The 121,896-nt window shown below is 49.9% G+C and overlaps 5 protein-coding genes and 1 long non-coding RNA gene across 22 annotated transcripts in view; 2 read left to right on the plus strand and 4 right to left on the minus strand.

Annotated features, from left to right (window-relative positions):
• The window catches only part of FAM240A (family with sequence similarity 240 member A), an 8,801-nt gene extending 4,869 nt beyond the window's left edge, over positions 1 to 3,932 (plus strand). The window contains exon 2 of the mRNA XM_033199562.1: positions 3,842 to 3,932. Coding sequence (XP_033055453.1) covers positions 3,842 to 3,932 — 91 coding nt within the window. The remainder of the gene's footprint in view (positions 1 to 3,841) is intronic.
• Positions 3,933 to 32,695: 28,763 nt separating this feature from the next.
• LOC117080203 lies at positions 32,696 to 45,903 on the minus strand. Of its 2 annotated transcripts, XR_004435752.1 has the most exons (4): positions 45,517 to 45,903; positions 43,393 to 43,463; positions 41,293 to 41,413; positions 32,696 to 33,612 (listed from the first exon to the last, which is right to left on the minus strand). It is a non-coding gene; the product is annotated as an uncharacterized LOC117080203 (long non-coding RNA). The 2 variants fall into 2 exon arrangements; XR_004435751.1 differs by having other exon boundaries at positions 43,393 to 45,903.
• Positions 45,904 to 46,443: 540 nt separating this feature from the next.
• ALS2CL (ALS2 C-terminal like) lies at positions 46,444 to 79,015 on the minus strand. Of its 11 annotated transcripts, none has more exons than XR_004435754.1 (28): positions 78,945 to 79,015; positions 74,636 to 74,763; positions 73,385 to 73,583; positions 72,907 to 72,972; positions 71,987 to 72,152; positions 71,313 to 71,444; positions 70,549 to 70,668; positions 69,019 to 69,077; positions 68,815 to 68,881; positions 68,172 to 68,368; positions 67,083 to 67,148; positions 66,560 to 66,654; positions 66,303 to 66,464; positions 65,492 to 65,603; positions 63,304 to 63,434; positions 62,213 to 62,300; positions 61,882 to 62,055; positions 61,674 to 61,770; positions 61,277 to 61,434; positions 60,657 to 60,725; positions 59,579 to 59,752; positions 58,336 to 58,378; positions 56,838 to 56,899; positions 56,582 to 56,731; positions 56,185 to 56,281; positions 51,270 to 51,326; positions 50,497 to 50,625; positions 46,444 to 50,403 (listed from the first exon to the last, which is right to left on the minus strand). XR_004435754.1 is itself a non-coding variant. In XM_033205016.1 (27 exons), the coding sequence occupies exons 2-27, from the start codon at positions 74,736 to 74,738 to the stop codon at positions 50,554 to 50,556; spliced, it is 2,895 nt and encodes a 964-aa protein (XP_033060907.1). In that variant the 5' UTR covers positions 74,739 to 74,763; positions 78,945 to 79,015; the 3' UTR covers positions 46,444 to 50,553. The 11 variants fall into 11 exon arrangements, 7 of the variants coding, with proteins under 7 accessions (XP_033060907.1, XP_033060895.1, XP_033060929.1 ...); XR_004435757.1 differs by having other exon boundaries at positions 46,444 to 48,079; positions 48,210 to 50,625; XM_033205016.1 differs by having other exon boundaries at positions 46,444 to 50,625; positions 66,556 to 66,629.
• On the plus strand, positions 78,218 to 95,418 carry TMIE (transmembrane inner ear). 6 transcript variants are annotated; one of them, XM_033205078.1, is made up of 6 exons: positions 78,218 to 78,741; positions 83,241 to 83,322; positions 84,969 to 86,844; positions 90,362 to 90,445; positions 93,685 to 93,834; positions 94,136 to 95,418. In XM_033205078.1, the coding sequence occupies exons 3-6, from the start codon at positions 86,631 to 86,633 to the stop codon at positions 94,237 to 94,239; spliced, it is 552 nt and encodes a 183-aa protein (XP_033060969.1). In that variant the 5' UTR covers positions 78,218 to 78,741; positions 83,241 to 83,322; positions 84,969 to 86,630; the 3' UTR covers positions 94,240 to 95,418. The 6 variants fall into 6 exon arrangements, with proteins under 6 accessions (XP_033060969.1, XP_033060989.1, XP_033060979.1 ...); XM_033205088.1 differs by having other exon boundaries at positions 78,226 to 78,741; positions 90,362 to 90,479; XM_033205098.1 differs by lacking the exon at positions 84,969 to 86,844 and having other exon boundaries at positions 78,223 to 78,741.
• A 1,217-nt stretch (positions 95,419 to 96,635) lies between these two features.
• Positions 96,636 to 102,671, minus strand: LOC117076368 (probable threonine protease PRSS50). Its single transcript, XM_033199781.1, has 6 exons — positions 102,363 to 102,671; positions 102,081 to 102,281; positions 100,108 to 100,270; positions 98,753 to 99,036; positions 97,423 to 97,589; positions 96,636 to 97,003 (listed from the first exon to the last, which is right to left on the minus strand). The coding sequence occupies exons 1-6, from the start codon at positions 102,469 to 102,471 to the stop codon at positions 96,767 to 96,769; spliced, it is 1,161 nt and encodes a 386-aa protein (XP_033055672.1). The 5' UTR covers positions 102,472 to 102,671; the 3' UTR covers positions 96,636 to 96,766.
• Positions 102,672 to 104,190: 1,519 nt separating this feature from the next.
• Positions 104,191 to 121,468, minus strand: LOC117076371 (putative serine protease 46). The gene is made up of 5 exons (XM_033199795.1): positions 121,333 to 121,468; positions 118,938 to 119,115; positions 118,513 to 118,772; positions 117,585 to 117,748; positions 104,191 to 104,613 (listed from the first exon to the last, which is right to left on the minus strand). The coding sequence occupies exons 1-5, from the start codon at positions 121,412 to 121,414 to the stop codon at positions 104,359 to 104,361; spliced, it is 939 nt and encodes a 312-aa protein (XP_033055686.1). The 5' UTR covers positions 121,415 to 121,468; the 3' UTR covers positions 104,191 to 104,358.
• Positions 121,469 to 121,896: the final 428 nt, after the last annotated feature.

Genomic DNA, 121,896 nt, shown 5'->3' on the forward strand with positions numbered 1-121,896 from the left:
TATTTTATTCTTACTGTTTGAATTGATATCCATATCTCCTTAATAGATAAGAACTATTTTACTAGTTTCTTCTCTCATCTTCATCATTGTCTTCTTTTCATTTTCTTTGGATTTACACTTTTGCAGAGATGTTCTCAGTTTTGATCAAGTCTAATTTATGAGAAAAATTTCTTTTATAGATTTTGCTTTTGTTGTATCTAAGAAGACTGCCTATCCCAAGGTCACAAAGATTGTCTTCTGTTTTATTTCTAGAAGTCTTATGAATTTAAGTTTTGCATTTAGATTAATAATATACTTTGACTTTTTTTTTTTTTTTTTTTGTGGCGGAGTCTCGCTCTGTCACCCGGACTGGAGTGCAGTGGCCGGATCTCAGCTCACTGCAAGCTCCGCCTCCTGGGTTTACGCCATTCTCCTGCCTCAGCCTCCCTAGTAGCTGGGACTACAGGCGCCTGCCACCTCGCCCAGCTAGTTTTTGTATTTTTAGCAGAGACGGGGTTTCACCGTGTTAGCCAGGATGGTCTCGATCTCCTGACCTCGTGATCCGCCCGTCTCGGCCTCCCAAAGTGCTGGGATTACAGGCTTGAGCCACCGCGCCCGGCCTTGACTTAATTTTTAATATAATGTGAGGTACAGACTGCAGTTCACTTTTTTTGCATATCCAGTGGTTCCAGCATCATTTGTTGAAAAGACTATCCTTTCTCCACTACATTGTCTTTGCACGTTTGTTGAAAATTAATAACTCATCTATGTGTAGGAGTGTTTTTGGACCTTTTCTGTCCCATTGATCTATCTGTCCATTGGCACCAGTGTCACACTGTTTTGATTACTTAGTTGACAATAATTCTTGAAGTCAGGTGGTATAAGTCTTACAACTTTTTCCTCTTTTTCAAAATTGTTTTAGTTATCCTAGGTTCTCTGCATTTTCATACGAATTTTGGAAGCAACTTGTCAATTTCTGTTATGTAAAACAGCCTGCTGGTTTGATTGGGATGGAATTGAATCTATAGGTCAATTTAGGGAGAAATGACGTCCTAACAATATTTAGAGTATCTGATATATGAACACAATATATATGTCCCTTTATTTAGGTCTGTTTTAATATCTCTCAGCAATGGTTTGCAGTTTTCAGCACATGAGTCATATATATCTTTTGTCAGATTTACCTCTATTTTGTATTTTTGATGTTATTATAATTGATTTTTTTCATTTCAATTAATGGTTGTTTCTTTGATTTATGGGTTATTTAGAATTTGTTATTTAGTTTCATAATATTTAGGGGACTTTCCAGATATCTTTCTGTTATTAAGGCTAATTTAATTATTGCAAACAGGGAACATATTGAACCCTTTTAAATTTATTGAGACTTGTTTTATAGCCCAGAATATTTTCTGTCTTCGTAAATATTCCATGTGTGTTTGAAAGGAGTGTGTGTTCTGCTGCTGTTAGGGAGAATATTTTATAAATATTCTATAAATATCAAGTTGGTTGACAGTGTTGTTCAAGTGTTTTATATCCTTATCAATTTCTTATATACTTGTTTTACTGATTATTGAAAGACGGGTATTGAAGTCTCTGCTATAATTACAGATTTGTCTACTTCTCCTTGCAGTTCCATCACATTTTGCTTCATGTATTTTGAAATTCTGTTATTAGGTACATAAATGTTTCAGATTGTTATATCATCTTCATGAATTGACCCCTTATTACAAAATGACCCTCTTTCTCTTTGGTAATATTTTTTGCTATGAAAACTACTTTGATATTAATATAACCACACCAGCATTCTTTAATTAGGTTTAGCATGGACTATCTCTTTGTCCTTTTGCTTTTAACCTATTTTGTCTTCATATTTAAAGTGGATTTCTTATAAGCAGCATATATTTGGATATTGTCTTTTAAAAATCCAGTGTGACAGTCTTTGCATTTTTATTGCATTGTTTACACCATTAACATTAATTGGTATGATTTGTTTTAAATTACCATCATGCTATGTGTCCTCTATTTCTCTCATTTGTTGTTTATTCCCTTTTTCTCTTTTTCTGCCTTGTTTTGGATCAAGTGAGTACTTTTTATGATTCCATGTTATCTCTTCTGTTGGCTTTTTAACTATTGCTCTTTGTGTTTAGTGGTTGCTTTAGGATATATAGTACACATCCTTCACTTAGCACAGCCTGCCTTCAGGTGATATTTTATCACTTTTTGTGTAGCATAAGAACCTTACAATAGTATATTCTCATTTCTCCCCTCTTGGCCTTTATGCTATTTTTTTTTTTTTTTTTTTTGAGGCGGAGTCTCGCTCTGTCGCCCGGACTGGAGTGCAGTGGCCAGATCTCAGCTCACTGCAAGCTCCGCCTCCCGGGTTTATGCCATTCTCCTGCCTCAGCCTCCTGAGTAGCTGGGACTACAGGCGCCCGCCACCTCGCCCGGCTCATTTTTGTATTTTTAGTAGAGACGGGGTTTCACCGTGTTAGCCAGGATGGTCTCGATCTCCTGACCTCGTGATCCGCCCATCTCGGCCTCCCAAAGTGCTGGGATTACAGGCTTGAGCCACCGCGCCCGGCCCGCCTTTATGCTATTGTACAAAGTACAACTTTACTTCTACATATGCTATAACCCCACAGTACATCATTAACAGTTTCACTTTCAACAGTGGGCTATTTTTTTTTTTTGAGACAGAGTCTCACTGTGTCACCCAAGCTGGAGGGCAGTGTCGCGATCTCGGCTCACTGCAACCTCCGCCTCCCAGGTTCAAGCGATTCTCCTGCCTCAGCCTGCTGAGTAGCTGGAACTGCAGGCACCTGCCACCATGACCAGGGAATTTTTGTGCTTTTAGTAGATGGAGTTTCACCATATTGGCCAGGCTGGTCTCGAACTCCTGACCTTGTGATCTGTCCTCCTTGGCCTCCCAAAGTGCTGGGATTACAGGAATGAGCCACTGTGCCTGACCACAGTGGGCTATTTTTAAAGAGATTTAAATAGTTTTAAAAAGTATTAATACATAACCACATCGTTGCTTTTCAGATGTTCTTCATTCCATGTTTACATCCGGATTTCCATATTGTGTCACTTTCCTTCTGTTTGAAGGAATTCCTATAACATGTCATATAGTGACAGTCTGCTGGTGATTTCTTTCAGTTTGCGTATGTCTAAAAATATCTTTATTTCACCTCTGCTGTTGAAAGATAGATTGCTGTGTAAAGAAATCTAGACTGACAGGTTTACTCTCCCTGACTTTAAATATATATATATATATATTGTTGTTGTTGTTGTTGTTGTTTTTTTTTTTTTTTTGAGACGGAGTCTCGCTCTGTTGCCCGGGCTGGAGTGCAGTGGCCGGATCTCAGCTCACTGCAAGCTCCGCCTCCTGGGTTCACGACATTCTCCTTCCTCAGCCTCCCGAGTAGCTGGGACTACAGGCGCCCGCCACCTCGCCTGGCTAGTTTTTTGTATTTTTTAGTAGAGACGGGGTTTCACCATGTTAGCCAGGATGGTCTCGATCTCCTGACCTTGTGATCCGCCCTTCTCAGCCTGCCAAAGTGCTGGGATTACAGGCTTGAGCCACCGCGCCCGGCCTAAATATATTTTCAAAGGAAAATTCAGAGAAGTAAGATTAAGCACTTTTAACAAAAATGAGAACCTGTTTACTCACACTTATATAAATAAATAAATATGAATAAATTATAAATATATATATATAAACTTGCATGTCCTCTGCATGACTTTTAAAACCTGAACACATACACGTAATTTCAGGAGCTGGCAGGAGAGGAAGAAAGCTCTCCTAAACCAACAGCCGTGGAGATGAGTGCTCCATCTGTGTGTGTTTGGTTTCTATTTTCAGGCTCAGAGAAGAATGGAAGCAGAAGCTGGAAACAAAGCTGAGGCTGCGGAACAATCCAGAGGACACTGAAAAGCGGACAAATGTTGGCTGAGAGCTTCCTGCTTCATTGACACAAGAAGATTCAAAACACTGAGGTCACTTTGCTAGAAGTCAATGCAAATCGCTGAGTCCCTTTGCTATACCTGTCAGCCCTCACACTATTGTTTCCCCACCTGGGAGAGGATTTACCTGTAAATGCTTTCCCAGTGCTTGATGGCAGTTATTGGTCAAGTCAGTCCTCTGTGCATGGGTGCCAGGTTATTATCCCAAATGTCTCTAAAGATAGCTTATTTAATATCGAAGCTCCATGCAGCATTCCTTGCTTCTATATAATTATCTTCTAATTTTGAAATCCAAATATTTTAAACTCTAAACACACCAAGAGGAATCCTCAACCTTCATGGTCAAACTTTAAACATCGCACAGTGGTATTGCCCCACCATTTCACCTAGGAAACACAGCTTTATGGAATTCTTGTTTTCTTTTTATAAGAAGAGAAATGCACCTATCTGCAGAAATTAAAAAAAACTATCAATAGTCAAAGTACAGTTTGAAAATAAATTGATCTAATATTCTTTTTTCTTCATATAAATTTAATTGGCTTTTTCAAAAATATGTTTACCAAGAATAATATCAGAATAATTTTAATAAAGCTTGATTGTCCCGTCATCACCATGCACATGCCTTCATTTTATTACTTTATTTTAGTCTCTGCATGTTTGCACTGGTTGGCTCTCTGTCAGCCCAGCCAAAGTATATCTGGCCACTCCACAGAGTATTTACCACACAGATTCTGGATTTTGAAATGGTACAGTCACTCCCTTGCCATCTCTCAAGTTCAGAAGCACCAGGGTTTGATACTTGCGAGAGTGCAAACTGTAACTGGGCCTCAGGCAATTATTTTAACCAAGGGAAGGGAGAAAAGATGCAACGATATAAAGTCCTGGGTACTTGCTGGCTACAAGCAGCACCTGCAAGGCCTTATATACTATACACAGAGGAAATATTTATGCAGACGCACCTGACAGCAATAACAAGATAACAACTTAAGCAAATACACTGAGAACGATATTATGGTCTAAGAAGAATGTGTGTTCGGAGTCCCAAGCTAAGAAATCCGGGAGTGGCTAACCTGGAGTTTCATACCTTAACTGTGAAGGACACCTGAACCCCCAGCCATCTTTTGGAACCTAGGTTGTACAGGTGATCAAAGCCTTCTGTTTTGGGTTAGATGGTAGTTGCTAGGTGGAGGGTGCTAAGTGAAAATGCTATATAAACTGCATGGTTTTTACAAACAGTGGTGGTTCTCTTGCCCAGCCCACTGCCACTGGACCATCCCTGTATGTAAGTTCCCCCAATAAACCCTATGTCTCATTCACTGTCTCTGAGCGTCTTCTTTGTCTTCTCAGACATGGTGCCATTTCACTGGAGTCAATAGAAGCCTGGCTTGCCATAACATTACTAGGCGATGCATAGAGTCAGGCTGGCCAATTCTGCCAGTGGTGAGTGTGGTGTTGCAGTCTTCTAAATGCCCTAATAGAGCATTAAGTAGTTCCATCCACATCCCTGGGGAACCCATTAGGCTTCATCAGGCCAATGGGAATTTCCAGGAGGAAAGCAGGACTGGGGAGGGTATTTCCCCAGCTTCCACACTTAATATGATCCAAGGAACAGGGCGCAGAGCCGTCTCTCCCTCTATGGTCTCTTATTCAATCTTGGATTCAATTCAACTAATAAATTACAAATTAGAGCTGGGGAAATTTGAGAATGTTTAGATGAAGAAGGAATTTTTGTTGGGTGTAGGAGGAATGTAGGAATTCAATAGAGGTCGAAGTAAAGTCATAGCTTACAGGGCTGAGAGGCTCTCAGAAGCAAAGGCCTCCCTTTACAAACTGCAAATGCTATTGCTGGGATTGAAATGCAGTAGAGTGAGGCAGGAAATATAGGTGAAGATTCATTGTGCATTTACTCATTCACCATATGCCAGGCACTGTGCTAGACAACCAGAATCCAGCAGAAAAAAACAGAGGTGCTAGCTCTGGAAGCTACACTCTAGGGAAGAAGTCACTGGGAGTCACAGCAGGCCATGGTGCTCATGCCCTGTGGGAACACTCTCTGGCCTAAGGAAGATCATATACCCATGATCCAGGAGCAGTGAGAATTCAGAGCTGGCAGGTCCTGGGTACTTTGAGGAAATACATTCAGGAAAGGTAGAGTGGGAGTGTGGAGAAGGCACAGCACACAGGGCCTTGTTGGCTGATGGATTCGAGCTTTGCCTAAGGGCACAGGGAGCACCTGAAGGGTATTAACAAGGAGCATGCTGGAGCATTGCCCAGCTACAGGAGGTGAGAGGACAGAGGTGGGAGGCCAGTCACGAGCTCCTGCAGATGGCTCTGGAGAGGCCTTGGTGCCCTGGAAGGAGGGGTTAAGAAGGTAAGGGGTAGACAAGGAGGAAGACCATCTTGGAGGGAAGCGCACAGCTCCCTGAGTGATGGGGTGCAGAGGGAGGAGTGTGTCCAGGAGGTTAGAGGTGGCAGAGGTTCTTGGAGGCTGTGAAAAGGAAGGGAATATGAAGGAGAAATATGATGTGGGAATAGAGGTGGTGGGGACACATCAGAAGCATGATGAGTGAGAGGGCCCAGGAGACATGCAATTTGCACCAAGGAGCATGCAGGAAAATGCTATTCCCAGGTGGCTGCCCAGTTACTCTAGAACACTACCTCCTCAGGGCGCTGCCTAGATAGTATAGAAATGGATATCTCAGGGCCTGACTGATCTTCAGGATGGGGGCAGAGACCTGGTAGAAATCTTGGCTGGTTCCAGGCCAGTATCCAGGGCAAGCATATGAATCCATCAGAGTCATCCTCAGAGAGAATGAATGATGAACCCATGGCCAAGGAGATAGTGAGCAGAAGAGGTTTCGGATTTGGAAAGCCAGTTTTCTTGGGAAAGATTTTATTACAGGCGTGCTGACAGGTGAAACAGTTTATGGGTGTTCTGTCTCTGCTTTTTGAAATACTCAAGCATTGCTGACTTCTCAGAGCTCTGTATCTGCCCCAGTGTCTGAATGTGCATTGAATAGACTTTTATTGATTGGTATGTTTTGGTTACAAATGTTTTAGGTGCTTTTCTGTAAAGTACCTAAATACAAATAGAATGAAATTACTCGGTTAAGACTGATATATAAAGTTAAATTTTCATATTCACCGATATGGATGAAACTCATCACTTTAAAGCCTCCAGTGGTTCCGTTCTAGGAACGTATGTTTCTGTGGAAACTCGTAGATGCATCACATAGGATTGGTTTGTTCACAGTCTCAAAATAGCCTTGGAGGTTGACCCAGGCCTTGAAGTCCTGCTCTCAGGCCGCTCTGCACCGTTGGCTCAGTGACCTCCCAGAGATCTGAATAGTCCTAGTTGCTGCTCCTTGGAAACCTTAACTCTCCACAGATGAGCAAAAGCTGCTTCTTTTTTCCCTAATCTATGGAAGGGTCACCAGGATAAGCCCCTAGTGGGTGTGGAAGCCAGCTTTGGGAGAACCTGAGAAGTGCAATGGGAGCAGCTGTGAAAGAAAGATCGCAACTATACAGTCAAGCTGTGAGGCCAGGAAGACCCGGGACCCCTCCAGGGCTCTCAGAGGCTGAATATGAGGGCAGAAATCTCTGCTGCCTTGGCAGCAGAAAAACCGTGGGGACAGGAACAACACTCATATATTCAGAGACCAAAAATTATCTTTTGGATGCATGAATGGAGGGCTTGCTTGTAGCACAAGCACATAGTCTTATAAGAAACACTGAAATAACAACTCCATTCAAAGCAGGGCTAGGCAGACTTAATAGATCGGCTCGGGGCTTATTTCCTCCCTCATTTAGCAGAGAGCTGGCTCCGCTTTCTGAATTGGTCAATATAAAACACACTGAGACTAGCTGCTAAGCTTCGGAGGCTTCTCTCCACACAAGGTCACTTCCTTGGAAGCTTCCAGTGTTTCATAATTGTCCAAATGTTTCCATTTAGCCTACAGAGTTAAGGGCTTTACAGGGCGTGGTGCTTCTGGAGCCTGCGCCCAGCACAGTGGTGCCAGTCCAAGCCCGAGTCCGGGCTGTGCTCTGCTGCTTCTCTGCCTGCAGTTTCCCCGCAACAAACATAATTTTGCCTTTCTATCAAGCGATGGCTTTAGTGATGGGTGTTCCATGACCATGTTCTCAACAGCGGCTTCATTCAGGCCCTCCCTAGACCCAGAAGGCTGTCTTGGAGGACAGCTCCCAAGTATACACAGAACTTGAGGCAAGAAGAGGGAAAGATACAAAAAAGGCAGAGAACAAAACTGAGGAAAGTTTAACACCCGCAGAGGGAGAGAAAATACAGCTTTCTGAAAAGACTCTTGCACGGGGTTTAGAAAAATTCATTCTTGATCATGGCTGTTTCTGCCAGAGGCCAGTCAGGCAAAAAAAAAAAAAAGCCAGGAGGAGGAAAAGGAAAAGGAAGAGGAGAAGGAGGATGAGGATGAGGAGACAGGGAATAGGAGGGGGTAAGAGGAGGAGCTGGGAGAGGAGGAGAATGGAGGAGGAGGAAGGGACGAGGAGGAAGAGGGGAAGAGGAAGAGGAGGGTGAGGAGGAGGAGAAAGAGGAGGAGGAGAGAAGAAAGAGAGGAGGAGGGGAAGAGGCGGGGAAGCAGGCCCTGTCCACTCGAAGTGGTTCGTCGGAGTCGCTGTTGCATAGATCTGGTTACGAAGACACTGGAACAGCTGAGACACCAAACAGGGAACGGCAGGCAACCCAGGGCTTCTCAGCACCAAGTTGCTGCTCAAATCCCTAGCACTGCAGGAACAAAGGAGAGTCGCCTGGTGGGAACTGGAACAACATGGAGAAGTATCCCCAGCAAGCTCTGGGCCCGTGGGGGGAGGTGGTGCGGGCGACGCTGAAACCCAGCAGCCGCGCTGCCTGAGGGGGAGGTGAGAAGCGCCCTGGCTGGGCCTCCCTTCGGCGCCTCCCAGTGGCCGCAAGCTGGTCGGCGGCAGGTGCTGCGCAGTCAGCGGGACCCCGCGATGCGAACGAGAATGGTGGGCATAAGGACTCCTCTCCATGTGCTGGGAAATGTCAGGACAGGTCTTTCTTTCCGAGTTTCCCTTCTGAGATGGAAAGCGGTCTTTAGGGGTTTGTCCAGATCTGAATTTCTGTGAGACAAGCATGAACTCTATCAGGAGACGTTGTGATGGAACCACACCTGGTCATGGGCCTGGTGGGTGTGTTCTTCAAGAATGGGGTCTTCCGCCGGACGGACGCAGTGGCTTACGCCTGCGATCCCAACACTTTAGGGGGCCGAGGTGGGCGGATCACCTGAGGTCAAGAGTTCGAGACCAGCCTTGCAAACATGGTGTAACCCGATCTCTACTAAAAACACAAAAATTAACCAGGCGTGGTGGTGGGCGCCTGTAATCCCAGCTCCTGCTGAGGCAGGAGAATCCCTTGAACCCTGGAGGCAGAGCCGAGATTGTGCCACTGCACTCCAGCCTGGCGACAGATCAAGACTCCATCTCAGAAAAAAAAAAAAAGAAGAAGAAGAATGGGGTCCTTATGCTAACATTGACCCCGGAAGAGCTAAAGTCTCTCCCACCACAGAGGTGGCCCTAAATCTGGGCAGAGTCTGGGAATGAGGTAGTGGAGGTGTATATGTCACCTGACATTCTGTTTCATGATGACAGGTACTGCATTCCACACTGACTCTTGTACCCTACGCAGGGATGTGGCCTGACTATTCTGGGTGTGTGACTCCTGAGACAATGGTTGTGCTACAGGTCCTTCCAGTGTAGCTTTCTGGGGAAAAAGTATTTAGGACATGAGGTGAGCCAATGGGAAAGGCAGACATTTTACTTGTTTTCAAAATACATTTATCAAGCATTATCAAGTCTGAGATTTTTCCCTGCTTACAAGTTAACACACTAGCCTGCCATCGCTTCATGGATATGGCAGGAGGCGTGAGGCTCCTGGATCAGAGAGAGGATGCTTTAGCATTGACAGCAATAGCAGTGGTCAGGGTATCGGCACCTGCAACCATTCCTCAAACCTCAGTTCCCACTGAAAACATGAGGAGGACAGGTGAAGACCCCTGAGGTTAGGAAACTCAAATCTTGAATAAGGGGTAGTAAGCTTGCCTGACCTTTGCCCTGGTGGAAAACACTATACCTACCTTCGAATTCTGGAAGCAAACCTACCCTCCCCCGTATTGAGATTCCATAACTGTCAAGGCTGCTTATCATACCAACATCCTTGGAAAGGTAGCCTGGAGCACAGGCAGCCAGTGCTTCTGCTCAGAAGATGTGCAGGAATTCTAGAGACCCAGGAAAAATGCCTCCCAACAATATCCACCCCTTATTTCTATACTGTCTTGGCTTCTGGTGAATTTCCCCAGAGGAGACTGACAGAAGCTGGAACCAAATTCATTTAGTGTGTCTCATACAGACTCAATTGAGTCAAATATGAAAGGACTTCAAACAGCAAGATGAAGCCAACCTGCAGTACTGACCACAGCCATGCCTCTAAGGGTCCTTGATCCAAATAGCAGAACAAATCACACAAACTCTCAGGGCCTACTTTAGAAAGCCACGTGGCTTGAGTTTCTGGATAGACTGTTCCTCTTGTCCAGAGGCCTTCATTAATCCAGGAATGGCGGCATGTACTAATGATTGCACAGACTCCACGTTGGCCTGCACGGAGGAAGTCTAGGGAGATTCCATTATCCGTAATAATCCTGAACCAGTGAGCTGAGGCTGCCCTAAATGTCTTCCACTGCCAAAGTGGTGATCCCTTCAGCTAAAACCAGGGACAAATTTCATACCATTAATTAGGTGGCTTCCATTATAAGGGAAAATGTACTGAGAGTATATATGATAGTGAGTCCGAGTAACTGAATTACTCATTTTGGAGCAATTTTAGAAGTTGTCTGAGGGCCACGTGATCCACTGGTGGTATTTCCTTAAGCACTCAGAGGTCTCTCATGACGAATCCTAAGGTACAAGTCACCTAGGGGCCTGATAGGATGAAGAGTCGGGTGTCTGCATCCAACAAAGCCATGAAAGATGAAGTCCTTCCCTTCTCTGAATTTCCCCAGCATACTTGGATGGGTGTGTGCAGCCTTTGGTCTATCTTGGGGAAAAGGAGATCTCTGCCCTACCCCTAACAAACTTTCTCCTTAAAGGAGCTGAGGTTAAGGTAGAGGGGAACAGAGGGATGGATTTTCTAAGCATGATGTGAAAGGGTGAAACTCTAAAGAAAAATATTGAGAGATCTGACATTTTGATGATTTTTGAATATCCCAACTTGTGAATACCAAAAATGAAATAGATTTAAATTTAAAAGCAAGTAGGAAGTAATACGAAAAATTTGAAATATTTTAATATATCCCATTTTATATTGTATAATAAACTTAATAGACTTTGCTTGTACCAATCAATAAAACAATAATCAACAACCTAGTATGTAAAGAAGCAATCAGTATAAATCTGCAAATTCACAATAATGGAGATATCATGAATAATAGAGTAAATTTTAATATTTATGAATTATAAAAAGACACAATAAGAGAATTTGAATTTTTAAAAACAAAATTGGCAAAGATCTTTAGAGATCATTGAACCTATATATTTTTTACTATGTTAGATAGTTGTTCAATGAGTATGCACTTCCTCTTCTATGTCTGTGGGAGGCTGGGCTTGGCTCCATGACCTGTTTTAGCAAACAGAACATGAACAAGAATAACTGGCCAGTTCTGAGCAGAGGACTCTCTGCTCAGAGACATTGTGAGATTCTTCTTGCCCTTCTGGAAGCTTCTGACCTCTGTGATGGAAACACGTGCTCCAGGGAGCTGCCCTTCTCCAGCCTTGGCTGCAGAGAGTGGCATTGCAGAGCAGATCTGAACTCAGGCTGCAACCAAAAGCAAGCCACCCTAGCAGACTCAGGGCCCCACAGCCCGAGGCAGAGCTACCCAACCAACCCTTAAACACCGGAGTGAGGAAAAAAAAAGTTTATTGTATATGCCATTGAGATTTGGGGGTCAGGGATTATTATGCAACAAAAGGCTGACTAAGACACAAATTGGTACCTAGAAGTGAGTGTTCTATAACACAAGCCTAAGACAGGTAGCAGCAGTTTAGATACCACACAGTACTAGAAAACATAATAGGCTGGCAAACGGTGATAAAACGGTTACAGAAAGCTAGAAAAAAGTGGCCAGTGTTATTGTTATGAAAAGACAAAATTCTGTTCAGTTGTTGCCTGTGATAACCTGGAGGACTGAATGTGTCTTCTGTGTTCACGGTTCTATGCCTGGCATCAGACTTTGCTGAAAGCAGACATTCAAACACCAAGGAAATGGCTCAAATATCTTTCCTAAGGGGTTGAAGTTCTATTAGAGTAAAATAACTCAATTTCCCTGTCCACCTTGGTGGTGGTGTATGGACTTTTAAATATCCATCTCTGGCTGGGCGTGGTGGCTCACACCTATAATCCCAGCACTTTGGGAGGCCAAGGTGGGTGGATCACCTGAGGTCAGGAGATGGAGACTCTCTACTAAAAATACAAAAATTAGCCATCTCCTGAATGGTTGATGCCAGCCACTTGATCAGGCTTGACTCATGGCTGATGCTAAAACGTGTGACAGGAAGCCCTGCAAGGCTCCCCAGGACATGGTCAGGACTGCCTGGGATATGGGGAGCATGAGGGCAGCTTGACCAGAACGTAGGGCTTGCCTCAAGGGGGTGTTGATGGGCGCTCTCTGCTGACCCTGGAACTAGGACTAGAAGTTTCTGGCCCCAGCCCCTCACACAGGCTCCGCAGGTGCTCAGTTGCCAACTTATTTCATGTGGTTCCTCATTTCACATACCACTGGAGGAAGGGTGCCATCTCGGGCTATTTCTAATATTGCTGCTTGTAGAACTTGCTGAAAATCAAGGTCCTTGGGGTAAAATGAGTTGATTTTCAAACTTATGTTAAGTTGGTGTTTATACCCAACTTTTGCACAGGTTCTCAGCTGCAAAGCCCAGGGCAAAAACAGCCCCCTTGGTTCCCCAGGAGTTTCAGCACAAAAGAGGGAAGAAAGGGGGGCCAGAAGCCTCCCATGTCCGTAACAAAAGCCTCACAGGACATCTTAAGAGCTATAATAGCTATAAATCTCAGCTCTGTGCTCCAGCATTGCCCTGTCCTGGAATGGGCCTGATTCAAATCCCATATTGTTTCCACAGGCATTTGCAGAAAGAGTGGACCACCGACGGAATGCTGCGTTTGCTGGTCGCTACCCTGCTGTGCCTCAGTTACCACATATTTAGGGCATCGACTGTGTTTCTCGAAGACGATATTCTGATGGCTTCTATCTGTTTCTTCTCATGCAGATTCCACCATCTGTGGAAAACAAGATCTGCTTGTTTTCCCCGAAGCCCCATGTCTCCAGGGATGGTGGCCCTATTAGCAGTGGGTTTTCCCATTTATACAATAGATGAACTGTATGGAATTGCACTGGAAGCATTTCCGCATCAGCCCGATTTAAAATATTGAGTTTGATAAGTTTTTGCCCCTCTTAAAAATGTTTGTTTTCTCCTCAGTGTTAAGTAAGTGGTTAAGGGAGATATGAGAATTCTAATCTATGAAATTTGAATTTCTGGGCTTCCACATCAGCCACACTCACTCCGCATCTCCTGTAACCGATTTCTCTTCAAAGAAGAAACTCCTAAGTATGGTTTCCTCTTCCTGTTACTGCTACAGTCCCACCATCAAGAACACACCTGCTTGGAGGGAGGCAGAGAAGCTCCAGTGAACTCCCACTGGCCCTGGCCAACCCCACTGCCCTTGCCCTCCATCTGCAAAGAGAAAAAGGCCCAGCCTATGGCCCTCGGCTGAGGTCAGTGCTGAGAGGCAAGGCCAGCGCTTCACCAGCACCAGGTCCAGGACCAACTCATGCTTCCCTCCCCAGGGTAAGAAACTATTGATATGTGAACCCCAACGGGGCCAAATATGTCTCTTCCTCAAGTGAAGGAAAAGACATTTATTTATTTTGGGGAAACAGGGTCTCCCTCTGTTGCCCAGGCTGGAGTGTAGTGGTTCGATCACAGCTCACTGTAACCTGGAACTCATGGGTTTAAGCGATCCTCCCACCTCACCCTCCTGAGTACCTGGGACTACAGGCAAGAGCAACTGCACCTGGCAGACCTTTATTTTAAATATGTGAGTTTCCTGTGAAATGGCCACACTCAGTGATGCTGTGCCGGGCTGTGCCAGGCCTCCTAACTCTTGGGGTCAAGCCACAAATTAGCGATACTCTGTGAGGATCCGTTTCTAAAAATTTCACTTTGTTTACAACAGTAACTCGGGCTGCTTTTGCCCCACACTTCACCAAATTGTGTTGATCGTAAATGAAGTTATACAGTCACTGCACGATTTGTAGGAGCTGCAGGAGGTAGGGCTTAACAGATTTGCTCTGTTCTGAGTGCCATATACGATCAAAGAGTGAGATGGCATTTCTGGTTAATAACAGAGCCTGAATCAAGCGTGAGACTCACTCTGCCCATTATGGTGTGTCCTCTTCAAGCAGACGCATTGTCACAGCTAACAAGTCATTGTAACCTCAGGTGGTTTTGCATTTGAGGAATTTACATGTGATGCCGCAGCATCCTCTGTCTCCTCATTTCTGTATCAAATATTCCTGTTTCCTGTACTCCTGTTTCTTTACCCATCTGTCACTCACACCATCTGTATCTTATATTTTCCTAACAATTTGCCATAGTTTGGAAAGGACAGGTTTTGCATGTCTGTGTACTTGTGGACATGAAGTGCTTGATTTAACGCCCTTCCCTTATGAGTGCAGTAGGATCCGAGGGTAAAATAGTTATCCCTGTTCTTGGGCCTAGTGGAAGGTGAGGAAGGTTATTCTTGTCTGTCACATATATTCACATGCCAGGCAGTGTGGCAAGGGGCAAACTTATCACCAGCTCAAAGCATCTGAGAAGTCAAATGTTTGCTCTATGTCTCCAAGGACAGATGACTATGCCCAAAAGGGCATGATACCTCCTACATGATAGTGCCAAACCCTTAAACATTCATTCCTTCATTCATTTATATAAAACAGAATCCATCTATATCTGTTTTTGTAATCAAGCAATTTATCCTAAGCAAATGCCTACTTAACGTACAAACATATTTGCATGTTAATGACCCCAAGGTAGTATGAATCCATGAATCGTGATTTATTTACTAGTACTCAAGTATAGAAATATAAGTAAATATTCATACAATGAACAAGCATCCTTGTACATTTTCCTTTGCACATTTCTCTGATTTAAAATGATTCTTGGCCAGGTGCGGTGGCTCACGCCTGTAACCCCAGTACTTTGGGAGGCTGAGGCGGTGGATCATGTGAGGTCAGAAGTTGGAGACCAGTCTGACCAACATGGTGAAACCCCGTCTCTACTAAAAAAAATACAAAATTAGCCGGCCATGATGCTACACGCCTGTAATCCCAGCTACATGGGAGACTGAGGCAGGAGAATGGCTTGAACCCGGGAGGCAGAGGTTGCAGTAAGGCGAGATCATGCCATTACACTCCAGCTAGGGCAACAGGAGCAAAACTCCATCTCAAAAAAAAAAAGAAGATTCTTAAAATTCAAGTGCTAGGTAAAAGCATGTGGACATTGAGACTTTGATATGTTTTAAAAACTGCACAGCCAAAGTGGACCAATTTGCCTTTCCGGCAGTCTTATGTGAGAGTATACAGTCCGTGTACTTTACAGAGCTTTGTGTTAGCATTCTTTGTAACCTTAGTACATTTGGTAAATGAAAAATTATATCGGATAATTCAAAAGTTGACTTCCTTATATAATAATGTAAGGAAGGAACAATGATCTCATTTTCTTTGTTCTCCATTTTTATATACACTATTGTTATTGCCTGTGGTGTCCATCTGCCCCCTTTTCTACCATGAAAATTTTTGCTTTTGATAAAGATAACTTTCTAAAATATTGATATAGTTGATAGTTAATAATTATTTTAATATTTTATCTATATTGTCAAGAACATTTCCCAATAATACTTTTATATTTTAATTTAATTCATGGGAATTTTGCTGTAATATTAGTGCTTTTTGTTTGTCAGATCTTTAATTTTGTCATTCTTTTACTTATGTTTTCTGAATTTGATGTCATGACCTCTACAATGTATGTTTACAAAAATATTTACCAATATATTTTAATATCTGTTGTTGTAGTTTGTTATGTGGAACTCATTAATATTTTGAGATTAACTTGGGAATGCACAAAGTACAAATGATAACATGAGTTTTAATTTGCAAACAACTAACATGCATCAACTCCTGAATAAACCATTATTTTCTTATTGCATTCAAATCCCACACATGGCCAGATGTGGTGGCAAATGACTGTAATCCCAGCACTTTGGGAGACCGAGGCGGGTGGATCACCTGAGATCAGGAGTTTGAGACCAGCCTGGTCAACATGGCAAAACCTCGTCTTACTAAACACCCAAAAATTAGCCGGGCATGGTGACATGCATCTGTAATCCCAATTACTCGGGAGGCTGAGGCAGGAGAATCACCTGAACCCAGGAGGTGGAGGTTGCAGTGAGCAAAGATTGCACCACTGTACTCCAGCCTGGGTGACAGAGTGAGACCCTGTCTCAAAAACAAAACAAAACAAAACAAAAACAAAAACAAAAACAAAATCCCACACATTACCATGCACGTTCTTGGATCTTTTTCTAGATTTTATATTTCACTTCAACAGTGTACCTCTCTCTTTCATGCTGGTAAATAACATATTATTCTATCTTATTAGTTATTGTAATTCATGTACTTGCTCAGATAAGTCCTTCCACTGTCATGTTTACAGTAATTACCCAGCTATTTAAGCATGTTTGTTCTCTTATGTTTACTTTTGATTTATTTTAGTTTGATGTAAAAATGTTCCCAGTGCAAACTTGATTAGATCCCTTGTATATTATGGATTTATTTATTTATTTATTTATTTATTTATTTATTTTGAGGCGGAGTCTCGCTCTGTAGCCCAGGCTGGAGTGCAGTGAGGCAATCTCGGCTCACTGCAAGCTCCGCCTCCCGGGTTCACACCATTCTCCTGCCTCAGCCTCCCAAGTAGCCCGGACTACAGGCACCCGCCACCATGCCCAGCTAATTTTTTGTAGTTTTAGTGGAGACGGGGTTTCACTGTGTTAGCCAGGATGGTCTTGATCTCCTGATCTCGTGATCTGCCCGCCTCGGCCTCCCAAAGTGCTGGGATTAAAGGCGTGAGCCACCGTGCCCAACCTTATGGTTGGTTTTTAGACATCTTTATCATGTGGAATCTTCATATCCAATAAAGTGGATTGCATGTCCAAGTTTTTGAGACTTCTTTTATATCCATCAGTAAAAATTGGACATTTCCATCTCATATATCCTGCATATTTTGTTAATTTTAATACCAAGACATTTCAGATACAAGTGTATCTGCATAATTAACTATTTAATAGTAAACAGTTAACTGAACTCTGTCCTTAGTTCTTATCATTTTTCTCATATTTTGCCTTTGTATCTACAATAATAATATTTGCTTTCTCCATCACATTCTCCCTTTTCTGTCATGCTATCCCAGATTAAAATGGTGTTCAAAACTGGAATGAAAATAAATTTGCTGTTTCATTTCTTGTTCTGATGAGTTTCCACTTGCACAGTGGTTCTTAAACTTTTCAGCTCCAAATCTCCTTCTGAGAATATCAAGCTGGACTGGCTTTTTATAGCATCTGAATATAAACAGAGTAATTTTTTTTTTTTTTAAGTGGAGCTTTTGCTCTGTTGCCCAGGTTGAAATGCAGTGGCATGATCTCAGCTCACTGCAACCTCTGCCTCCTGGGTTCCAGCGATTCTCCTGCCTCAGCCTCCTGAGTAGCTGAGATTACAGGCATCCACCACCACGCCCAGCTAATTTTTGTATTTTTAGTAGAGACAGGGTTTCACCATGTTGGCCAGGCTGGTCTCGAACTCCTGACCTCAGGTGATCCACCTGCCTTGGCCTCCCAAAGTGCTGGGATTACAGGTGTGAGCCACCATGCCCAGCCTTAAACAGAGGAATTTTTAATCACGTTAAGCTGAATAAAAATCTGTGTCATTTGCCCAGTGAGTTATCCAAGGATAGGGAAAGGACTGCTACACAGAGGGAATTTAAAGGGGATGGGGAAAGTACTTGTTTCAGTTTTAAATAAATGAGAGCATTCTATTCATTAGAATGAAAACAAATTCATAAATTAGTTTTCTAGTTTCATAATAAAATGGTCAGTGTTGCGAAGTGGCCAGAATTATAATGCCTGGAGAAAGGCAATTTGATCTTAGCTCCATGACTACGAGTTAATAAACGTGGTCCCTCCTAAGCCAATCCATGTTTCCTATGGGGATAATATTAGTCCCTAGTGTTAGGATACTGTACTTAAATTAAATGAGATTAAATTAAATGAGATAGTTTCCACAAAATGCTAAATCCAATTCCTGGCACTTAGGAAACTCTGAATAAAGCCTTGTTATTGTTGCTCTTACTGTTGTTACTCTCATAATTACCATCATCATCATAATAACAGACTTAGAATATCGTACATCTCTCAGTATAATCTGGGACATTTTACATTGTACAAGAATTAGCTGAAATTTGTCTGTAAAATCATGTGGAAAGAATATTTAAAATTTAGTTTCTCAAAAGCCCCCTTGATTTCGTCAGTGGCTACTATTTATTTATTTATTTATTTTATTTATTTTGACACAAAGTCTCACTCTGTCACCCAGGCTGGAGTGCAGCAGTGCAATCACAGCTCACTACGGCCTCTACCTCCTAGGTTTAAGCAATCTTCCCTGCTCCGCCTCCGAAGTAGCTGGGACTACAGGTGAGTGCCACAACGCCTGACTAATTTTTTGTAGAGACAGGGTTTCACTTTGCTGCCCAGGCTGGTCTCCATCTCCTGGGCTCAAGTGATCCTCCTGCCTCTGCCTCTCAAAGTGCTGGGATTACCGGAGTGAGCCACCACATCCGGCCCAGGCTACAATATTTTTTCTTTTATCACTTTCATTCTCAAAGGAGGTGCGCAGGCTACTATATATATATATATATTTTTTTTTTTTTTTTTGAGACGGAGTCTCGCTCTGTCGCCCAGGCTGGAGTGCAGTGGCCGGATCTCAGCTCACTGCAAGCTCCGCCTCCCGGGTTCACGCCATTCTCCTGCCTCAGCCTCCTGAGTAGCTGGGACCACAGGCGCCGTCACCTCGCTCGGCTAGTTTTTTGTTTTTTTTGGTTTTTTGTATTTTTAGTAGAGACGGGGTTTCACCGTGTTAGCCAGGATGGTTTCGATCTCCTGACCTCGTGATCCGCCCGTCTCGGCCTCCCAAAGTGCTGGGATTACAGGCTTGAGCCACCGCGCCCGGCCGCTACTATATTTTTTAAACGTCTTCTCTGTCCATGGTTTGCTAGCCTTTCTAACTGAACAGTGAAATTATCACCGTATTTAATTCATGACTTTGCCACTGAATCTAACTCTTTAGCGTTAGCTTATGCTCTGACATACTCACCACCAACCTCAAGTCAGTATTTCAGCTATTCCATAAACAAAGGATCAATTTCAACAATTTTAAAAAGCAATTTAGGATGGTTTCACATACTGAGATTGAAAGACCCATCATTAATTCAAACCCACCAATGATAAACATTACCTTTATTTTACTTTTTTTTTTTTTTTTTGAGATGCAGTCTCACTCTGTTGCTCAGGCTGGTGTGCAGTGGCACAATCTTGGTTCACTGCAACCTCCACCTCCTGGGTTCAAGTAATTCTCCTGCCTCAGCCTCCTAAGTAGCTGGGATTACAGGCATGCGCCACCACACCTGGCTAATTTTTGTATTTTTAGTAAAGATGGGGTTTTACCATGTTGGGCAGGCTGGTCTCGAACTCCTGACTTCAGGTGATCCACCTGCCTCGGCTTCTCAAAGTGCTGGGATTACAGGTGTGAGCCACTGTGCCCAGCCTTAACTTTATTTTATTTTATTTATTATTATTAGTTTTTGAGTCAGAGTCTTGCTCTGTCGCCCAGGCTGGAGTGCAGTGGCACCATCTTGGCTCACTGCAAGCTCCACCTTCTGGGTTCAAGCCATTCTCCTGCCTCAACTGTCCAAGTAGCTGGGACTACAGGCGCCTGCCACCACGCCTGGCTAATTTTTTTATGTATATATATATTTTTAGTAGAGACGGTGTTTCACCGTGTTAGCCAGGATGGTCTTGATCTCCTGAACTCGTGATCCGCCCACCTTGGCCTTCCAAAGTGCTGAGATTACAGGCATGAGCCACCGCGCCCGGCCTTACCTTTATTTTAAATCACAGAGAGCAAACTTGGGACCTTCCTGAGCCTGGGTATCCCATTCACATTAGGACCTTATCGCCACCAAAGGTTATTACCACTCACCAGTCATTATGATTCAAACTAATTGAGTTGTCTGTGCTGTAGTCTCTGAAATTGTGCCCTTGGAGACAGTCCCTTCAGTTGTGCCCTAAGAGATAACCCTGAAGCCCTGGACAGACACTCACCTCCAATGCCATACCCTCCAAGCAGGAGGGCGGACAAACACTACGTGCAGGTTTTGGCCTTTATGTTTGCCACTGAGGAGAAGAACAGAAACTTCTGCTATCCAACATGTCTTGCGTGTCTACAGTGCACTCCACAGAGATAAAAATTCTTGATGAGTGCCCTGATGTGGTTGTCAGGATGAGATTAGACCACCCCCAATTTCACTTTTGAGAAGGAGAACAAGGCCATGGCTGTCATTACAGGAGTCACTCCAGCATTTTCTTCCCAGATGGGAACACCACTGGAACCCTACAATTCCCACAGGTGAAGAAGAAGATGGAGTGTTGAGGGGCAGAGATTTTGTGTTAGCGCAGGCTCATCTAGAAGCAGATACCAAGACAGGCAAGAAATGTATTGGGCGGGGAGCAGGAAAAGGCATGGAAGACCACAGTGCAGGTCTGACACCTGTGGAAGGGTGAGGGAAGCAGGAGAACTGGGGAGGAAGTCTCCCCATTTGCAGTGCAATTCCAAGAAACACTCAGCCAAAACTGACCGGAGGAGACCCATGTCTTGCCAGTGCATTTTCAGGGCCAGCACAGCCTACTCCTTGGGACACATGGATCTGATTCTCCATGCAGGTTTGGAAGCAGCTCCCCCACAGCTGCCATGAGCCTTTCTTCCTGAGTAGAAAGAAGAGGGAGGTTAGCAGGAGGTTAGCAGTACCTGCTGCCTCTAGGTACTGGCACTCATCTGCTGCCTCCTCCACTATTCATCCCAAATTCCCTTCACTCTCAGCTACCACCTCAGCTGGCTGTGGTGGCTTCCTGGTGGAATGAACCAGTCCTTCATTCCTGAGAGGTCTGAGCCCTTCGTAATGCTACTTTCCTCAGCTGGTGCTATTGCATGATTCCATCCAGTGACAATGGGCAAGGAAGTACCAGGAACTGTCCAAGGGAATCACTTGGTTTCCAGATATTCCTCCCTGTCTCCATCATGTAAAAGCAACCCAACCTCCTCCTTCTGATCAGGGTCATATACACCTAAAAGATGGCAGGTCCTGGCCGGGCGCAGTGGCTCACACCTGTAATCCCAGCACTTTGGGAGGCAGAGGCAGGCGGATCACCTGAGATCGGGAGTTCAAGACCAGCCTGACCAACATGGAGAAACCCCATCTCTACTACAAATACAAAAAATTAGCCAGGTGTGGTGGTGCATGCCTGTAATCCTAGCTACTCGTGAGGCTGAGGCAGGAGAATTGCTTGAACGTGGGAGGTGGGGGTTGCAGTGAGTCAAAATCGCACCATTGCATTCCAGCCTGGGCAATAAGAGCAAAACTCCGTCTCAAAAAAAAAAAAAAAAAAAAAAAAGGCAGGTCCTCTCACCTGCTGGTCTCTGGACTCAAGGAGTCCAAAGTTCCCTGGTGGCAACCCTAGCTTGTAATTTAATGATACCCTCTTGTATCCTCTGTCAATGGTATACTTTATTTAAAAACCAGAAACTTCAAACTTGCAGAGCAAGGCGGTGCAAAAATGGGAAGCACAAAATCCCCCAGTGAATCATCGGAAGTGATGATAAGTGAGGCCATTTCTGCTTCCACCCCTTGGTTCCTGGACCCATGTATTCTTCCTGTCTATATGATGTCTGTATGGTGTCACAGCACCATATAGAGATCTCTGATTTAATTAATGTAATGCATCCTTAAGGCTGGCACCCCATTCTGTCAGAGTGTTAGCTCTGAACTGGTGCGTCAGCTATCCCAGCCTTCTGTGAGGTCAGCTATATGTATATAGTTGATATATATGGTCATGGACCTAGCCTCTCACCTCAACATGAAGTGGGTTCCCTGGTCAGATGCTGTTTTGTATGGGATTCCATGCCCGTGGATCAGGCTTTCCACAATCCCCCAATTATTGATGCTGGCTGAGACTCTGCAGGTAGGAGATGTAAACCCATATCTGGAACAGGTATTTGCTGTCTTGAGAACAAACCACTGACCCTCCCAGGATGGAAGGGACCCAATGTAGTCAACTTGCCACTGCATAGCTGACTGGTCTCCTCAAGGAATAGTGTCACATCAACAGCTCAGTGCTGGTCTCTGTGGCTAACAAGTTGGATCTTCAGAGGCAGCAGTCACAAGACTGGCCTTCAAGAGTCAGAGTCCAGGCCATTGACCCATGCGTCGTCTCCATCTCCACCCATAGCAACTCCATCCATGTGTCCATTGTGCCACTCTATTCCATACACTGGTGACAAGTTGGCTGATGACAAAAGCTGGCTAATGTCAAGACTTCCAGTCATTTTATCTACTTAACTCTTCAGTGCCTCTTCCTTGGTGAGAGCTTTCTGCAGGGCTTTAACATTTAACACAAAAATCTCCACATTTTATTCCAGGTCCCTGATCAACCAGTCCTGCCACTGTCCATTGCTCAGGAATCCATCTATATTCTCAACTCAAACCACTTTTCCTACCATACAAACTGAGTGACCCAGACGTACTGTTTAACACAACTCCCAGTGGAAAGATAATCCCTCTCCACTGTCTTTCAAGACCACCCAACTGTAATACATGCATCACCCACTTCGACTTGATCACACATTTCAAAATGACTGATCTGTACATCTCCCTTCAGCCTTTTCTCTCTTTTCCTCTTCCTTCAGCTCCCCCTAACCCAAAGCAGCCATCGGTGCAGGCTGGGTATGGGTGACCTGTTCATGCAGTTAGTCGTGCCTCTGATTCTGTTCGGGCTCAGCCTCACATACACTGTCTCCATCTTCTGATGGCTGCTGCTAGAACTCCCTCACTTTATGACTTAGCAAGTACACAGTGCTCAGCTCATAATGGACAGTTCCAGACATATGGTGACTTGGAGTCCCGTGGTCAAGTGTTTTATTTCAAAAAGGGCCTTATAATACGCCAAGAATTGTTTCCCGAAAGTTATATAATTCATGGCTGTGGATGATACAGATGGTCTTGCCTTAGACTCCCAGGTGCCTGTATTGTGCTTCTCCAGCTGGGGCATGCCATAGAGCCACAAGGCATCTTTTTCCACCACTGACACATCCAACACTGTGGCGTCTACTGAACCATATGGCCCAAATTGCAAAACCATCATCTGGACCTGCCACAAAACCTTTATCTGTTCTAGATGTTACTCAAGGCTTTCAGCCTTCCCTGTCACCAGTATATGGAATAGAGTGGTATTCCTAGGTGTGGAATGTGTTGCCACCAGAAACCAAAGAAGATACGAGATGCTGTATTTCCTTCCCTGTGGTAGCAGATGTATGATGTCCCCCATATGTCTGTCTCAGTATTCCCTGACCACAGGACACCAAAGAACTTCACTGAAATGGCAGGTCCCTGAATCTTCATAGGGTTTATTTCTCACTAAATGTGGAACTAATGTGTCTTAACAAGGTTTCCCGTGCACTAGCCCTCTTTTGTTAGTTCTAACTGATCAGTATGATGTTATTGATATAATAAATTTAATGTGATGTTCTCTGGTAGATCTAGACAATCCAGATCTTGTTACACTATGACAGAAGGCAGGAGAATTCACATGGCTGTGAGGCAAAACCATAAATGAATATATTTGTCTAGTCTACCTAAATGCAAACTTTTTTTCATTCCTTTTCCTAATTGGAAAGGAAAAGAATGACTCCACCATATTAATAAACACATACATGTTCATGAGGTCTTATTAATATGCTCTAGCAATGATATTACATCTGGCACAGCAGCTGTAATCAGGGCTACTATTTGATCAAGTTTGTAGAAGTCTAAGTATACAGAATCCACTCAGTTTCTGCAGGGTCCAAACTGATGAGTTCAATGGAGATATAATAGGGAACACCACCCAGGTCTTTAGTGGTGACACTAATCATCATCCTCAGGATGTGATATTATTTTTTATTTACTCTTGTGGCTGGGAGGACAGTTTTAGAGATTTCCATGTGGCCTTTTTCACTAAGATAGTTCTTATCCCACAGGCCAAGCACCTTATGTTGTGATTACTCCAACTGTGAAGAGACCAATTCTAATTATACAGTTCCAGGAACTGTAGAAATGACCACTGGCTGGGGCTCCAGATCCAACAGGTCTACTGTAAACTAGACTTCATTTACTGAAGCAAGGGCTTCACTTATTACCTGGACCTCATAAGTCCCCACTCTAACAGGAAGACCATAATGGTGCCTTGGGTCCCTGAGTATTCATGTCAACTGAGACCCTGTGTCCAATAGCCCTCAGAATGTCTAGGGATTCTCCTTTCTATACAGCCATCTGAGAAAATGACCATATGTCCCTTTGAGAAGAACTGGGACAATCATTACAGTATATACTTACTGTGGTATATGAAATCTTCATCCTAGAGACTCAGCCATCTCTTGAGTTGACAGAATCTGAAAATTAGCTATTGTTGTTTTTCAGGCTTCTGAAATTCACCCCAGCCATGAGTTTGACCTATCCCCTGGGATCTTTGCCACGGTGTTAAATCTCCTGTTTCAAGATAATGCCTTCAAGTCAATGAATTCTTTCTTACCCCGCCTACATTCCAACCTTCTTGAATAAGCACACTCAAAATTCAATACTAATGATAATCCTTGGTCCCAGCCAGCTAGCTAATTCTTTCAACTACTTTGGTGTGTAATTTCTTTCTTCTCTTGTCAGACACACCGCAGCTCCAGTCAGGTTATGCTGGGATGTAACACTAGTCATTTGACTGGCAACCAGGAGAGAAAGTAGGATAGATAAATAGGGAAACACCTATTGTCTTGTTGGGGAGAGGGCTCTTTAGTATCTTGCAGCATAGGGGGAAGTGCTAGCTCTTACTAGGGAAGGGTAGGCCACCTCTGCAAGCTCTATGTGTTTGGGGATGGGGGTGGGGTGGGGTGGAGTAGTCTTCAGAACTCACATCCTCAAAGACATTAATCCAGCTACCCCCATCCCATATTTCAGTACCAGGATTCCCCAGCCAAAGTCCTCACCTTAGCATAAGAGAGCTGCTTTGGCAATCAAACATTCCTGGACTTCTGTGGCTCTATCAGGTCCTTGGTCAGCCACTCAGCTGTGTCTGGTGTCCTACTGCAGGAGATAAGGCCTCTCTGTAAGCTACTAAATATGTCCTCTAACTCTAACACTTAACCTTTAACTGCTAGTTAATGACACTTAGTTTCTCATTATCCTCTATAGGACATCTATACAACTCAACAATAACCTGCCTTTGTAGGTACTTCCCCCCATATGTATCAACCTGAAAGACTCCTTTTAGTATTTCATTGTCATATCTGGCAATGAACTATCTCAGCTTTAATTTATCATCTGGGAATGCCTTAATTTCTCCTTAATTTTTGAAGGATAGTTTTGCCAGATATAGAATTCTGGACTGACAAGGATTTTTTTTTCCTTTTAATACTTTAAATATGTCATCCCACTATCTTCTGGCTGCCATGGTTTCTGATAAGAAATTGGCTGTTAATCTTATTGAGCAGCTGCCCTCAATCTTTTTGGCACCAGGGACCAGTTTCATGGAAGACAATTTTTCCATGGACCAGGTGGAGGGATGATATGGGGATGATTCAAGTGCATTACATTAATTGTGCACTTCATTTCTATTATTATTACACTGTAATATATAATGAAATAATTATACAACTCACCATAATGTAAAATCAGTGGGAGCCCCGAGCTTGTTTCCCTACAACTAGATGGTCCCATCTGGGGGTAATGGGAGACAGTGACAGATCAGCAGTCATTAGATTCTCATAGGCGTGTGCAACCAAGATCCCTCACGTAAGTTTCCCATCCTATGAGAATCTAATGTTGCTGCTGATCTGACAGGAGGCAGCTGGTAATGCCAGCGATGGGGAGCGGCTGTAAATACAGATGAAGCTTCGCACACTTGCCTGCTACTCACCTCCTGCTGTGTGTCCCATTTCCTAGCAAGCCACAGACAAATACCAACCTGTGGCCCCAGGGTTAGGGACGCCTGTTAGTGAGGATCTCCTGTATGACAAGTCACTTCTCTCTGGCTGCTTTCAAGAGTCTCTCTTTAGCTTTGACTTTACTCAGTTTGATTATAATGTATCTCAGTGTGAATCTCTTTGAGTGTATTCTACTTGGAGTTCATTGAGTTTTGTGATTTATAGATTTATGGTTTCCATCACATTCAAGAAATTTTTAACCAATTATTTTTTCCAAATACCTTTTCTTCCCTTTTCTCTCTTTCTTTTATTTCTGGGTCTCTCATAGTGGACATGTTTGTATGCTTGATGATATAACACAGTTACTTAGGCTCTGCTCATTTCTCTTCTTTTCTTTTTTTTTATTTTTCCTCCTCAAACTGAATAGTTTCATTGTGCCATATTCAAGATCACTGATTCTTTGTTCTGTCTGCTCAAATCTGCTGTTGAAACATTCCATCAAAGTTCTCATTTTAGCTATTGTACTTTTCAGCTCCAGAATTCACATTTGGTTTCTTTTTCTTATTTCTATCTTTTTGTGTTTTGGGGGGATTTTTTGAGATGGGGTTTCACTATGTTGCCCAGGGGCTAATCTTAAGACAGACAGACCAAGCCTGGAAAGCCAGCTGCAAAATTCCAGAGATTACTTCAAGGCGATTAGTTAACAACCCAGCCATAGTGGAGATGACACCAGCCCATGATCCAGCTAGACTGGGACCTAAATAGCCACCAGAACAAGACACACAGGCATTCTACTCAGCACAATTCTTGCATGCCTTCCTTATCAATATTTCCCTTTTTAAACTCTGCCTTCCTCCCGACCCCCACCCAAAATCAAAATGGTTGCTTTGGATGGAATCCAGCCACTTCCCCTTTACTAGTTTTGGTTAATAAAATCACTTTCCTTCTACCAGACCTTGTTAATTGGACTCTGCAAGTGGTGAGCATCTAGACCTGAGTTCGGTTACATGGGTAACATGTCTTTAAATGGTTTTTTTTTTTTTTTTTGAGACCGAGTCTCGCTGTCACCCAGGCTGGAGTGCAGTGGCCGGATCTCAGCTCACTGCAAGCTCCGCCTCCCAGGTTTACGCCATTCTCCTGCCTCAGCCTCCCGAGTAGCTGGGACTACAGGCGCCCGCCACCTCGCCCAGCTAGCTTTTTGTATTATTTTTAGTAGAGATGGGGTTTCACCATGTTAGCCAGGATGGCCTCGAACTCCTGACCTCGTGATCCACCTGTCTCGGCCTCCCCAAGTGCTGGGATTACAGGCTTGAGCCACCGCGCCCGGCCTAAATGTTTTTGATAGACAGATACCTAGAAAGCCAGACCAAGGGGATTAAAATGGAGGTTAGTCTCATATCAGTCCCTCACAGATTGCCAGATAAGTCCAAAAGCACAACCAGAATTTTTTAAAAACCAGATCTGTATTGCCACCCCCTCCAGCAGCAGGAGGCTGCCCTAGGAATATGGGCCACCTTTCTTGTGGCTGCTGAGCTGGGGATAGTAGACACTTAAGTAAAAATGCCACAACAGTCTGTTGCAAAAATTTAACAGCTTCCTTCATTAAGCTCTCACTTGGCTGTTCTGTTTTTGATTACATTCCAGAATTCAGAAAAAAAGTTGATTCTGATCATTTTTGCTACTTGGTAGTTGCTTCACTGAAGGGACCAATTCTTGGAGCGCCCTACTCTCCCATTTTCATGTCACTCCCTTAATATAGTTCACATTCCTAAGTGATCACACCTGCAGAGTATTCCTTTCCACAGGATGGCCTGCCAGGTCACCACCAGGGAAACCTTCAGTAATTGAGCTGCAATTTTCCACAAATTACCTGAGCCTTTCTCACCACAGAGAGTGGCATTCTCCTTGCCTGCCAGATGGTGAGTGAGCCATTTCCAAATCCCCAGCTCACTGCCTGCTGTCTATACACCAATTTGTGTCTGCCAAGAAACAGACATCAAAATGGGATTAGAGGTAACAGAAATTTTTGGAGGTGAGGGAGCAGAAGAAGGTGGGAGAAACTTCAGATCATACATCAGATTTGAAACCTGTGGGACAATAGAGAGAAGGGAAGATGATTGGATAGGAAGAATCTTTTTTTTTTGTTTCCATTTTCTTAAAGACAGGGTCTGACCTAGGTCTGTCACCCAGGTTGTAGTGCCAGTCCCGATCATAGCTCATTGGAGCCTCAAACTCTTGGGTTCAAAGGATCTTCCTACCTCAGTCTCCTAAGTGGCAGGGACTACAGGCATACACCACTGAATCAGAGACAGAGTTTTGCTGTGTTGCCTAGGCTGGTCTCAAACTGCTGACCTCAAGATATACTCCCACTTTGGCCTTCCAAACTGCTGGGATCACAGGCATGAGCCACTGTGCCCAGCCTTTAGGAAAAATCTCATACTGCAGCACTGTTTCAAGAAATACGCACCCAGGGCAATGAGGAGTCTTCAAGCCAAAATCTCCCACTGCATGGATCCAGCATCTCACCAACATGGGCCTGGCTTAAGACTCCTGCCACATTCAGTGCTTTGCTGGGAGCAGCCGACTGAAGCATGACCTCAGCACAAGTGGAAGGGTTTATCTTACTCAGAGGGGCAGCAGGTGAGACCATCAGTCAAGCAGACTATCCTCAGACAAGCAATGCATTTTCAGGGTCATCACAGATTTAAATGTATGGTTTTGGGTTTTAGTTTTTTGCTTTTTTTTTTTTTTTTTTGAGATGGAGAGTTGCTCTGTAGCCCAGGCTAGAGTGCAGTGGCGTGATCTCGGCTCACTGCAACTTCTGCCTCCCAGGTTCAAGTGATTCTCCTCCCTCAGCCTCTCAAGTAACTGGGATTACAGGCACCCACCACCATGCCCAGCTAATTTTTGTATTTTTAGTAGAGACAGGGTTTCACCATGCTGGCCAGGCTGGTCTGGAACTCCTGATCTCAGGTGATCCACCCGCTTCAGCCTCCCAAAGTGCTGGGATTACAGGCATGAGCCACCACACCCAGCCTCAATGTTTATTTTTCATCTCCTTCTAGCAACAACAAAGTCATAGAGAATGGCCGCATACCTCTCTCAAAGTAGACAGTAGAATTACGCAACTGTCTTGATCTGGTGGGATTTTTTTTTTTTTTTTTTTTTTGGTACAGATAAGAAGTAAAGTATTGAGCTTCAGCATGAAGACACGGTCCAGTTGAGTTAAGCCTCAGGCATTTCTGAAAAATTGCTTTACTGCACTCTCTTATAAGTCTAATGAAAAATCAAATATTGAAAGGAAAAAGAAGTCTTCTTCCTCCCATTCTTCTTGTTTTAATTTAACATGCTGTATATCCTCTGGGTTCTTCCCTTCTTGGTAATGGAAGTTTGAATGTTTATGATGTAAATTTCACATTGTTCTCCCTTGAATTATTTTTGATCTGCAAAAAATTGATCATCTTTCCTCTCACATTCAGAATACATATAGTCCTTTTGATCTTCTCCTGAGTGAAGAAAGCCAGTTTCTATCTGTTTATCAGGTGGTCCCCAGGGAGGCCTCTCTGGCTGTAGGCTTGGTGTTGTTACTGCTGCATTTTGGCTGAACCTGGGTGAGCCTGTTGGTCTCAGATGACGTGAAAGGTGAGCAGTGCCCCTGGGAGCTGAGAAAAGAAATGACTTGGGGAGATATCTGCATAGCCTTCATGAAGAAGACACCTATTAATAAGATATATCAGAGTCCTATGGATATTAAATTTTTCATCAGCCTCATAGACCTGCCAGCAACTGTAACTACTATTTACGGTAATACCAACTCACTAAGAAGCCTGTTTTACTGGAAATGTAGTTTCAACCATGAGGAAGGTATGCAGCATAACCTCACACTGGGATTTCACCATCAATGAGAAACCAAACTTGCTTAACATTTTCCAGGGAAGTTTTGCTTTTTCACACACAAAAAAAAACCATGAAATTCTAGGTTTCAAACAATTTCTACAAACAATTAACTCTTTCAAATACCCAGATGATATTTTCCATAGTCAACAATGGAGCTTACTTTTTAGTTGCACGTGTTCTGAATTTGACTGTGAAGTTTTGGGGGAGATGTTCACTACATGCTTCCTTGGAGGCCACGCCTCTGAATCTTCCTGACATGACCATGTCTGACTCCAGACACTGTGTACAATGCTGTGTGTGCTTTCGCCCGTGGCTTCCTACAGATCTTGTTCACAGTGAGAGAAATGGAATCTGTGGCTACGGCAGAAAGTTTGGTGTTTCCGTCCTGCAAGCGAAGTTTTTCTAAATTGTTTGATTCCATTTTTGTCTAGTTGGCCAGAAAAGCCTATAGTTTTTATTTTTTCTTTTCTTTTCTTTTCTTTTTTTTTTTTTTTTGAGAAGGAATCTTGTTCTGTTGCCAGGCTGGAGTGCAGTGGCACGATCTTGGCTCACTGCAACCTCCATCTTCCAAGTTCAAGAGATTCTCCTGCCTCAGCCTCCTGAGTAGCTGGGACTACAGGCACACACCACCATGACTAGCTAATTTTTTTGTATATTCAGTAGAGACAGGGTTTCACCATGTTGGCCAGGATGGTCTCGATCTCCCGACCTCATGATCTGTCCACCTCAGCCTCCCAAAGTGCTGGGATTACAGGCGTGAGCCACTGTGCTTGGCCAAGAGCTTATAGTTTTTCAAGAAAATAATCATTTGTAGGACTTTTTCAGAGCTCAAAAGGAGATCAGATTGATGCAGGGCAAGTGAGCCCCAAAACTAGGGCTTAGCCTGGGTGGGTTCTTGGCTTTGCCCAGGAAAGGATTCAAGGGCAAGCTGGTGGTGTTAGACAGCAACTTTTATTGAAGTGGCCGTGTATAGAAGCAGCAGAGGTATGACTCCTTGTGGAGCAGGGCTACCCTATAGGCAGTGTGCCCAGAGTGGCAGCTCAGAGACAGGTCTGTAGTCATATTTAGACTTACTTTTAACTATATGTAAATTAAGGGGCAGGTTATGCAGAAATTTCTAGAAAAGGGATGGTAACTTCTGGGTGTTGCCACAGCAATGGTAAATTGACATGGCACACTGGTGGGCATTCCTAGTTCCTATTTTAACTAGTCCTCAATTTGATCCAATGTCTGAGCCCTGCTTCCATAATGGAGTCCCACTTCCTACCTCAAGATGAAAGGGCAAGTTTTCTTTTTTCTTAGTTATAGGAAGATCCATACTTGTTTCACTTTTTAGATGAGCTCTAGGTCTATGCCAACATGGTACCCATGAGCCACATGTGGTTCCCTAAATTTAAACTTAAATTTAAATTAAATGAAAAAATTCAGCTCTTCAGTTGCAGTCGCCACATTTCAAGTGCTCAGTAGGTAAAGGTGGGAGTGGATGCCATCCTGGACAGCACAGGCACAGGACCTTCCCATCACTGAAGAAAGTTTTGCCGGACAATGCTGCTCTAGAATATCAGTCACCTTGATATGAATATTTTCAGGTGGGAATCTTCATTAGAAAGAACATGGTTCTGTGTAGAAAATGATTTAGAAGACCACGGTCAGGGTCGTCTGTGCCACACAGAGCATTCCCACACTGGCCTGCGCTACTGTCTTCAGGGTGAGGATGTCTCTGACTTTACCCATGAGATCTTCAGGTGACTGAGTTAGAGGGATGAGCTCCTTAAGCTTCTCCTTTGTGTGAGACATTCTTTGGAGTCATTTACAAAATGTATCTCAATTAATCCTGTACCATATTAGGAAGTCAGTATTATTCTCATTTTACTGATGAACTATCACCTGACTCTGAAAGAGTGCATCAACTACGTACATTGCAGGCTTAGGTCAATGGTTAGCCTTAATTTCAATCTTGATGTTGATAAATACAGACTGCTTGCCCAGGGCTATTTACCCTCAATAATGAAGGTAACTGACATTTAAATAAACATTTACATGTCTATAAATATGAATATTTATGTATGTAGTAACATATAAGGCTTTTGTTTGAGTGTTTCAGATATGACATTTTTCTCCCTCCTTCTCCCCAGATTGTGGCACAGTGTAAATACCAATTTTCTTTTCCACATTTAGGTCTACAGGAAGCAGTGATTTTCCACAGGTCTAGAGAGTAAAACTCAAAACTGTGGATTATTCCACATCTGTGTAGACTATAGATGACCATGTGCTAGTAAGTGATAGGAGGAGGATTTGAAGTCAGGTGTGTGAATTTCAGCCCTGCTCTTTCCACTGCGGAACAGAGAACCTGGAAGAAGCGCGCACAGCATGAACAAAATGTCTGCAAGTCTGAATGATTCCAATGGGCCGGTCTGTCCCATTGAGTTGAAGGTGTTTCAATGGGTTTTACTATTCTTTAGGTATGATGAGGCTAAGATCAGGAGATGACTGCTATTGAAAACATAACTTATCATGCCCACAGGTCCCAAGAGAGGGAGCCCCCATGACACCATGGTGGGGCCACATGGGGAGGCACCAGCGTCAGTCACAAAGCAGAGGGGCTGGGAAACTGTGGGCAAGAGTCTGAGTCGTGTTTTCTGCAGGAAGGAATGGGCGAGGCAGGGTGAGTAGGTAATCTCCACAGGCTCTGGGGCACAAGTGCTGTCCTTGGTTGTCTGGTACCTGGCCCTGAGGTGATTAGGGCAGGAGGACGGTGGCCTGGAGTGTGACAGCCCAGTTAGTAAGGTGGTTGGGAGTGGACTCTGGATTGGTTGGTTTTTATTTGAAAAGCACATTCCTGGGAGGATGACTCCTCCCTGAGGAGGGAGAGGAGGCAGTGAGCAGGGAAGAGCCAAGGCTGGGTGACTCAGGCACCTCACAGGGTTGTCCAGAACAAGGTGGATCTGGCATACACATGCAGGGCAAAGGTTAAGCTTCCATTTATAGAAACTAAAGACGTGGTTGATCCAAAAGGGCTATTTCTGAGGCTCCATCCTTCTCTATACTGCACAAGCATCCCCTTAAATGCCAGTTCTATGGGTATCAGAAAAGAGGACATCCTCACTCCAGGAGATTCCTGTGTACAAGGTCACCCCGGAGCTTGGCCTCCCAGAGAGTCTGTGCTTTCCCCTCCTGAAGTAGGCCTGGGATTTCCATTTCCAGCCTCTGAAGCTGACAGTCTCTGTGTGTGACGGGCACCTGTTCCAGGGTCCTAGTGGTCTCAGCACACACAGGGCTCCACTTCAAAGGTGATTTTGTAAGTGTTCAAGTCCTGAATGTCCTCCATGACCTCGGAGAGAAAGAAATAGGTTTGGATAATTCTGTCCTTATTCCTGGAGTTAGCAGTTCACTTGCACACTTCCTTATATTTTAGTAGGCCCTTTTATGCTCCTATTTTCACAATAATCATCATAATAAATAAGTAATGTAAACATTCAAATAATGCAGAAAAACATAAGACAGAAAGCGAAGGTTTCTTTTATTGTTTTAAAATGACTGTTTATTGTGTACTTATCATGTTCAGTCTACTTTATATGTATCAGCCTATTTATTACTTGCAACAATTCTACATAAATGGGCATTATTATTCCTACTTTGGGGACAACAACAACGAAGCACAGAAGATTTATATAATCTATCCAGAAAGTCTGCCAGACACCAACATCCATTCTCTTAACCATTGCACTGTCCTGCGTTTCACTCTCACTGAACTGACTCTTACGCTTTCTCACTTTGGCTCTGTCCCTTATGGTCTTTTTTCTCCATCATTTGTTTTGGCACTCCCCGTATGGTTGTTTTATAGTGGCAATATCATTCACATACCATCAAATTCACCCTTTTAAAGTATAAGATTTAGTAGCATTTGGCATATTCACAACATTGCACAATTATCCCCACTAATTCCAGAATAGTTTTAGCACCCCCCAAAGACCCATTAGCAATCACTCCCCATTCCCTCCATCCCCAACCCCTGTCAGTCACCAATCTACTTTCTTTCCCTATGGGTTTGCTTGTTCTGAGCATTTTTTTAAATGGAATCTTACAGTATGTGGCCTTTTGTATCTGGCTTCTTTCACGCCATAATATTTTCAAAGTTTACCCATGTTCTAGCATGAATCAGTACTTATTTTTTAATGACTGAATAATAATTTATTGTATGAATATACCACATTTTGTTTTATCCATTCATCAGCTCACACAACATATGACATTTGTGTTGTTTTCACTTTTTGGCTGTGATGAATATGCTTCTATGAACATTCACATACAATTTTAATGACAGACACCAAACCACAGATCCTGGAAGCTCAGAGAACACCAAACAGGATAAATACCCAAAAAACCTATACCTATACATATCATATTCATTTGATATAAATATGATTCATGAAATCAAAGATATAGAAAAAAATCGTGAAAGAGGCCAGAGGGAAAAAATATCTTAACTATAAAGGAACAAAGATAAGAAAGAATTATATCAACTTATCAGAAACTTTGCAAGCAAGAAGAGAGTGGAGTAAAATATTTAAAGTGTGTGAGAGAGAAAAATCCAGTAATCTAAAGTTCTATACCTTGCAAAACTATCATTCAAAAGGCAAGGAGAAATAAAGACTTTCTCAGGCAAACAAAAATAGGGGGAATTTGCTGCCAACAGAATTTCTTAACCTTGTAAGAAATATTAAAAGAAGTTATTGCACACCAGAGAAAAATGAATAAAATTTTTAAAAATTAATGTAAAAAATAGAAGTTATTCAGAGGAAAGGAAAATGAGATAGGTCAGAAACTCAGATCTCCATAATGGAAGAGCATTGAGAAAGAAATGAGTGGAGATAAAGTAAATACTTTTATTTTTCTTTTTTTTTTTGAGACAGAGTTTTGATCTTGTTGCCCAGGCTGGAGTGCAATGGCACAATCTCGGCTCACTGCAACCTCTGCCTCCCGGGTTCAAGCAATTCTCCTGCCTCAGTCTCCTGAGTAGCTGGGATTACAGGCATACGACACCACACCTGACTAATTTTGTATTTTCAGTGGAGATAGGGTTTCACCATGTTGGTCAGGCTGGTCTCGAACTCCCAACCTCAGCTGATCCTCCCACCTCGGCCTCCCAAAGTGCTGGGATTACAGGTGTGAGCCACCACACCCAGCTATTTTTCTTATTCTTAATTGATATAACAGGTAACCGTTTGTTCAAAATAATAATAGCAATGCTCTGTTTGATTACGTATGTGAAATGAATGACAGCACTGATGCAAGGGATGAGATGGAGGAATTAGGATTATTTTGTTATTATAAGGTACTCACACTACCTTGAAGCAGTATAAAATTATTTCAAAGTGGAATTGAATTAGTTGTAAATGCATACTGCAAACTCCAGGGCAATCTTTTAAAAAGTGAAAAAATAAGTATAAATGATATGTTAAAAAAGGAAAGAAACTGGACTTATATAAAATCCTCAATTAAAACCACAAAAGGCAGAAAAAGAGTGAAAGACAAAATAGAAATAAAAAAATAGAAACCAGTAACAAATATGGTATATATTATTATTAATAATCACATTTTTTTTAAGAAACAAGGTCTTGCTCTGTCACCCAGACTGGAATGTAGCAGCGAGATCACAGCTCACTATAGTCTCGACCTCCTGGGCTCAATTAGTCATCCCGCCTCAGCTTCCCAAGTAGTTGGGACTATAGTCATGAGTCATCACACCCAGCTAATTCTTTTTAAAATTTTTTGTAGAGACAGAGTCTTACTATGTTGTCCGGGCTGGTCTTAAATCCTAGCCTCAAATGATCCTTCCACCTTGGTCCCCCAAAGTGCTTGGATTACAAGCCTGAGCCACAGCACCTGGCCATAAATAATCACTTTAAATGTCAACAATCTAAATACACCAATTAAAAGACAGAGATTGTCAGAGTAGATAAAAAAATAATGCCCAACTATATGTTGTCTTTAAGAAATCAACTATAAATACAAAAACATGTATAGATTTAAAATAAAAGAATGGAGAAAGATGTTCTATGCATCATCAAGTTCCGAGAGAACTTGAGTAAGTATATTAAGTTCAGACAGAGCAGACTTCAAAGCAAGAAAAATTATCAGAGATAAAGAGGGTATGACATACTAATAAAGGGGTCAATTGTCCAAATAGACATAACCATCCTTAATGTGTACACACCTGACAATAGAGTGGCCAAATACTTGAAGCAAAAACTGACAGAACTGCAAGAGAAATAGATGAATTCCATTAATATAGTTGAACTCAACGCCTCTCTATCAGAAATGGACAGATCCAAATCATGAAGAGATTTATCATTTGTCTGATGTATCTGGGATGGGGAAAAGAAAGAAAGAAAAAATGGACAAATCCAGCAGGCAGAAAATCTGTAAGGACATAGTTGAATTAAACAGCACCATCAATCAATGGGATATAATTGACGTCTATCAACTACTTTATCCAACAACAGTAAATACACAAGATCACATGGCATAGTCACCAAGATAGACCACATTCTAGTCCATAAAAAAAAAAGTTAGCACATTTAAAATAATAGAAATAGCAATCAGTAACAGAAAGATAGCTGGAAAATACCAGAGCACTTGGAGATTAAACAATACACTTCTAAATAACACATGGGTCAAAGAAGAAATCTCAGGAGAAATTTTAAAATCTTCTGAACTAAATTAAAATGAAAATTCAGCTTACAAAAATGTGTGGGATGCACTGAAAGTTGTGCCTACAGGGAAATTTCTAGTATTCAATGCATATATTAGAAAATAAGAAGGATCTAAAATTATCGAAGCTTTCACCTTAGAAAACTATAAAAAAGAGCAAATTAAATCCAAAGCAGAAGAAAATAAATAATATAAATTTTAACAGAAATCAATGAAACTGAGAACAATTCAAATTGAAATAAATGAACTGAAAACAAGGAAATCGACAGAGAAAATCAACAAAATCAAAAGCTGCTTCTTTGAAAAGATCAATAAAATCAATAGGCATCTGGCCAGCTAACTAAGGAAAAAAGAGAGAAGACACAAATCAGAAATAAAAGAGATGACATCACCACAGATCTTATGGACATTAGAAGAATGAGAAACAAATACTATGCCCACAAATTTGATAACCTAGATGAAATGGACCAATTTCTTAAAAGACACAACTACTGAAACTCACATATATAAAAATAGACAATCAAAATAGGCCTATATCTATTAAAGAATTTGAATAAAAAATTCATAACCTTCAAAAACAGAAAGCAGCAGGCCCAAATGGGTTTACTGGTTAACTGTACACCAAACATTGAGGAAAAAATAATACTCATTCTCTACAATCTCTTCCAGAAGATATAAGCAGAGGAAATAGTTTGTAACTCATTCTATGAAGCCAGCATTTATCCTAATACCAAAACCAGACAAATAAATTACAAGAAAACTGCAGACCAATGTCTTTTGTGAACATAAGTGCAAAAATCTTCAACAAAATATCAGCAAATAAAATCCAACAATGTATGAAATGAATCATACACTATCACAAAGTGGGCTTTATCACAGGTATGCAAGACTGGCTCAACATACAAAAATCAATTGATGTAATACATCACATCCACAGACTAATGAAGAAAAATCACATGATTATATCCATAGATGCAGGAAAAACACTTTACAAAACCCAACACTCATTCACGATAAAAACTCTCAGCCAACTAGGAATAGAGGAGTGCTTCCTTAACTTGACAGAGAATAAGAATTGAACTTGATAAAGATCTACAAGAAAACCTACAGCTAATATCATACTTAATGGTGAGAAACTAGAAGCTTTCCTGCTAAGATCAGGAAAAAGGCAAGGATATCCCTGATATCCCCTTTCACCACTCCTTTTCAACATCATACTGGCAGTCCTAGCTAATGCAATAAGACAAGAAAAGGAAATAAAAGCTATATAGATTGGGAAGGAAGAAATAAAACCATCTTTGTTTGCAGAGGGCATGATTGTCTGTCTTTGTAGGAAGTCTGAAAGATTTGACAAGTCTATGGCCTTACCACCCTGAATGCACCCAGTCTTGTCTGAAAGAGTTCACACACACACATACACACACACACACACATACACACAATCCTCCTGGAACAACTAAGCAATTATAGCAAGGTTGCAAGATATAAGATTAATATACATAAGCCAATCACTTTCCTGTATACTAGCAACGAACAGTGGAATTTGAAATTAAAAACACATTACTATTTATATCAGCAATCAAAAAAATGAAATACTTAGATCTAAAAAAATATGCACAAGATCCAGGAAAACTACAAAAGCTTAATGAAAGAAATCAAAGAAGTAAATAAATGGAGAGATACTTAGTCTATGTTTATGGATAGGAAGACTCAATATTATCAAGATGTCAGTTCATCCCAGTTTGAACTATAGAGTCAGCATAATCCCAATCAAAATCCTAACAAGTTATATTGTGGATATTGACAAACCAATTCTAAAGTTTACGTATCTAAAGGCACTAGATCCAGAGTGGCCAACACAATATTGAAGGAGAACAAAGTCAGAGGACGGATACTACCCAACTTTAAGACTTACTATAGGTCAGCACAGTGGCTTATGCCTGTCATCTCAGCACTTTGGGAAGCCGAGGCTGGTGGATCACCTGAAGTCAGGAGTTCAAGACGAGCCTGGCCAACATAGTGAAACCTCATCTCTGCTAAAAATACATGCCTGGGACTACAGGTGTGGTGGCGTGTGCCTGTAGTCCCAGCTACTTGGGAGGCTGAGGCACAAGAACTGCTTGAATCTGGAAGGAGGAGGTTGCAGTGAGCTGAGATCACGCCACTGCACTCCAACCTAGGTGACAGAGTGAGACTCCATCTAAAAAAAAAAAAGACATATTATAAAGCTACAGTAATTAAGACAGTGTGGTATTGGTGAGAGGAGAGACAAATAGATATATGAGACAGAATCGAGCGCTTAGAAATAGACCCACATAGATATAGCCAACTGATTTTTTACAGAGGAGCAAAGGCAATACAATAGAAAAAAGATAGTCTCTTCAACAAACGGTGCTGAAACACCTGGACATTCACATGCCTAGACACATTTTGCAAAAATTAACACAAAGTGGATCATAGACCTAAATGTAAAACTATGAAACTCCTGGAAGACAACATAAGAGAAAATCTAGATGACCTTGGGTATGGCAATGACTTTTTAGATACAATCCATGAAATAAATAATTGATAAGCTGGACTTCATTAAAATTAAAAACTTCAGCCTGGTGCAGTGGCTCATGCTTAAAATCCCAACACTTTGGGAGACTGAGGTGGGAGGATCGCTTGAGCCCAGGAGTCTGAGACCAGCCTGGGCAACATGGCAAAACCCTGTCTCTACAAAAAATACAAAAATTAGCCAGGTGTGGTGGTGTGTGCCTGTAGTCCCAGCTACTCTGGAGGCTGAGGTGGGAGGATGACCTGAAGTCGTGGCTGCAGTGAGCTGTGATCGTGCCATTGCACTCCAGGCTGGATGAAACCCTGCATCAAAAAATAAAGAAAGAAATAAAGAATAAAAAGATTTAAAAACTTCTAGCCAGGCACAGTGGCTCACACCTGTAATCCCAGCACTTTGGGAGGCCAAGGTGGGCAGATCATGAGGTCAGGAGATCGAGACCATCCTGGCTAACACGGTGAGACCCCATCTCTACTAAAAATAAAAAAAATTAGCCAGGCGTGGTGGTGGGCACCTGTAGTCCCAGCTACTTGGGAGGCTGAGGCAGGAGAATGACGTGTACCTGGGAGGCAGAACTTGCAGTGAGCCAAGATCGTGCCTCTGTACTCCAGCCTGGGCAACAGAGCAAGACTCCATCTAAAAAAAAAAAAAAAAGACAGTTCTCAAAAGAAGATATACAGTCAAAAAACACATGAAAAAATGCTCAACATCACTAATCATCGGGGAAGTGCAAATTAAAACTACAATAAGATACCACCTTACTCCTGCAAGAATGGTCATAATTAAAAAGTCACAAAACAATAGATATTGGTGGTATGGAAGTAGTGAAAAGAGAATACTTTTACATTGCTGGTGGGGATGTAAATTAGTACAACCATACTGTATAAAACAGTGTGGAGATTCCTTAAAGAACTAAAAGTGGATCTACCATTCAATCCAGCAATCCCACTACTGGGTATCTACCCAAAGAAAAAGAAGTCGTTACATGAAAAAGACACATGCATACGCATATTTATAGCAGCACAATTCACAATTGCAAAGACATGGAACCAATCTAAGTGCCCATTGACCAACAAGTGGATCAAGAAAATATGGTATATATACATCATGGAATATCACTCAGCCACAAAAAGGAACAAAATAATGTCTTTTGCAGCAACTCGGATGGAGCTGGAGGCACTATTCTAAGTGAAGTAACTTAGGAATGGAAAACCAAATACCGTATGTTCTCATTCATAAGCAGAAGCTAAATTATGAGGACACAAAAGCATAAGAACGATATAATGGACTTTGGAAACTTGGGAGGGGGACGGTTGGGAGCAGAGTGAGGGACAAAAGACTATATACTGGGTACGGTATACACTGCTTGATGGATGCACTAAATCTCAGAAATCACCACTAAAGAACTTATCCATGTAACCAAAGCCCACCTGTACCCCAAAAACTATTGAAATAAATATAGAAATGAATCCATTGAAGAGGCAAGCTGGATAGCTCCCATTTACCCTTTTAGATCTGCTCTACACCCTTTAACATCTCTCTCTGTAACCGGATTCTGGGGGCCTCTGGCTCCCAGTTGGGTGCAGCATATGGAGTGGTTGTTTTATTCTGGGCCGCCCAGTGCCAACACCAACGCATACAGCAGCCTCTGCAGGGGACCGTCTTTCAACCCTTCTCTCATCTGTTTCTCATTAAAGTCCTTCTCTGCTGCCCCATCAGGGCTAGTAATATTAAGTGTCTCACCATTATTGCTAGCCGCAGGTTGATTCCTCTCCTTGTTAGTTTCTCTAAACACAGCCCATACTTTTGGAAAGAGGCCCAATGGTTCCAACTGTCAAGAGGACCGTCTGTCTCCTGCTGCAAACTTGACCAATGCAGAACAACATTAAAATCAGAAGAACAATATTAAAATCAGTTGGCATAGGTGAAAGCATTGAGGAGTGAATGGGCATGGAGAATGAGGGTAAATTCTGGAACAGGGGTCCCCAACTCCCTTCACGGTAGTAGTCCATGCTCATAGTACTGGTCCATGGCCTATTAGGAGCTGGGCCACAGAGCAGGAGGTGAGTGGTGGGCAAGTAAGCAAAGCTTCACCTGTACTTTCAGCCACTCCCCATCACCAGCATTACAACCTGAGCACCTCCTCCTGTCTGATCAGCAGCATTAGATTCTCATAGGAGTGCAAACCCCATTGTGAACTGCTCATGCAAGGGATCTAGGTTGCAGGTTCCTTACGAGAACTTAATGCTTGATGATCTGTCACTGTCTCCCATCACCCCTGGATAGGACCATCTCTAGTTGGAGGAAAACAAGCTCAGGGCTCCCACTGACTCTACATTCTGGTGAGTTGTATAATCATTTCTTTACATATTACAGTGTAATAGTAATAGAAATAAAGTGCACAATAAATGTAATGCACTTGAATCATTCCGAAATCACCACCCCCCATCCCACCCCACCCCACCCTTAGTCTGTGGAAAAATTGTCTTCCACAAAATTGGTCTCTGGTGCCAAAAAGGTTGGGGGCCACTGTCTTAGAAGATTCATATGGCAGAATGATAGATTACAATATTTAATAAATGCCAGGATTGTGACTGGAAAGGAGGATAGAAGTCAGTTCCAGAAGACACCTTTCCTGTTGTGCAGTGGACTCAGAACTGGGATGCTAGAAAGTTGCTCTGTGATTCATGGAGGGAATCCACACTAACCACAGGAAATCACCCATGACATCATTTGTAAGACAGAAGGAAGGAGAAACTGAACTAAGGGGTGGTAGCAGAACTGGACAGGAGGTACTACAGAGAAGAATTATTTGCATGGTTGAACCAATGGAGTTAAGAGCTAAGTGTTGGACTTCTCTTTTTTTTGGTGGAGACACGGCTCACTATGTTGCCCCAACTGGAGTGCAGTAATGCAAACAAGGCTCACTGCAGCCTCAACCTCTTGGGCTCAAGTAATCCTCCCACCTCAGCCTCCTGAGTAGCTGGGACTACAGGCACATGCCACCATGCCCAGCTAATTTTTAAAATGTTTATACAGATGAGGTCTCACTATGTTGCCGAGGCTCATAGAGCTCAAACTCCTGAGCTCAAGTGATCCTCCCACCTTGACCTCCCTAACTTCTGGGAGCCACTGCACCTGGCCTACTGGGCCTTTTTTAATGCCCAGCCTTAGCAAAGCATCTGCCTCACAGCAGACACTCAATGACTAGCACCTGGTGAATTTAGTCCAGTCTCGCCTTGATCTCTGCCCAGCAAGTTATCAGTATTTGACTATACTAAGCATTTCATTTAAAGAATGCTTTGAGCCTGAGCATGGTGACTCACGCCTGTAACCCCAGAACTTTGGGAGGCCGAGGTGGGCGGATCACCTGAGGTCAGGGGTTCGAGACCAGGTTGGCCAACATGGTGAAATCCTGTCTTTACCAAAAATAGAAAAATTAGCTGGGCGTAATGGTGCATGCCTGTAATCCCCGCTACACGGGAGGCTGAGGCAGGAGAATCACTTGAACCTGGGAGGTAGAGATTGCAATGAGCTGGGATTCTGCCACTGCACTCCAGCCTGGGTGACCGAGTGAGACTCTATCTCAAAAAAAAAAAAAAAAGCTCTGCATGCCTGCCTGTAGCCAAAAATAAATACTCATTGCTGAGTTACTTTTACTGTGGAAAAACTACTCATCTGCTTGACATTGCTTTTTCACCAAGGGGCATTCTGTTGTTTCAGCTCTGTAATTTAAAATTTCTAGTGAAATTAAATTCTGTCACTTGTTGTGGCTATGTACCATCTTAAACTATCATTAATCACAAAGACAGATAATACCAAGGAATGATTTCAATGCCACACCTGCAAGTAGTGGAGAACTGCAAGCTGGAATCAGCCTCTGCCGAGGTGCAGGCTCCAAGAGACAGCAGCATCTGTGTAGAAACCAAACACATGCCTTTGTTTCCTGTGTTTATAGAATTGTCTTCCGTTTATGGTCATTGATGCTGGATTTCCATGTACACAGGTATATGAAGTTTCCCATTTTAATAGATTCCCATTTTTAAGTAGAAGTATAGAAAAACTCTAAAAGTTAAAAGATGAATAGTAGGTTTGGCAAGGACTGCTCTGTTTACCTAGTGCTGCACTAAAAAGCCATCCCAAAACAATGGCTTGAAACAATAGCCTAGGTTTATTTTGCTCAGGAATCTGGGGCTGACTGGGCTGCTAGGCAGCTGTTGCCTGAGGGCATCTCTAAGGTTCCAGTCCATGGAGGCTGCAGTCACACGCAAGTGTCCTCACTCATGCACCCAGTGTCTGGGCTGGTAAGACTCTAGGCACTGGATGCTGGATAGGCTGGGTCTACCGGGTCTCTCTCTGAGGTGTCCCCACATGGCAGCTCAGGGCTGCCAGGCTCCTAGCACGATGGTTAAAGGATCCCAGAACAAGCATCCCAGGAGAACTGGCAGGACCTGTGTGGCTTTCTATAAGCAGCCTCAGAAGGTACTCGGCTCCCTCCTGCGGCAATTATTAAGGGCCACGGTTTAAGGTGAAGTTCGTGGCCTTTGATGGGGAGAGTGTGGAAGAATTGGTGGATATGTTTGAAAGCCACCACCAGAGCAGAAAAAAAAAACTACTGAGAGGCTGAACATTATGGGATATGGGGAAATGCCCCTGCAGGTTTTGAAAGCCTTTCTCACTTGGGGTTTGCCTGACCTCCCCGCAACTCATCTCCCAGCTCTCTGCATTCTGGAAAGCCAGGCCCTTCTACCTCTGGACCTTTATCTCTGCCTTCCCCTCTGCCAGGCAAGCCATTCCTCACTCTGGCAAATCCATTCTTCAAGATCCAGTTTCATGGTGCTGTCTGCCAAGACAGAGCCTCCACCTCTGTCCTTTCCTCCTGTGACCACACAGACTAGGCATGTTTTCCAGGCTCTTTCTCCAGCAGGACCAGGCACACAGGAAACCAGTGACCACTTACTTCACCAAGGTCACCTTTCCTCGGAGGCACTGGCAAGACTCACTGTGTAAGCACAGGCTGATTTCAGCCCACCTGCTGTCACCCGTGCTTGTCCCTGGGGATGCCTTGGCCAAACCTGAACAAAATGCAGGAACTAGTGATGAACAGTCCTGTGCTAGTGCCTAAGACAGGCCGGGGGCCTCTGCAGCCACTTGTCTGCACTGCTCAGAGGATGTACAGATGTGTGGATGCACCTGCTTGCATGTTTGTCCGCTTTATTTCTCATAGTGAGCCTGGTTTGGCTGCATAACAGCAGGGCATAAAAGATCCCTTCTGGTTTGAAGCGGTGGTTCCCTGAGGTCAAAGTATCTCCCATGTGCCTGCTGGCCCCTTTCTCTCTCCTCCAGTGCTCTCTGCCGCCCCTTAGAAGGGTCCACCACATTTCCCATGAGGATCAAAGCAATTGTGTGGTAGAGAAGAGCTTGCCTCTGAAGGTAGGCCTTGGAGATGGCCCCTTACTGATGGTCCTCACCTGTTCCTCACCGTCCTGTGCTAACGAGGCCACACAGACCCAGAGCCCTCACTGCACCAGGCACCGCTGTCCTAGCTCCAGGTTGCCACCTCTGGGCTCCAGCAACTGGGGTGCAGAGAGCACCTGGCTCCTCAGGACACAGAGGAAGCACCTCAATGTTTCCCTGGGCAGCTCGGCCATGCAGGTCCTTTCAAGCCATCAGAGCAGGGAAAGATGTCACTGTCCCCAGAGGAGACAGTGGGCAGGACTCATCTGTCCCAGCCGCCAGCAACCTCCACCCAAAGGCACCCCAGGGCACTCCGGTTAGCTCTGTCTTCACACTCCCCGGCATGGGCTGCAGCACTGCTCTGAGGCCCAGGAGCTGAGGAAGACAGCCACATCCCACGGGGCACAGGGTCACGCGGCCCTGCAGCTCGGTCCCCCGTTGCCCAAGCTGTGACTTTCCACTCCTGTTCCCTGCCTTCCAGGAAAAGCCACAGGTTCTACTCACCCTCACCTGCACCTCCCTTCACCCCTGGGTCTTGGAATTGCTGGCTGGTCAGGGCTGAGGGATTTCCCACTGAGCAGACCTCAGGTGTGGACTTAATGCTTCAAATCCTCCTTGCTCACTTCTCGGCTTGGTGCTGGGGCAAACCTGAAAACCGATCTGAGTCTCCAGGAGTGCTGCCCTCTCTGACTCCACCCCCAGCACCAAGGGGTCCAGCGGGTCTCCTTTCCATTGGAAATTTCACTGCCAGGTGGTTTAGAGTCCTTGTCATTCTCTTCCCTGTCCTAGCTCATGGATGCCTGTTACTGTTTCAATTTGGAGCAGGGTTCTTTTTTTTTTTTTTTTTTTTTTGAGACGGAGTCTCGCTCTATGGCCCAGGCTGGAGTGCAGTGGCGCAATCTCGGCTCACTGCAAGCTCCGCCTCCCAGGTTTACGCCATTCTCCTGCCTCAGCTTCCGGAGTAGCTGGGACTACAGGCGCCCGCCACCTTGTCCGGCTAGTTTTTTGTATTTTTTAGTAGAGACGGGGTTTCACCGTGTTAGCCAGGATGGTCTCAATCTCCTGACCTCGTGATCCGCCCGTCTCGGCCTCCCAAAGTGCTGGGATTACAGGCTTGAGCCACCGCGCCCGGCCTGGAGCAGGGTTCTTAAGGGGGCAGGGTCATGGCTCCCCAGCCTCAGTGGTGTCATCAATAATGATCTGGGCCAGGTATGGTAGCTCATGCCTGTAATCCCAGCACTTTGGGAGGCTGAGGTGGGTGGATCACTTGAGGTCAGGAGTTCAAGACCAGCCTGGCTAACATGATGAAACACTGTCTTTACTAAAAATACAAAAATTAGCCAGGTGTGGTGGTGCACACCTGTAATCCCAGCTACTTGGGAGGCTGAGACAGGAGAATCACTCAAACCTGGGAGGCAGAGGTTGCAGTGAGTGGAGATCACGCCATTACACTTTAGCCTGGGTGACAGAGTGAGACTTCGTGGCAAAAGAAAAAAAATAGTGTTCTGAAGTATTCAGACCCTGTCCTGGAGTCGAACTGAACCCTTCCCTCTAGCTCCCCAACTAGCGCCACACTGAGGAGCAACAGCTGCCTTGAATTCCCGGCTATGTCATTCACTAAACTAGATTAGATGGCGAGGAGGAGGGTGTAGACGGTGCTGCGGAGCTGCTGCCTCATTGTTGTCATTCACTCACTTAATGGACCTTGTGCAGAGCACAGTTCAAGGTCCTGGGGATGAAGTAGTGACCAAAATAGAGGAGGCCTCTTCCTGCCCTCCCCAGGCACCTAGTCCAGCAAGGAGCGGGGAATTTAGCCAGGAGAGGGTGTCAGTGAGGACAAAACATGCACAATGACTGGATGCAGGGAGAGGGCAGAGGCGGCAAACCACGGGTCAGGGAAGCCTCTCGTGGGAAGCACTGTTTAGCCTGGAACCTGAAGGACAAGAATGAGCCTGCTTCAGGGAGAGTGAGGAACAGGCAGGGGACACCAGTGCAGGGCCATGAGGAGGGAGAGGCTCAGGGGGCTCCAGGAACATCAAGACAGGTGGCAAGAGTGACAAGAGCACAGAGAGGAAAGGGGGTAGAAGTCACGAAGGGCTGGCAGAGGGATTCCAGAGTGACCCCAGGGACCGGGCCTGTGAGTCAAGAGAAAGAGGCTGGATTGATTCTAGCCACTGGGAAGCCATGGAGGGGTGTGAGCAGGGCTGATTTCACGAGGCTGCCTCTGGCTGCTGGCACCTGGCTGGGATGGGGGTGGGAGAGGCAGCAGGAAGACCAGGGAGGAGGCTCAGGCAGGAGGTGTCCAGCTGGGAGGGGACCAGAGCCTGGAGAAGAGCGTGCATGGGCACAGAGAGAAGCAGATGTGCCCAAGACCCACGTTACCTTCGGGCTAACAGAGGTGCTGATGGAACAGAAGTGGGGACGAGGAGGGAGGAATCCCAGATGAGAGTGCTCAGCACTAAGGGGTGCGCTCTCTATCAGGACCTGACCAGGGATGAAGGGAAGCTCTGAAGGTGGGTGAGGGAGGGGTGTCAGATCTCCATTAGGAAACGGAGTGGAGAATGGGCTGTGACTCTGCACAACTCCCTGGAAATCTTGCACGTATCCATGCAGGCCACATAAGCAAGGCTCAACTGCAGTCCAACCTGTGTCTCGGCTGAATGCTCTACAATTCCTCCTGGAGCCAGGGAAGCTAAGACTTGGGAGAAGCCACTGAGAGGTCTTTCTCATCTGCAGGCTACAATATTGCTTGACTGTAATATGGGGGCAGCTCCTAAACGACTGAGTGACCCTCTGCTCACACTGTCATCCGACCCCTCCAGGTCAGAGTCAGACTGTGGGGTGAGGGACAAGGGAGTTGACCTCTTGCCCATCTTGCTTCTGCTGTTCTTGTAAACAATAAACTGTCTAAATCCACGTGGGCTCATTGTCTTGTCCCTGGCTGGATGCATGGAAGTGCACCAAGTCTACCAGCAACTGCAGTCACGTAGCCACCCATGCTGTCACTTGGAAATTGCTTCACAGTTTGATAAATTGGTCCCAAACCTGGGGCCAGTAAGGGTACAACGTCTTTCTGGAGAGAAGACAGAAAAGGCCCACGTGGCTGACCAAAGGAAGAGATGCGGAAGACCCCAGGATCACCCAGGCATGCTGTCACCCAGGGAGGGTGAGAGGAAGGGAACAGGGTGCCCCCTCTGTCTTACCTGCTGAGGAATGTTTGCAGGCTGAGTAGCAAGAGGAAGGATTGAAACCAGCCACCCAAATACTGCCCCTCCTGATGTCCAGCGAGTTCCTGGGCTCAGGGAGTTTTAGAAACAAAAACAAAACCAGACAGGATGAAATAGAGGAGGAGGCTGGGTCAGGGGGCCTGGAAGGAGAGAGCAGCTCTGCACATCAGCCGATGCTGTGACTCCTGACTGCAAGGCCTGCACCCAGCGGGGAAGAGCCACAGTTAGGACAGTGGCCGGTGGGACAAGCACACACCTGGGAGCCCACCAGGTTTTGCCTGCCCAGCCACTTGATGGCGGTAAAGCAACATGGAATAGAAGAGGGCAGGGGCCACAGCACTAAGGAGCTAGAGAGAAAGAGGTGCGTAAGGAAACCATCCAGCAGCTGTGCGGACTGCCCTCCCCAGCCAATTAGTCCTGAAGAGCCTTGAAAATTATGAGCGTGCGTGGCGGACAATTACTCAGCCTGGAGCCAGTTGCAGCAGGATGCTGGCAGTCAGCAAAGGTGACCCCTGGTGTTCTGAGTACAGCAGTCACTTGATGGCCCAGCACACCCCCTTGAGCAGCAATTACTGGCTTGCAGCTGGGTGTAGGTAGACACTGAGGGTAGAGCTCCCCACGCATGATTCCTCCCAGGCAGCCTCTTACACGTTGGGTCTGGAGGAAAGACACCAACACAGTGGACACTGCCCAGCAAACGTCTGTCATCAAATCACAGGGGGACAGCCAAGAAAGGAGGAAGCCAGGCGTCAATGGAATCTCCCACCTGCCTGAAAAAGTGGCCAGTCACCCGCCAGGCGCAGCTACCCCAGGCCTGGGGTCTGCACCAGCACCTCAGGCTCCTTGAGGACTTCACCATAGCGCAGTCCCTGAGGAGGGCTGGGCCTGATTTGCAGTCAGATCAGCCAAGCTACAGGACCCACAGAAAAACTGAAAAAAGCTGCATATGAAGAGAGAAGTCTGCCAGGGCCACTGGTGCAGGCTGTGGTGCCCTGGAAACTGCCCCCTCCAAAGTTCACAGCCAGTGGGCTGACCGTGTGGTCTGACGCTTGACAATGGAACAAGTGGATGTCAAGTCCCAACCCTGGTTGGGACAAACATTAGGCTACAGATTGCACAGGGCCTGGGGCCTCTGAAAACCCATGGAAAAGGACCCTTTGGCAGTGAACGTCAGTGAAACCAACAAGCTGACTGATTCTGCATAGCCCAGATGAGGATCAGAGCCACCCGATACACCATCACACGAGGCCTGGCCATCTGTCTATGGCTCAGGACTGGGGCCCATGTCAAAGCCTACTGAGGCCAGCACACGAGGCTAAGCAAGGCTGAAAGTGTACCAGCTCCACAGTCAAGGTGACTGCCACAGTGAACTGTGCACTCCAGTACACTGACCTGGCCAGTCCTGGAAAACAGACTCCACAGACCCCCTCCCCTCCTGCCAGGAGTACCCACTGGGTGCTGATGACAGTAGATGCCTTTCTTGGGTATGACACAGCAATTCCCATTTGCGGGGAATGTGGGGGGTGCTGCTTGACAACTCCTAAACATCCTGCTGCATATCTGAACTCCTGGAGCACATCCAGTCGGACAATGGTACTGCCCTCATAGCCAAGAGAACCAGCCATAGGCAGCTATCTGGGGGTTGCTGTGTGGAACGTTTCATGTCCCCTACCACCCACAGACAGCAGGTGCCTTAAAAGATGAACTAAAAAAAAAAAAACCTGAACAGATGAGTGGAGTCTAATTGTGGCAATTCTCCAGGAAGGTGCCACTCATTTAAATAAAATATTTAGTTATGAGGCAGGGAGGGGGAATGAGAAAAGACCCACACTAGCTGTGAGAGACCCTGCCGTATAATTCACCCTCCTCACTCTTCTCTGCCCACCTCCATCCCTGCGTGGAGGAACCTGGGCTACTGACCAAGGCAGGGGTTGGTATGGGAGATGCTAATCCGGTCGCTCTTAGCTCCTGGCTCTGCGTGTGAGCACTGGGCAGTTGTGGATATTGATGATAATGATCATGATCATTATCTCAGGAATGATCACTCCTAAGGTGGTGCTGCTGGCGCAGTCCGCACATCTGGGATGATACATAGTAATATCTCCAGAAGAACCCAGCTGGACAGTGTGGGTTAGGAATAGTGAGGATTTCGAAAAGGGGAGTAGCTCCACTGCAGGAGAAGGAACAACTTAGGCTTCTGGAGGCAGAGAGAGGCCAGACCATTAGCGTCTTTTGGCTCTTGCCTGCAGGACACCTGGCCCACCTGTCGTCTCAGAATGCTGTGGTCACCTTGTCGCAGACCATTACCGTTGCCTTCAGTCTAACTTCTGGATACCCATTCTCTCAAGAGAACCTCAGCTGAGGACTGTTGACTTGGGAGGCAAGACAGCCCCTGCCAAAGGAATGAAACATGATTAGTTTTCCAGACACTGATGAGGCCTCCCTTAGCCTCATCTCATTATTGCTGGTATCCTACTGCCAAAACAAATAAACGAACAAACAAACACTCTCTTGTGTGCTTTTTCACAGATCAGAGCTACTGCTCTGAATTTAATGGGCCGCTGGACCTATCACCCTCCACCTGACCCTGACGACTGGACCACACTCCCTCACTTCCACCTCTTTCCAAATACTTTTGGATGTGAGGGGCCAGGCCTCAGCCAGAGGGCATATGTGAAGATCACTTTGGGAGAGACTTGACTGTCTTGAAGCAGTTCCTTCCAGGGCAGGGAACAGGGACAGTTGGCCAAACACCCGGGCTCCAGCTCTGCACCTGGTAGTGCTGGAGTTGTGCAGTCACCCAGCTGGCACCTGGGCTCTGGTGTGAGGCCGTGTGGGTCCAGTCCCCCATAGCTACTCAGCCCCCTGTTTATCGGGGACAGAGTGTGTGCTTCTGCTTGCCCCTGAGGGCCTAGGTTTCCTGGGTTGTGATTCCTGGGGCTTTGGTCTCGAGGAAGTTGAGATAAAGTCCGTAAAGTGCTTAGCCCGCACGTGGGCCCTCTTCGACGCATCCAGAGCCCAAGCTGCCTCTCTTACCTGCCCTTTGCAGTAGAGGGGACTCCTGATGGTAGAACAGGGGTGTCTGGGCAGCTCCTTCATTTACAGACAACAAACAGGACCCAGTTATGAAAAGGACTTGGCCAAGGTCCCAGAGAGACCAAGAACTGGCAGCCAGGACCCCATCCCAGCTTCTCGCCCACAGCAAGAGTAAACGCCAGAGTACGTGTCTGTACAACCCTTGACAAAGCCAACCAGAGAAGCCCTGACCCGATCTGAGTTTGACCTTGACGCTCACTCTCACTCCAGTCCGTAAATCTAACTTGACACTGACCTGACTTCAACCCTAATCCCTAATTCTATCCCTCACACTGACTTTAACCCAGACCCTCACCTTATCCTTTCCCAGGTGCCCATAAGAGGGCAGCCCCTGTCCCTTGCTGGGCCCCAGTGGTCAGCCATCCTTCTGGGAGAGTGACAGCTGAGGTCCTGGGGCCCTCCTTAGGGCCCTACTAGTGAGCACCTGCTTCACTCACACAGTGACACTAAGTGCCTCTCCAGCAGCCCCTGGCCACCCCTCTGGCCTCAGCATCCCTCCAGCCTTCTCTGGTGCTGCAGCAGGCAAGGGGCATGCACAGTGAGCACCCTGATCACGCACTGGCTCCAGCATCCTGGGGGGCAGTGTGAATGGGCAGAGGCTTGGTCAGCACTCGGGTCCCTCAGATGCCTGCCAGCTCCCACTGTGGGGTAGCTGTTCCAGACCATACTCCAGACAGGGAACAGGGCGGCTACGCAGGAGGCCCCTGGGGGGGCTCACTGACAAAGAAGTCGGCAGTCCCTTCAGAGGACTTCATGGGGCCATGCTGTGCCCTGGTACCTTTCAGGACACCCTCTCCATCAACCACTACATCTGGGTCACTGGCTACGGCCTGGCCACTCTGTGGTCTTCCTTCAGCTGGAGCTCCACACCAAGCTGCAGGGCAGTGCCTGGAGGTGTCCCGCCACACTGGCATCATAGCTGCCTGGTGTGGGCACATGGCCCCAGGAGGGCCAGGCCTGAGCCTCTGGTGCCCTGTGTGACTATGGAGCGAGGCACAGAGGGTGTCCATCTTTTCTTCCCCTTCTCCTGAGGCATCGGCATCAACTTGCTGTCTTGCTGTCTACTCCTGGCCTGAGTTTGCCTGGGGCTCCATTTCCCTGGGGCCTATCCATCCTGGAGACACCAGAGGGGTTGTTTGCACAGATGCTTCTCCAGCCAGTCTGAGATGCTGACCTGCTCTGGGAGTCAGGCCCTTCAGAGTCCAACCCCTCCCATGTCGACCTGTGTTCTGTCCTCGTCCCCAACTGCTGTGGAGCACGGGCCCCTGGCAAGGCGGCCTGCACTGTGCCCGGGGAATGGATGGGAAGCAGACACCACTGAGGACTGTTGACTTTGGAGGCAAGACAGCCCCCACCAAAGCAATGAAACATGGGTCTGTGTCTGGAAAGGGGCTGTGAAGACAGGAGGCTTCTTTCTAGGGGAACGGGGGCTTCATATGAGCTAGGCCTGCAAGGATGGATCCGCCTGGGACCTAGTGGGACTGGAGAAGGGCATTTCTGCGGGAAGAAAGATGAGTGAGAGGGGCAAGAGCAGGAGAGCAGGGCAGGACGGGGCAGCAGATGGGGTTGACTGGTAAAAGGAGTAGTGGGCCTGGGAGAAGCAGGGCTAGAGGTTGCATGATTGACTGCATGAGGGCCCGGGCTGCAGGCGGGGGTGGGGCGAGTGTCCAGGGCCAGGGCTGCTATCTAGGATAAGCGAGGGGTTCGGCTGTGCAACCTGGATGCATCTGCTCACTGAAAGGCCCTTTGGCCCCTTGGGTATCTGTCATTCTCAGCCCCACATCCTGGCCCCCGAGGGCAGGGCCAGTGTGTTTGAGTTCCACTGTAGCCTGGGACTCAGCCCTTACAGGGGAGGAAACCGCCTGAGTCCGTGACTGGGCCGTGTCTCCCCGGGCCTCTCCCCACCCTGTCCCTGGTGATTGTGAAGTGTCGTGTCTCCCTGGGCCTCGCTCCACCCTGTCCCAGGTGACTGTGAAGGATTGATTAGGAACAATCTTACACTTCCTCAAGATCATGACTGAAGAGATAATCCTCATCCTGGAAAGGAGGTGGGAACTGGAATGGTGGAGGGACCAGAGCTGGACCCTGCCAGGCTGCTCTGAACATCACTGAGATCACTGAGGTGCTAGGGTCCTTGCTGGCCAACGCTACATCCAGAGACTGGGCACCAACGTGCTCTCTGGGCAGCCAGGTGCTCTTGCAGCAGCTGGGAGAGGTCACCCCTGGAGTATGGACTGGGCGGGTCTTCTGTACATGAAGCACTCACTGCAGTAGTCAGGCTCACCTACAGGAAGGACTCCTGCCTGCCTGCTCTGTGAATTTTGTTGTAAGGGTCTGATATAGCCCTGTCTGCCCTTGGACTCTTCCAGGACCCTTTTAAAACACTTCAGCCCCCAAGGCTCTGTCCAGAGGCTCTTATTTATTTATTTTTATTTTTGAGGCAGGGTCTCATTTTGTCACCCAGGATTGAGTGCAGTGGTGCGATCTCGGCTCACTGCGACTTCAACCTTCCAGGCTCTGGGATCTTCCCACCTCAGCCTACCGAGTAGCTAGGACCACAGGCACATACCAACACACCCAGCTAATTATTTTATTTTATTTTTGTAGAGACAGGGTCTCACTATATTGCCCAGGCTGGTCTTGAACTCTCAGGTTCCAGCAATCTTCCTGCCTCAGCCTCCCAAAGTGAGCCACTGTGCCCAGCCAGAGGCTCCAGTTCCACCGGTGTTGGGTGAGGCCTAGTGAGAGGGTGGGCAGAGGGCCTTGTTGAATCTGAACTGCAGCAAGGGCTCGCAAATCTCAAAGGAGGCAGGGAAGTATGCTGGGGTTCCATCAGCATCGCATGAACTCAGGGCTGGCTGCATTGAGGGCAGGGTCAGGCTGTCCTCACTTGTCAGGGGACAAGAGCTGGCTGATGCCGGTTGGAAAGGATAGAATCCCAGTGAGCTGCCCAGTCCCAGTAAGCATGAGTGCCTGTGCACCCTGCACGTCCTCGCTTTTCCACAGTTCCATCCCCTTCCTGGGGGTGTTGCAGGCTCCTGGCAGAACCAGAGCCCGTGACCTGCATTTGGGCTGGCACATTTAGTGGAACCAGCCAGAGAAAGGCTCTCCCTCCTTCCTGGGGAGGTGGTGGCAAACAGAGGCACCAGGCTCTCTCTGCCCACTTCTCACATCATCTCTGGGATTCTGTGGGTGCCCTCTGCCCCAAGGCTACTGCTGGGGACTCAGGTGTGGCTGGACTTTCCAGAGCCTCCCTCAACCCTCCTCTCATAGGCTGAGGTCAGTACTTCATTTGGGGGAGCCACAACCAGGGCCAGGAGCCTGACTTGCTCAGGGCCTAGGGAGTGGGACCAGGAGTGATCCAGCTTCTTCTCCAGAGCTGCACCCTACACAAATCCACCCTCTCCCTGTGCTTCGCCCTGGACCCTTTCAGAACACATCACAGTGCCTGTCATCATGCATATCCTGTTAGGGCAGAGGGAGACCCTGCATATCACCTGGCACAAGTCCCTCAATGTGGGGAAGAGAAACTGAGGCCCAACAGGAATGAATCTGCCCCAAGACCCAGCTGCTGCCTCTCTTGGTCCCACACTAGAACCGCTGTTTAAATAAAGCCCTCCCCTCCCAAAGGTACCCCTGCTCCCCAACCACAGCAGGGTCTAAGGTTTATTGGTCAGGGCCCAGGCAAATGTCATGTGCCCCTGCTGTCCCCCCGCAGGCCCACAGAGGTCACAGGTGAATGATTCACAGGCCACTTGGGGTGTGCTGTCAGTGAGGGTTTGCCCACCCCCTGCCCCAGCTTGCTCCAGTGCCGCCATTTACGTCATGGGTACACGGCCTGCAGTTCACGGACCTCCAGGCCCACCCTGTTGACGGCATGCCCAGCGAGGCTTAGAGCCTGCCAGAGGTCAGGACAGCCCAGCAGACTGAAGTCAGGCTTCTGAAAGGACTCTGGAATTCAGCAAAATGGATGGAAGGTCCTTTACAGCGTATTCACTCCACCATTTACAGACGGCAGCACTGAGGCCCAGAGAGGCTCTGCAACTTGGGAGAAAGGCTCAGGCTAAGAGAAGTCAGGGGTTCCTCACCCCTAGCCTGTGAGCTGCTGCAGATTAAGGGGTCATTGGAGATGGGCTAGTGGCCAAGGGAAAACCACCACGTCCAGGGCCACACCCATCAGCCCTCACTCTCATCCCAGTCAGGGCAGCAGCAGCATCTTCCTGTGCAAAACAAAATGCTCATCTCCTCCAAGAGCTGCTTCCAAGGGCCTGTCCTGCCCTTTGCCTTGGGTAATGAGGGACAGGCCAGCAATGCCCTGCTCAGCTCTGCAGTCTGTCCAGGAAAGGCCAAGCTACCAGAGCTCCCTGGAGTGCCAGCGGCCAGGTAAGCGGTGCAGCCTCATGTCTTCTTTCTGGATGTGCTCATGACAAGACTGGCGGGAGAGAGGCAAGGCTGGGGCCAGCTGACCTGCCTGATCCCAACCACATGCACAGGATCTAGGGCCCAATAGCTGTGTGTACCCACCTCCCAACCCAGAGGAGGCGTGTCTCCAACTCAGCCCTCAGCCTCAGTCTGCGAGGAAAATGGGGCCCTTCCTCTCCCACTGTGCTTGGGAACGCAGCCTGGAGCAATCATGGCCCCAGGGTCCCCAGGGCTGGGATGCACTGTGGGACCCCTCCCTGGCTCCTTTAATAAGAGCAGGATCAGGGACACTGTGAGGACCCTTCCAAGAGTCACACATGAGCTGTGAATTTGAGCTCCCTCCCACGATGGTGCCATGATGTCTGGGAAGGGAAAAGGGTCTGCCCCAGGGGCCAGGGCATTTCCACCTCGGCCCACAGCCCCTGTGCCTCACCTCCAAGGCCGTGAGCAGGAAGTCATACAGGCCTCCTGTGTGGTTGGGGTCCATCATGTCACGGATCAGGTGGATCTCGGCTCCCAGGTGCTGAATTCTGGAGAATACCGTCCCACCAAGAGATCGAGGGAGACAAGAAGAGGGCTGTCATGGACAGGAAGGTGGGGAAGGAGCCCTGGCCTGGATGGCTAGACACCTGGGGTGTGGTTCTCACTCTGCCTCTAGCACCCCAGCACCCTGGCTGGGACCCTCCCTTTTCTGGGCCTTGGCTTCCCCATCTGTACTGAGAGAAGCTGCATCCATAAACCCTGGGGTTCAGAGGTGTCAGAGGATATCATGGTGGGGGTAGGACCCTGCCCCTGCTCTGCACCCCCAGTTCCCAGCCTGTCTGCTTCACCGGGCGCGCGACACCACGTAGATGAGAAGCGGCAGCAGGTCGTCCATGGGCAGCTTGTACTCCCGGCCCAGCACCCGCGACACCGTGCCCTCAATTTCCCCGTATGTCCTCTCCAGCACCTCCAGCTTCTCCCGTGGGTCCACCGTGGTCCTGCAGCAGGGTAGCTGGCTCCAGGTCAAGGACCTTGGTTCAGTCCCAACCAGGAGCACCCCACACTCTGCCTCCGGATCCCCAACCCACTACGGCTCACACTCACATGATCTTCTGCAGGCACTCGATGGCTGACAGGAAACACTTGTCCCTGACCAGGGAGTACCTCTGCATGGTGGAGGGAGTGGGCTGGATGAGGCCATGGCCCCCCAGCTCTGACATCCCCTCCTTCCCAGGGCCAGGCCTGAGTCTCCTGCCACCCTCCCCTTCACTGCCAGCTTTAGTGCAGCCCCACCCTGAGGACTGAGTGACCCAGGCCAGATCACAGCTCCACTATGGGCCTCAGTTTGTGCAACCATAAAACAGAGGGGAATAGTCTCCAGGAGGTTGGGAGGATCCAAATGGAGAAGAAGATAATAATCATAACAGGCACTGGCCGCTGGGTGCCGCCCGGTTCTGAGTGCCTGTGTTGATGGTTCTCAAACCCAGCGCTTGGTGAAACACAGGTTCCCGGACCCACTCCCTGCGCTTCTGACTCGGTAGGTCTGAGGCAGGTCGAAAAATCTGCTTTCCTAACAGGCTCCCAGATGATCCTGATGCTGCCAGCCTGGCAGACAAATTTTGAAAACAGCTGCCTCATGTGCCCACTTCACTCTCACAACAATTTTGAGGTGGTTCTGGCCATGTGCCGTGGCTCACGCCTGTAATCCCAGCACTTTGGGAGGCCGAGGCGGGCGGATCACCTGAGGTCAGGAGTTTGAGACAAGCCTGGCCAACATGGTGAAATCCTGTCTCTACCAAAAATATAAAAACTAGCCAGGTGTGGTGGCACGTGTCTGTAATCCCAGCTACTCGGGGGGCTGAGGCAGGAGAATTACTTCCACCTGGGAAGCGGAGGTTGCAGTGAGCCGAGATTGTGCCACTGCACTCCAGCCTGGACGACAGAGCAAGACTCCATCTCAAAAGATAAATAAATAAAGGCCAGGTGCTGTGGCTCACGCCTGTAATCCCAGCACTTTGGGAGGCTGAGGCAGGCAGATCACTTGAGGTCAGGAGTTTGAGACCAGCCTGGCCAACATGATGAAACCCTGTCTCTACTAAAAATATAAAAATTAGCTAGGCATGGTAGTGGGCACCTGGCAGGCACCTGTAATCCCAGCTACTCAGGAGGCTGAGGCAGGATAATCACTTAAACCCAGGAGGCGGAGGTTGCAGTGAGCCGAGATCGCGCCACTGCATTCTAACCTGGGCGACAAAGTGAGACTTTTTCTCGAAACATAAATAAAGTAATTAATTAATTAAGAATTTGGAAGTTGTTCTAGTGTTGGCTCCCTTTCACTGATGAGGCAACTGAGGCACAGTGCACGAGCCTCTTGCACACGGTCACACAGCCAGGTAAAAACCTATGTTTGAGCCTGGTGGTTATAAGCCAACAGCTTACCTCCACCACACTGGGAAGTCAGAATGACGGTGTCTCCTCCCAACCCACCCTGTCCCTCCCCAGCTCCTCTGCAGCCTCCACCCAGCAATCATGAGGCAAAGGGCTCCTCAAAGCTGCAGGACCTCTGGGGGCTCCTGCCTTGGGGTTCTGGCCTCCATCTCACCTGATTGCTCGTCAGCGTGAGGTCCTTGAGGGGCCACAAGTGCCTGAAATCGAAAAAGTGAGACAGGAAGCTTTGCCTGGACAAGGGGCAGAGTCTGAGGTCAGAGGGCAAATTCCCTGTGCCACTGTGTCCCCCAGCAGAGCTGGGTCCTAGAAAGGGGAAGGAGGTCAGCTCAGGTCATGGGAAGGACAGAAGGATTCCTGGAGAAGGCAGCACTCCAGAAGCTCCAGGGAGATAAGGGTGGCCCAGAGGCTTGTATGAGCCAGGTCATGGTGACCAGCAGAGAGGGAGGGCTGAAGAGACCGCACTCCATCCAGGAGGCTCTGCTGAGCCGGCACAGGGCCGTGAGCAGGGGGATGCAGTCCTCACACAGCAGAGCTGGAGGCTGGTGTGGGGAAGCAACACTGAGGCGGTGAGGGAGGTGGGGCACGCTTGGGAAGCACTGGCAGCCAGGTCTCTAGGCTGGTGGCTGGTCAGATGCAAGACACAGTCACCAAGATAGAGGAAGAAACAGGGATTTGCAGTATGGGTGGGAAGCACCATCCCTGTGTAACAAAGGAGACCTGGATGTGGGAGCAGAGAGAGTGCCCGTGCCCTCTAATGGGGACAGTGGGGTCACTTGTGGCATCAGTGGATAGATGGGACACTGAAGAGAAAGGACGTTTTGGAGACTGAGGGTGGAAGGGAGGCCCTGGGGTGTGGTAAACACCTCCCGACTTGCACCCAGAGCAGTCTTCAATTTCCCCTGAGGGACCTCCTCTCCCCTACTCTCAGCCCAAGAGCTCAGAGCAGGTGACCTTGCCCCAGCCTCAGCAGTGGATATTCAGGCAGGCCTGGTCACTCACTGCTGGCATTCAGGGGTGGGCTCAAGACCCAAGCTGAGCCAGCGAGGGACGTCAGGGGCTCTGTGGAAGCTGTTGGAAGGCAATGCCAGCTCCTCTATGGGGACTCTGGGAGTGAGCTAGGAGGGTATGAACCTTGAGAGGTTGGTGCTTATGGTGTTTGTCACCACAAGGGGCAGCCTGAGAAGGACCAACAGAGAGAAATGGAAGGTGATTCCCTCTGTCGTTCAGTTGAACACCTAGATCCAGCCACACTCGAATGCATAAGCTTAGTACTTGGTGGGTACATGAACCTATCAACCCCAGCCCCACCTTTAGGTTGAAGACAATCTGAGTCGAGTCTGTGTCATCTGCTATGCTAGAGTCCTGGTTAACACGGCACAGGGGAAGGGAAGGCTTACTTCTGCACATCCAGGAACTCCAGCAGTTGGGTATCGGGAAAGAGGCTCAAGTTGGCGATGCCCTGGCTGTAGAAGCTGTCCTCCCGCTCATGAAGCAGCAGGTAGAGCGTGAAGAGCTCTGAGTAGAAGCTGGGCAGCATGAGGGGCAGCACCAATCCATGTACCTGGAGGTCTCTGATGGGGAGACCGGAACAGGTTGGGATGAGCAAGGTGGGGTCTAGGATTACTACTAGGAGTCACCTCTCAAAGAGCTCCTAGTTCCACAACGAACAGTGTCCCGGCCTCCAGCCTCCTCTCCGGCCTCCAGCCTCCTCCTCCCCAGAAAACCTTTTCCAAGCCTGTTCTCAGTCATGATTTGCCCAATTCAATTCATAACTTCATTCCCTCCTTTGACTTTGACAACCAAGATGGCAGGTGGGACAGGAGTTTGATCCCCATTGGACTGAAAGCAAAACCAGGGCCCCAGATGGGTCAGCAACTTGCAGCCAAGCTCTCAGCAGCCATTCCAGGCTGATTCAGTTCCACCTCCTAGTTTGCTGTGCTAGGACTCCAGGCGGGGAGTTCTCCCTAATGTCTAACTAACCCCATCTCCCTTGCCTCCTACAATGCAGTGACAGGAAGGCCTCTCTGATCAGGAACATCTTCAGGTCTGGAATCTAAAGACAAATTGTAAGGTTTGCTCCAGGGACTGGGGGAGACAGATTTAATGACCCACCTAACTCCTGTATAACCTCAGACTCATCCCTACCAGCCCTTGGTTTCCCTATCTGTGTGCAGGGAGAAGAGGGTGCCTCGGGGAGCTACTCACCCTCTGCATGGGAAAGATGAGATTGGGATCACACATTTAGAATATAGATGCATTCAATGTATTGTAGCAGTGCCCCCTCCCTCTGGTTCCTCACAGAACAGAGGTCATGGGTCATTCTAATCCACAAACAATCAATGCAGAGTCCTTGGTCAATAGAGTGAATGCCCAGCACTTCCCCAGAAGCATCTCTTTCCCCAAGTGAGGTCCTAGGAGCAGACGCATGAGGCCTCCCTGGACTCGGCAGGCCCCAAGGAGGCCTGGGCCAGTCACCTTGTCTCTGTGTCTTCATCTTCCTCCAAGGCCTGGCCCTTGCGCTGTAAGGCAGCTCGAAGCAGACCCCTGTGAGCCAATGAGAGAGAAATGGTGCGGCTGCCACCTCCCACAGAACTGGAGCTCCACCGCCAGTCAACAAAGGCAAGAGCAGGCAGCCTCTCAGAACTGTGGACACGGCCTGTAGGGTTCATCCTCTCAAACCACAGAAGTTAGAAGGTTGGGCTCCAGGATGTTAGCCTGAGAATCCTGGAACCCCAGCAGCAGAAGGAACTATAGCATCTAAGGCTTCTATGTGCAGTGTTTCATGGGGTCACAGCCCAGCCTGGGACTGCAGGTGTGTTCTGAGTCTAGGGTCAAGCTCAGCCTATGGTGGGGTGAGAGTGCCCGGGGTCAGAGTCAGCCCAGGGCCTGGTTGGAACTTGGACTCTAGCTGAGCTGGGCCTTTGCTACACCCTCTAACCCCTTCCTTTGCTCAGCAGCTGCACACTGACCAAGGCTCTGGTTTGTTGTTGAATCAGACACATGGCATTCCTCCCAGATTCAAGGCAGAACTGATGCCTGGAAAGGGCACACTGGTGTCACAGGGCAGTGGCTGTCCCATGTGCCAACGAGCTCACCTGTAGGCAGCCCAGAGTTCCCGGGCATGCTGCTTCACCTCCTCCTGGGCCAGCTCCTGAAGGTGCTTGTTGGCCCCGACACCCGCGTAGGTAGCCTGGAAGGTTAGCATCAGTGTCCGGAGCAGCTTTCCCAGAGGGTGCAGTGAGTTGCTCAGAGCCTGGGCCAGTACGTAGGCAACGGAGAGAGACTAAGTGCCGGGGTCTGAAGCACAGCATGCCCACACCAGCCTCCCAACACTTCTCCTATCTCATAGACGGGAACACTGAGGCCCTCCGAGGACAAGGGACCCACAGGCCTGTCCCCTTCAGTCAGCACCCTGCTATGAAAAATCGGAGCCCTTCCCCACCAGAGGCAGTGAGAATGTCACCCCCTTGGCCACCCTGGCAGGGTTCTCACCTTCCTGAGGTACAGCTGCAGGGCCTTGGGTTCCCGGTGCTGTAGCAGCTCCTCCAGGATGTCTTCCATACTGCCCACACTGTCCTCAGGGTGGGTCCTGGGCACCACACACAGCGTCCCTCACCCACACCTGCGCCCAACTCCCTCCCCCCAGGAAGCCCTCCCCAGCCCACCCTGATCTGTGCATGTGCACGCAGCTCGGCCTCACCTCTCGCAGCACAGGTAATCCTGAGACCTGCGCAGCTCCCTGGAGCTCTGCACGTCGAAGCCCAGCAGGGCCTCCTGCAGGTCCCTGGGGCAGCCAGCACACACAAAGTCCTGGAAAGGCCTGTAGACTCCCTGCCAGCGGCTTTCCACAGGGAAGGCACCCACGCCCAGCTGCCTGTGATGGGGATGGAGGGTGGGTGATGGGGCAGGGAGAGATGGAGCTGAGGTAGGCAAGACTGTGCCCAGGCCCTTGGAGGGGTGGGGGTACCAGCCTGGCGCAGGATCAAGCCCCAGGAAGGGTAGATGGATTGAACCATGCAGAGGGGGCTGACCTCCACAGCTCCAGGAGGAAGAGCAGCAGAGAAAGGGACAGAGACAATCTACCCTGCGACCAGAAGAGAGACAGAAGCATATGGAATCCTGGAAAGATGGAGACAGAAAGGTGGGCAGATCTGAAGGCCAAGCCAGAGAGTGGGTCTTGGCCCAAGAGAGACCAGTGCCCAAAGTCTGGGATTCTCCTCCAAGACATCCCTCTCTGCCCTCCCTTACAGCCAGTTCCTTCCTGGAACCATTGATCCCACCTTGGCCAACAGGCTGGGGCCTGGCTGCATGTGTCTAATGGAGCCCTGCACTCCAGTGTCATGCTTGTAGGCTACACCCAGCCCACACCTACGCCCGGGCTGGGGCCTGCCCCTAGGGATTGCTGTCTACTCCCAGCTCTTGCTGTCAGGGAGAAGCATCACGCAGGGACAGCAGGCCAAGTAGTCAACTGTACTCCCTCCCTACATCTGAAATGCTGCCTGGGACCACTTCCGATTAGAACTGCCACCCACACAGATTCCTTCCTCTGTGCAATACTAAGTCTTCCTCAATAGACGCAACAACAGCAACCGTTTTCCAAGAAGGAACTCTGTCCCTACGGGAAAGGAAGTCTATCCTCCTCTCAAATACTCCTTGATAATGACTGTGATTCCACTTAGCAAGTTCCTTCTTTACCTTGGCTGCCAGGAAACTCAGAGCCAGGCTTAATGATCAGTTGTAAATGCTGTAGGGCATGTCTGCCTATCCCTTTCTTTTAAGGTTAACACATGCTCTTATTTTCTGTATTTTTTTTCCTGTATGTTTGGTTTGTAAACCGTGTTGTATTCTTTCGAGACAAAAAAAAAAAAAAAAAAAAAAGCAGGACCTAAGCAAAGCCTACAAGTAATATTTTTCCTACAGTTTTGTGGTGTACAGCATTATATCCACACAGCCCCTGATTCCAAGAGTCTCTGACTGGAGTTGTACACCCTGCGCTCTCTGGACTCTCTAGAGTGCTAAGAGGGGGGTGCAAAAAGGCCCCTCTGATGAGACGTGAGTCCTTGGGGTACAAACACAGACATATCCCCAGATAGGCCCAGAGCCAGAGAGGCCAGGCACTCACCTCTTGCAGGTGCTGCTCGGGTCTGGTGGGAGGGCAGCTGTGTCCAGCACACCCTGTGTGTGCAGTCCTCTCCCTGCCCCACTGCCAAACGAGCCCTCCAAGGTGAAGCCATTGGGGAAGGTGACCTTGCCCTGGGAGTCAGGAAAAGGAGCAGGAATGTCTGTCTGCCCAGTTACCCTTCCAGTCAATCGTGACAGGCCACATGCCTGTCCATCAGTGTCAGAGAGGCTAAAGACTGATGAGTGGGCTTCCCGTCATCCATTCAAGCTGCCCCACACTGAGGGGTTCATAATGCTCTATGCCTGCCAGAGCCCTCACACCAACAGCTGTGCCCACGTCTCAGGGGCTCACTCGCCTCTGAGGTAGGAAGAGGAGAGGGATGGAGAAGGGACTCACAGGCAAGAGTGGGGAGACCACCACTGAGGGGCTGGGGTGGGAGTAAGCCCAGGGACAGGCAACGCCTGAGGAGGGAGGTGTCTCACCGCATGGGGCTGTGCCATTCATAGCAACCTGATCTCCACCCCTTTGCTCCAGTCATTATGAAACCAAAACAACCCCTACATTTCCAAAGGCCCCAGCGGGGACACACTGCCTTCTCCTGGGTCAGCTCAGGGAGGCACACAATGAAGGCCAGTACCTCCAGGGACAGTTGCTCCAGTCACTGGTGCTGGTGGAGGGCATGTATTCTGAACTAGGAGGGTACAGGGGGACACAGCCAGGAGACCACCGGTACCCTCTGGATAGCAGGCAAGGCCACTGGTCCCCTCTTACCTCACTCCAGAATCAATCGCAACTCTGTGGCAGGGTGCAGTCACTGTGCTCACCCCTTGGCTCTAAGGGAGGTGTGACAGGCCTTCCCCTGCCTGCTCCCCCATCTGCCTGTACCCCCAGCCCTGAGTCCGAGTGGGGAGATTACAGACCCCAGCCAAGGCCTCGGCAGGGTGTGGAGCGGGGCCTCGGTGGTCCTCACCTTCCCCATGAGGGTCAGGTCCCTGGTGAAGGTGCCCTCATACAGGGAGTCATCTTCAGAGAGGAGGATGCCTGGACCCTTGGGGAGAGGAAGCCAGGGAGGGTAGAAACGGTGGGTGAGGAAGGGCCAGGAAACTCAGGGTGGAGACAGATGGCAAAAGAAGGGAGGTGTGCCCTGACACACGGGGAGAGGGGCCCTGAGCCTCATCATGCCCCACAGGACTGTACCTAATTAGGACTCTAGCCTTTGGCCTGCTGAGCACCAGCCCCATGGACCCCATCCATGGATTTCCCCAAATGACACCCTCTACCCTGGTTCCTCACCCCAGTGGCTTCTTCAGGAAGCCCTTGGGAGCTCAAGAAATGTGGGGCTTTCTCTGAAACATTCCTGCTTCCCTGCTTGTCACTAGCCCTGGGAATGGCAGAGCTGACCAGGCTCCCTTGCCCCATGGGCTGCTAGGAAGCTCAGAGCCGAAAGGGATACAATTAGTGTTCAGCTTATTTCCAAATCTATTTTGCGTACTTATTCTTCCCTTTTCTTCCTCTTTCCTCGAAGGCCTCCTTCAATCCTTTCGAGAATGAATTAGAGCATAAACAAACCAACAGACCGTAATAAGAAGAGCAGCCATCAGCCAGAGCCCCACATTCCCCAAGCACCTGGAAGGGATTGGGTGAGGCAAACGTGGGAGTCCCAGGCTCAGCGGTGAGGCTCAGCAGACCAGGGTGGGAGTGTCAGCTCTGCCACTCAGTGAAGGTGACACGGAGCAGGTCCTCTGATCCCTCTGAGCCTCTCATTTGTCATTCACTAGGGACACACCGGGGATAATAATGACATCAACCTGTAGGGCTCTTGGGAGGATCCCACAGGATCAGGGTGGGAGCTTAGCCCAGAGCCAGGTGTCAAGTTAGGACTCTATGAATGTCAGCTAATGCATCATCACAAGTAAGCACTCGATTCTTGCTAGTTCGTTGAATCTATGGTAAGTATTCTTAACCCGAGTTGCTGATGGGGAAACCAAGGTCAGGTAGAGCAGGGACTGGCCAGGGCCAGGGGAGGTGGGTGGTAGAGCTGGCTTCCTGCCCAGGTTCTGGCTCCCTCCAGCACCCAGGAACACAGACCCCTTTCCCATCCCTCCCTGAAAAGCCTCAGCTCAGCCTCAGGGCCCCCAGTGGGATTGGGGTGCAAAGAGAGGGGTAGCCCAGGACACACTCTGCTCACCACCGTCTTGTCCGCCTGGAAGGTGCCCTGGTAGCAGACACCTGCCTGGGTGACCACGACCCCCGGGCCGTGGCGCTGACCAGCCTGCCACATGCCGATGTAGCGCTCGCCTCTGCAGGGAGAGGAATGTGGCCAGAGGTGGATCAGACTCATTCCCATGCACCTCCTGGGCACTCTGCTGGCACGGGGCGGCAGGGAGTGCAGATAAGGGGCAGTGACATCACCTGAATCCACTCAACAGACACAAGGCCAGAGGGGTCAGGACCCCCAAGAGGAACAGAGGGTAGAGGAGGGAGGCAGGCAGCCTGGGAAGGGCATCTGGGAGGCTTCTCTGTGGAGGCGGCAGGAAGGACAGGTGGAATAGGAGTGTATGCAAAGCCATGGAAGTAGGAGCATGTGATGGATACGTGGGGACTTCCGTGGTCCAGAAAGGCTGGAGGGGTGCATAGGAGGTGCAGCTGGGGTGAGGTTAGAGAAGCAGGCGAGGCCATGATTGCCAGGCCAAGGATCCAGGGCTTTATCACACAGCCCAGAGAGCTAGCAAGGGCTGCAGTTTTTAGATGTGACAGAGCAGGGGGTCTGTCTCTCCAACACCACGAGGAGGGGTGAGGGTCGGGGGTGACCCTGCAGTCAGCATGACCAGGATTCCCTCAGCCTGAGCCTCCATGGCAACCGAGGGACTGGAGGGGAAGTGAGGGGCTTAAGAGAGACACAGCGGAGGACAGACGGGAGCCTGTGTCCTGCAACAATCTGGTCTATGAGGGCCCTGTCCATCCCTCCACCCTGGGAGTGGGGGCTGCAGGGCCCTCACCTGTCACCATCCTCCTCGATGCCATAGCCGCTCCTCTGGCCCCTCTCCCAGTGGCCTGTGTACCTGAAGGGCTGGGGGGCCTGTGGACCACTCTCAAGGACCCCAAATCCGTGCCGCAGGCCTTCCTGGAAGTAGCCTTTGTACACCTCATCGGTGCTGTACCTGGGGAGGGCCATCAACAGTGAACTCTGCCTCATGGAGCTCGGCCCAGAGGATGGGCCCATCCCACGAGCCCCCAACCAGGGTCACTTACTCACAGATGCCGTAGCCACACATGCTGCCTTCTCGCCAGTGGCACTTGTAACAGTCGAACCTGTCCTCAGAGGCCTGGGGCAGCAGGCGGATGCCGAAGCTGACAGCATGGTTGTGGGGATGGGGATCAGCCCTGACCTGAGACGCCCATCACACCTACTCCATGCCACCCAGGAGTATCCCGGCCCCCAAGGAGCCTTCTGGACAATAGGGAGACTCTCAGAGGCCCTCAGTCTTCCTGTTCTTCAAAGGGCCCCTCTCAGGACCCCTCCCTTCAGCCTGTCCCCGGGCACCATACAACACCTTTTGGCCTGTACCACTCCCTCCATGACCTCGAGCTCAGACGGGCCCCCTATTCAGGCCCTCGGTTCCCCTTCTGTACAATGAGGCAGGCTGGACCAGATTGTCTCTAAGTTCCTGCTTGAGGTTTGGGAATTCAGGATGGGGCCGGGCTGGCGACCACAGCAGGGGAGGAAAGCACTCCCCACCCACCACAAGCCTCCCAGCAGCAGCCCCAGCCAGCCTTACCCATGCTCCAGGCCCTGGCAGAAATTCCCCACGTGATTCCGCCCATCCGGCCATTTCAGGGTTCCCCTGGAACACAGTGGAGGTTCACGAGCCACAGGCCCACCCATCCCTCAGCAACCTCAGCCACCTACTTTCTCAGACACCCTCCCTTTCTCTTTCCTTGGACTGGGCTCTCTGCACCAACCCAGCCTTCTTGTCTGAGCTCCAAACATCCCCTGCAGAAAGCCCCTTTAGCCCTTTTCTACTCCTGGCCCAACTGTACCAGCAGCCTCATGGGGCACACTCACCACATCCCATAGGGAAAGCCCTGGAGACATCTAGGTTCCCTTTTTCCCTTGACCAACAGGAAGCTCAGAGCTAAGCATCAAGCTCAAGTTTAATGCTAGTCAGTGGGGTTTCTACCACCCTTCTCCTCACTTCTGTGTTTTTTCTGTCCCTCTGTTCATAAGTCTTCTCGAGCCCTTTCTGAAAGGAGGCAGGGTATTAGAACTAGCAGAGGTGCTTGAGAGTGTGGCCTTGTGAGTCCCTTCCCCTCTCTGGGTCTGTTTTCCCAAATGCGGCATGGGGTGGGGCCACATGCTCTGTAAAGGCTTGCCTGTCTATGGGGTCACACAGACCTGTGATTGAGGCCGAGTCACCCCATCATTTGCCCTGAGACCTTGGGCAGGTCATGCCCATCATTGGGCCTCAGTGTCTGTACCTATGAAATGGGTAAAAGCACTCCATACAGAGCGTCTTTATGAGAACCGATGGCAATAGAATGTGTGCAAGCCACTTCACCACCACCAGACATCCGGTATGGATGTGAGAATTATTCTCCCACCCTCCTAAGAATGGAATGGCACCTGCAGGCTCTAAGGCCAGGGCATGGTTGCTGCCCCTTGTCCTCTAGTGTCACCATCAAGACTATTTGGCACAGACCGTCTCTGGGCCAGGTCCAGTCCGAGAGGACTTAAAAGGCAGTCTGAGAATTGACTGTCCACAGAGAGTAACTGCTCCTGGTGCATGTCCTGAGACAGGTTTGTGTGCTGCTCTCTGCCCCCACCCCCACAGAGCCCCACCTTGCCACCCAGAGCTCCAGCCACTCACTTGCCGTGGGGCCGGGCCCTGCACCACTCGCCCTCATAGGTGGCCTGGCAGAGCCGGCCCTCTGCGCGGAAGGTGTATTCTGCGCAGCGGCAGGCGGGAGGCTGGGAGGGCTCCAGGCCAGCCCCCAGCACAGGGAAGTCCTTCTTCCCACGCAGGACCTGGCGAACAGCCTGGGTCACCTTCCACTGCCAGACTGCCTGGTGGGAGGGGGAACACGGGGAAGGGATCACTGCTGCTGGAGGCTTTCCCTCCAAGAAGCCTTCTGGGGTAGCTCCAGGTACCACCCCTCCACCCTCCACCCCCACTCCATTTTGTCACCTGGGGGGCCCTTCAACTGCTCCCTGCTGCCCTCTGGGGCCCCCACCCAGCCTGAGATCCTCCTCTGCAGTTGCAGGGCCTGCCCAGAGGACAAACAAGACCTCAGGGCAGGGATCAACACAGGACCCAATTCTGTCTTTAGAAAGAAAAATACCCTGTTCTTTTTGGCATTCTAATGCCTGACCCCAATTTCCTCTGACCAGGTCCCCAGAGGCCTGCCAGACACTCGCTGGCACTCCTGTGGGGTCCTGCAGGGGTGCATACTTCTGCCCTCTTCCTACCTTGTCCCCTGACCCCACTCCTGCAGCAGCTCACCCACACTCACCTGGCCCTGGGAGTCCTTGGCACAAAAGGAGAACTCTTCTTCAGGCGTGAGGAGGTGAAACGTGCACCTAGACAGATGGAGGTGACGAGTAGGCCCCAGCTCTGTCCAGAAGGATGGAGGGGCCCAAGCCAGAGTACCAGGGTGTGGGCAGGTGTCATGGGGGTAAAGGGAAGGTCTGGGGTGTCAGCCGAGGGGGTCGCTCACCCGTCCTGCCCAGGATCCACCCACACCAGCTTCAGATCAAAGGTGTGGACATTGTGGCCCTGGAAGAGGACGGACACAGGCGTCATCCGGAGCCCAGGACAGATGCTTACCTACCCTCTGGCCCAGGCTTGCCCCAAGCTCAACCCTGCATGGCCACCGAGGCTATTCTGCCCAGCACGTCCAGCACTGAGTCCCTCTCCTCCCTGGCTTGCTCCCCACCTCAGGGACAGCTGCTCCATGTCCCTTCCACCCCAGGGCTTGGCCAGTAACTCAGAACCAGCCTCTAGCCCCCTGTGGCCTAGAGTGGTCTGGAAATGAAGCTGGGAACTGGTCAACCCCTGCTGGAAACCTCTCTATGGCTCCTACTACCTGGGGGTTGAGACACTGCTGAGCCTAACACTTGAGACCTCACAGACCACCACGCCGTCACGGCCACTCCGCAATCACACCTTCACGAGCTTGCCCCGACCTCTCCTCACTGTGAACCTTTGCTCCTGCTGTTCCTTCTACCCACAATGCCATCCTGATCTGAGAGCCAGAACAAAAGCCCCTTCCTATGGGAAGATTTTGTGTAGCAACTTCCTGCCCGGCCCAGTCAGGCCAGTCACTGCTCCATACCAGGACAGGGAGGAGGTGGGAGGCCCAGGCCTGAGGGGTGAGGAGGAGCTTGCCAGCCGCAGGCCATGGACAAGAGATGGCCCACCAGACACAACAGCATGTTCAAAGGTCCAGCGTGGGAGAGAGCTAGCACAGGGAAGGGGCAGTAGCTCATCAGTGTACTGGAGCGGAGTGTGAAGTTGAGAGTGGAGGGTAATTCAAACTAAATCAGAACCAACCCCAAAATCAGGCTTCAGGGGACACAGGTCTAAGCTGGGCAGCAGCTTCCCGCCGGGCCCCTGCCACCTGTCTGCAAGGGGGCTCCAGGCCAACCTTCTAAGGGGCAGAGAAGGCAGTGCTGTGGACCTCACCAGGACAACATGATTTTGGGGGGATGAGCCAGAGTTGGTGACTGGCCATGTAACAATCCCCAGCCCCAGGCCTGGCTCCCTCCTGACTTCCACAATGCTGAAAGCCCAGGCACTGCTCCTGTGGGGTACTTTTCTCTAGAAGCCTTCTCATCCAGCCCTCCTTAGTCACCCCTCAGTCACCCATGACTTCCTGTCTGGGGTTCCTCTCTCATTTGAGTACAATGGGAACTAAGAGTTGTCTGGTGTCTACTGTGGAACAAATTCACTAATAATGACCCCACATTCCAGATGGGAAAACGAAGGTGAAGACATGTAACCAAGGACACCAGCTGGGAAGGGCTGAAGCCGGGACAAACCTTGGACCGAATTTCCATTCAGCCCATGCTCCTCTGGGGACAGCTCCAGCGGACCGCCCCTCCCCAACACAATGCCTTTCTGTCCCTGACTATCCCTCCAAGCCCACGTTCTCAGTCCCAGTAGCGTGCCCCTCTCCTGCTCCTTTCCCAACCAGACCCCAGAACCCTACTGTGGCCCTAAGACCTCGGGTCAGCCCCACCCCCACCTGCAGCAGGACGAGGGCATCATCAAAGAGCAGCACACGCTCAGCCCGCAGCGGTGCGACCGTCACGGGTACGTCCTGGCTGTCCTGAAGGAGTCTGTGAGCAGGGGTGCAGAGCACATCCTGGTGGGGCAAAGAGGACAGTACAAGGCTTAGGCACCTCTTCCTGCAAATTGGCAGCCACTCTGCCACCTCCCCCTGTACCCCAGGCACCCCCGACAGACCTCCTCCAGGAGACTTGGAGTGATGGACAGAAATGCACTGATGATACATTCCTGGCTCTCTTGAAGCTTCAGTGTCCCCTCCCACATCTCTGTGCCATGGCCCCAGCCATTCCCCTATCAGTCCTCTCCCAGTACTCAGCCACCCCTGCCTCCCTTCTGCAATTCTCATTCCTCCACCCAGTCTCCTAATTCTCCACACCAGGTCCAAGCCTCGGGGCCCAGGGGACTCTCCTCCCTGCAGCGGCAATTCATGCCGTGGTGGGCAGCGACGCAAGGGTGTGATCGGTGACATCCCCAGGCGAGAGGCAATCTGCTGATTGCCTCTTCCCTAGGCCAGGTCAGGATCTGGCCCAGGACATGCTCAGCATACAGATAAGAATGGCTGGACAGAGGGACTTTACAGCCTCCTGCTTCAGCCATCACTCCCCCTTCCATATGGGGAAACTGAGACCTGGAGAATACAGCAAGCAGCTCAAGGTCCCCAACAGCTCCACGCCCAAAAAGGACCCCCCTCCCTAACTGCCCCTCAGGCCCCCAACTCACCCTCGGCCGGCCTCTCAGGGTGTGCCAGAGAGCCTGTGTAGCTGCAGCCTGGTCCAACGCCTGCTTCATGAAGGACTGCAGGTTCCCAAAGAGGGTGACTGCGTTCACCACCAGCTCCTGGGTTGGGTGATGCTGAAGGGGGACAGGGCAGCCAGTGAGCCGGGAGCTTATTGGAATCTTCCCTAGCCCAGTCCTGGTCCCGGCTGGTCGAGAGGCCTGAATCTAGGCCAGACTTTGCCCTTTTCTCCCTGACAGCTCCCCTTCTGCTGGTGGGGCAGTGGGTAGAATATGAAGGTGCTGCCCCAGCTCGGCCCTGGGCCCATGTGTCCTCATTCCCAAGTATGATTCTACCCCTGCTCTCTGGGTCTCTGCTGGCTCTACCAGGGCAGGGCCACGTGCCTCAGACACCGCAAGGAAGGGCAGTGCTGTCATCCACTAAGATTCTCTCGGGCAGAACCATGCCTTCGGACCCCCTCCTCAGGGCTGGACCATGTCCCCCATGTCCCCTGGAAACCCCAGGACAGGACTGTAACTCCCTCAACTCTCTCCCATCCCCCGGCATGGCTGAGTCCTTCTTGTACTAGGGTTCCTGAGTACAGGCTGAGTCCCCTGAGTCTGGGCTCTATCCCTCCCTTCCCTCGGCTTCCCCACATGCTGCTGCCCTTGGTACCCACCTCCCCAATGGTGTCCCCGAGGCTCAGCAGGAGGAGCACGTACTGTTGCACGTGATGAGTGAGTGGCTGGTGGAGGGCCTGGCCCGGCGATGCGCCCACCGAGCCCTCTGAGCTCACACCTGACAACAGCTGCCGCAGCGCCTTCCGCTGGCCCCGCCAGTACTCGCTGTGTGTAGAGAGGGCCACACACCACCTTCACCCCTTCCTCCATTCCTGCACCCACACCGCCACCTCCCTGCCCCAGCTAATTCCCCCAGACCCCAAGACCAGCCCCAGGCTCAAAACCTCTACCCTGTCAGATCAACACAGTACCCCCAACACAGTACCCCCTCAGCATCACCCAACCACCAGCTCCTGGGTGGGGTGATGCTGAAGGGGGACAGGGCAGCCAGGGAGCGGGGAGCTTATCGGAATCTTCCCTAGCCCAGTCCTGGTCCCGGCTGGTCGAGAGGCCTGAATCTAGGCCAGACTTTGCCCTTTTCTCCCTGACAGCTCCCCTTCTGCTGGTGGGGCAGTGGGTAGAATATGAAGGTGCTGCCCCAGCTCGGCCCTGGGCCCATGTGTCCTCATTCCCAAGATATGATTCTACCCCTGCTCTCTGGGTCCCTCACAGCTTTAGGAGCAATATCTCAGAGTGTGAAGGGATTGCTGATCACAACCATCCACCCTGAAGGAATGCCCCTCCTTCCCTGCCCCAAGGCCAGCCCAGCTGGAGTGGGTCTGGATTCTGTTCCTGGCCTCACTGGGCCTTCCCTCTTTCTCTTCCAGTGTGGATCAGTGCAGACTTGTAGAGCCAGAAGTCCTCCAGGATGAGTCGTGGGCTGTGACACCCACTGCTCTGGGGAGGGGGCTCCCCTGACCCCACCCTCACTCAGGCACTCCCGCCCCATCAGGGGCCACTGCACCAGCCCTGTGCTCACCTTCTCCTCTTTGCTGCCTTCTGGAAGGCCTGCACCACCATGCAGCTTGTGTAGGATTCGATGTACCTGCAGGCAGCACAGGGGACACCCTGCAAACCCAGTCCTCAGCCCCAGACCTAAGCCCCTGGTCCCTGGATCCCCAGATCCCACCCACTAATCAGTTGCAGCCCTGAGGGCCCAGACAGTGACCTGGCTCTGGGCATTGGAGACCTCGACTCCTGGGCCAACAAGACAATTCTAAGATACAGTCTCTCTTCCCTAGGAGGTCCCAAGCCTCAGGTCTGGAGTGTCTGAGCCTGCTGTCAGGTGAACACCCAAGCCCAGGTGAGGCTGACCCCAGATGAGCACCAACAACGGACTGAGCCCAAACCTTCGCCTGAACCCTGATCCATGTGAGCCCCACCCCCAGGTGAACCTTAATGCCAGGTGGCACTCTGACACCAGGGCTGAGCCCCAGCCCCACCTCCAGTGGTCTTACTCTATGTGGGCCTGCAGTACACGGTCAGCACCTCGCAGCAGCAGCAGGGACTCCAGACTGGTGGAGTCCGGGTGGCGCAGCCTCTCCTGCAGTGAGTGCAGACTTTCCTCCGTCACCTCCCAGAGTTGCTGGGAGCTCTTGTGCAGCTGTTGCAAGAGCCGCAGGCACTCTCTGCCCCAGGGATCCGAGGGCTCTGGGGCTGGGGCAGGAGCACAGGCACACTGTGAGTGGAGGACGTGGGCTCTGTCTCCCAGGGAACATGCAGAAGCCCCGGGTGTTCACATGAGGGCCACCAGCACCTGCCAGCCCTGGAGCTGTGGCAGGGTCTGCATCCCTGGGATCTACAGGACAGAATTGGTGAACCCTAGAGCTGAGCAGGGGAAGGGCAGGCTGGAGCAGTGGGCAGCATCCTTGAGGAGGAAATAGGGGTGCACACCCACCTCCTCAATCAACAGGGACAACCCTGACCTGACAGCCTCAGGGAACTAAGTACACACACGAATTCCCCCCTGGCTCTGGGCTTCCTCATCCTGGACTCCTCAGATCCAGAATGTGGAGTCCACAGGGTCACACAGTCCTCTGCCATTTCACAGATGCACAGAGGCACCTGACCAAGGCCTCACAAGTGAGACCTAAGCTGGAAGTAAAACCTAGGCATCCTGTGTTCCAGTCAGTCTTGTTCCCCTCCCGGCACCACCAGGTGCCCTAGGTGGGAGCAAGATGAAAATTCAAGCAAACGGCAGTCTCTAGTCTTTTACCCTGGGAGACGAGGAATTCCATCTCTTTGCACAGCCTGGTCTGGGCTACAGGTAGGTTCATGGCCTGGCCCCTCAGGGTTCCTTTAAGAAAGGAGCAGTCTGACCTGGTGCAGTGGTTCATGCCTATAATCCCAGCACTTTGAAAGGCTGAAGCGGGCGGATCACTTGAGGTCAGGAGTTCGAGACCAACCTGGCCAACATGGTAAAACCCCCGTCTCTACTGAAAATATGAAAATTAGCCAGGCATGGTGGCAGGCATCTGTAATCCCAGCTACTCAGAAGGCTGAGGCACAAGAATCGCTTGAACATGGGAGGCGGAGGTTGCAGTGAGCCGAGATCGCACCACCTCCATCAGAAGATGCTGATACCAGGTGTCACCACTCCTATTTGAGGTTGAGAAAGCTGTGGCTCAGTGAGTCCAACAAGGTAGGACTCCTGTCCCTGGGATCATTCCTCAGTGCCCTTCCCTCCCCACTAGAGAGCCTAGACTCACCAGCTGGGAGCAGGGGCTGGAGGACATAGCTGTTGACACGGGCGAGGGTGGCTGAGAAGACCTCCTCCAGCCTCAGCAGGGCTGCCTCCTCAGGGTTGCACATGGCCGGGTGCCAGACTCAGGGCCTCCTATGTAGGGCACAGGTTACAGCTAGATAGCACGGGCAGGAGCAAGGCCAGTGCCCATCCTCTCAGGCAGGGTGCCCAGAAGCAAGATCCATGATCACCCATATCAGAACTCAGCAGTGAGCCCATATCACCTCAAAGGGGAGTTCCTGGACTGGCCACTGACCCCTGCCTTGCTCCCTGCCTGGGCCCAGCGGAGGGGTCCTTGAAGGAGAGAGAGAGCTCAGAGCCGCCAAGGGAAGCAACCCTTTTTTCCCCAAAGGGTAGATGTTCTTTAAGCCCAGTTTGGCCTGCTCCTTCCTCCGCTCAAATACCCACCATGGATCCCAAGTGCCCAGGGTAGTGTTAGTGGTGCCCTGGTCTTGGCCCCTTTCCATCAAGTCTCCCCTCAGGGATTCTGCAGTCTCTATAAACAGGGCCATGCTGTCAGAGGAGCTCAGCCTTGTCCTCTAGCCCATGGTTCAGGACTCCTTGTCACCCAACAGGGCCGTGTACGCAAGGAGAGTTTTGGAGGTATGGGGGAGTCTGGAGGCCTCCTGCTAGAGCCACGAAGGATGGCCAAGAAATGAAAAGGAAGGGAGGACCCAGCAAGCAAGTAGGGGAACCCTGAGAGTAAAGCTCATAGGTGTGAGGGCCCAGCCTCTGAGGGCGGCCCACCAAGCAGCACCCCGAAGGACCACAGCTTCGCTGTGCCTCAGTCGCCCATGGACAGCCATAGAAGACTTTAGAGCAAGGTAATGATGGGATCCAAAGTAACATTTGGGGGAATAAACATATGACAGTTGCAGAGGAGATGGTGCCAGGCAGTGAGAGAGAGTTCAATGTGCATGGGAGCCTGGACCCTCCATGGTCCCCCAACCAGACAGAGGGATCACTGATCACAGCCATCCACCCTGAGGGGTGCCTGCTGGATGGATGGGGGCCCTCGGGGTGGGCAGGTGGGCTTGAGCCTTGGGATTTTCTGCCCTGGAGTGAGAGAGACCTTCCAATTAGGCAGGAATCACCTGGGAATGTGGTGTCCTGCCTAAAGGGAGGGGCAAAGAGAGGCCTGGGCTCAAACCCACCCCCACAGCCAGGCTACAGCCTCTACTCCAACAAAGCCCTCCCCCACCAGACCCTGGTACCCTCACTTGGCAAAGTTCATCTGCCCAAACGACCTGATCAGGTATCTGGGGCAGAGAGTTACAGGGTCTTTTAGCCCAAGACCCGCAGACTGTCTCTCTCCTTGTCTCTGACATGCTGGGCTTTGGAGTTAGCCAACCTGTGTGGGGCAGGGGACATAATCAGGGCAGTCAGTGATGGGCAGGTGACACAGGCAGACCTAAAAGGGTGAATGGGAAGGGGTCTCAGCCCTCCCTTCGCCAGCCCGCCCCGAGAGTGTCACGGGGGCATCCCAGGCCCCTGGCAGAGCCTACAACTCCCAGTGAATTGGCTCTGGAATGGAGTGGGGCGGGTCCCTCAGAGCTCTGGCCAAGGGCCCAGGCCAGGCATTCCTGCCCCACCTTTCCTGCTACTGCTGCTTCGGAGGGTGAGGCTGCAGAGGGAGAGGCAGGAAGGGGAAGCCACCAGACACCCAGCTGCAACTTCTGTGCTGCAGCTTCTTCTCCCTCTGTGGGCCCCTGAGGCAGACCCAGGCCCCCAGGACACAGGGGGCTCCAGGTCAGTTCAGGCAGACCATGAAAGCCCAGCCAAGGGAATAGGGGTGCAGCCAGGCCCACCTAACTCTCACCCATGTCTCCCGAAACTGCTGGAATGGAAAGGCCCTTTGGGGATGACCTTTCCACTCTTAGCTGGCAGTCAGCTGGGGTCTAAGCTAAGAGGTGAGGATAGCCAAGGCTGGTTGGGGAGGTGGAAGAAAGGGTGAGGCTAGGATGGGAGATGCAGACCAAGAACCAGATCAGTGCAAGTTACTACTGCAGTAAATAACTGGCTGTTAGGAAGACTTGAACACCAACATCCCTACACTCTCTGGGGGCCAGCACCACGACCCCAGGTGACACCATACCTTGGCAAGGAGCTCTCTGACCCTGGAGACAGCCCCTCCTCCTCAGGCTTCCTGTCCCTTGTCCCCACTGCTCAGTCTCAGCTGCTCCCCCAGGAGCAGCCCTCACCTGGCTGCTCAGCCCTGGCCATGCCTCAACTTATCCACAGCCTTACTCCTCTCTGTACCTCAGCCACCCCCTCTCCGAAATGAGGGTTCAACAAGATCACAGCATTTTTTTCTTTTTATTTGTATTTCTTTCTATTTCTTCTTGTTTTGTTTTTTTAGAGATGGGATCTCACTATGTTGACCAGGCTGGTCTTGAATTCCTGGCCTCAAGTGATCATCCCATCTTGGCCTCCCAAAGCTCTGGGATTACAGGTGTGAGCCATTGCGCCCAGCCAAAGCAGATTACAGCTTTTCAAACTACTTAAGTCTCCCCTCAAAAGGACAAACAGGTGGAAGGGGGCTTCTCTGGGTGTGGGGATCCGGTCCTTAGACTCCGCACCCCACAAAGCAGCCTACGACTACTGGGGTGAGTCCTCCAGATTCAAGTTGGCAACTGTTAATCTGGGAGTCTTCCACATCTGTGGCCCCAAAGGGATCTCTAACCCCGGGAAACTGAGTCACACCACCCAGAGGAACGGGCAGAAGTTAAGCATGGCTGGTAAGGCAGTGGGTGGGGGGAATGCTGTGGTGGAAGCTGGGATTCTAGTTAGGTGACCCTGAGGGGCCCAGCTCCCAGGCTAGGGAGTCTGGGGTTTCATCCTGGAAGTGATGAGGAGAGTGTAAGTGCAGGGGTGAAGCAGCGTAAATGTGCATGAGTGTGCACATTCGCAGGGCAGGAGGAGGAGGTGCTGAACCTTAATATGAGGAGGGTCCTGCAGGAGTACCCCCCTCCCCAACCCCTGTCCCATCCTAAGCTTCCCCCTTCCAGTCAAGGGCATGACTTCCTCACCCTCTCCCTCTCTCCAGTTCGAAAGTTCCTTAGTGGCAGGCTGTGCCCAATGTACAGACGGGGAAACAGAGGCCCAGGAACAATGGGAGGGCCCAGAGACCCTATCTGTAAAACTTGTGCAGGGCTCAGACCCAGACCTCTGGCTCCAGCCCACCAGGTTCACCTAGCCAGATGGCTCAGAGAGGTTGGGCAACTCATCTGAGGCACGGAGCAAGATCCTGGCAGGGCCCTGCCTCATAGCTATCCTCAGGCAGCCCTGATGCTCCCCACGGAGTGGGGTGGGGTTGGGCGGGGTGAGGACAGAACTGGCCAGTCACGGCGTGCCCAGGTGAATCAGCGGCTGCCCCTGTGGCACTCTAACCAGTAGCCAGACCTGGTCTCTCCTCTGCATTCCTGGCCTCTGTCCACACTAGGTCCCTTCGCGGCAGGGTCACTGGGGCCTCCCCTGTCCTCTCCCAGGTCTGCCTCCTCAGGTCCCTGACACACCTTGCCATGACACTCACTCACTCTGGTATTTCCTGGTCTGAACAGGCAGGGAAGTTCTGCCTTCTGTGGAGGCTTTTTCATGGGCTGCTGTGGAAGCCTCTTCGTTATCTGCCGCCCAGTGGGGGACAGTAGAGAGACGCACTGCCCAAGGGAGGGGGCACTGAAGTGTCACACCTGATCCCTCAGTCTCAAGCTCGCCTCTCCCCGCTGCACCCTTCCCCGGCCCCTCCGTGGCTCCAAGCCTCTTGTCCTAGGCAAGCACCCCTCCCTGCTGTCGCATATGTCCCAGCTTCCCTTCCTCTCCCTGCCCAGGCACACACTCAGTCGCTGGAGTTTCCCAGACCCGAGCTCCTGTTCCGGCGGCCAGGCATTTGCCATGCCACTCCCATGCGAAAAGGCCACCTCCTGGAATCCCGGGTCGGGCCCTTCCGCCCTAACCAGCCGGCGTCACCTCCTCCTGGCAGTCTCTCCTGCTGGCTGGGGCCCTGTGGCCCTGGCACCACGGCTCAGGTCAGGCCCGGGGCGCTGCCCCAAACCCTAGCCGGCTAGCAGCCAGGTAAGGAGGACTACGCTGTGAGCCCCGTGGGGACCGAACGGGGTCTTACGAGGGATTCGGACGGCGAGGGGATGACTGCCGCTGGGACCAAGGAGCTGGGCGAGGACCGCGGCAGCCAAGAAGGCGGGAGCCCCCACCTGGACTGGCTAAGCGTGGAGCACAGACACCCGTCCGCAGACGCGCGCCCTCCGTCGCGCCCTTACCTGAGCGCTGTGGTTGCCCCGCGCCTGGAGTGCTCGCGCGACTCCGAGCTCGCACCCCAACGCTGCCCCCTGCCAACCCCGCCCCCTTCGCCCAGCCCCGCCCCGCCCCGCCTCCGGGTGTTGTTCTGGAGTTGCAGGGGCCACGGGCGGGCCACAGAGGAGGTGGCGCGCGGCATTGATCCGTCCCCCGCCCCAAGCCTCTCCTGAGGTCTCCCTCTGGTGTCCCCCGGGATGCAGAGGCCCCTGGGACCCGGCGCGGGGAGGAAAAGTGGGACACTTGACCCCTCCGACCCCTACGCACCCACGCGCACACTCAGGCTCGCCTCTCGCACTCCCGCTCGCCTCTCGCACTCCCGCTTCCCCTGCAAGGCTCTGAGGCCGCCGCCGCGCCACCACCTCGCCCCGCCAATCAGTCGCTCTGCAAGCCTGTGGTGCAGCCCCGTGACCTCCCCGGTCTGCCCTGAGTCACAGAAGCCGGCACACGCGGAGCGCTGTGTGGGTTCGTGGAACTTGGAGCCGATAGAGGGGTATATTGAGGCGCCCTGCTGCCTCCTGGGCTGGGTGTCCGCGGCCGGCCGCCCCTCCTGTGCGACCTTGGGGAAGTCCCCTTTCCTCCCCACTCCTGAGTCTGAACAGGCCTAGCAGAGCATGAAGCCGGCCGGGTGTGTTTTGTGCGAAGGCCTGAGACCTTGGAAAGGGGGACTGAAGACTGGTCTGGGACAGACTCCCCGGGGGGCGGGAGGGAACGTAGTTGAAACCTGTAACAAAGAAGGCCCCCGTCAGCGGCCTGGTCCCCCTCTGGCCACCAGGCTAGTCACCCATTGCTGTCAGTGGCACCCAGATTCCAGTGAGGAGGAGGCTCAGGGTCCAAGACGGCTGTAGAAAAGCAGAAAGGGTGGCCCAGCAGCCCCCTACTCAGCCCCCTACTGAGGAGGTGGGAGGCATCCCCCATCCTGCCAGGCTGAAGACCCCCCCAGTGGAGGTAAATGGGGGCCTGGGGCCTGCCAGGGTCACCCCCTGGCTCCCTTGGGTTGTCGCCAGGTGGGAGTTTTACCATCTGCCAAGCTGCCCATCACCCTAGGTTTGGAGGGTTTCCGGACTAGGACCCTTGCCTGAGTGACTGCAGGCGGCAGCGACCTCACCCTCTTACCCCACATTGCTCTCTTCCTGGGTCCCAGTCATGCAGAGGTGCCCCTTTCTGCTTCTCCATACCTCCGCACACTGCCAAGGCCCGTCCTAGCTCTGGTCTCCCCCTTTTCAGCCTTGTTTTCTTGCCCCCTCGTGCACCCCTGCTGCCTGAGGGACTCCACTCCCAAAGGCCCTGCTCCTCTGGTAGAGGTGTTGCTGTGTTGGTGGGTGGGGGCTGCCTCAAAGGAGGCCTCTGGTGAGTGAGGTGTCCCCTCTGGCCCTCTGGGAAAGCCTCCCCTCCTCATGCCCTCCACCCCCAGTCTCCGGACCTTGCCCCCCCCCCCCTTCACAGCCCTGATGGCCTGCAGGACTGTCTGCTGGGGCACTTGGCTCCCTGAGTCTACAGCACAGCCTGGCAGAGCCACTACCCCAGCAGGTGGAATGAACTGAGGCTTCAGGTTCTAAACAGGCCTCCAAGATTCTGTGTGCCTGTGGGGCAGTGGGAGGTAGCAGAACATTCTGGAAAGAGACCTGGTATGGGGCCTTGTGCTGCCTTCCTCTTACTGTGCGATCACAGGCAGTGTGCGGCCTCTCTGTGGCTCAGTGCCCCTGCTGGTGAAATATCTTACCTGCACCTCCTTCTCAGGGTTATGTGGGACTCAGAAGAGGGGTATGGTGGGTTCAAGGGACTCCTTCAGGGATGAGCACGGTTTAGAGGATCTATGGGTCCCCTAGAGCATGGGTATGGGTCCCCTAGAGCATGAATATGGGCCACCAGGCATCCCTGGGGCTTGGGAGGGAGGCAAGGGCTGGAGAGAGGCTATGGCCTCAGGAGGAGCATATGGCCTCACTGCTTGTGACAGACAGGGGCAGGTGGGGCAGGGCCCTGAGCAGGACAGATCTGATCTTATGCTAGGTATCTCTAGGCCTCACTCTCATCATCTGCACGTGCAGCTGAGGGAAGGCAGTGCTGCCTGGGCTCAAGCAGGAAGGGAAGGGCTCCCACGGCTTCCTCCCTAGAGTCCAGACTTCCTGTTCAGCCACATCTAGGGGAATGGGAAGGCTGACTGAGCTCTGGGCAGCAGGCCAGTCCTTCCCCTATTCCCTGTGTGACCTCATGGACACTGCAAGCCCAGTTTTCCTATCTGCTAAATGGGGCAAGACCTGCCCAGCCTCTCTTCCAGCTCATTCTTGGCTTGGGGTCAGGTAAGGCCTCTGGTAGTGCCCAAAGGACAGCCTCTGCTGAGTCCACCTGCCTTCAGTCCCCTGCAACACAACCAAGGGCCCCTGGCCAATCCTACCACAGATGTGTATACACCGACCCACACTCACTGCACACAGATACAATTCCACAGTCCACATGAACCCATCTACCACTGAACCCACTAGCAAGGACTCCAAGTTGCACAACTCTAGTGGCGGCCCTAGGCACGTGTGTGCAGATCGTATGCCCATCCGCAGGGACACAGACCTGCACACTGCTCCAGGGAACACACACGTATGTGAATGGCACCTGTGATTCTGGAGCCATCGAGATTCACACCCAGCCACACACAAAGCTGCATGCATAATGCACACGCACTCCCGTGTGCACCAGTGCCTTAGTACACAAGGCACATGCTCAAGTACACGCAGGTCTGGCGCAGGCCTGGCCAAGCCCCACAGCTATTCTGAGCTGAGCCTGGGGCCAGTGAGGTCAGGGATAGCCAACTCCCAGCAGGCCCCAGGTGCTGTGGCACAGGCCTAGGCTGCCCAGTTCCCGCCCCCACCCTAGGCTGAGTCCCTGGATCCTAGCCTAGCTTTGTGACTAGGGGGTCCCCATTTCCTACCCCCAGCTTCCCCAGAGCTAAACCTTAAGCCCTGGAATTTCAGGCTCCAGGAGAGAACATTCCACAGGGTCCTCTGGGCACTACCCCCTGCCTTGCTCATAGCTTCCAATCCAGAGGCCCTGGAGGCTGGACTGGGTCCCTACAGGAAGCTCACAGGAGCTAAAAATAGTACAGGAGGGAGAAGCAGGGTTCTGCAGGCCAGCATTCACAGCACCATGTATGGAGGGGACACTGTCTTCCAGGGATCAAGGCTGGGGGACTTGGAGTCCAGAGCTCCCCAACTCCAGATATGATGGGCCCAAGTGATTTTGAGGTGCAGGGGGATGTGGGGGCCTCCTAAGATGAGGTCCTCCTAAGAGCAGAAACAGCACTGGACACTGGGCAGTGCCCTGGGTTGGAGGCAAAGGCTGAGTTGGAGGCCATAGTTCCTGTGTGACCTTAGGCAGGGCATAAACCCTCTATGAGCTTAAATTCCTTACTGAAAAGCCCTCAGAGATGTAAAGTCCCTCAAAGATGGGAGGAAAAAAAAACCCATGTGGTGTTGGGTACTGATTTTCATCCTCAGCTCCTGGCTCATAGCTCCCATTGCCCTTGTTACAGTCTTTGGCTATAATGTGTTGGGCCTCAGGGCAGGCCCCAGGAAATGGAATCTCTCTGACCTTCTCCTGCCCTGCTTTCGCCTGCCCCAAGCCAGGACCCTAATCTTCCCACACCTTTGTGATTGCGAATCTTAAGACTCTCCGCAGACAGGGTCCTGTCCTATACTCTGGGAGGAAGGAATGCAGATGTTATGAAGCCTCCATAAACCCCAGGAGGACAGGGTTCAGAGGGCTTCCAAATGGCTGAACATGCGGGGGCTGGCTGGCATGCCCAGGAGGGCATGGAAGCTCCACACCCCTTCCTCCATATCTCGCCCTGTGCATGTCTTCACCTGTATCCTTTGTAATACCCTTTACAGTAAACCAGTAAAAGTAAGTCAGTGCTTCCCTGAGTTTTGTGACCCACTCCAGCAAATGAAGCCCAAAGAGGAGGTTGTAGGAACCCCAACGTGAAGCCTCTTGGTCAGAAGTTCCAGAGGCCAGACTGGTGACTAGTGTCTTGGGGCTGGGTGGGCAGTCTTGGGAACTGAGGCTTCAATCTGTGGGATCTGACACTATCTGCAGGTAGATCCTATCAGAATTGAATTGGAAGGCACTCAGTTGGTGTCTGCTGCTTGGCATTTAGGGAAAAAACCCACACATTTGATCACAGAAGACTTCTGTGTGGGTGATTGTTGTGTTGGTGTACGAGCAGAGGAAAAGATACAGTTTGAGAGAGTTTTCAAAACTCTAACTTTCAGGATGTTCGCGTTAACGTGGTGTTTAATACTGGAGAATTGGAAGCAATGAAAATGTCCAACAATAGGACAGAGATCCAACAAGGTAGGTTTTTTTCTTTTCTTTTCTTTTCTTTTTTTTTTTTTGAGATGGAGTCTTGCTCTGTCACCCAGGCTGGAGTGCAGCGGCGCCATCTCAGCTCACTGCAACCACCTCCTCCTGGGTTCAAGCGATTCTCCTGCCTTAACCTCCCGAGTAGCTGGGACTACAGGCACGTGCTACCGGTCAATGTTTTGTATTTTTAGTACAGACAAGGTTTCACTGTGTTAGCCAGGATGGTCTCGATCTCCTGACCTCGTGATCCACCCACCTCAGCCTCCCAAAGTGCCGAGATTACAGGCGTGAGCCACCACACCTGGTCCTTGTTGAGTTTTTATACAGTGTAGTGTCACACAGCCTTTAACAAGAGTGATAATAATCATAATGACTAGCATTTAATGAAGGCTTGTGATATGCTGGTGCATGATACTGAATTTAAAAAAAATAGAGATGGCATTTTGCTATGTTGCCCAGGCTGGTCTCGAACTCCTGGGCTCAAATGATTCTCCTACCTTGGCCTCCCAAAGGTGTGAGCCACTGCACCTGGCCCATGATCCTGAATTTTATCTGTTTTACAGATGAGGGACTAAAGCTCAGAGAGGTAGCCCACCTGAGGGTTCACAGCTGTCAGTATGCTCATGTCCCAGAAACCTTGGTGCAGTTTTAAGCTTTAACAACTTCAGAAGTTAGGACATATAAAGCTACAAATTTCCCAAAAAATTTTTTTGAAAGTTTGTTTAAATTCTCTTTATGCTACTTTAGTTTTGTGAATTTTGAATGACTTGTTTCTTTTTCTTTTCTTTTCTTTTCTTATTTTTATTTATTTATTTATTTTTAGGAAGACAGGGGTCTCACTATATTGCTTAGGCTGGTCTCAAACTCCTGATCTCAAGCATTCCTCCCACCTCAACTTCCCAGTGTTAGGATTACAGGCATGAGCCACCACACTCAGCCGACTTTAATTTCCAGAGGCACAAAAGGAAACTTAAACTTTCAAATGGTGTTTTTTTGTTTTTGTTTTTGTTTTTTGAGACAGAGTTTCACTCTTGTTGCCCAGGCTGGAGTGCAATGGCACGATCTCAGCTCACCACAACCTCCGCCTCCCAGATTCAAGCGATTCTCCTGCCTCAGCCTCACGAGTAGCTGGGGTTACAGGCATGTGCCACCACGCCCAGCTAATTTTGTATATTTAGTAGAGATGGAGTTTCTCCATGTTGGTCAGGCTGGTCTCAAACTCCTGACCTCAGGTGATCTGCCTACCTCAGCCTCCCAAGGTGCTGGGATGACAGGCATGAGCCACTGCACCTGGCTAACTGGTGTCTCTTATACATTTGTATTTTATACTTCTGAGGTTATTAAAGCTTAAAACTGCACTGAGACTCTTGGGACACCCTGCTATTTAAGTTCAATCAGTTTGACTTTGAAGCCCGTGTGATAGTATTTGGCTGTGGTGGGGTCAAGGAGGATCTAGAGTACTTGAGTTGGTTAAAAAAAGTTCTGGGTACAAAAGTGTACCCAGTGTACAGTACACAGAAATAGTGTACAGTGAGATCTCAGCTGTGTTCAGGAGTCTGCAGAGAAGTGGAACCCACGCAGAGCAGGGGCCATCTCAGGGGACACCGGGGGATGCATGTGATTGTATTTTCTTTCAGATTTATTCACTGGGCTTGCCCTACTTCTTCATGGATGGATGAACTTTACAGAAAACAGAAATAGCTCTCCCCTTGGCTGAGCTGTGATTGGGAGCCTATAAGCAGCAGAGTGCTACCTGTCCTGCTAAGGAGAGCCAGCACTCCCATATTCATTAATTCATATCATCCTCACATCAGTCATGGGAGTCTCGCCCTCCCCACTGCATGGATAAGAAACACAAACAGAGGAGTAATGCTTTGCTCAATGCATCACTGACAGGCTCACTTAGTCCTCACCCTGTCCAGCTTCCCTGACCCCATGTCCCGAGGGTGACCTCCCTGACTGGTCAGTGTGGCTTTCTCTAGCCTGGCCTGTGAGCAGCAGCATGAGGAAGTGGGGATTGGAGTGCTGTAACAAGTGATCTGGATTTTAGCAGAGTTCCTGTTTGCCTGGCCAGGGCATGCCTGGGGAGGACTGGGTGGCCCAGCCCACTCATTCCCCGGATTTTGCCTCCCACTGTTGAGCGTTTCCTCAATGGGTCTCCTGGGCCACCGTCCTTCTCCAGCAGCTCTCGTTTTCCTGCCTGGCTGTCATCTCCAGGCCCTGACACTGGCTGGTGACCGCAGGTGGCCCTCTGCTCCTTGCTGCAGCCTGCTGTGGTCCTTGCCCATTCATGGCATGTCCAGGCCAGAACCTCACAGGACTCTGGAGCCACAAGGTCTCCCCGGTTCTCAGGGCAGGCCTTGCTGGCCCATCCCCAGCCTGCACAGACCTTCACCAGTGTCCCTGGTGATAAGAGTTCCAAGGGCCCAACACCTGGGCTGCTTCTTCCAACCCTCAGCAGCAGGATAAGAATGGAAGGAAGGAAAGAAAGGAGGGAGGAGGAGTCTACCAACTCCAGGCCTCCCCACTCCTCTTCTTAAGTCTTCAGCCCCTCCCCCAGGTCTCTACATTTCCTCAGAACCTCCTTCTGTCCCTCAGTTGTCAAGGCTCAACATGGGGTCAGGGCCAGAGTGCAGTGTGGGTCAACTTCAGCATGAGGTCGGGGTCCTTGCTTAGACTGAAGTCAGAGTCAGCGTTCGGGCTGGGGCAGAGATTGAGGGCAGTCAGGGTCAGAAAATGGTCTTCCAGCCCTTCCAGGGGCGGCCCACTTCTGTCCTGTGGGGCTGAAGATGCTGGCTTCTTCTGGAACTCTCCGTAACACTGCCAGCTGGCAGCTCTGATCATACCGTCTCCTGCTCTCCGGCTCTGGTGTCCAGGGTGACCAGAGCCGCCTCTGGGCAGGAAGCCAGGCCAGAAAGACCAGGACATCCCTGAGCGCCTGTCACCATGGCAACCTGCCGGCTCTGCCCCCTCCAAACTCAAATCCAGTATATTTTTCAAATCTAGCATGACAGAATGGGAAGGGCCTTCTAGATCAGCAGATTCCAGCCCCACTCCCTTGTCCCAGATGGAGAAACTGAGGCCCATTTGCAGAAGGGAGGGGGACCTGTTGATTAGGGACCTGGCTCCAGCCTGTCCTCCCTCCCGCCCACCCCCACCTCAGTGTCCCTGGGGGCGCGGAAGGTGGGGGCAGGGATGGGGAGCCTGCAGCCCGATCTCCCGGGAGGGAGAGGGCGGGCCCTCCACCCAAGCGATGGCGGGGGCGGGAGGCGCGGGAACCTGACACTGAGGATGAATAAATGATGCTCGCTCACTACCCGTGGCCAAAGCTCGCCGCCGCCGAGCGCCGACTGGCAGGGGCAGTGACCTGCGGCCGGCCCGTTCCTCCCTGGGCTCCGCAAGCGGCGCGGTGGCGCGAAGATGGCGGGGCAGCCAGGCGCGGGGACCCTCTGGGTGCTGGGCGGCGCCGCACTCGGGGTGTGCCTCGCGGGGGTTGCCGGGCAGCTGGTGGAGGTGAGGCCGCCGCGCGGAGGGACTGGGGAGGCTGTCACCCTCCAGGCAGGGCGCTGGGGGAGAGGGGGCGCCTTTCTGATCTGGAGCTTGTTTGATCCCTTTCTCTTGCCCTGGGAGATCCAGTCTCCTGGGCGATGCAGCCCTGCCCCAAGCCCTGCCAGGCTGTGAGAAAGACTCAGCCCCACTCTTGCGGTTTCTGGTCTGATGGAAGGGCACAGTCCCTGATTTCTGGAACATTAGTCTGAACGGGGGAGACTCACCTTGACTTTAGGGATTCCCAGTCTGACTGGGGACACAGCCCTACCCGGACTGATGGGGGATCCTGGGTCCCCATCCTCCAGCCTTTGGTCTCACTGGCAGGGAGGTGCACAGCCCTGGGTTTTCTGGACCTCTAGTCTGATGGAGCAGATCTAGACCCTGAATTTAGGGTCTTCTGGAGGTAACAGCCTCTATCTCCAGAGATGCTCCAGGGACCCCTGTCTAATGGAGGGGGAGACATAGCCTTAAGATAGAGATGAGGGCATTCCAAGTTGGAGAGTGGGGGCAGCAGGATGAGGAGACCCTTTACAGAGAAGCCATGTGGAGCACTAGGTCCAGAGGGGCAGGCAGGGCAGGACCCAGGGACTGGGGAGTCTGACTTGGTCCTGGTGATAACCGGGAGCTTTAGAAAGTTTCTGCTCAGGGACGAGTCAGGATGAGTTCTGGGTTGAAAGGAGGGTAAACTGGAAGCAGGCACACAGTGGGAGAGGTGGGAGGAGCTGCTGAGATAGCACAGAAGCAGGTGGAGAGGATGGCTGGGTGGTTGGACAGAGCCTGGCTGGCGCCAGGAAGGGTGGGGCCATCTGTAGCCTCCCTAACCCCCTTGTACCCCACTCCTGCTGAGCCTGAAAGGGGAGCCAACAAGGGAGCTGGCAGACCAGACCTAGAGTTCTGGATTGTGAGACCCAAAGGAGAAGGCCCAAGAGCCCAGGCAAGGGAGGAGCAGGGGATGCAGGCTGTGCAGGCAGGGGCGGACCAGAAGGAGCAGGCAAACAGAAATGCAGAGGCAGTTAGAGGTGCCCAGGGAAGTCCTGAGTGGCGGGGGCATGGGGACAGTGTGGGATAGGGAGGACAGAGCCATGGGGAGGTCATTATGGGGGGACACAGCCCTGAACTGGAGGGTTTGATGGGGACATAGGGACAGAGCCCTGAATCCGGATGCAGCATGTCCCTGCTGTTGCCCAGAGGGCGTGACCATGAAGCTGGGCTAGAGTCAGGTGTCAGCTCCAGTGTCCCTGTAAGGGGAGCTATGCTTGCTTGAGCCCCGTGGGGCATACTTGGGCCCCTCACAGGCTGCCCTGAGGCCTGGGTACAGAAACTGAGCTGGCCTAGGTGCAGACAGAAAGCTGGGGGTGGGGTTAAGTCAGTTCTGAGCCAAGGACCCTTCTCCCTCACCCCCAGGAGCTCATCTTCTCCCAGTTCATCACAGGAAATTGCATTTGGAGGCCATCTGCCTGGCATCTGCCTACAGCCTGAGCAAAGCCCTAGCTCTTCCCTTACGGAAGCAGCAGACACATGGGCAGGGCTGGGGGCCATGTCACCACCCACCTCAGCCCTGTGTGGCTCACCATCACCCTCCATCAGCCCATGAAGCCCTGAAGGAGGTGGTGGCCTCCATGCTCCAGAAATCAGACCCAAGCAGGGCCCACCATGAGGAGAAGACAGGCTGTTACCTGCTGTCGTCCACCCAAGACCCCTATCAGTGAGAGTAGGCCCAGCTCCACCCACATCAGGGCTGGGGCAAGAATGTGTAGGAAGTGAGCTGCCTTGGCTCAGAACCTGAGAACTTTGCCATGGCCCTCAGAGTCTTCCAGTCATACAACCAGTCGGGCCAACACATTGGGCCTTAGAATTAGGGCAGCTGCCACCACCAAGCCCCTAACCCTAATGGCACAGACATGTCCCTGACCAGACCCACATGCACACCAACCACACGTGTGCCCAACCTCACACATGTTCCCCAACTTTACATACATGTCTGACCCCTCACATATATCCAGGGGACAGTACTGAGGAATGGTGTCATCTTGTCAATAGCTCACCCTGGCAAGGAGAAAAGAGCCTGAGAATCAGGTACCAATCCCAGACCACAGATCCTCTGGGTTACCTAGGACAGGTTGCTGATCCTCTCTTGAGTTCTGCAACCCACGCTGAAGGGTGGCATGCACTAGATGAAGAAGCACCTGGCTCATGACAGATGCCTAATCCATGTTTATGGACCTGGGGAAGAAGGACTGGATGGTCGAACTGCAGGTTGCCTTTCTTCTCAGAGAACCAGAAGGGACTACTCGTGTCTGTCCTTATTTGGTAATCAGGGGACAACATCTCGCTCATATGCCCCAGGGTTCTCTCTCCCTCAGAGGACAGATCCCTCTCCCTACCCCTCAGCCACACTAAGTGACAGACATGGGGTCATATCCATCTCTGGTCAGGGACAGATCTACTCAAATTCCACACTATGGGTCCATGTCCCTTCAGACCTAGGGAGGACTGTGTCCCCTAGACACCCAGTGCAGGACCATGTCCCCAGATACCCAGGGCCAGGGCCATGTCCCCTAGACACCCAGGGCAGGACCATGTCCCCTAGACACCCAGGGTGAAGCATGTACCTAGACACCCAGGGCCAGGATCATGTCCCCTAGACAGACAGGAGCAGGGTTGTCTCCCCTCAGACCTGGGCAGAACTCTGTCCCCTAGACACCCAGGAGCAGGGCTGTGTCCTCTCAGACCTGGGGCAGGACTGTGTCCTCTAGACCCTGAGGCAGTGTCCTATCCCTTCAGTCCCCCAGGGCAGGGTCACATCCCCCTGGAAAGTGGGAGTGTCTGGCTCTGCTCTATTCAGGCTTGCTATAGCCACGATTCTGCCTTTTGGCCTCCAGGTGTCGCCGCAGCACTGCAGGCCTTTTATTTATTCAGTGCCTATCCTGTGGACACTCTGGCAGTCTTCTGTTCAGAGAGTGACTCCTAGTAGGGTGGGCGGCCAAAGGAGGCCACCTGGCAGGGGTCCAGGCCAGCTGGCAGAACTATGAGGCCCTGACTCCTAGCTCCACACCTCACCCTCACTGGGGAGATGTGAGAGCAAAGCCAGTCAACCAGCACCCCCCAGGCCTTACCTTGTCTCTGGCCTTGGTCCTGAGACCCCATCCGCTTGGGTGGAGCCCAGGACTGGAGTAGGAGGATGTGTTCGTAGGGGTCTTGAACCTGGCCAGGACAAGCCATCCATGTTTGCTCCTCCAGGCCTTGGTTTCCCCAAGCATCAACCACCCTCCCACTTCAAATCCCTGGCTCTGCTCAGTTCTCTTGCTCTAAATCTGGAACTTTCCTAGGTCTAGGGTGTTGGTAGTGCATGCTTAAGAGAGTTGATTCTAGGAGATTCTGATATGCTTGGGCTGAGTGTTTGCTGAGACCTGGGCCCTTCTCAGCAGGTTCCAACCAGCTGGCCTCTGCCTAACTCACTCCCCTCTCTCCTGACCCACAGCCCAGCACGGCCCCGCCCAAGCCCAAGCCGCCCCCGCTGACCAAGGAGACAGTGGTGTTCTGGGACATGCGCCTGTGGCACGTGGTGGGCATCTTTTCACTGTTCGTGTTGTCCATCAGTGAGTAGCTGTTCCCTTCCCTCTCCGTCACACTGCAGTGGGAACGCAGCACTGCCTGCCCCCAGAGGGCTTGGAGCAGCAATTCCGGGCAGTGCAAGTAGGCCAGGCACCCGCAGGAGACCCACAGTGGTTTCTGGCACCTCCTGATCCTCACAAACTCCCTGTGGAGGGCTGACAGGCCGGTGGTGACCTGAAGTGTTCTGCCGGACCCAGGGAGGTAGCCACATGGCAATTATGGTAATTACAGGGAACTCCACTGAACTGAGGACTAGGACGAGGACGTGTCATTTTTCCCTATGGCTGGCCTCCTGATGCTTTTCCTGCAGTTTGGCCAGCTTAAAGGCCCACACCCAGGAGCCCCAACAAGGCCATCCTCCACTAGAGGCTCCCCAGACGCCCGGCAGATGTGGCTCCCAGGCTTCGATCCCTGCCTTGTCAAATACCATTTTCCGGGAATGACTCACACCCGCCTCAATTAAAAGCAGGAAACCCATTCCTCTCCTGGGCTCTGGGAGCTTCTTGATGCAAAGTCACAGCAGAAATGGGCTTGGCCTGCTCCCCTTAGCCCTCCCTTCAGGGTGGAGGTCTGGAGGTGGGGAAGGGGACAGAAAGACACAGGAGACAGAGGCCGAGTGGGGAGGCTGCCATGGCACAAAACAGTCTGACAGAGGTTCCCACGAGGCAAAAGCAGAGTGTGGGGGAATGCAGGCAGTAAAGGGAGAAGCAGCCCACTCCCCTGCAAAGGCGTCACAGAGGAGGGTCCCGGTGGGAGGGTGGATGGGGTTTTGCAGGAAGGGAGGCTGGAAAGGCATTCTGGGCAGAGAGAATACTGTAAGCAGAGACTGGAGGAAATGCAGCCTCACGCAGGGTCTCAAATGACCCCAACTGGACATTTGCTGAGTGCAACCTGGGTGGGGAGGCGAAAGCTGCACTTAGTCCCAGCCGGAGCTGTCCCGAGATGGGGAGCCCCAGAAAGCTGGGTGGTCGACAGAGAGCCCACCCAGATGTGAGGGGCTCCAAGGAACACATGACATCTGATTTGCATGTGCTTCTCCTGGCACCAGAAGTGCCATCCCAAGAGAAAATATCTGCCCTGCAGAAAATCCCCGCCCCCCCCATCTGAGCAAGAGCCTGTGCTTTGTTCCCAGCCGCAGCTGAGAACCAGTCAGGCATCTTCGTGGAGGCCCCACAGACAGACAGGTGTGCCTGCAACCTCAGCCAGGTGTCCAGAGAGGGAAACAGCCCGCTGCAGGGCTGGGAGCTCATCTGCCCTACAGGAGCCACGGGCACAGCCTAGGATGCAGGTCTAGGGAGCAGCAGGGAGAGCACTATGGGCCTCAAGACACAACAAAGATGCCTGGGGCCACATGAGAAAATTGCAGTGTCAGACCCCAAGTAGCACTCGGCCATCAACCGCACAGACCATCTCTAACCCCATTTCCTAGAAAGGGTAAGCGATAGTCCCAAGACGCCTGAGCAGCAGGCAGCACTTGTTACCTTCCATTGCAGGATCTAGGCAGTGGGGATAACATAGCTCCCTCCCTGGGGGGAGACATTTTTCCTGCTTCCCAGTCTGCTTGGGCCTACGTGGTGCAGCTGTTATTGGAGCATTGACCTCAAAGCCCTGCAGGAAAAGGGGATGGGGCTAGATGGGGTGCCCCTGGAGGTCTCCTCCAGACCCAGGGACTTATATCCCAAGCCTCTGCCTGGGCCCTGGAACTTGACCCAAAGCTCTTTGTGTCTCGCTTCTTTGAAGAGAAGCAACCAGGCCAGGCTGTGTGGGGCAGGCCTGAAGTGAGGGGCGGTGTTTGAGCCCTGCTCTGGCTGCCATCAGCTGCCCACTGAGCGCCTTTGGAAGCCCCAGCCTCCCACGGCCTAGGACCAGCTTGCATGGAGACTGAGTGGGCATGGTCCCAAGGAGGTTCCTGGTGGGTGGCTAGAAGAGGTGGCCTAAACCAAAAGGGTTAGGATTGGGTACCAGCTTTGGGTCTTAGGCATGGACACAGGTTCTGGAGAAATCTAGGACCCAGCTTCTTGGATAAGACCTGCTGTCTACTCAGGTCCACCCCCGGACACTCAGATCTACAGCTGGGGCCTTGTGTAGCACCCTCCTCCAAGTGTACGCCTGGATGCTGTTGGCTCCCCAATTCATTCACTCTAGAGTCCAGTCCTGTTCCCCGAAGCAAAGGCTTTGAGATCATCCCATTCATTCATTCATTGATTTTTTTTTTTCTTTTATTCTGAGCCTGGGTGAGACCTAGTGGGACCACAATATTTGTCTGAAGGGGTTCTCCCTTGTTTGCATAAAATGACCCCAGAAGGTACTCCAGTCCAGGGTACATAGATCTGATCCATCTTCCCCAAAATAGACCTAGCTCATCCTCCTTGGGCCTTTCTGCCCCCAGGAGTCTGCCAGAATTTATGTCTGGTCGTCTGATTTATAATAGGAACCAGCTCCATCCCCTCCCCTAGGACTGGGGCCAAGGTGGTCAGGCTGTGGGGGCCTTAGAAAAATAAACTCAGTCCAGCCAAGTCCTGGCAACCCTGACCTGCCCTGCCCATCACTAGACAGGCCAGCTCCATGCCCTGGACCAACTGGCGTGGGTGCAGCTGCCCTCAGCCGGAAAACCACTCCTGAAATAACTCCGTCTGAGGTGAACGCCCCAGGGCAGGGTCTGTGCCCTCTCATGGGCTCCTGCCCTAGCCAGGGAGAGCCCAGGGATGTCCTGGGAGGCTGAGGAGGACATGCAGAGCCACGTCCTCTCATGACTGAGGCAGCTTTGGCCCAGCTCTCAGTAGCATGGGGAGGAGAAGCTAAGTTGCACACCCAGAGGCCTGGGTTGGAAGTGCTGGATGGCCCCCAGGAAGCTATGGCTTAAGTCATGGTGCAGACCTCTGCCTTACCCTCCAGTGACTCTCAGTCTAGTCAGAAAGGCCCTCAGGACCAGGACTAGTGACATAATTTAGCCAGGGGCCCTTCCAAGCATGGGGGCCTGTGCAGCTCCATGAAGTCAGCCTTGCTTAGGAAAGCCACCTTGGTCATCATAGGGTCCACAGGGGTCTTGTCAAGATGCTGAGCCTCCTGCCAGAGTTTGGTGGGTGAGACACATGTGGGTGGATGGGGGTGGGCCTGAAGGAATGCGGGTGCCATTCCTGGGATGTCTGAATCCCAGCCCCAGCCAAGCCTGCTCTGTCCTCCCTACAGTCATCACCCTGTGCTGTGTCTTCAACTGTCGTGTGCCACGGACCCGGAAGGAGATTGAAGCCCGGTACCTGCAGCGAAAGGCAGCCAAGATGTACACAGACAAGCTGGAGACTGTGCCACCCCTCAATGAGCTCACAGAAGTCCCAGGAGGTGAGCTGGCCCTGGCTCGAGCCCTGCTATGCCAGACAGTTCCTCAGCCCTGCTGCCTGGAGTCACCCTGTTCCTCTGCTCCAACCACAGCAGGTTCAGGGAAGGGCCCCAACCTTGCCCCTGGAGACCAGAGCACAGAAATTGGTTGGCATGAGGCAAATAGAATGAAGAGCCTATTCCCCGGTAGGAAGAAGGAAGGAAAAGGCAGGGTGTAGGAGGTTCTGGGGCTCTTCCCCTCGGGACAGTCAGACCCCAGGACCTTGTCTCACCACCATCACATGGTCTCTTTCCCCTCCCACAGAGGATAAGAAGAAGAAGAAGAAGAAGGACAGTGTGGACACAGTGGCCATCAAGGTAGAGGAGGATGAGAAGAATGAGGCCAAGAAGAAGAAAGGAGAGAAATGAAGACATCCTGGACAGCTTGGGCAGCAGGCTCTGGAGCTCAAGCTGTGGCCAGGGTCCAGGAATGTTGGACTCTGAGCTCATTTGGGGACCACAGAGGCTGTGGTCATAGAGGGAAGCTGAGGCCCATGGCTACATCCTCATGGCCCCTCAGGGGCAGGAACCAAACAATCTAGTAGGTGTCCTGCCCCCCAGCCCAGACTTGGCTCCTTTCGCCCCATCCACATGGGTACTGCCTCGGCAGAGGTGGTATGGTGCCACTGTCCCTCTGGAGATACACTGCTCTCCCCACCCAGACCTGCCTCTCTCCCACCCTTTCTGCCAGGGATGGCGGTGGCTGTGAAGGAGTAACAGGATAAGGGGTTACTTCAGCCACCCTTTCTGGCGCGAAATGGCTGAAGTGCATGGGTCAGGGTGTGAGGCCACACCCAGACTGGCCATGAGGAGGCAGAGAGGGTCACTGGAGGACATTGTGGCAGCAGGAGGGACTCTGTCTGGCCAGGGAGGAGCCCTGATGAGAGGAGACTTCCGCAAGCCTGGCAGGGATCCAGCTCAAGGGAGTGAGTAGAGGTGGCTTCAGAAATGGAACCCCCAGCCCAGCAGACACCAAGCTCAAGGCAATGGGTGACCATCATTTCACACGTTGTGATGAAGCTGAGGCTGCTGCCAGGCCCGGCATGAGGCCCGGGGGCTCGAGCTCGGGGCTGTGGGCTGCAGGGCTGGGTCAGGGGTACACAGAGCTAGGGTCAGTGGGCTAAAGGGTGCAGGAAAGAAAGCTGGGGTCTGGGCCCCTCTTGGGAATCAGAGTATATTTAAGAAGCCAAGGGGGACCTCGGGCTGTTCTGGTGGCCCCTTCTATGCCCAGCTGTTCTGGGAGGTCCCAGGGCCCTAGGAGATCACAGCAGCACCTTCCACCTGCTGACCATAACAGTGCCAGCTTCTTTGCAGCTTCCTCTTCTACTGTTTCCCACTATGGGCACCTAAAAGAAGCATCTCTGACCAGAAGCACCTGGGGGAGGGAAGATGCACAGAGGTGCTTCCAGATGGCATTGAACAGACTAAGGCTCTGAAACCTAGGCCTGAACACTAAGGTCTCGAGACACCAGAGGTTCCTGAGCCAGGGGAACCTGCTGGAAAAGCAGCCTGCAGAGATTTGTGAATAAAGCTGAGTGCCTTCTCAGAGCCAGGCCTAGAAAACAGCCTCCTGAGATGACCCCTCAGGATGCGCTATTCCTGGGGCATTTATGCGGAGGGTGATGGGCAGTCAGTGACAGATGGCTCAGACCAGGCTAAAGTCCCCTCCCTGACTCTTCCCTCAGCCTGAATTAGGATGAGATAGAGGGAGAAATGGGAGCCAAGAGGCTGAGGGGCAGCTGCAGTCACCTGGGCCCACCCCGGAGGCAGGCACAGGACTCGGGAGGGACGCCGCCAGCTCTCTGGGTGCTGTGTTCACAAGGCTGTGTTCATGACTTTCAATAGACCTGTGATGGTCTGTGCCCAGTGCTGGGGACACAGAAGAGTCAAACCTGGCTCCTGACCTGGACCTGAATCATCATTGTACAGGGAGGAGAGTGATCCAGGCTGATGAGGAAGGCATATATATAACATGGGGTCTTAGGAGCAGTGAGGGGCCGAGTGATGGCAAAAGGCCCCATCATGGAAGCTGAGGACTCTGACACCAGATGGAGGCAGTTGACTAACCTCTGCCCTTGGAGTCCAACCCATGGGCTTCTCATACATAGGAGTGACAAAGGCCATTCTATTTATGCAGAATTTTCCTGTGCGGCCAGGCAGCAGAAGTCCAGAGGGGTAGGGGCCACTCAGGGTCATACAAAGCAGCAGTTGCTGAAGACTGGGGGAAGTCCAGGCTTGGGCTCCGCCTGCCCTCCCCCTGACATGGAGCCACCACGAGCCTTTTATGGGCAGGCCTGGCTGCTGAGGGTTGGAATAACGTCTGACTCCACTGTGTCCAGACAGGGGACAGGGATAAAGGGTCAAAGTTCACTATGGCTCTTTGGGGCAATGAAAGGCTATATTCTAGCCTCTTGTCAGAAATCAACCAAAGTTAAGGAAAGCCTGACTCCCAGTTATCCCAGAAAGAGCACCCACTTTCCAACCCAGACAGCTGCACCCCAGCTGGGTCCTGGCAGCCCCAGCTTCAGCCTGGGCGGTATGTTCCATGGCGCTCGATCATCTGACCCTAATATCACCCCTTCACACCCCCTCCACCTTCTGTGGGAGCCACCCCAAAGCTTTGAATGGGGGCGGATCCTGGAGGCTCTGCAAGTTTCAGTGTAAACTGCCTGGAGTTCCCCATCTCACCCTCATCTGGTTCACCTGTGGACTCCCACCACAGCAGGTCCAGGAAAGGCGGGGCCTCCGAGGCCCAGGAATAAGGAGGCATGGAAAAGAGTAATGTTTAATTGAGTACCTCATCTCCACCCTGACTCTCAGGGCTGTGAGAGCTGCACCCGCAGCAACCTGGGCACAGAGGCAAGGGGGGCCCACAAGTGAGGGAGGGCACACGGAGTCAGAGGGCAGCAAGGAGGCTGAGGGGCAGTAGGAGTGCCAGGAGCAGGGCCCTGGATGGGGCTGGCAGGGCCAGGGCCTGCCCGCTGAGGCAGTCCCAGATCCAGTTTTGGTAGGAGGAGATGTGTAGGTAAATGGGCGGGGCCTCACTCTTCTGGCAGCCTGCGCCCCAGCTCACCAATCCCACCAGGTACCACGTGCCCTCCATGGAGCAGACCAAGGGCTCTCCAGTTAGCTCCTGTGGGAAGGGTTGGGGGAGTAAGGGTCACGGAGGCCAGGTGAGGCCAGAGACATGACCCAGCTCCAGGAATGGCAGGATGTCCTCACACCACACCTCCACAGTCCCCCAGTGCCAACATAGGTGAGAAGTGCTCCAGACCCAGGAGACCTTCCTCAAAGGGTTTCATCCCCCACCTCTTAACACCCACCTTCCAGCTCCCCACGGACCCCCTACTCCTCTCACCTCCAACCACCATCCCTGTTCCCAGCCCCCATCTGTTTCCGCCCAATCTCCCCCCACATCCTCCATCCCCACACCCCGAGTTCTGCCCACCCCTTTCCCTTCCCTTACCCATCCTCCACCCCTCCCCTCTCCCTCCCCAGATGCCGCTCCCCCAGGTGCCCCTGAAGGCGAGTGAGCGAGGAGAGGCCGCTCACATAGCAGAACTGCTCCCTGCGGGTGTCCTCCGCACATATCATCTGGGACTTGATGATCCGAACCAGAGTGGGGATTTTGGTGAAGTTGTGGTAGAAGTTGTCACAATCCTTGTTGTTCAGGATGATGACTTCCTTCTCCTGAATTGTCCGGAACTGAGGCCACATACCTGTGGGACAGGGCCCCGTTTAGGCGCGGCCACTCACTGCTGCCCACTGCCGCCAGCATCGCCTCGTCCTCTCTCCACTCTTCCCCAGTCCCACCTTTTCTGCTTTAGCCATGCACCCCCACCCTCGTTCTAGCACGTACCCATCTAGGGCCCTCAACACAGAGTCCCTGGAGCAGGTTGTCCCCAACCCAGCCTTGCTGGGCCTGCTGTGGCTTCCTGCAGAGCCCAGGCCACTGGGGCCCTTCACACTCCCTCCACCACACTCGGTCTCTTGGGTTTTGCCCTTCCTTCCCTCCTGAGGGCCTGCCAAGTCTCTCAGGGACCAAACCTTCCTTCTCTTCAAGCATCCCTTCCTCCACAGGCGTCTTGCCTGCTGAGCCATCCCAGACCCCTCCATGGAGCCCAGGCACTGCTTCCTCCTGCCTCTCTGACTAGTGTGTCCCTGTCCCTGGCTTAAGCTCCTGGGAGACAGGAGACAGGCCACAGCAGGGATGATAAAGTCACCCCCAGGTCCTCCCACATGGGCTGAAGCCCCCGTGGGCTGTTTTGAGAGTAAGTTGGTTCCTTGAGGCCATAGGGAAGGACATCTCTCTTATGGGTTGGGGACCCCCTGAAGGAAGTGGACAGTTCTAGGGTCCCCTGGATGTCCCTGAGAGAACACACCTGCTCTCTGGGCCTTGCTCCTGAATTGGGATGACAAGGAGTTGAGGCCCACTGAGGGGAGGGGAAACCATGAGCTCCAGGTGCAGACTGCTCCGAGCTGGCCATGTGGGCCTTCTGGGCAGCATTTTACAGCACAGAAGACTGCTCCCCCCACCTCAGGTACTCTGCTGCAAGCTGCCGATGCCTGGGCAGCGGGTGTGGACTGTGAGGTATTACTCTGTGCCTCTCTGCCTTCGAGGAAGTTCTGTTTACATGCCCTGGCCTGGCTCAGGATTCAAAGGCAATCACAGTCCCCTGAGGCTAGAGCAGCAGTGAGGTGTTCCCTGTGAGATCCTCAAGGGAAGGGAGACCTCAGAGATGAGAGCCTGGCAGGAAGGTCCCAGGAGTGGCGGGCTCCCTGGGGAAGGTACCTCAGAAACTTCCATCTGTGGTGGCACCCTGGCCTGCAACCACGTCCTTTCTCACAGCACCCGCCCTGGTCTGGGGCGGCTTTGACTCACCGTCAGCCTTGGAAAGTCCCCAGCCCGTCACAGTGCAGAGGGAATGGTCCTTCACCACATAGTCCGTGCCGGGTAGGCAGATGGGCCGCACGTACTTGCTGTACTTGAGTGCCTGCTTGAGCTTGAGGAGGCCGATGTCGTTGGCCTGGCCCACCCAGGACCAGAACCTCTGGGCCCGGTACCTGCCGTGCACGATGACCTGGAGCACCAGGACGTCGGAGGCGGTCTGCGTCATCTGGTCAATCCATGGACTCCCCACCCTCACTGAGTAGATAACATCACGCCTGGGGGGCCGTGAAGGGAGGCCATGATCAGCTCCAGGCCCCCTGCCCCAGCCTCCGGCCCAGGCCTTCCCCCACTCTGCTGCCCCCCGAGAAGATCCAGGCAGGGCCACCCACCCACTTCAAGCCCCCTGAGCCTACTCCTCACCACAGACATGAACAGGGCCCTGCACACTCACTCTGTGATCCAGTCCTCATGACCCTTCACTTTATGGAGGGGGAAACTGAGGCTCAGAGAAGCTCAATGAAGCACTCAGGACTGCATAGCTAGGAGGCAGTGGAAGGGATGTGGACCCAGTTTTCTCTGGTTCCAAACTCTACTCTCAGTCCATAGCATGGATTCTTTCACCCCATGCTGTGCCCTGGAGGGGGCAATTCCACTCTTTCCAGCTCCATGGAATGCAGCATGGCCTGGCTCTCTAGCTGCGCATCCTTGGGGTACCCCTTGGAGTCTGTATGTTGGCCCTTAGGCCTGGAACACACTTCACTGGTCAGTTCTCACAGCCAGCACTCCTAGCCCCAAAACATGAGAACACACCCTCTTTTGTCCCCACACCAACCAGGCACCCTTGTGAGTATCTATCTTCCTTTCTGTGTCCCCCACCAAGCTGGGAGGAATGATCTATCCCTCCTCTGCCCCCAGTGCCCAGGCCAGGGCCTTGCTCAAAGAAGTGTCAGAGACGGTTGATTGAAGGGAGGAACGAGGATGTGGGTGCAAAGAGGGTGAAATGAAAGAACTAGGAGCTTCTTCCCATGGAGAGGAGGCATGAGGCTAGACAAATGGCTTCTGAGCTTCCATTTCCCATCCGCGGAATGACTGCACGGGACTGAGAGGCCAGGCGAGGCGAGCAAAGGGTGGGACACTCAAAAGACTGGAGCCCTGAAGGAATTTTCAGGACTCAGCCTCCACCTGTTTGGAGCCCAGGTAAGGCTGGGGCTGGGACTGTGGGGCTTTGCAGAGTGCAGCGCTGCCACTGCTGCCACTGCTGCCAGAACAGCTGGCAGGGAGGAGGTGACTGGGCCCGCAGCAGCTCCAAATGCCTCTCCACCCACCCCAATTCAACCTCGACTCACCGGGTCAGGCAGTGGGCCACAGTCAGCACCCACTGGGAGGCAATGATGGTGCCCGCACAGATGTGTGTGCCATTGGCCCGCACGCTGACCATCCAGGGCCACCGTCGAGCCATGGCTTCTGGGTCCCTGAGGGTGAGGTCCTGCTCGTAGGAAAAGCCACAGGCTGAGGAGGAAGGTGAGAGCTTGATGAGGGATGGATCTTTCCCTGTCCCTCCCCTTCCCCAGCCTGACCTCCTGCCTCTCCAACCACTGGCCTGCACCCATCCAAGGGTGCTCCCTTTTCACCTGTCACCATGGAATGATGCTGTCCACATGTGGACTAGGGTCTCACGCCTCAGAAGGGCCCAAGCACTGCCCAGATATCTCTCTCCCTGTTCCCACAGCCCGGGCCCTAGAGCATCCCCAGCCGACCAGCCTAGTGCACCACTGGCCCTTCTGCCATCCCCAACACACTCTCAGCTCTAATCAGATCCTTCACTAACCTGTTCCTATTTCCACCTGGTTCCACCCTCACCATGTCCCTTACTTTAGCCAAAGCAGAGCTCTCTCCCTCCTCTGGAAACCCCTTTCTGTGGTTCAGTAAGAGGAAAGTGGATGCCCCAACAGAAAAATGGGCATAGCCCAAGGAGGAAATCCCAGCAGCCAATGACCACAGAAGCTGCTCCGCCCTTAGTCTGCAAGGAAATGCAGACGACTACTACTACTACTACTTCTTCTTCTTCTTCTTCTTCTTCTTCTTCTTCTTCTTCTTCTTCTTCTTCTTCTCCTTCTTCTGTCTCTTTCCTCTTCTTCTCTCTTCTTTCCTCTTCCTCTGATGAGGTCTTGCTCTGTCACCCAGGCTGGAGTGCAGTGGTATGATCATTGTTCGCTATAACCTCAAACTCCTAGGCTCAAATGATCTTCCTACCTCAGCCTCCTGAATAGCTGGGACTACAGGCACACACCACCACACCCAGCTAATTTTTTTATTTTTTAATTTTTTGGAGAGATAGAGTCCCACTATGTTGCCCAGGCTGGTCTCAAACTCCTGACCTCAAGTGATCTTACTGCCTCAGCCTCCAAAAGCACTGGGATTACAGGCATGGCCCACTACCTCCAGTCTGGAAATGCAGATTTCAATCACAATGAGATTCTGCTCTGTACCACCTGCCTGGCAAAAACGCAACATCGGTGACACCAAGTGTCAGTGAGGATTATCACCCAGAACGCCTACCCACGGCGGTGGGAGTGCTCACTGCTGCAGCCGCTTTGGAAAACAGTTTTTCTAGATTGAAGATGCACGTATCCAACATCCCAGGAGTCCCACTCCTAGTGTTTTCCAAATGGATTCGTGGATTGTAAACGTAAGTGGGCCGTGACTAGCCTTTTTAAAGGATAATACAGGCAAGAAAATGTCGGCATGCACAGCACGGGGTACCGTAAGTCCTGTTTGGGCGACTTTCTGTGGCAGTTAAATGCTATGTGTTGAGTCCCAAAATAATAAGCCTTTCTTATGTGGGTCTCTGAAAGCCACTGGGCAAGAGAACATCTTACGTGTGCGCCTTGGAGACACCACAAGAAGGCTCACACAGCCTGGCCCTGAAAGCTGTGCTAGAGATCCTGGAAGTCCCTGGCTGGGAGCCTGGGTTACAGGCATGATGAGTCAGGGCCTGGAGCAGGGTGAGAGGCCACCTGCCCCACAGCCAGCTCAGGCTGGGCAGGAACACACAGCCGGCCCCAGACCCTTCTGACTTTCCTCCCTCTACCTCAGCAGGAGGGGAGGCCTGTGAGGACAAGACACCCAGAGCTCTGGGCCTCCAGACAGGACCAGGCCTGGCCCACAGGTGTTTAGTGCTCGGCGAACACCTATAGAAGGAGGCGCTCCTCTATCCTGCTCCCCCCCACCCCCCGTCCCTTCTGCTCCCCTAGCCCCAGTCAAGGTCCTTAAGACTCCTCTGTCACCCTCCTTGCCCCACGGAGTCTATGGTACTCACAGTGGTATGGGTCGACTTTGCCTTCAGAAACTGGGGATTGGGTCGCTATGGTGGTCGAGGACAGTGTCTGGGTGGTCGGGGCCTGTTGGGGAAGGCGAGGCCGGCCAGAAGGACAGGTGGCCTTGGGGGCACAGCGGGCGGTCTGGTCGGCGGGATCAGCAGTGGACAGCGCCCTCGGGGCTTCCCCTGCGCCCCAGCAACCTGCGGAGGACGCCAAGAGGATTAGAGGTGGAAGGCGAGGGCCGTGTTGGGCGGGTGGGGTAGGCATCCGGAGGGACTCACCCGCAGGCTTCAGCAGCAGCAGCAGCAGCAGCAGCAGGGAACCAGCGCGGGAGGGGGCAGACCTCCGGGGGCGCTGCCCGCAGGCCGGGCTCTGGCACCAGGGACCCATCCCAGGGTAGCAGCCGACTGCGTCTCTCCGGAAGGCACTCCCAGTTCCGCCCCCACGACGGCGCCCCCTGTTGACCTCATGCCGCGGCCTCTGGTGAGCTGGGTGGGGATGCTCCTAGTGCCCCGCCTGCGTGGCGCCCCCTAGGGGCCACCCGCCACGGCCCTCCTGGTGTCTGACCCGCAAGGGCGCCCCTAGTGACAGCCTTCCCTTATGCCTCCCGGGCTGGGTACGCCCCAGCTGACCTCCCTCCTTGGCGGGGGTCCAAGCAGTCTCCTGGAGTCCCTCAACTTAATCTCGGCCAATTCTCAGACCTCCTCACCCCTGCAGCCCATTGCCCTGGACTGGCTCATGGCGTTACCCCTCCCGCAGTGAGATGAAGACCAAACCTCAGGGGCTGGCATCCAGGATCTCCAAGTGACCCTACTTTCCCTCCAGCCCCTCCAGTGGGACTTTGCCCAAGGAACTGAAATCAAGCAGATAGATGTGTTTTAAATAATGATTTTGAAAGACTGCTTCATTCTAAGTAACTACACCCCACCCCCACCCCATTCAGCAGACGCCCTTGCCCCACAGATCCATCTGCTTAGGAAAAGGAGCGTAAGCGAAGGGTCCCTCCACAGAGGAACACTGGTGCTTTCCATTGCGCCACTGTGGGATGAGGAGGTCACTTTGCACGTTACAATTTGGGGAACACATTGATGGTTCAGTGACGCAGGAGGGTAATACATTTAAAAAGTCATGTGGGGGACTCAAAGCTGTTGGAAAATTCTAGCCTTATAGAAGATAAGGTGATCCAGCATCGTGGCATGCCCCCATCCCAGCTATTCTCAGCTACTCAGGAAGCTGAGGCAGGAGGATTACTTGAGCCCAGGAGTTCGAGTCCAGCCTGGGCAATATAGTATCCCCATCTCTACAAGAAAATAATTTTTTCTAAGATAAGGTGAAAGTTAAATCAGGCCAGGATATTCTAACATGTGTCAGGGCTTGTGGTCTTGGGATACACCCTTGAGCTGGACACTCCATGCTCCAATACCTGAAAAGACAGTAAATCACACCCTTCAAGTGCCCTGAGAGATAGGGGTGACTGGTTGTTCTGCACCTGAGGACCACCAGGTCTGAACAGCCCCCCATTCTTCACACAGGGGCAGGGTTCTGTCCTCAGCCTGGCCACCTCCAGCCAGCCTTGCTCGCACTGCAGAGTCTAATGGAGGCCACCAAGGCAGCTCGGGAGCTCAAGGCGCAGTCACCTCACACATTCATCACCCAGGCAGGCACTCTGCCCTGTCCCCACATCACCTACCTCTGTCAGAGATGGAGGAAGAATTGGTCAGGCTCTGCAGACCCATAGAAGGATATGAGGGGTTAGGAGAGGCTAGTGGGTTCTGGAACATGGTCCATGATTCTGGGTCTGGGTCTGTGATCTGGCCATGGTGAGATACTTGGGAAGAGGGAAAGTGTCTGTCGCATACCCAGGGGAGGGTCATGGGGACCTGGGGATTGCTAGAGTGCTGGGATGACTAAGAAGGGGCTACAGTCCCACATTTGGAAGAAGAGGGAGGGGAACAGTCTCCCAGGGTCACACAATAAGCACAAGACAGACATGGCATAAAGCTATCAGAGAAGGCTGAGCTTGAGAGAACAGCCAGGACTGCTTGGGGGTTAGGAAGGTTGTGAAGGGCTCTGACTGAAGTCAGGAAGAAAGATGATCACTTGAGTGGCTCAAAGTTCAAAAGCATCTTCACTGAACAACAGAAAGTAACAGTGGCTCTTAGACCCTCCCCCTCACTCTGCCCTGCCATCCTATGCAACCTCTCGTCTCCACTTCTGAGGGTAGAACAGAGGGGAGGGAGAAGCAACCTCCAGGAGGGACTGTCCTTGAAACACTGCTCACAGGAGCCACAGGGAGCCCAAGGAGCCCAGCAGAATGTAGCCAGTGAGGAAAACTGGGCAAAGGAAGGCAGGGCCAGCCCTACTGATGAACCTCATGTCAGCGACCTCAGTACTGATCCATTGGGTGAAGCGGGCAGTACTGGTGTAGATACCTGGGAAGTGGCGCCGGCCACAGCTAAAGCTCCAGCTCACCACTCCTATCTGAATCCAGGTCTTGTTCATTTGGCAGACAAGGGAGCTGCCAGAGTCAACCTGTAGAGAAAAGGAGGGAGGGCATAAGGATGGCAGCAGGAGGGCATCCCTGGCCTGAGCCCGCCCTTCAGGATGAGCTCTGTGACACATAAGCTCTGCACTGGACCACGCCAGCCTCTGTCTTCATTTTCCTGCTAACTCTGACCCTAACTCCCCATCCCCTCCTCTGCCTTCCCCTTAAATCCTGGTGGGCCTCCAAGGCGTTGCCTTTGATCTTTTTCTTTCCTGAAATCCTGCTTGCAGAGTGAGCTGTTTGAAATCCAAACCCATTCTCCTCTTTTTGTGCAAACATGGGTTTACAGATAAGAATACTGTTTACAATGACATATATCAAAAGGTCATAGCTGTTATTTCTGCTGATAGTGGGTTTCTTATGGTTTTTTAAAACTTTCTTTACACTCTTCTGTAATGTCGGAAAATTTTATAAATCAGAAAAACCACTCAATTGTATTTATTTTTAAAACATAATGAACACCAAGATTTACAGGACATAATCTAATGAAGAATGCAAAAGACACTTAAGGAAAAAAGTAACAAACTGTGCCTAAGAACATAAAAAAACCTACATCAGTGTACAGATATACTGTTGTTCAAAGCTGAGACAACTTAAAACAATGTGAAAATGTCAATTCTCAGCATTTGGCTTCCTGCAGTATGGAAGACAAGATACCCTAACCAACCTTATTGCTAAAGATACCTACAAATGTGAGGGTTTTTTTAGATTATGATTTTAAATGCATGGGTAAGCTAGCAAGAAAATAGAGTCTTCAGAGTCCAAAACCGAAATGAGGGTTAGAATATAGAGATGTCAGTAGAGCCCAGAAGACAGCTTTTGTCCCAAGGCCCTTTGTCAAACCCAGCAAAACTGAGCTTCAGTTTTCATAGCCTTGTTCATGGGTTCAGGAGACAAAAGACAAAAACCCAGGGCCTAACTGAGGGGAGGAGCCTCAGAGTAGACACCCTACGAAAAGTTATACCTTCAAAAAATGACCACACCCTCAGAGTGAGGGTGAACTGGAAGCACTCTCGTATGAACTCACAACATGACTTCACACTGGGTGGTTCAAAAAATCTGAGCCCAGGATGGATGTGGTTTAAAGTGGTGCTGGGATATTCACAATAGCAAAGACATGGAATTAGCCTAAATACCCATCAATGATAGACTGAATAAAGAACATGTGGTACATATATACCATGGAATACTATGCAGCCATAAAAAAAGAACACAATCATGTCCTTTGCAGGGATGTGGTTGGAGCTGGAGGCCATTATCCTTGGCAACCTAACGCAGGAACAGAAAACCAAACACCGCATGTTCTCACTTATAAGCGGAGCTAAATGATGAGAACTCAAACACAAAGAAGGGAACAGACACTGGAGCCTACTTGACGGGGGAGGGTAGGAGGAGGGAGAGGATCAAGAAAAACAACTAATAGGTACTAGACTCAAAACTTGGGTGATGAAATAATCTGCACACAAACCCTTATGACACAAGTTTACCTGTGTAACAAACCTGAACTTGTAGCCCTGAACTTAAAAGTTAAAAATAAGTAAATCAATAAAGTGATGCTGGGTTGGTCGTACCTGCAGGCACCTGGCTGAAGCAAATGTAGATTCTGTCTGGAGGAACCTATCTTTCAAGCCACACTTTAGAGTAGTCCTACAATGAACACTCTAAGGAGCATGTCCTCGCTACTCAAAACATTGCACACCACACCAGGAAGTTGAGGCACCATGAGCAAATGTCAGCCAGCAAAATAACTGGGAGCAGGCAGAGCCTTTGAGGCTTGAGATACAGGAATGACCACGGGGATGCTTTCGCATGCCTGTGAGGGCACTCTTTCTTAGGTTTGCTGGTGGGTACATGGATGTTGCTAATGTTATTCTTTATTCTCCATATGTGTTTTATAAATATCCTTTTGCCTATTCAATACAGAGTAAAAGCAATTAAAAATCATAACAACGTCAATTCTCCTTACATTAATCTCTCAAAGCAATTCCAATTAAAAAGCCAGCAGGGTTTTCTCAGGAACTTGACAATCTGATTCTAAAATTGATATTGAAGGATAATAGTCCTTAAATTCTAGGATGGTTTTGAGAAAGGAGAGAAAATTGGAGAGTCAGGTTGGGGGCAGATTTGACCTACCAGATAGTTACACATATTTTAAAGCTATAATTATAGAAATATAATTAAAGACGAGAAAGCTATAATTATAGAAATAGTGGGGTACTGGCATAGAAACAAAAAAATAGCCCAGTGAGGGCCGTGGAGAGCCTGTAACCTGATGCCTACCCAGAAGGACACTTGACACACTTTACACAAAGCATCATGTCTGCGGGAAATGAGGGCTCTGCAGTAGATGGTGGCAACATTGGCTCACCAGAAGGAGAAAGGAAGTTGTATCCTACCGTAACAAAACTTCAGAGGAATTAAAACTCTCAATGTGAAAAGTAAAAATGATAAAGCTAATTAAAACATAGGACCAGCACAGTGGCTCACACCTGTAATCCTAACACTCTGGGAGGCCAAGGTGGGAGGATCACTCGAGCCCAGGAGTTCAAGACCAGCCTGGTCAACATAGTAAGACTCTGTCTTCACAAAAATTAAATTAGCCAGGCATGGTGGCACATACCTTAGTCCCTGCTACTCTGGAGGCTAAGGCGGGAGGATTGCTTGAGCCCAGGATTTCCAGGCTGTAGTGAGCCATGATCATGCCACTGCCCTCCAGCCTGGACAACAGAGCCAGACCCTGTCTCTAAAATAAAAAATAAAACCAAAACCAAAATGCATATAGGACCATGTTTTTATGACTTGGGATGAAGCATATTTTTAAACATAAGATTCAAAACCCACAAACCGCTGGGTGCAGTGGCTCACACGGGTAATCCCACCGGTTTGGGAGGCTGGGGTGGGAGGATCGTTCGAGCCCAGGAGTTCAAGATCAGGCTAGGCAACATAGTGACACCCCATGACTACAAAAAATTTAAAAACTAGTTACTCAGGAGGCTGAGGTGGGAGGATTTCTTGAGCCCAGGTTGAGGCTACAGTGAACCATATCACACCACTGCAGTCTAGCCTGGGTAACAGAGCAAGACTCTGTCTCAAAAAAAAACAAAAAACAAAAAACAAAACTCACAAACCTGAAGAAATGTGTTAGGCTTGATTACATCAAAACAAAGGTTATCTGTTCAGTAAAGGATACCAGATCTCACTGAAGACTGATGAATTAAGATAGGGCTCTGTCCAAAACCAACCAGAGGTCAATAGTGAACATATCTAAAGAGCTCTTGAAAATAACAAGCAGAGTGAGTTGGGGGGAGATATGAGGCTTCCATGGCCTCACCATGGAGATTAGGCCAGGCCAGCTTCCTGATCTCCTGGCAGGGCAGGGAACGCTATCCTCAGGAGCACCAGAGATTGGGGGATGGGGGGCTCCTGAAGTGAGGTTTAAATTTAAATAGAAACTTTTAATGGGACAAGGCATTTCATAACTGAAAGTGACTAAAAATTATGAACTCTGCCCAAAATGACATTTGGAGAAGGAAGGAATATTTGACGTAGGATATGTGGGGGCAATTATTTGAAGGAATAAAACCATTTAATGTGAATACCTTAACAAATTCAGACGCCTCAGTAAACAATTACAGGAGGAGATATGCAGCACAATATAATTTATACCAACTAAAACACACACAGCAACACTATGCATTCTTCAAAGACACAGATATCTTTAATTACACTTTATTATGATTATGATTATGATTATTTGAGATGGAGTCTTGCTCTGTCACCCAGGCTGGAGTGCAGTGGCATGATCTTGGCTCACTGCAGCCTCCACCTCCGGGGTTCAAGCGATTCTCCTGTCTCAGCCTCCCGAGTAACTGGGATTACAGGCACCTGCCACCACACCCAGCTAATTTTTGTATTTTTAATAGAGACGGGGTTTTGCCATGTTGGCCAATCTGGTCTCGAACTCCTGACCTCAGGTGATCCACTCACCTTGGCCTCCCAAAGTGCTGGGATCACAGGCGTGAGCCACCGCTCCTGGCCTAATTACACATATTAGACAGATTTGAGTTGATGTTCTTTTGCGGGGAAGGGCAAGTGGAAGATGAAGGAGAAAATGAAGCCAGTGATAATCACACCAGCAATGATAGCGTGAGGACCCTTGCCTGAGATAGGACTGATGGGAATAGGACTGATGGGACTGTAAGGGCCCACAGCCCACAGAAAGCAAGAACATGAGAGAAGGAGAGAGAGAGAGATCCACTGTAGGTAAGCATTCTCTCACCTCAGTGAAATAAAACCAGAGTTCAGAAACAAAATGTGAGTCACTCCATCAACAGAAAAAATAACTTTCAAAACGTTAAAGTAAAAACAAAATCTACAATTAGAATGTAGAGTAATGAGAACGTTACATATTGCGCAGGATGTGGGCCTAACCTGCACACAGATTGTCCTGGTCTAAAGTACTTTTAATATCAAACAATAGATAATAAAAATAAATTATTTGTTATTATCATCAATTATCACTGTACATTCAGCTCAAGACACTTGAAAAGGAATTAATAAAGACAAAAAGAGGACAGTTCATGTGCTACAAAGCAGAAAAATCATAGACTTGAGAAACAAAAATCAATCGCTTATTCTTAAAAAACAACAAGGCTGGGCACAGTGGCTCACGTCTGTAATCCCAGCACCTTGGGAGACTTAGGCAGGAGGATTACTTGAGCTCAGGAGTTCCAGACCAGCCTGGGCAAAACAGTGAAATCCTGTCTCTACAAAAAAATTTGAAAACTAGCTGGGCATAGTGGCACACACCTGTAGTCCCAGCTTCTCAGGAGGCTGAGGCAGAAGGATCGCTTGAGGCCGTGAGTTCAAGGTAACAGTGAGCTATGATCACAGCACTGCACTCTAGCCTGGGCAACAGAGTGAGACCCTGTTTCAAACAAAACAACAACAAGAACAACAAAACAGATAAGCACTTTGTGACTCTTACCAAGAAAAACAGAAAGAGAAGGAAAAATGGAAACACTTCATGGTTTGAGTAGAAAAGAAACTAGAACACATCCAGGGAAAATACACTTTCTCAGAATCTCAAGACTGTTGACAATTTCCTCTTTGTGGATTTACACTCTGGATGAAATGACCTTTTTCTATTAAACAGAAATCATTTAAACAAATTTAAAGAGTGACAGAAAGCCCGACAAGTCCAATAACTATGGGCAAAACAATTCCCCAAGAGCAACCACTCAAAGGAAAACAGGCCTATGTGGTTTCATAGGCAACTGCTATCCAGCGTTCAAGGAGGAGATAATTTGTGTTATTTCAAATGTTCCAGAACATGAACAAATATTTTTCAAGTGAAGCGTCGTCCTGATACTATCATTTGACAAAGGGGTGCCTTTCTCTACATACCTTAAAGTGGAGCCCAGCGTCACTGGAGGAAAAAGTGAAAAGGTTGTGTGCATTGTGCTGTGTGGACTGTGCCATGTGGTACTATTTGTTCCCCGGGGCCCAGACCTTTCTTAAGCTCAGTGTTATCCATGTCTGGCCCAGAGCCCAGCATACGGTGTCTGTTGAATGAATAAATAAATGAAAGCATGCTCCACAAAAAGATATTAGGAATCTGAATCCAACAGATGAATGAAACAAAAGTGCACCATAAGCAGGAGGAATGATCTTGGAATGCAGGGCGCATGGACGTGAGGAATCTGTCCAGGGAACAGACTCGGCATCCTGAAAGCAGAGTCAGAAAACACATGTATCAAGGAGAACGTTCTTTCCTGAAATCAAATGCCGTGGCCACACAGAAGGGAATGACTCTCCCCTCAACAGATGACAGGCCAAATTGGCACCATGGCATGCTTCAGGGTAAAGTGTAAGAAGCACTTCCATGAATATGGGCAGCGAGAGAAAACACAGCTATGACTCTAGGTTGTTTTGGGGAGAAAGGGGGACTCAAAACAAAAAAGTAAAACACAAATAAAAGAGAAAGAGGTGAAATCATTACTAATTACAAGTCATATGAACGTAGGCCTAGAAAGCCCAAGAGTCCACTAAAAATTCTTCGATATAATAAAAGAGTCAAGCAAGATGAACTCCCAGATGTCTTCAACAAGAGGAGGAGTCTGGAGGATGGAAATGAAGAAAGCGAAAATGCAGGAAGTCTCTGGCCCCCTGCTAAGGAGGCTGTAGACACTGATTAACTACGTGATAATTCAATTTTAAATATATATGTGGAAAATATGAGGTGACCAATAGCAGAAGGAAATGTACATACGTAACTTCTAAACCGCTAGAGGATAAAAGTAGAGTGAAGAAAAAAAATCAAACCAAAATGTAAGGTGAGGGAACAAAAAAAAAAAATCCCCAATCTTCTTGGTAAATAGATTAAAGAACAATCTCTCAGATGTGTTGAAAAATAATGGCAGCCAACTTTGTGTTGTTTACAAGAGATACATCTAAAACTAAATGACACACTGTCTCGTGGGAAATAATAATTTTTCTGGAATACTGTTCTGAACATTTGCAATTACACAAGAAAAAGAAATGAGGAAGACTTACAGGATTTTATTTTAGGAAAGAATGCTCAGCTTTATAAATGTGTTTTCTGAGTGTATGCTCTAACTCAATTTGCAGTCAGTTCCCTGAACAGATTCCTCATGCCATGTACATACACATTGGCAGGTGGTATGTCTGTGGCCCACTCAATTGAAGAGAATCAGCTAGGTCCAGGAAGGTTGCTGATTACAAAGTAAATACACAAAAATCTAAAATAAAACACAGAAAATACGACAAAAGAAAATATACCAGGCTGGGCACAATGGCTCATGTAATCCCAACACTTTGGGAGGCTGAGGAGGGTGGATTACCTGAGGTCAGGAGTTCGAGACCAGCCTGACCAACATGGTGGCGCTCTATCTCTATTAAAAATACCAAAAATTAGCTGGGCATGGTGGCACACATCTGTAATCCCAGGTACTCGGGAGACTGAGACAGGAGAGTCGCTTGAACCCTGGAGTCGGAGGTTGCAGTGAGCTGAGATCGTGCCACTGCACTGTAGCCTGGGGCCACAGAGCGAGCCTCTGTCTGAAAATAATGAATTCATTAAAAAAAAAATATATATATATATATATATATGCACCACTCACAATAAGGACATAATATATATTTAGGAATAGACTCAGGAAGCAGCATGCAGTAACTACATGGAGAAAGCTACAAACTCCTGCTCTATAGACATAAAGAAATAGCACATAATAAAAAGTCGTCATTTCCCTAAAAGGATCTATTAATTTCCACCAAAATCCCCATGTGATTTTCTTTTTGACAACTTTATTCTAAGACTGTGGAAAGGAACGTGGGAGAACAGCAGGTAAATTCTTTAAAAGATGGAGAATGAAAGAGAACTTGCATTACCACATAAAAAAGAATTCTAAAGCCACAATAATTTTCAGAGTGGTGGTAGCATAGAGATGTAAATGGTAGGAAGACACCAAAATAGGGTGGGAATTTAGAATACGATAAAGGAGGCATTTCTGATTCATAGAAAAAAAAAACAAGTATTCAACAAAATATTTTTATATAACAGGCTACCCATTTGGAGAAAAATAATACTGAATTTCCTCTCTCAATCATCCAGATGAAAAAAATTTTTAAGTATTTAAAGAAAAGAAATAGAAAATGATGAGTAAATAATTTTATAATCTTAGGATAGGAAAGGTATTTCTTTGTTGTTGTTGTTGTTGTTTGAGTCTCGCTCTGTCGCCCAGACTGGAGTGCAGTGGCGCGAGCTCGGCTCACTGCAAGCTCCGCCTCCCAGGTTCACGCCATTCTCCTGCTTCAGCCTCCTGAGTAGTTGCGACTACAGGCGTCAGCCAACACGCCCGGTTAATTTTTTTTTTTTTTTTTTTTTTTTGGTGTTTTTAGTAGAGACGTGTTAGCCAGGATGGTCTTGATCTCCCGACCTCGTGATCTGCCCACCTCAGCCTCCGAAAGTGCTGGGATTACAGGTGTGATCCTGGCACCCGGCCAGGATGGGGAAAAAAAAAAACCCTAAAATCATGGAGGAAAATATGATAGATATAAACACATAAAAATTTTATATAACCTTATGGGGAAAAAAAAAAACCTACACCAGAAAAAAGGGTAAATGAGGTACAAATAGGGTAAAATATTGTAAAGCATTTTACAATGGGTTAAAACTTCCAGTACCCAAAGTTTTGGGGTAAATTTGTATTCTGAAATAATTTAAGACTTTCAGAAAAGTTGCAAGTATAATATTTTACCCAGATTCACTAATTTTGATGTTTTACCATATGTTTTATGTTATGTCTCCAATATATATATACATATACACGTATATATAAATGCTTATGAGCCATTAGAAATTAAGCTGAAAAAGACATATTGCGCTATTGCTCCTTTACCACTAGTTACTACAGAATAGAATATCCAAAACAAAAGTAGTTTAATAGACGAACATGGGCAAAGGACATGGAAAAGTGTAAATGGTACGCTAAAAGAAGCAAGCATTTTATTTGGACTTCCTTTGTTCTTTTAAAATTGATTTAGAAGGTGAGTTTTTTCCTTGACCCCAGGTAAAACTTTGGGCAGAACCTGAACATTTTGCCTACTGTGGTTAACATAATCGCAATTGCCATGATTATACCAAGTGTCATATGAACATCTCACTTCAGAAATCAGAATATTCATTTACATGTAATAATCACAATGTTAGACTTGATTTAAAGTAAAACTTCTCCCCATTGGCATCAGGGCTTTGGCAAGTAGGAGGCTTCCCTCCCTCTAGCTTCCACTCCTCCTACCCCCATCTTACTAACCTGATCTTCCTAACCTGCCAGGGTAACAGCAGCAGAGTGAGAGGAAAAGAACTGTCTTAACGCCCCCCAACTCTCCCCTCAAGGCCGCTGTGAGCTCCCTGAGCCTAGATGGATTTAGAGCTGACTGTCCCCCTCCCTTGAGGGGTATGCATCAGGCTTTCTGAGTGATCCTGCGGGTACCACTCCCAGTAGACTTGCAGTGTGGAACAGGCACCCCCAACCTGCTCATCCTTGTCCCCTTAAAGGGAGAAAGGTGAGCTCATAGATGCAGTTCTCTCCAGAGAAATTCTCGCAAAATCACCTCCAACCCTACCCTCTGGACCCTTTGATACAGACAGGTAGCCAAATATCAGTCACACAACTCTCTTTGAATTCTGATACTGTATTTTGATATCTTTATTGAAACTTCCTACTTATCCTATTACACAAGCAATTTACAGAATTTCTCAATGTCATAAAATTAAAACAAAAACATGATATAAATTTTAGTCTACCAAAAGGACAAAAGTTAAAATAAAAATAATACCTAATTCTGGTGATGATGCAGGAAAAGTCATTTATCTACTGTTGGTGTTAATATAAATGGATTAAATCTTTGGGAGGCTAATTTGCAAATATCTACTGAAATTTTAAATATATACAACTGATTTTGTAATTACACTTCTAAAAATTTATTGTAGATAAATGTTTGAACAAATGTGAAAAGGTGTTCAATTTTTTTATTCTGGCATAGTAAAAAAAATATTGAAATGAGCTCAAATATCTGTCAATAGAAGAATGGTTAAGTAGATTGTGGCATAGCCATATGAGAAAATTATTATTCATCAGTTAAGGAAGATGGAACATATTTATATGTATAGACATAGAAAGGAGTCCAAGATATCTTTTAAGTAAAAATTTAAAAGTTGGAGAATAAAATTATATAACAGTCCTTTATTAAAAATCAAAACCAGAGGCCGGGCGCGGTGGCTCACACCTGTAATCCCAGCACTTTTGGAGGCCGAGGTGGGTGGATCACCTGAGCAAAGAGTTTGAGACCAGCCTGACCAACATGGTGAAACCCTATCTCTACTAAAAATACAAAATTAGCTGGGCTTGGTGGCACATGCCTGTAATCCCAGCTACTTGGGAGGCTGAGGCAGGAGAATCACCTGAACCCGGGAGGCGGAAGTGCAGTGAGCCAAGATGGTGCCATTGCACTCCATGCTGGGCAGCAAGGGCAAAACTCAGTCTCAAAAAAAAAGAAAAAAAAAATCAAAACCAAAAAAAAAAAAAAGCTAATGTAGAATTTTATATGTATAGAAAGAAGTGTTAGGAATATAAACCAAACAATTTAGTGTAGAAACTCCCAGGTAATTTGATTATAGGAAAGTCTCACTTTCTAATTTTGCACTTATGTATCACTTTTTAAACAAAATGTGTGCATTTTTTTCAAAATCACAGAACATATTCTAAAATAAACTAGTGATGATGGAATCACAACAGTGAAAATTTAAGAGATGAATACAAAGTTCAAATCAAAAGTGATTTTATGATCTTAAATGCTTTCAACACAAAACTAGAAAGAGTAAACCTTCTCAGCATATTCCATATAATTGATACCACTTTAGAACTAATTTTAAGACAAGGAAACTGAGGTGGAAATCAATAACAAAAAACTATGCACAGGTCAAAATAAAATCAAAATAGAAATTTTATAAAATATTGTGGCATGAAACTAAAGCCATATTTAGAGGGAAATATGTAGCCTCAAAAATTTGCATGGAGAAGGAAGAAAGAACAAAAATAAATTATGTAAGTGTCCAACTGAAAAAAACTACCCCTTGTGTTTACACAACCTTGATATATGAGAGAGGTAGGGACAGCCAGTGCAGGAAATGACTTTTTCAATAAATAGCATTAGGAAAATTGGTAGTCCACATGAGAAGATAAATAAAAATAGATTCCTATGTTACACCATTCCTAAAATGAATGCCACATGGTTTCAATACGTGAAAACCAAAATTTCCAAACTCTGAGGAAAAAAATATAGGAGAATGCCTTTATGACCTTGGGAAAAGGAATGATTAAATAAGACACAAAAAGCATAAATCAGAGACATGATATATTTGACTAAAATAAAACCTAAATTGCTGTTCAGCAAAGGACAGTACAAACAAAATAAAAAGATAAATGGAAAACTGGGAGAAGATTTTGCAGTATACACAATGAACACAGAATTGTATCCAGAATATTAAAAAAATAAAAAAATGAAAAAGGCAAACAATAGTAAAATGTCCAAAGTATATGAATAAGTGATTCATAGAAGAGGAATCACAAATAGTGAATAAGCATAAGAACTGCACAACCACATTAGTAACTGGGGACATGCACATTACAACCGCAACGGGTACTATTTCCCATCCATCGGAATGGAAAACATTTTATAGTCTGACAGTATCAAACGCTGGCAAGAAATGGAGCAACGAACTCTCAAATACTGTTGTTAGAAAATAAATTAATACAATCACTTTGGAAAACAATTTGACCATGACTATTAAAGATGAAGGTAAATACAACCTATGACCCAGCACTCCTGTGCAGATACATCTTGCTGAGAAATTGTGGAACATGTACATAGGGAGATGTGTGTGAGAATACTTAGAGCAGCAGCAGAGCTTGTGATATAAAAAAATTGGAAACTCCTTCAATGTTAATAAACAAGAGCTTGGGTAAATTGTGGCATACTCACAAAAGAGAATATTGTAGAGCAGCTAATGGATAAAACCTGCATGTATCCATAAGAATAAATCTCAAAACCAATGTTGAATAGAAGGTGCAAGTGGCACGCGGCAGAAGTCTTCATTCTATGCTTGCAGAATGAATGTCACTTATGCAAAACAGGTTCTGCCCACACATGACCCACATAGGGGCATGTAGCTGATGCTCAGAAGTGGTAAACTAACCTGAGAAGGACTGCCATCGCTACCTTCATTGTGGACAGGGACAAGAGTATTTCACCCTTATTTTACAGGCTAAATGGAAGCCCAGGGGAAGGAGATTCTCTTTTCTTTTGTTATTTTACTTTAAGTTTCAGATACATGTGCAGAAGACGCAAGTTTGTTATATAGGTATAGTGTGCCATGGTGGTTTGCTGCACCCATCAACCAATGATCTAGGTTTTAAGCCCCACCTGTATTAGGTATTTGTCCTAATGCTATCCCTCCCCATGCCCCCGACCCCCGACAGGCCTTGGTGTGTGTTGTTCCCCTCCCTATGTCCATGTGATCTCATTGTGCAACTCCCACTTATGAGTGAGAACATGCAGTGGTTAGGTTTCTGTTCCCGTGTTAGTTTGCTGAAGATGATGACTTCCAGCTTCATCCATGTGCCTGTAAAGGACATAATCTCATTCTTTTTATGGCTGCAGAGTATTCCATGGTGTATATGTACTACATTTTGTTTATCCAGTCTATCATTGGTGGCTATTTGGGTTGGTTCTATGTCTTTGCTATTGTAAATAGTGCTGCAATAAACATACGTGTGCATGTGTTTTGTTTTGTTTGGTTTGGTTTGGTTTGTTTGTTTGTTTTTTGTTTTGAGACAGAGTCTCACTCTGTCACCCAGACTGGAGTGCAGTAGCACAATCTGGGCTCACTGCAACCTCCACCTCCTGAGTTCAAGCGATTCTCCTGCCTCAGCCTCCCAAGTAGCTGGGACGACAGGTGTGCACCACCATGCCCAGCTAATTTTTGTATTTTTAATAGAGACAAGGTTTCACCATGTTGGCCAGGCTGGTCTCCATCTCTTGACCTCGTGATCTGTCCACCTCGGCCTCCCAGGCATGTTTCTTTATAGTAGAATGATTTTTATTACTTTGAGTATATACCCAGTAATGGGATTGCTGGATCAAATGGTATTTAAAAAGTCAAGAAACAGTAGATACTGGCCAGGTTGTGGAGAAATAGGAACACTTTTACACTGTTGGTGGGAATGTAAATTAGTTCAGCCATTGTGGAAGACAGTGTGACGATGCCTCAAGGATCTAGAACCAGGATATTTTCATGAGGGCTCCCAGTGCCATGTGAAAAGAAAATGCATGACTCGTGAAAGCCTTCTCCTGCCCCACTCCACACGCTCCGCACCTGACAAGTGTCCAAGCCCCATTCAGAGCGGGCACACAGCACATCATTCCCGATGAAGCTCTTCTTGTCCTTCAAGAAGAGGAATTGGTACCGCTGTCTGCAGATGTCATTGTTCACGATCCTCACAGCCACCTCGTGAAGACTGTAGGGAGTACTTGGGGTCACTGAGGAAACAGAGAGCCAGCCTTGTCATCCCCTCAGCTTTTCGGCACATCTCCATCACAGAGTTGTCCATATTTGCTAAGGTGGGAGGGAGGGCCATTTCCTGGGATGGTGATTGATAAAGGCCCCAGCCCACAGTCTAACTTTTGAAAAAGCCCAGCTCATTAAAAAAGACTACACAAAAGTGTCCCAGGGGGCTTGGAGTGATATCCAGGCACCAAAGGACAAGAGGGGATTTCTCCAGTAATTCAGGTTCTATGAAGGTGAAGAGCTGAGCTCTGCCTTATGGCCACCGGCAAGATGCCAAGACCCTAGAGTCCCAAGATGGCACCCCCTGGAAAGAGGACCCCACAAAGTCTCCCAGATTCTAGGACCCAAGGAGAGCACCAACAGGGGCCAGAACTCCAGGAATTTGGGGGTACCTCAGGATAACCAGCAAACAAGATGGATAGAGAAGCCTCAATACCTCAGTATGTCCTGAGATCGTGGCCCTCATGCCATTAATGGAACTCCATTAATAACCAAGAATTCACTTCCTGCAATGCTGCAGGGTAAGCACTTGGCATTTCATTTAACTTCACTTTGGGAAGTGAGGTCCCTGCAGGCCACATGTGTCTTTTACACTGGAGCACTGGGTCTATCTTTGTATCAAGAGGTCGGGAAATGTTTGCTGTCTGAGTGAATGAATGAATAAAGGAATGAATGAAGGAGCCCGCTGTGCTCTGAAGAGGCTAGTGTCTTGTAACCTCTGCCGGCCTTCACTCACCTTTTTTCCCTGTAGTTCCCCAGCCGATTACCCAGCACATGCTTCCAATGGATGGCTTGAATTTGATGTTAGGGAGGCAGACGGGCTGGACGAGGGGGTTCCACGAGATGGAGTCCCTGAGCTTTAGGAGGGCAATGTCCTGAGACACAAGATTGCTGAAATCCTTATGAATCGTCATGCGAGTGAGAGGGAGTTGAGTGCCATTTTCTGGGAGCTGGTGGACTCCCACCATCACGGAGTACAGGCTGGGGTCCTTGGATCTGCAGGACCATGGGTAGGAGGCAGGTCGCCAATGGTAAGGCCATAAGGGAGGAGATGGGCCCTGAGCTCAGGACCACCCAGCCAGGCCCCCTGCTCCCAGATCCCTAGATTCACCAGGGACCCCCGAGGCCAGAAAGCAAAGTCCCCAGGCCCCGCTGACTGACCTCTGCAAGCAGTGCGCAGCCGTGAGGACCCACTGGTGGTGGATGAGGGAGCCACTGCAGATGTATGTGCCCAGGAACAGGATGCTCACCTGCCATGGCCACTTGCCTACCTCTACCAGCTTCCCTTTCACCACTCTGCAGGACACGTTGGTCTGACCGCAGGCCCGGAGCCAGGGCCCTGAGGAAAAAGGATCTCAGGCAGCAAAGGGCAGCCCTCACACCCCTGGACATAGCAGATTTGAGACAGAGAGAGCCGCCTTCCAGCCCTGTCATAAGCAGCCACTGCCACATGCACATGTGGGAAGGGGCTTTTTCCACTGCCTCAAAACTGGCAAACAGCCGGGCACAGTGGCTTACACCTATAATCCCCATGGCTCTGACCCATGGCCACCTGCAAGGTGCCAAGACCCCAGAGCCCCAAGATGGCACCCCCTGGAAAGCAGGGCCCCACAAAGCCTCCCAGATTCTAGGACCCAAGGAGAGCACCAACAACGGCCAGACCTGCAGGAATTCAGGGGTACCTCAGGATAACCAGCAAACAAGATGGATAGAGAAGCACTTTGGGAGGCCAAGGTGGGTAGATCACTTGAGGTCAGGAGTTCAAGACCAGCCTGGCCAATATGATGAAACCCCATCTCTACTAAAAATACAAAAATTAGCCTGGCATGGTGGCACATGCCTGTAATCCCAGCTACTCAGGAGGCTGAGGCAGAAGAATCACTCGAACCTGGAAGGTGGAGGTTGCAGTGAGCTGAGATCACACCACTGCACTCCAGCCTGGGTGACAGAGCCAGACTCCATCTCAAAAAAAAAAAAAAAAAAGGGCAACCAAAGGCCAGGGTCAGCAGCAGGTGCCCCATATTCTAGAGTTCCCAAACAATGAAGACGAGACAACTCCTCCTGGGCTTGTTATAAGCCCTCAGCCAGGACTCATCCCTGCCCATAGTTTACACAGATGGTTGGGGGAGAGAAGCGGAAGAGAGAATCACTGCAGGGGTGAGCTGCCAGCCAGGGGATTGGTGATGGGGCACAAGTTGGCCAGGCTGCCTGTCCCCAGTGAACAGTAATGTCACACTGCACTGCTCCAGGGGCCACCCATGTGACCGTGTGAGGAAGTGAGTAGAGATGCATGTCCATTCCCTCCTTGACTCTCACTGGCCCCAGCAGCAGGGGTGAGAAGAGAGCAGGCTGCACTGAACCAGGTGTGAGATGGAGATTTTAAATGGGCCCAGTCTGGATTGGCACAGGTACTTACTAACTAAACATCACAGAGGACAAGAAAGGGAGAAAGTCACACCAGTCATCACAGAGCTTTGGAAAGCCCAGGAGGGAGGATGGCTTGAGGCCAGGAGTTCGAGGCCAGCCTAAGTAACACAGTGAGATCTTGTTTCTACAAAAGCAAAATTAATCAGGTGTGGTGGTGCACACCTGTAGTCCCAGCTACTCAGGAGACTGAGGCAGGAGGATCACTTGAGCCCAGGAGTTCAAGGCTACAGTGAACTAGGATTGCACCCTCCATTCCAGCCTGGGTGACAAAGCAAGATCCTGTCTCTAAAAAAATTTTAATTTCTTTTTTACTATGGAATGCTTCACGAATTTGCATGTCATCCTCTTTTCACCCCCAAAGAGTCTATTGAACACAGGTATTGAATTCTGGCTGCAGCATTCACAAACCACTGAAGCTCTACGAGCCTCAGTTTCCCACTGTGAAATTCGATGCTGATGAAGCTCGCCTCCCAGGGTGTTGCGACCTCATTCAGTCTCAGCTGGGCTGATACAGACTGGGCACTAAGCCTCACTTCCTCATCATTGCAAGATGGAGTCTCCTATGACTGTGCCTCCTAAACAAACTCAATCGTTCCATGGATGTTAGTGTTAGTCTGTTCTTTTTTTTTTTTGAGATGGAGTCTCACTTTGTCACCCAGGTTGGAGTACAATGATGTGATTTCAGCTCACTGCAACCTCCACTTCCCAGGTTCAAGCTGTTCTCACGACTCAGCCTCCTGAGTAGCTGAGATAACAGATGTGCACCACCATGCCCAGGTAATTTTTGTATTTTTAGTAGAGGCAGGGTTTTGCCATGTTGGCCAGGCTATTCTCAAACTCCTGGCCTCAAGTGATCCACCCTCCTTGGCCTCCCACAGTGCTGGGATTAGAGGCATGAGCCGCTGTGCCCACTGTGTTCCCCCATTTTTAATAAGGCTCTTCCCTCCTGTGTTCATGGTCACCCTGGAAATTGGAACTGCCCTGACACCGTTTGGATTCTCAGTCTGCTGAAGATGTACCACCCACCAGGACATGGACACACCAAGGCCCTTCAGGCATGAGGACGGCCAGACACGGGCTCCCAGCAAACAGACCCCTCCAGCCTCTGTCCCATGTCCCTGAAGCTTACCTTCAATATATGGCTGATTCTCTAATCTGGCAGAAGAAAGTGGAGATGTAAGGCCTTGCAGATACCCCGGCCCACAGGCCATGGCAAGCGGGTATCTACTCCTCAATGCTCCTTCTAATGGGATGTGAAGGCAGAGGGGGTGAGGCACCTCCACTGTGCCAAGATTCTAGAACTCATGGATTGTGTGTTTATGACTGTGGGGAGTAGGCATCTGCCCCAGGGTTGGGGACCTACCTGGCTGTGGCAGTCACAGGACTCTGAGAAGGAGGCAGTGTGGTCATGGCAAGGCCCTGCCAGGGCCACAAGGTGATGCTGCTGTCAGGAACCTCCCTGGAGTGGTACTCCTGGTGCTCGGCCCATGACAGTGCCTCCTGGGCCCAGTTCTCTGCAGTGTACCCCAGCCTTGGCCTTGATGGTACCCCCAGTGCATAGTTCTGAGCCTGTGACAGTACGACATGCTTGGCTCGTGACAGTGCCTGGTGCCTAGCCCATGAGGCACCCTAGTGCCCAGCCCAGGTTTCTTTGTGAACCCCCTCTCATTCCCCCCTGGAGGTGTGGAAACTG

Source organism: Trachypithecus francoisi, unplaced genomic scaffold (genome assembly GCF_009764315.1).
Source record: "Trachypithecus francoisi isolate TF-2019V2 unplaced genomic scaffold, Tfra_2.0 Lachesis_group0, whole genome shotgun sequence".
NCBI lineage: Eukaryota > Metazoa > Chordata > Mammalia > Primates > Cercopithecidae > Trachypithecus > Trachypithecus francoisi.

What these genes read in the sequence shown, in the direction of transcription:
- ALS2CL (XM_033205004.1), bottom strand. Translation starts at nt 74,738, where the DNA reads ATGTGCAACCCTGAGGAGGCAGCCCTGCTGAGGCTGGAGGAGGTCTTC. An exon ending in AAGGCAGCAAAGAGGAGAAG is followed by an intron (nt 72,153 to 72,906) that starts GTGAGCACAGGG and finishes CTCTACACACAG; the next exon opens with CGAGTACTGGCGGGGCCAGC. An exon ending in GAGTTCCTGGATGTGCAGAA is followed by an intron (nt 58,379 to 59,578) that starts GTAAGCCTTCCC and finishes TTTCGATTTCAG; the next exon opens with GCACTTGTGGCCCCTCAAGG.
- TMIE (XM_033205078.1), top strand. Translation starts at nt 86,631, where the DNA reads ATGATGCTCGCTCACTACCCGTGGCCAAAGCTCGCCGCCGCCGAGCGC. An exon ending in ACATGCGCCTGTGGCACGTG is followed by an intron (nt 90,446 to 93,684) that starts GTGGGCATCTTT and finishes TCCTCCCTACAG; the next exon opens with TCATCACCCTGTGCTGTGTC. An exon ending in GCTCACAGAAGTCCCAGGAG is followed by an intron (nt 93,835 to 94,135) that starts GTGAGCTGGCCC and finishes CCCCTCCCACAG; the next exon opens with AGGATAAGAAGAAGAAGAAG.
- LOC117076368 (XM_033199781.1), bottom strand. Translation starts at nt 102,471, where the DNA reads ATGGGTCCCTGGTGCCAGAGCCCGGCCTGCGGGCAGCGCCCCCGGAGG. An exon ending in CAAAGTCGACCCATACCACT is followed by an intron (nt 100,271 to 102,080) that starts GTGAGTACCATA and finishes CTTCCTCCTCAG; the next exon opens with CCTGTGGCTTTTCCTACGAG. An exon ending in GCAGGGAGCAGTTCTGCTAT is followed by an intron (nt 97,004 to 97,422) that starts GTGAGCGGCCTC and finishes CCCTTCCCACAG; the next exon opens with GAGCTAACTGGAGAGCCCTT.
- LOC117076371 (XM_033199795.1), bottom strand. Translation starts at nt 121,414, where the DNA reads ATGGCCTGTGGGCCGGGGTATCTGCAAGGCCTTACATCTCCACTTTCT. An exon ending in GAATCAGCCATATATTGAAG is followed by an intron (nt 119,116 to 121,332) that starts GTAAGCTTCAGG and finishes CTTTTTCCTCAG; the next exon opens with GGCCCTGGCTCCGGGCCTGC. An exon ending in GCTGCGCACTGCTTGCAGAG is followed by an intron (nt 118,773 to 118,937) that starts GTCAGTCAGCGG and finishes ATGGTCCTGCAG; the next exon opens with ATCCAAGGACCCCAGCCTGT.